Below are 144,179 nucleotides of genomic sequence, written 5' to 3' on the forward strand. Positions count from 1 at the left end.
TTGCTTAATTTCCATTTGAAAGTACATCCCTGACATTAGAACAACGTAGACACACCAAGGATAACAATGATTTCCTGACACCTACAATGGGGCATAATGCGGTAATAAATATGTGTGCAAAATGAATGCTCCGCACACAGAGGGAGCAGGTCTGAATTTACAGCTGCAGATGAAGTGTTCCTCAGGAAAAAAATAATAATAAAAGGAAAGAAACCAACAGATTAGCATCAGTGTGATTCTATGTCAACCAGATGGCTTGCTATGGAAAAAGAGCTTCCCTGCTTTATTCCAGTAACCCTGGCTAGCAGGCTGAACGTCTGAGATGAGAAGAGAAAAATGATCTCATGCAGTTGAGGTTTTTTTCCTTCTTGCATACATACAGCTTGAGCTGGAGCAGAGTACAAGCTCTGAAAAGAATACAGGAGTTGTCCCCTAACGGTGGTGTGTGATGGACCAGGAGGTCTCGCAGCCGTGGGTTCAAGCATGTAGAAAGCATAGCAGTGGGCATTCCAGCTGGGAGGGGGGAGCCCGCAGGGGACTGCCACTGGTTCTAGCCAGGCATCTGTGCTGAGCCTTGAAATGATGGTGTGCTTTTTCCTCTGACTTCTTCCTCCCTTGCGCGGCCCCTACAGTGTTTGGAGCAGAGGTCATCTCCCCAGCCTCTAGTTTCTAGCATCCTTAGATGCTAACGTGATTGCCAGTCACGTTGGTCTTCACCTGCCAATGGACTCGGTGATGGAGCACACAGGCAGCTGATGTGGAGGCAGCTGCACCGGGCTACTGCCTGGCCCAGGTCACCTCACCTCATTTTAGGCATTTAGCTGAACACATTGTTAGAAGCAGCTTTCTCCAGAGTCACTGGAGACAGAAACATGTCTTCATGTGAGTGCTGACAAAGGGTCTAGTGGTACCTCTCTCTACAGCTTGTGGGAAGAAAATCCTAGTGTAATAAGAACCTCAACTTGGCTGAAGTTAAATGGGATGAATCCAGGCTCTGATGCCTACCTTCAGGGTGCTGACTGCTTTCTTCTGCTGGAGCAGGTTAAGATGTTCTCACCAGCAGACTGTTGGAATCGCACATCACTTCTCTCTGGAGACACTGCGGTTTGACAGCTGAGTAAGAGACCTGTCACTGACAGTTTGAAGAAGGCCAAGTGTACTTATCTTTACAGACTTTTGAGACCCAAAACTAGATTTATAGTAACGGCTTGCTGCTAAAGTAACAGTTTCTAAAAATCTTGTAGAATGGTTCCTAGGCCAGGCATCTTCTTTGGACAACGTGCTTCACACAGCAGGCAATTTGGCTTGGAGTTTCTGGATTCTGGTGAGAACCAAGTGCATTTTAGTGACTCTGTGATGAGAGTATCCTACAGAGAGGTTGTAAAAGTAATTGAGGTGATTTGACCTCTCTTATCTGCAACAAATGATGAGAAGTGAGTGTGCACCAAGAAACAGATGAAAGTCCTCCTTCTCATAGGAGAAGGTGTGACGGTTTGTCAAGACCTACTTCGAGACTAGGGCATGATTCACAGGGCAAGAGCTGAAGAGTTATTTTTAGTTTTTCTTTGTTTAAACTCTGTGCCCAATGGAAATTTCTCACAGTAAGAAGGGAGGAGGATGTTTAACTTTGATTGGGTCTATGGTAGAATTAATGTGCATGGAATATCCAGCCCTTGATTCTTTACTTGTCTTTGGCAGTGAATGAATGTCTGTCATTGCAAATGTCTACAAAATTACTATTTTAATGATCTGTTTGCTTCAATTAAGGCCTGGCTATTATCTTTCCAAGAGGCAGAGGGTTGGGGAGGGGGAGATGGATCAGGAGAAAAAAGCTGATCAGTAGGACATGTGAGTAGAAGGTTTAAGGGGCCAGCTGAAACTGAGAGTGGATTTGGAAAGGCTGTGTGATGAATCCGTGACATTGCAATATTTCAATCATCACATTTCAGATTCTGGTTCATGCATCATTTGCTATGAAAGTTTTGAGATTTTAATCAGTGTTTCAAGAGTAAATTGATACAGCCTAATCATTTAGAATCTCTGGCACAAGACCAAAGTGTATTATGTTAAGTGTATGTTATGTATTATAAAAGCTGCTTGCTGAAAATTAATTGAGTATTCCCGTGCTAGATAATGTTTCTCCATTCCCCAGAGCCCATCCCTTTGCGTGCGAGTGTTTTCCCAAGTGCAATGCAGATGCCAGAGAAAAGGTGAATATATAACATATGTAAAAGACTGGCTCAGTTAGACATAGCACAGTATCAAGCCTGCTAACCTCCCTGGCTAGATTGTGGGGCTGTTTATTTGTCTGCATGATGTGTGGGAGGAAAACTGCCGGGTACAAAATGAAAAAGAAAAAAAAAAAGTATTTTCCATAGAAGCAAAATATAAGAAAGCTTATGCCGTGACTCTAATTCATGTAAAAGAAATGGAAATGTGTTTGCATTTCTCCTGATGACTTATGTGAACTTGGCAGAACAAGCAACCCAAGTAAATGACACGGTTAGCAGCCAGTGAGTCTAGGTTACAAATGTGCCATCATACTGTGTATTCAAAGGCTCAGTAGTCCCATGTCATGCTTGTCCTTCATTTTGTACCTGTGGCAATGCTGATAAAAGGAACGCGTTCAGAGATGAGTGGCTGGGCACTCCTTTAAATTGCCAAAAGCCAGCAGTGGGTAGCCACAAGCATTATTTATGTCCTGTGCTGACATTTCTGACACAAACGATTTCTACCTGGAGGGGCTGGTTTCTCAGGGGGACTTGGGTCCCTTTTGCAAAGAGGGGGTTTTTTTGGGCTTCCTCTGACTACTTAGTACACAGGCAATATGTTCAGATACTTTTAACCTCAGTTCAGATAGCCCTGCTGCTTCATTCATGGCCCAGCCAAAGGGCTGCCCAACTCAGTCTCCCCACCATCAGGATGTTCTCCCCAGCATCCAGGTTGAAACTGTCCTGACTCATTTGTGGGTTTCAGTCATTCTCGATGTCAGGCGCAAGAAGATGGGTACTCACTGCCTGCAGCAGGATCTGGCTTCCTTCAGCTCCAGCCTCAAGCCTTCCTCATCACACATTTACTCCATCTTGCCCACACAGTTACCATTTCTAGGAAAGTGGAACATCAACACCTAGGGCATGTGTCCACCCTCTCACCTTTTCATAGGATGTCAATGGAAGTACATTAGTTTGAACTGAGCAGACCAAAGGTTTTAAGCCCATTTGTTCACATACTGGGCAAGAGACCCCACTCAGTGTTGCTTAAGACCTTCAGCCACAAAATGAGGAGGAAGGCAGCATTTCTTCCAATGGCTTTGGCTAGGACACCTTGCCTCCCCCTCTGAGTCTCTTTCTTTGCCTCTTTGACTTTTCTAAAGCCCCAAGGCAATGGAAAGAAAGCATTTGTTTGGGGTCACTTCAAATGCTTCAGTCAGCCAGAATTAATTGTTTCATTCTGCTGAGTATTGGGAATTTTTTTATTTCTGTTTCGGTCCAATGCATAGTCTCCTCCCCAAATGGAAAATCAATAATTCTCAGTGGCCTTAATCAAAGCACGCTCATTACCAGGCCTTTTAAGATCAGACGTGGTCCATAAGATGGAGGAGGGAGACAGCTGGAAGGAAGCCGTCCTGCACTCCTGAGGAGAGAACATCTCAAGGCACTCGAGCAACCCCTTTCTGCCCAGAAGTTTTGTTACTTCCATACAGGGGGACCTGGTTGATTAGGACCATTACAGAAGGGTCAACAGTATATTTGCTGGGTGCACACATACTGTGTCTCATTTACTGAGCAGGGAAACCCTACATCTGGCTTCCCCCTCGAGGCCTTGTCATTCCACAGTCATTCATCTGCAGTTCCACTCTGTAGTACTCTCTGACCTCTCTTTCAGAGGGCAGCTAGCTGGCCTCCTCTGTCAGCATCTTACTCATCACCCCTGGGGCTGCAAAACAGCTGAGGGGTGTCCTGTTAGTGGGTTCCCTGCTCCCAAAGGAGTCCTCCTGCAGTCTAAGGCTACAGCATTTGTTCTATCACCTGACCATCTGACATGCTGTCTTTGATCACTGGAGAAGGTACTAGGGTGTTCTATGGGAGAGGTTTCATGCTCATGGTCGCAGGTGATTTATAAGTGCAAGGAAATGCAGCTTAGCTGCCCACTCTTATAGTTAGCAGAAATAATCCCAACATTTAATCACTGTTCTCTGTTCATAGTGGCACCTTCTGGTAGGACAGTGAGCAGAAATAGAAATGTGGTATCCAAGAATGTGAAATACTCCTAAGGTTCAAAACTGGCATCCCTTTTTAACCCTGGCATTGAAAGTTTTTCCCTTTAGGAAGAAGTGGATGATTTGGTGACTATGAAATCCTCGTCTTCTCCCCTTGTGTCATTTGGACACAGACAACATTCCTCCAAGGACAGGAGGCCAAGCTTTTTTCTCATAGATCACAGAAGAGCTTGAAGAACTTCCTTGGAATATCCTTCAAAGGTATAGTAGTCTGAACACCAGACGCCAGAAGACACAAATGCTTCTGCTTCATTTAACACATATGTGAAATGGCACAACCAGGCATAAAACCTAACAAAGAGCTAGAAGTTCTGGGCTGCTAGAGCTGCACATCTCCCTTCTAAAGCTCTGAGTCCATTTCTTCCATCTTGGTGCTTGTTGCTTACTCACTATACAGCTGTGGCCATCCAACCACACCTGCTCCCATTTGCTGTTCCTTTCCAGAGGGAGACTGTGAGGTGTGATAAGACTGAGTAGCCATGAAGAATCCAAACAAATGAGCAAACTGTCTACACTGGGCCAGCTGGTGCATCTCAGAAAGCTTCCTTCCCGACTCCTTCCTCCCCTGTTTCATTGAGTTTGTCCATAACACGGGAATTGCTATGATCCACTATAATGCTATTAATAAATCTCTCCCCTCCCAGTTACTGTATTCCTCTCTTAGCTCATCTCTGCATCTCCCAGAAGCACAAAGAGATGAGATGACATTGGGACTTTTCCTATGTCCCCTATTGTCTGTATCCTTCACCTGGGCCGGGTAAATGCCCTGCCGCTGAATGCCCAGCCTAGTGTAGGCCATGGCATCTGTGAAGGTACCTCTGCATGACCCGTTGTGGGCTGGGGCACCAGGCTCTGCACACCACTGCTGGGCACGCAGCTCTGGAGTTTGTGTGAATGTGATTAACACAGCCAACTAAAAGAAGCCATAACACCTACAGCTCGGCACTCCTTCACTTGGCTTCCATGCAGGCAGGGTAGAAGTGCACTCATGGAGGCAGGGCAACATGAGTGAATGCTTGCCAGCTCTGCAGGAGCCATGAGCACATTTGTGCTCTTGTATCTCCCAGGGACGGGCCTGGGGGTGCTTGTGGGACCTTTTCTATGGATGACCTAACAGAAAAGAAGGGATTGCAGAGGATGAGAGCCCCAGATTTCTCTTGTTCACGCCCTGACCTTTGCCAAGTCATTTTGCTTTCTCTGTCTGCTTCCCCTTGAGCAAAATCAAACAGTGCCTATGCAACCCAGCGAGGCATCTGGTGCTCATACAATAAGGGGGCTAAATTGTGTCATGGAATAAACGAAGCTACCATAAGCTTTTTACGGGGTCTGACCTTGGGAATGCCAGCAGCAGAAAAGGAAGAAATTGCAGGCAAAATATTCAGGTGGATCTATATAGACTTCAAGTAGTGACAGAGCCCATTACCATGAAAATCAAGCAGGTGTCAGGGCCAGAAATCACAGCCCTACTCCATCCTGTAAATTCATGGCTTCCAACTTTTTTCTTCCCTGTCTGCAGATCCTTGGAAGTTTTTCCAAGGGAAGGACACATCGCTGTTTAGTGAATTTAAGTCTGCTAACAAGAGGCATTCCTGGTCTCCATAGGTCAGAGTCCCCAGGCTGAAAATATCTGCTATAGCTGTAAGTAATAACTCTTAGGTACTTGCTGTTCCAGACCTTAGAGGACGACACAATCTCAGTTTCTTAGCCAAAGTATTGCATGGGCTGCCTGCTGCCGGATCTCTGGCTCCCTGTGCTTAACTTTGTGCTGCGCTTCACTTGTGAATGAAATCAAGCATAGGGAGCCAAAGTCCTTGGTCAATGTTACCTCTGAATCTTCTGTATAGCACAGGGGACTTGAATTATGGATCCAGATCCAGCTTGTAGACACCTGCCCTCCTCCTGTATGCTTTTCATTAAAGTTGTCTCTCAGTGAATATCATATCAGCAAACTAAAGTTTGGGGACTCTTTCCTCTTTTAAAGGGCAGTCACTGTATCATGACATTATAGCTCATCATCATCTTTATATTAGCAGCCAAAGAGAAAGGCTCTAGACTGTGTTTGATTTTTTTAAAAATAAGTAATAAAACTTCATCTTTTTTCATTGTGGGACTCAATAGCAAAAGCACTGAACACTCCTGTTTACCTTTTTTATTACACAATATTGGCATACTTAAAGTCTGGACTGAAAACTCATCATCTTTTTTCATTAAAGTGCTCAATATCAGGCTTTCTGCAATTTATTGTTCCTTATTTTCCATGTATTATGACAAAACACTAAGCCTAGGATGTCCATTGCCATTGCTAAAGCTCTGCATCCTTGTCTGATTGGAAAGCCACTCTTCATTGTTCCCCTTTGTACACTCTCCATTAAGCCAACTGGCTTCAGCTGCTGGCAGATAGCAAGTGAGAACAAAAAGAGGTGTTAAAAAAAATGCCAGGAAAATCTCCAAGCAGTCCTCAGTGTGAACAGATCTAGCTTGTTAGCCACCCCAGGAGAAAATTCTGGTGAAGCTGACAAGCCCCTTTTGTAGATGCCTGTGCTGTCCTGCTTGTTCTCCTGGGCAGGGCTGGTGCATTGCATCCAGCTCGGTCTGAAAAGTTGATACTTCACTTCTGATTTCTTTTGTCATCATCTGCTGTATCACAGGTTCTACAGGTCACATAGCAAAAGCAGCAAACCCAAAAGCCTCAGAGCAAAAGTGTGCTAGAAATTTGCTGATGGAGTACAGAGGAAGACAGGCAGGGTGGAGCACGACCAGGCACAGCAAATGCATGTGTAGCGGCTTCAAGAAACGTATTAGACCAAAGGAGTGAAGAACAAAGTCCTGGGAGCAATCTCCTTCTGCTTTGTGACTGTTACTCAGCAGATCGGAGGCGAGGATGATGGGCCAAGGGAGCGATACTGTAGAAGCACAAGGTGTCTACATTTTCATATCCTTTTTTTTTTTTTTCTTGGAGCTGTACTGACTCATCTACCTTCATTTCCCCATTAAGCTAACAGCAATTTTATGATGTCCCTAGGAGATTCCAAAGCCCCCAAAACCACTTTTGAAAACTCAGTGACGAAGGCGACTTGTGACTTTGAAGTGAGGCTGCTGCAGGGCAAATGGCTATTGGAGGCACAGGTGATTTGGCATCAGCAGGTGATGGCTTGTTCAGCACAAAGTAAATGACCCTCAAAGTAACTCATCATCACCCATAAAAGTGTGAACTCTGCTGTGACCAAACCAGATTAGTACTGTATTTAATGGCAGCACTGTTCAGCATGAATAAGGCCAAATCAGGTTATGAAACTGCTTCAACTTGTGTTAAGGTTCCCACATAGAGCAAAATTTGAAATCTGGCTTTTAGCATGGTTGCTGTTGTGGGAATGTAGTAGTGGTGCCCTTTAGCACTAACATAAACCCCTGCTGCCAAATCCTGTTGCTGCTGCGTAGGTCCACCAGGCTGGAGCATAGTTTTCCACTGGCATTGGCAATCATGAGTCTTCGCCTTACAAACAGCCAGGGATCAGGTGCAAGCCCAGGTCTGCAAACAAAGCCACCAGCAATAAGCACAGGTAATTGTTTGGGATGTGGGAACTCCAGGAGCAAAGCCAAAAGACCAGATTTTAAAGGGACTTGATTCCTTTGCTTCCCAGACAATCAGGAGGAGCGGAGCACATAAATACTGTGGGGAAAAACACCCCCATCCCTCAAGGCGCTATTTGCCATAGCAACGAGATGAGGTATGACCTGGCTTTCCTAGGCTCATCTGGATCATCCTCAGCCCACCTCCCCTTGTGTGAAGTAAAGTATCAGGACCATTTTAAAATGAGCCTTCGACGTGCTCACTGCTAGCAGTGCCATTTGTGGTGAGCAGCTGCTCATCATCAGTGTACTCCGTTAACTGTGACCACCTGGCTGCCCAGGCTTCCTACAGCATCCACCTCCAGAAGGAGTTAGAAAGCAGTGGTGACAATACCTAGTGCCCTGAGGAGCCTGGAAAACAAGACCTCAAAAGAGGAGTGGGAGGGAAGGAAGACTCAAGAGCCAGGCTTTCTTATGTTTTATTTTCCTTTAACGAGCACAGGCTTGCTTGGATCCTCACATCCACACAAGGGCATGTGTGTAGTTGCCAAGCTGTTTGTGTGTGCAGCTATCACAGAGCTATTGAGTAATGGGTCCAAAAAGGGATTAGACAAATTCAGAGAGGTAAGTCCGTGGTGACTGTTAAACTTGGTGGTCTGGACACAACCCCAGGCCTAGAAAGCCTTTAAGTTGCTGGTTGCTGGAAGCCAGGAGACTATGCCAAGCAGAGCCTCAGTCTCTGCATTTCCCATTCTTAAGGATCTTCCCTAAGGATTTTCTACTGGCCCCTGCTAGGATGCTGAGCTAGACAGACCTTTGATCTGACCGTGTTCCTCCACCTTCAAGTTTTTTATTCCCACATGTAATTTGGGCGCAAAAGTGGGAAATGAGCTTAGCTGTCCTCCTTGATCCCAGCACTACCCCCAGTGCATGTAGGATCTACACTTCTTGCGTGTGTTGGCTAAAAGCTGGCGGCTACATGCATCGAGGAGGAATTCATAAATCTGTTACTGTTTTCACACTCCCGAGGTTCAAAATGTTGCCTTTGCCAGAAACAATAGCCTTTTCATCTCGCTAAATGGGAAGTGGGATCCTGCTGACTTGCTTTCTGCCACAGATGCTCCTGCTCTGTCAGTATTTCATTCTTTCTCTATGGTTAGGTCCCATCCCTGCATGGAGTGATATATGAGCCAACAAACAGGCAAAGCGTTTGCATCTGGACTGAGGTTCACGGGCCACTTCATGGTACATTGCTGACATTTGGTTTCTTTGTTTACTGCAGGGTAGGAGCAAACACCTCACCCATGGGCATTTCAAAGACAAGCCACTAAGCACATGTTGCAGTGAAATCCCCTCCTCTCAGCAGCAGAGGTGCTTTGGTCACAGATTTTGGCTGGCTCCTGCTGGCAGAATGCAGGGTGGTATATGGCCCAAGGAGACACACCTGTCTGCACAAGCATAGGCTGCCACATGTGAAGGTGGGGGAGCAGCCAATATTCCATGTACTGGGCCAATTATGTTTGGAAATGGGGCTCAAAACCAGCCATTCTAGTCATGTTTCTAAACTTAAATGATCCCTCAAACTTCCCTCTCCTACACACCAGGGAAAGTTTCTGTTTGCGCTTCTGACCCATTGCAATGCTCTTCCCCTGCTCCCTTGTCCTTCTGTGTGCCTGTCTCTTGGTCTGCCCAAAACTTTTCAAGACATGTTCCTTTATTCCTGCCTCTGGGTGCTTGGTGGCTCTCCTCTCCACCTTCCACTGACACTTTCCAAAAATATCAAAGTGACCGAGACAAAGAAAACCTTAGCTCTTATGGCATTATGGCATGAATATCCTATTCAGGCAGGTTTTGTGTTGCATCCTCCAGCTGCAAGTACTTGTTCACTGTCTGGTTTGGGCCAGGACAGTGTTTCCCTGTTTTACATGTTTCCCAAGCATGGGGAGGCATAGATCTAATTCTATGTCTACTCTTTAAATTTTCATCTCCACCTACTTCCAAAAGACATCCCATTATCTCATTTTCGTATCATGCAGCATGCTCACTGACAGCCAACACAGAGAAGGAGAAGGAGGTATAACTGGGCACTGTGATATAAATTGAATTTCTTGAGAGGTTTTATTTGGGCTATAAATGAATGGCTGAATTACTTCAAAATAAATTGAGCTTGCTATGTTTTCCCAAAATTCTGCGAAATATTGTTTTATCTGCTTTATATTGGCCAGCAGGCCCCCTGTACATGCCGCTCCGCTCAGCCTAGCTGCAGTAAGGCTGTGATTTCATCCTTGGTTACATGCAGATTCTTCCTCAAAAAGCATGTGGCCCTTTTCCCTTTTACTTCCTCTTCAGTTTCTCTCATCTATTTTGAAGTTTTGATTTGGTAGAGCTCTGCACAAGACTGAATGTGGAAGTTAGGACAAGGAAGCCTATGGCAACATGGGGACCAAGAACTAGCAAAGGGAAATTAAAAACTGAAATGACAGTGCAGCTTCATTTGTGTGGGCACATTTTGATGGCCAGAGCAATGGTACTCAAAGCAGTAGCTTATTGTTCTAAGTGAGTCTGTGCTGCAATTTGTTCTGGGTGCAAACAGCTCCCCGAGTACTGTCCTTTCATACAGTATGACACAAAAACATCTAATAGCGTCAACCCCAATCCTCCAAGTAGTCAATATACCATAGATGGCTACTTCTGATAAGGATCTACCTAGGCTAGAAGGGATATCAAAAGTTCATTTGTTCTGAAAAAGGAGACCAAAAAGCTGGATGGAGGATGGGTTCTCTAGATATTACACAGCTGTACAAATGAATTCAAACAGAAAACCCCTCAGAAAACTAGTTCATAGTGTACAGCACATGGGTAGACAGCTAAACCACATGGAGCTCTCCTGCCTCCCTCCCTGTACATGGGGTAGCACTCTGCCCAGGCACGTCATGTTGCCAGATTGGGGCTCAGCGAAGCCTTCTGTAATGGCATATTTCATTTAAGCATCCAAATTTCACACATAAAACAACAGGAAAAATCAGTCTAAGAAAAAAATAGTGTGAGGGTCCATATTTGCAGCTTCTGGTCTGATTTGTTCAGGTGTTACCAGGAAATCTTTTTCATGAATGCCAGCTCTGGAACCATTTGGCCTCTGCTCTTTTCTGGCTCATGCATCATCACCAGAAACAAAAAATCCTACAACTGAAACTTAACAATTCCACTGTGAAGCATGAATCAGAAAGGAATCCAGAGTTTTCTCCTACAGCTCCATTAGCTCTGCAGTGCTAATAAAAATTATTTGTTGCTAGCAATTCCTTTGAGCAGAAAAGAGCTTTGCAAGGCTTCTCAGGAAAGGATATGTTCTAGGCATTTAAGACTTCATTTGCACACTTATTTTGCTGTGTGTTATTGCACTTTACAGTAGTTATTGATGGTGTGAAATATGTGAAGGTGTTATATGTAGAGTACATCAAATGGCATTTCGTGACTATATTTACTGAGTATTTCTGTCCTCATGGGAGCATGTGTCAGTAATGTACAATGCAAGTCAAAGACTCTATGGTACTCAACTCTTCAAGTATATTACAAGAGCATTTTTCCTGCTTTATATAACATGTAAATTACTTGATCTCATAAACTGGGCATTGTTTTTCTGCAGATAAAACCAGAACGACTCTGGGCTGCATGATATGAAGTGATGCCCAATGTGACTAGGAGGTAAGACAGCCAGCTGGGAACCTTGGGTTTACACAGGGAGCAGAGCAGACTAGCTTCAATACTCTGTGTCACTATAGCAGAGCAGATTATAGACTGCTGAGGCAACAGTCCCACTAGCATCAGTAGAAATTTTGCCTGAGTATGGAATGCAGAGTAAGACTATTTGTTCACTAAGGGAGGAAGTAATGCCACAATAAGAAAGCTGTTCTTGTAAGTTATTTATTGCCAAGTTTGGGGTTGGTTTAGGATTTGTGCCAGGTACTAAATCACTACAGGTCATGGAAATTTTATTTTTAAGCATTGCTCTTTTGGATGCCCCAAAAATTGCTTTAGCTGTGAATTATTCTGAAAGACCATGACCAATAAAAATGTGTGACCCGTAAATCAGAGCCAACACATCCCTGCTGGAGAACCCAGGAATAAAATAGGAAGCCAAAATCAGGACTACTACGAAATAGGTTCCCTTTTCTTCCGCAGGTATGGGAATGTGCAAATCCTAAGCCCAAGTTTTCAAAGAGGTTGCCTCAATTCTTCCATAAAATCTATAGGTACCTGCAAAAACCTCATGTTTATGTGCCCAAGGAACTTCTCTGCATCTTCTATATATTTTGCTTTCTTCTCTCCTCTGTTCTGTGCTCGCACTTTATTGCATGTCCATAGAAAGCCTGGTTCCAGCTTAATTGTCCCACATTTAGCACTGCTGTAATGCAACAGTCTGGCAGAGCTCCTTCCAAGCAGTGTCAGAGGGGACAAGGCTGAGATGCTCAAGGACTCTTTAGATCCTCTGCAGCTCAGCTTTGTTCAGGTAAAAGCCTGAACAGAAAGAGAGGGAGAGCCTGCCAGTACAAAAGTCCACACATGGAAGGCTCTGGATGTTATACCTTTTCCAAGTTATTACTTCACTCTGTACACCCTGTTGCTCCAAGAGGCCTGGAGTCCATGGAAACCTGTCCAGGCAGTGAGGCACACTACTGCCGAGAGGTCCGGATCTCTCTGCCAACAATTGACTTTTAAGTAAAGCATTTGCTAGGATTTTTACAAGGTGAAGGTTAGGAGAATCTTGCTCCTCCATTTAAGCACCTGGATTTTAGGTGGTGGGTGGAAATATTCAGTAATGTGAAAATAATTCTGTTCACATGGTGTATGTCTGTGGGTGGCACTGTTCACACCTCCATTTACAGCTTCCCTTGATATCTCTTAGGCATGCTAGGTTGTCCCCCTGAAGCACCTACTTTTTTTTTCCACTGACTCACATGTTGACAAGTTTGGGACACCCCCAAATGAAATCTCCAAAGTAGCCTGTTGTAGGTAACACCAAAACATCCCTTGTTGTATGATTGCTCTAGCCAGAAGCAATGGGGAAGAAAATACTCAGGCTGATGTGTTCCATTTGTTCCATCTCTACTTAAAGGCTGCTGAGCTGAGGTGGATGCTTGTGGGAAGACTGCAACTCTCCATCTGTGAAGCTGTGTTGACAGTGCCTCCAAACAAGAGGTACTTCGGCATTTTATCAATAGCGCCAGCCAGCACTGGTCCAGAGCTGATCCCAACTCTAATCAGTCAGTATGAATGAAAAAGGAGATATGATGGGTCATATCAGCTTCTCATTGTCACTACCTAGAATGTTTAGCATTCCTTCTTGAAAAGCCATGCTATGCACAACCTTGAACAGGCTGTTCCCCAGCTCCCATTCTAGGAACTAAATAACAGCTTACTCCACAGGAACCCAGGCACTTGCTGGCAGAAACAAGGGTGCAGCCTTGGTCTGGTGATAGGGAGTGCATTGTTTGTAAGGAGAAGAGGAAGGTGGTGGTATGTAGCAGCTTAACTACTTTACTGTCTTGTGACTGTCACACTGGTGACAATAATTGGTAGAAGAGAACAATGGATTACAGCCCCATGGTACCTATGGCAAACATCACTTTGGGCACCCTTCCACTGGACCATCCTCTCCTCCTCATTACCCAGCATGCTAAAGTCAGTGTTCCATGTGCATACAATTAATGTATTTTTATGCTTTTGGAGCTGGCCAATAAGGACTTGTAAAATTCCATATTTTCTGTGAACAATTTAACGTATACCCTTCTATAAATAGCTCTTACAAGCAAGGAGCAAGTGCAAGTTAAATCATCATGTCAATTATTTTTAATTTGTGCACAAGTTACTAGATAACTTTCCAGATATCCCTAAACACAAACACCAACAGAGATAGAGTTTGTTTCTCTAAATTGTCAGTGAACTGACTATTTAGCTACTGTTAGATGCATGTTTTACTGGATTTTGGACTGCAAAATTGAAGCCCCACAGCCCAAATTCAGCATAGCATTAACATGATTATTAACCTGGAGTGTGTTGACATTCAGCAGAACCTGAGGTCTTGCCTAAATATCTACTGATATTTAACATTTATTTCAAAGCAAGAATTCAGTCATCACTATGTGAATGGGCTCTTCAGCCATCAGGTTTATGACCTTTTCAGAGGCAACTGTCACACCAAATGCAAGACTGGCTACTTGTAGTGCATGGCTAATGATGGGGACTGTGACACCTCCAGCCGCCAGGTATTCATCTCCTCTTGTTTCATCCTGGCAGTGGGAAATGCTACAGTCACAAAATGCCTAAACCCTCTGACTCACTGAAGTCAATGGAAAAGCTCCCATAGATGTGAGATAGACTCAGTTAACGGCCCAGTCTTGCAAGGTACTAAATGCTCCCATTTCCATTAAAGGCATGGATGTTCAACCATTACAAGGATAAATAGCGACCCTTATCATGGATAAGAATTTTTTTATATATTTATATATAAAAATAATTTCAAATACTTCCCACCAACAAATTTATAGATTGTTCTTTTTACAAGGGCAAGACTTGCAATTTGAGTTAAGATGGACAACAAATATGGCAACACACCCATATCAAATAGTTGTCAATGACTCACCTCTCACAGTGTCTATTATAGGCCACAGGATCTCCCGCTTGTCTCTGCTACGTTGGGCACCAATTGTTGTAGTTGGAGTCCAACTCAGTTACCCTCACACAGGGTGCCAATTGTTGCAGCACAAACAAACTAGTAGGCTACAACAAGGCTTTACCATCAGTCAGATTCTACTGTCCATGCTGTATCTCCTTCCTCCAGAGGCCAGACCACACTACTTCTCCTCAGTGCTATTTAACTACTTAGCAGGAACGAGCTACAGCTGCACATCATCCAGGTCAATCAACCCACTGCCTCATTCCTCACACAGGCAGGTGAAAGGGAAACCGAGAAGACCTTTAAATTCTTATCTCAAAGCATTGAAAAGAGAGTCACTTTATAAGAACGGATGTTGAAGTCCTGAAGGAACTTTGTCCTCCCCAAATTTTCAGCCAGATTTACTTACTGTGATCACTGCAGGTTCTGTTTGGTTAGATAGAAGAAAGATCATCACAAAACAAAACCAAACAAACAAAACCCACCAAAAAACCCCAACCCCAAAACACCAAAGAAAACAGTAATAAAAACACTTAATTTATAAACTCTATGGACATTACCTAACCAATCAAACTTAGAATACACTGAATTCAGCATGTTCATTGTTTGGATGGGTTAACAGACAGAGCAGATATTTGTGAATGTTGTAACTTCACTGCAGAGTATTGTGCAGAAAGCAAATTCTCCCAAGCAAGACGTCAGCTCTTAGAGGTACATTTCTTTATAAAGGCTTCTATTCTTATTTGACTAAGTCAGTAATACAGTTTGACAACAGATGTCTGTAACTTGCCAAAATTCTATTAATTGGTTTAATGGTTGAAGAAAAGCTCCCTGTAAGTATAGGGAAAATTCCCATCTCTCCTTGTTCAGTAGCTGAATTACACTGACTTGTGGCACGGACATCTCACTTCTAACTTCCTTTTGACTCTCCAGCCTCAGTATTCTAATACCCTCATCCATGGTGGACAGAAGTTGAGCTGTTTCTGCTTTGCATCTGTTTATGAACAGTTTTTTTCTGAAGAAGTGTGAGTGCCCAGAGCTACAGAGCAGACCTCATGCTAAACAGCAGGATGGGCCCAAAGAAAACTTACATACTGTGTTGTGGAGGTGTGCTGTGGAGTCAGGGACTGACAAGTTGGGGGACTGCTGACAAGATGCCTCAGCTCCTTTACCACTCAGTGATTTTTCCTGCCCACGGAAAGCAGTGAGCTGAGGTGGGATGGGGACACAAGGCAGATGGTGCACTGTGGAGTTGGGAAGGGTGAGGATATAGATCTGCACCCGGGAGTTTAGAAGCGCTTTTGTGCCTCCCGGTTTAGCTGTAATCAGACAACCTCTCTGAACCTTATTTGTGGTGAAGAATTAAAGGTGTAAATTTGCAGAAGTAGCTCTAAATTCATGGTCACCACTTTGTGCAGTCACGCTTTGAAGCTCGGAATTCTAATGCAAGCAAGTGGCAGCAAATCATGTCTGCTAGGTGAGTAGTCAGACACCTCTGGCTGGACTGGCGAAAAAGCACTTGCTTAGCAAGTGTTGGATGGGACTTTGCTGAGCTGGTATATTGAAGACTGAAGTCCAAGCAACACACATGCCATAAATGCCTTCCTTTCCTGCTATGAACTACTTCTTCATAACAGGGTTCTCTTTTAAAAAGCTTCATATCAGTGGCACTCAGGCATGAATTTATGATGCAACTGTCATAGCTGTTGTTCCCAGGCAAGGCCTGTTCTTCATGTGCAGCCATCTGTTCCCCATGATCATAGCTGAAAGGGTCCCTGATGATGCTTGTATGCTCTGGGTGTTGTAATTCATCACATAGAGAAAAAGAATACCTTGGGACTGCTCTAAATACACTGTTACAAAGGGACCTGCAAAGTTTAAGACCAGACATACTAAGAGAACCATAAGCAAAGGAAAAGAAAGGAACCTGCAGTACTTGCATCCATCTTTTTCCCTTCCTTAAGCATCCTTAAGCTGATGTGTTTCAACAGCATGGCATACAGCAAGTTCTCTGTCTTTTCTGCCTCCAGATTCTTGGAAAAGATCCTGAGCACTTTCTTTTTCCTCTCCAGCTGGTTTGAAAGCTCTGTCTCTGCCAGGCGCCACTGGTTCATCAGGATAAGGTTGCTTGTCACACCATGAGGTGCAATGTCAGAGAGTTAACGTCTTCAGCTCCTGTAGTTACGCCAAGCTGCAAAGCTTGGGGGAGCACAAATACATCATGCATTGCATGGACTCCATCCAGATCATACACCCTTTAAATAAAAGTATGGGCCAATGACACTACCAATGCACACATTTTTCTCCTTTACACCTTCCTAACCCACAGATTAGTCTGTGATAGAAACAACACAATCTAGCAACACTTAATATTTTGTAGACACATCTAGTAGTGGTTGTCCCAACATATGGAGGCACTTGGGAAGGAAACCTGCAATACTAGGTTAGTACAAACAACGGAGTAAAGCCTCCTGCATAGGCTGAGGTACAACCATGGCTTCTTGTCATCACACTCCCTCCCTGAGAGAGCTATACCTCATTCATTGGCAACACTGTGGTCTCTTTTTGTTTCCATGCCCTAGATGTAAACAGTCAGCTCCCCTATAAATCTGGTTGTTGCACCTGGCCACAGAATAGAAGACTGTAACTAGCCATCTAGGAAGAGCTCCGCACACCCAAAAGTCTTGCTAGGAAACATATCCCACACTTGCTGCAAGTCATCATCTCCAGTCTCTGCCCTGTAACACAACAAATGCAGGACTACTTTCATGGGGCAGAATCAAAGACACTTGGAAGGTTTTCCAGGCATTTTAACAGTCATCTTCATGGAGAGATGGACCAGGTTGTTTCAAAAGAAACTGTTAGGAACAAAGATGGAGCTAACATCATTGTAATGGTGCATTAATGAAAAGATTTTTGAATATGTTCATTGGCAACCCATCTTTGTTCCCAATTAAGTCAGCACTGATGCTCTCACTGGGAGCAGTTATGGCAATGCAAAGAGAATCTGTTCTTAACAGAAAATGACATTTAGGATCTTGGGTGCATGGGAATGGAGGGCACTAACAGGGGAAAAAACTCTGTAGAAGAGCTAATATTCTGTATCACACTTCTTTTTCTATAAAACATATTCACAAAATCCTAAGTTGCTCAGTTTTTTGTTAGTTTTGTGTTTGTGGATTGCTGGGATTTTTTTATCTTCTCCTATTTCTGCTTTCATTCCACAAAGAGACAAGTAAAAAAATACTTCTGAGCTTCATCATGGACTGGTTTCTCAATGGCTTAGACGAATTTTCTCCTTTTGCTTCGAGAACAAAATTTGATGATACATTTCCTCTTTCCGAATATGGGGAAGATAACTGGTAGATGGATGATGGCAAAATATTTATCTGAACAGGTCCCTGGGTTCCATATTCCTGATATATTCCTGATGTGAACTTCTGAATATTCAAATCTGCTTGCTTGATCCACAGCTGAAAAAAGGAAGGAAAGTTATGAATAAAGATTAAAAAAAAACCTCTTTCATAAGAAATGTAAGATGACGTCACAATGTGTGTCTGCAGATCTGTGTGGATGGAGGAGACAAGGAAAGACTGATATTGTGATGAGAGAGCAAAAGAAATAAAAAGACACACTGGATGATGTGCAGCCTTGTTTCTCATCCCCACTTTGGGAGAAAAGCCTGCTGCTACTATTTTCTTGAGGAAAGATTCAGGGGGACAATGTTTATGCAAGCACCATTAACTCTAGATTAAGCCACTTAATGTAGGGACATCATCACACTTCATGTAAGGACAATATCACTCAAAGTTCCCTCTGTAGTCAAGTGATAAAGACAGGCATTCTAGGAGCCTAACGTGTGCCCTGAACTCTGAACCTCTGAAGAGGGTGTTCTGGAGATCTACTTCTCCCCACTGACTGTAGAGGGGTCCTCAGCTGACCAACTCTTAACTTCTGTGCTGCAATTTCTGACAGCTTTGTGACTCTGCAGATGACAGACTTCTGCTTCAGTTTCAGCCTCTTCCCTTGGGAAACACTGAAGACGAAGACCATGAAGCCCCAGTTTCTCAGTCTTAAAGTACATCTCACTTCAGCAATGCCAGCTAAGCTGGTTTTCATTTCCCAGCTATATTAATGCAAGCATCAAGTGAACAGTGTGGTGTTCCTTGATTTCCAGCATTAGGTAAGAAAAAGTCTGGGAAAAAAAAAAAAAATCAGTCTTTCTATTTGCATCCATTTCACAGTAGGCTGGAGCAATTTGTGCCAGGTAAGGAGTCAGCCCATAGACTTATTTCTCTGAAATAAAAGTTTACTTCCATGTTTAACCAAAGTGTACTGCCCTACTGCTTCATCAAACACAGTGTGGGAAGGAAAGGCACAGAAGAATACTCTGTCTTCAGCTCAAAGCTTCTCTGGATAAACAGGATCAAAAATAAGTTACAAGTTCTCTGAAAAAAAACCCCAAACATAACAAGGCAAAACAGAGACACTAAGATCAGGAAGACGATTTTCAGAGGCCTAAGTGGTGCTGAAATAAAAAAGTCTTGCTGAAGGTATTGAATGCCTTTCTGGTCTTTGTACTTTCAGAAATCTTTATCTATAATAATCTGGCCCCAGAGCATCAGTCAATTAGCAACAAATTATTTTTATTTTCCACAGAACAAAATATTGAACTGATTTGTAGAAATTTGTCAAATTTTACCATAGGGTGATTTTTATGGGAAAATAGAAAATAGTTTTATTTTCAGATTTTCAAGGAGATCTGAACTATTTCAGTGAACCTTCATTTCACTCTGCCTGCAGAAATGTTTTTGTTGCACCTTTCATCAAAAGAATGAATTGAAAATGCGGCTAGCTATTTTATTCCAGTAAGGAAAGAAACATAAGCTAATGCAGTACTTTGAAATATTTCTATGAACCAGGGTTAAAGTGATTTTTTTCATTTCTTGTAACAACGTGCACATACATTGTCTAATTCTTGGTGAATGCAGCCTTACCAAAGTGAAAGCAACAGGTTCATACTCGTGTGCCAAGGAAGAGCCATACAACATCACAAGGAAGATGAAATCCGCCTGCCTGAAGCCAGGTACTGTCACATGCAATCTTGCAATGATTGAATTAATTTTAATTTCCCAAAGTAAATATAAAAGCGAAACATAAGAAAACCTTAGTTCTCATATTGAAACTGCCCTCAAATGCCAAATTTCTGCCCACAGCATGGTTTTATGAAGGCTGTAGTAAGTCTAGAAAACAGGTTTCATGAAAATGCTGCCAGAAAAAGATCCTGCACATAATAATGCAAACGTGTTTTTTACTGCTATACAAAACTTCTTTGTATAGCACTGAAAGCTACCTCAGTAAGCTGTGAGATGATGCTTTCATCATGATGTTCTTATGAACACAGAGAAGCCATAGCTGCTGTGCATGTGGTTTGGTAGAAATGGCAGTAACTCGGCTGCCTCAACCCATTGAAATTCTGTGGCTTACCAAAGTGCAGTTTTTCTCTAATTGCCAGTGAATGAGTTCAAAAAGAAGCCAAAGACATTCCGCCCAAAAATGCTGAACTGTAGCACATCTGGGAATGTATATGAATACATACTGTATATGAATTCTGTCATGTTCTGGATCCATGATCCTTAAAACTGAGATGTTGTCTTCAGCCTTATATGCGCATATAAATATATGTGTGTATGTATAAACACCAGTGGTGGTAGTAGATAGCCATCAACCATTCATATCTAAAATCTGAGTTATCATTCTGACAATGAATGAACTGTTTCTTCCTCTTCATCATCCTTCCAAACATCAGTGTCCCATCTGACACCATCTATCAAAAATGTGTTGCACTTTTTTCACTTCAGACAGTTCTCTAAAAAGCTAGCTGAAAGCAATTCTTGCCTCTTCGTTTGGTTGTATAAGCAACTGCAGCAATTATATAACCGCTGAAAACCCAACCTCCTTTCAGGACGAAATGTACACAAAATAATTGAAAGAAACAAAAGGAGATCCAGAATACATTATTTTTCCCAAGCAGATAACCCAAAGCACCATACAAACGAAAGTTAAGCAAAAGCTCTGCTTCAATCTGAAGAAAATAAAGTCACTGCGTATCATGGTCTGGCTGCATTTAGACAAGAAAACCTCTCCCACCAAGTCCAAACTCCGCAATCCTTGCATAAATCAATGACATCATCTTCGGTGACTCACTGCCTACAATATTTATATTCAGCAGGCTGTCTTCCTCGTGGGAAAGTGTCTGTACTGCTGAGACCCATAACTCATTCTGATCCTTGTACAGGAGGTAAAGAGGAAGTTCTCTCACCTTGCATTAATTTCATACACTTTGCACCATATCCCAGTAAGATTTCTTTTCTTAATTGCATAACAGTGTTGGACATTTCTTTGTCTCCTGAGAAGCTTCATCTTGTGCTGTCTAGGCAACAGCATAAGGAAGAACGTATGTGAGTGTGCTCGTGTTCCTGTGTATGACATGAATAATCTTGGTAGACTGTTTTAACATGATACACTCAGATAACACGAAGGCTGAAAGATAAGCATTTACTAAACATGAGATGGCAGTGGTGCATGCAATATTCATTTTGCTTCAGTCTGTGAAAGAGTGATGATGCAGTCTTTCATTACATACTCTTTCTCAAATACTCTCTTACACATTTTTGTTGTTTTCCCATTATCTGAGCTGATCACCCCAAGTTCCTTTTATAACCAATAAAAAGAAACAGACATGTCTGTGGTGCAATTCATCTCACCTGAAAATAGACATCTAAAATATGACAGCTGAATCACACTTCAGAAGTACCCTTCGGTCATTTACACCTGTAAAAAATACAGTGACTTGCCTTGATTTTGCTCACAGACAATTTCCCTGCATCAATGGCAAGATAAAGGACAATCCAACTCATCCATCTCCATCCCTCTTTAAACTTCAAGGCTGTAATATGTGTTATCTCTAAAATATTTCTGGTACATGAAAAAAACCCTCCAAACTGGCAGATAAAATTGTAACTATTTTCCTCATTTCTGTAAATCATTGAATGCATCTCATCATTGTTATGGAAGGCTCCGTTTTCTGAATTTGTGTCCATTCTTGTTTTCCTCTTTGGGCTGTTAAACTTCAGCAGCACAAGGAATACTATATGCTTCTCTCCCCCTTTGCGCTCTTCTTCTTGATTAAAAATTTCCATTGTCACTTCACTGTTGAAGAACTCTGGCAACAGACTTTAGGTTACCTGATTTAAAAGCAGACATAGCTTCATATTGTGGCCTAGTGGTTTAAGTAAACTATTCTACATCAAAACCTGCCATTTTTTAAAGTTTGTTGATGAAACATCTTTTGCCTTCTCCCTCTGACTCAACCTGCATTTTTGCTGTAACCTAGCTCATCAATAGGACTATTGGATATAAAATATGCCATATAAGGAACAACTATAACCAGATTTAATAACGATTTATATTACTGCAACTTTGTAAATCTCAAATAATTTTATTCAAGGCATAATGATTCCAGATTTACACCAGAAGAACCAAATTCAACATATAGCTCAGAATTCCATCCAGAGTAAAACTGGTTCAAAGTGAAGCTTCTGTGTGCACGTGTTAGTGGAGTGTGGAAAGTGCAAGAAAATGGTGTCTTTCTGAAATGGAACCACCGGGCAATCTTATAATTATATTACTAAAAGCTGGGAAAGCAAGTTGTGGCTCCCACACCCAACACAAAATTATAAACCCAAAAATATGATGTTCATCTGACCCTTTAAATGCTGTCTCAGTTATTTTCTGTCTATGGTATTTATAGAGTGTCTGTCACTGCATACAGGCACCAGCTACATAACCACCGCTATTTGGATATGATCAAGTTAAACCCATAGGACTAAGTATAGCAACCATTAATTGCGATGATCATTCCCACTGCCCACAACAATGTGATGCTCACAGTAATACCCACACACCTACAGAAAATAAATCCTGATCTTCAAAAGAACAACCAGTGCTGTCTTTTTGCAAGTGGATAGGTCTTAAACACCAAGATCCCAGATCTCAGGCACTTTTAGGCACAGGCAATACAAGTAATGTGTTGAATCCAGCACAGAGCATTTCTAGACAAACACAGGTATGGCTCACAGTAGCTTAGGGTTTGTTCATACAGCCTCTTCTAGCTTCAGTTGCCCTGGTAAAGGGAATACCATTCCCAGCCTGCCCAAGAAGCGTGTCACTGCCCTACCTACTGGTCAGATCTGCCAGCTGTGCTGCTCATGAAACTGGCCCCCATCTATTTCATTCAAAGCCTAGCATGTAGAAACACACTGCCATTTCAGAAAAAAAAAAATAGGGAGTTAAAAAATTGAGGTATTTTATATTACGGATCCTTGCATGTGACTACACTTCCTCAGCAGGTGTCCTCTATTCACAGGTTTCCTCAAAACAAGACTGTCAGGGCGTGCTTGGCTGGGTGCCATACACATGAGGTAGCACTTCTGTCTTACCTGGCATGACAGGGCGAAACAACAGCGAAGAAGCATTGCTCTATCTGTCCTCCTTTCCACAGGAAAAGATGGAGCATTCATTTCAGAGCAGAACTTCACAGCATTCCCAAAGACCTACAGGCACTACTCTTGGACACGTCAGCTACTGGTGAAATCAGCATACTGCCTGCTTGACCTAAAAGATATGTCTTGTGCAAACTCCAGGAAAATAAACTAACCTAACTGGAATAAGGCATCCCCTTTTGTTTTCTTTGTGGAGGTTTATGTTTATATTTTGAGATATTACTAATGAAAATCAGGGCTAGCCTGAGGCAAGCCGCACAGAAGTGCTCCTTGTCTCTCATGAGTTTTGTCTGTTCACAGGGAGAGACAGAGAGGGCTGTTGGTCTTGTGCAAGTGTGCATTCGGAGAACAGGGCACTGCCTCTTCACACAGAGATGCTAAGCTCTCCATTAGCCTGGGCAGTGGCGTCCATTTCCCCACCACTAGAATAGGCTTGAAGGCACCTGAACTGAGCTCCTCTTGAATGAGTGAACAGTGAATTACTCAGTCCCTAGAGGCAGACATATGCATTTGGTCAGCTGAATAACCACAGACTGCATTCAGTCCATCAACTAGATCTCCATTGTCTCTCACGGGAGCTTAGACATCTAACTTACATGTGGACACCAACATACAGACATCTGAACTCGAGTGTCTACAGTCTGGATCTGAATGGGGGTTGCATGTCATTGCTTAGTTTGGCACGGGCATGCTAACACCGGTGCCCAGCGAAGCCTATCTGTAAGAAGGTTGACTAGATGTAGCCAGCTGGAAGTAGACATGCCCTTCCCATGCCCTTTCACCAAGCCCAGGTGAAAGACCCTGTCATCTGCAGGACAAATCCTCACAGAGCTTACCCTGGAATGGGAAATGATTCCTTCTTGCCCTCAGAGAGAGGCTACAGGCAGACCTGCCACCATCTGACATCTTGGTGTGACAGCAAGGTCTGCCAGAAGGCACTGGGATAGATGTCAGAGCTCTCTAAGCCACAGAGAAGCAGCAAACTCTCTTTACTTAGTGTGCCACAGGCTTTTTGAATCAGTAACATCATCATACACGGGTGTTTCTGACTCCTCCCTGGGTTCTGAAAAATAGAGGATAATGACTTCAGGTAACACACAGGGAAAATCATCCAATCTAGTCCCCTCTGCAAATGATCCTGCCAGTGACAGGACTGAACACAGGAGAACCAGAAAGCAGGGCCCAACACCCTTTAAACTTCTTGTTGTTATAAAAGCAATTTCCAAGGAACAGTAAAGAAATTGAATCAATCGCTGTCAAGAGGTCTCTGGAGCGGTGGGCTGAGGGGAGCCCAGGGGACATGTAGGGGGTCCTCTGTGCTTTCTCCAGGAGGAACGGTTCCTCAAACAGAAATGCAAGTGGGAAAAAAACCCATGTGAGAAAATAAAATTTAGTCCTTTTGCCTTATCTCTTTATGTTGGTTTCTCCCAAGCATTTTCAACTCAGTGCAGAGGGCTCTTCTCCTCCCCTGCTGATAAAGAAGATCCATAGATGCTCCAGATAAGAAAACTAGGCAGGCAGCCACAAAAAATTGTTCCTCAGAACATGTGCATAGCCTGGGTCCCTCTGCATCTTTTGCACTTGAGCAACTTCCAGAGAATCCAGACAGGACCCTGGTCCTGGTGTGTCAGATGCTACAAAATCCTGTGTAAGAAAGAGTCTCTGACCCAGTGGGAGCAGGGAAAGTCTGAGAAGGAAAGAAAGATGGCATGAGTTTAGAGGAGTGGTTAACCCCAAGGTTTCAAAAGCAAGTTTTGGATGCCCTGTTTGAAATAATTCAAAGTACCTGATCACCAAGTATTTCAAGCTGAACACCTAAAATCACTAGAAGTTTTGGAAAACCTTGACCTGTACCACTGTGTTCTGATAAACAGTATTTCCCTCTACACAAGAAACATTCCAGATTGAATGATCATCTCTCTAGTGCCCTTCCCTACACTAAATGTCACTCTTATCTACGTAGTGAAACTCCTGATAGAGGCAAGTCCTGTCACGATTGCTTTCTAGATCTGAGATACCAATGGCATAAAGCAGCTACTAGTAAATTCAAGTATCTTCCCAGTGTGGCTACTGAGGTTGATCTAATTTGCAGTGTTTTCTGATGGCCCTGTAAGCATCTTCAAAGCAGCATAAAAACTGCAGAAGAAGGGACAGAGGTATGTATGTTCAGGATACCTACAGCGTGTTTAAGTATATGACTCCTTTCCACTTACCATCAAGAGCCCTGGGTTTGAGCAGCTGTGGGTAGCAGGCAGGCTGAACGGCACATTGCTCTAAGATACCATACATGTTGCAAAGAAAAGTTTCACAATTCATTTCACCCACGTGCGGATCGCTAAGTAGTTATGCATGTAGTCAGAGCTAATTGCCTGGAGTCCTTTTAAAGGCTGTGAGAGAAAGGTATTTTCAGAAGGTGATTCATCCTACCCATCCTACCCCTGAGATGAATAGTCTGCGTGAATGGCTGTCAGCCTCTGGTGACTGCACAGGGAGCTAAGGCATAGCTTATACTAGATGTATAAGTCTCTAGCTGGTAAGAGTCATCCCAGTCAGAGTTATACAGGTTGACTATGAGCCCATGTACCCTGTCCAGAAGAGTTCACACGTATGCATTTCTTTATATCTAATAGAAAATGCTTACATCAGCCAGCCCTCCTTCTCGGCATCCCCCTGTATTTTGACTACATCTATCACTGAACTTTTTTTCCTGTTCTCGTGACATGAATGCAGTAAGGTGCTATGGGAGAAATATAGATATAGTGGGGTGGGGGTGGGGGGGAAGGACGAATAAAGCATGTTGTGTGCAAATCCATTTCAGAGGCTGAGAGCAGAAAATCAGAGCACAGGCAGAACAGGCTGAGTGTTTCTGGCGAGCTTGCAGCAGGCACAACACAAGTAAACATCTGAAAGACAAAACTACCATCGGCTCAGCGTAGAAAGCAAGCTGCCAGATCCAGAAAAAAATGAGTGTGAGGCCCAACCTAAGCATGTGTGTGCATGCTGAAAAGAGCCAGAAAATCTCTACAAATGTCACCATCCACTCTGGTTTGATATACAGGCCCCAGAGGCCAAGAACTTGACTCTCGGATCTTTTTTGTGCAAACTGTGACATCTCAGGCTCACATCAAGAGGTTTCTATATGTTTTGGCTCAATATCTGCTCCCAGTTATGTTGGTGGAAGGAACTTCAGATTCACACCAACCTAACAAAGTTTATTTTGCCATCTGTCTGTGTTTAGTCTTCATATTAATAATTAAGGCAAGCAATGCTTATTGGGATGGAAATTCTTTCTGAGGAAGAGAGCTGTGTGCCACACAAACCACCTAGCAGCAGCTGAAGCTGTTGTTTCAAAAATTACCAAAGAGAAAGCTCACTACCCATTTTTCCTTAAGTATCGGCATTTCTAGGATGTCCATTGCCATGGGGCTGTTATTTAACATTTCTGCTGAACAAGAGCCTGCCCCAAAAGTAACGGGCTTGGTTAATAACATGCTATGAAATTTGCGAGGGTTTTTTGAGCTATAAATGTACTTTCTGCGGTCTGTTAATGAAATCATCCTTCCTGTCAATGAAGCGGGGCCGCAGAGAGGCAAGCTGCATGCGTTTCCCCTGATGGAGTCTTTCCCAGCCCACGCCACAGTGCAGGGTTATTTGCACAGAGGCCCCTTCACTGGCTCAGGAAATCCTTCCCGTCAAGACCACCTCCCTTGAAAGGATCATCAGCATTTAGCGTGGCCTTGGCTACCCAAGAGAAGGGTGGTGGGTCACCACCGAGCCAAGTGGGTCTCTGTCAGCCATTTGCCCCTTTCTAACACAGGTTGTCCAAATGAACAAGGCTCTTTTACTATATGCAACACATGGAATCCCAGAGGGGCAGGGTGAACCTGGCAATAGGAAAAAGCATTATTCATCCCATGGAGAAACGCATCTGTTACCACCGATGTGGGATGTCTTTGCCTCTTCTGAATTGTTTCCCTACTTACACTGAGCGCAAGCCACTCAGCTTCTATGGGGATATGACTCAGCGCTGAATTTTGGCACCAGCTGCTCAGAATTAATTGCGAAGTGCAGAGCTGTGGGGGCCCCAATTCTGTTGATAATCCTCCTCACCACGTAATCAGATTTTAACCCCCTTTGGCCCCATTACAACAGTCCCCATCCAGGACCAGTACTTCTCTTCTGGAGGATAAACTACTCACTTGAGTTTTTTCCCAGCTCTTTTAACTGAAGTTCTTTATAATAAGAGATTTCAGACAGGAATTGATAAATCCATACTAAAGGGAGGGAAAACATTAACATATTATACCTCATGGAATAAAGGAGAAAAACAGAGCTCTTGAAAAGCTAGTTAAAATGCAATGGCAAGCCTCTAAAGAAAACAACAATGCCCTCATTTTTGTGTATATTTGGTTTTCTTAATAGCTCTGCTCATTTTGACCCCCAGTCCTAAATTCTTCACATCAGTAATTCAAGTTTCCATAAAGAAAACAGTAAATTTTGAAGCAAGAATGTAATTAAAGACAGTTACAAGAAAATCATCTCTGAGTAATTTGAATCCTTTTAGAACCAATATGGCTGAACTATTGACAGAATAAAGGGGGGAAATTAATGGATCTTAGATTGGGCTTGAGTGAAAGATAACTTTTGTTTGGGAAAACCACATAGCAATTGGCGTTTGAATCTAGCTCAGAAAGCTTGCTGTTCCATTTTTTTTAAATGTTCTCTCATCACATTATTTTCCTCTCAAACAGTGATACTGAAAGCCCCTTGCCATGGTTTGCCTGTCTGCTTGCAGCTTCTGCCAGGCAGCTGCTCTCCGCTCCTTGTAGCAACCAAGTTGCTCCTGCTTGTTGCTGCTCTGGCACACCAACTGTGAGTTTTTCTTCTTAATTTCTTTTTTTATAGTATATCAGTTTTGAATGTCTAGAGCCCATGGTACATAGGACTGAGAGATCCACAGAGAAATATAAACCCCAGTATCTGCCCTTCTACCTATCCTTTCCTAAGACAGCAGGGCATACTGCTCTGAAAAAAAACCAAAGAGGAAAGTACTTTTGTTGGGCTGAGTCTGAACTGAGTGGTTCAAGGTGAAAATGTGAAGTTGCTCACATGGGGGGTGGGGGGGGATGGGGGGTGGCAGGGGTGGCGTGGTTATTTCTAATAAAGCAGCCTCAGTTTTGAAATCTATAGATTCTGCAAGTAGGCTGCTCACTTCTCTGAGTGCTGCTGTCAAGCCAGCTCAGCCGCTATCCACCTGTATGTGGCTCAGGGCATGTCCAGCCAGCCAAGTGCAGTCCATTGCCTGCCCAGCCCCTCAGCTGGCCAGGTACCCTCCAGGAGTTGCATACCAACTGCATCTGGCAAGTCCTGATGACCTTTGTCACCATAAAGCATTGTACTGTCTGAGAAGTAGAAAGACCAAATGCTGTGTTTAGAATGGCAAGACTTGCACTGAATCTTCATCCTGAGACCTCTGCTAGGTTATTTCATTTCCTCCTGTCTTCTCTTTCCCTTCAGCCCCCTAAAGTCAACAGACAAGCTCCAGATCTACCGTAGTGAAGGAGATTAGACTCTGATCTCTCATATCTCACTTCAGGGTAGAACAAGTCTGAAATCTTCTAAGGAACGGGACGTGTGGTGGAATGTTGCCATAACAGCTTGTCTGCAGAAAATGCCACATTGTCATGGGCAAGTGTCCCCTGGCAGAGGGGTACTTTCTCAAGAGCCCTCGGACATATTTGTGTGAATATAACAGCAGCAGCATTTCTCAGATTCACACAGCATTCATAGAAAATCTGGGTTTGTGACTTCCAGAAACATTATCAACAAATCCTTAGAGCCCAAGTTGCATGGAAGCATCAGTAACAACCAACAGCCCTGCAGGAAGAGAGTGGCAAGGGCTGCAGAAACCTGACAGAGCTGTGGGACAATTCTATCTTTCAGAATTACGCCACTTGAGGGCTTGAAGTTAGTGGGCTTAGAGGCAGACCGACTGGGCTAATTCTGGACGTCTTATGAGCCTGATTTAATTCCCAGAAGTGGAGCTGTGTCCGCTCGAGCTTGGCTCCAGACCAGCTTTTCTGAAAGCAGTCAGGCACCAGTGCAATTGTCAGAGTCACTTAACTCCCACTGATGCTAGTTACGTGCCTTTCGAAAATCCCACTAAGGGCAACTGCAAATCTGGCCCCGAGTATACTTGCTTCAGTTTATTCAGCTGTAATTACAGGTCAGCTCTGCTCACACTGGAGTTCTTCCACTGAACTGCTCACTTTCCTGGCACAGCAAAGACCTGTATCGTTGGGGTGAGGAGGGGGGCAAAAATTAATTCTGCGTATTGGAAACTGAAAAGTGAAGCTATTGAAGGGGAAGAATGTGATGAATCAGTTCTCTATAGTGAAGTGATACTAAAGCTAGCTCTGAATTAGGAACAGCACAGTGTGTTCTATTGTTGATTAATCCCCTTCTCCCTTTGCTGTTCCCCATACAATTATCTGGAGATGACAGTACTGTGTTTGTCAGTTAGAAAGGACACAGTGTCGTACATCAAACCACAAGCAAGCCTAGACTAGGAGCCTGCCTGTGAGCAGTCCCAGCGTTGATGTTATACCCGGGCCTTATTAATGCAGGGAACCTCATTAATCTGAACACGTTGGGACCATGGAGCCATCTGAATTAATGAAAGCTCCTGTTACTGATGTGTAGTCATAACCAGTGCAAAGACATATTCTTTTTTTTTTCTGTAAATGAGTATTTTGGCATAAAAAAAAGCAAAAAAAAAAAAAAACCTCAACAAGTTTAGCATGCATGCACTAAATATAAACACACCCCTGGAAGACACAGCAGCAGCTGATGCAGGAGCATGTTAGCTTTTGACTAACTGAACTGCTTGGATTAGAAAATTTTGGAATAGCAGCATTACAGGACCCCAAGAAGCTGAAAACCTCATATATTAATTCTCCTGGGCCTTGGAAGGAACTTCAGAATCAGGTCAGAAACACTTAGCTCAGGCCTACTTAAGATTGAACTTCTGAATCTTCAGATCTTCTGCTTATTATTTTTAATCCATCTTTGTGTTTTCTGTGCCTAAGAGTGCATTGTTTCTGGCAATGACATTATTTTGTCCATTTGTTTCCAGATGTAGCCAGAGGCAAGTGGTCAGCATCTCAGATGTGATTTACTGAGGTCTCAGTGTCTCCTATGATGTCATGGTTATTTATTTCCTAAGGAAATAATTTCCTTGGAAGAACAAACTCATTTAAAGAACTCATGTTAATTAGAAACTGCCAAAGGAACGCTTATAAATTAAGGAGCCTAGAAGTGAGTAACAGATACACACACTGACCGTCTGTTGATGAAGCAGAACAAAACATTTCCCTTTCCCTCTCATCCCCAGTTCTCTTGCTGATCAGAGAAATAGGAGGGCTGTAGAATAGCTAGGAATGAACTGCCACCGTGTGGCCAAGGGACAGTTTTAGCTACCTTTCTAGAAATCTCCTTCAAGAGCTGTTGCCCTGAGATAAGTGACAGTCCCCAGCACTTACTACTGAAAACTTCCTGCTTGATCACACCTTTCACTTCGGCAGCACCTGCAGTGCTGCCCCAGCAGTGGCCATAGTCTTCTTGAAGGGTGAGGTCTTGCTCCCTTCTCAGTCTCACTTTAATACAGGGTGGATCACATCACTTTTAATTCCATAAAATCTTTTTATATTTTCTCTAATAGGTCACCTCATCCTCTGACAAGGGTCAGGGTATCATAATCACTGAGCCGCTCAGGTGATGATGCCTTAAACAAGATGGATAATTTTTTAATATGACAAGCCCGTTAGTAGAAAACTCCATCATGCACTAAATTACTGCTAATCAAGTAACAGACTCTACCCTCTGCTTGTCAGCCTGGTCTGAAGCAGCTGAGCTCATATGTTGTGATTTGCCCTCACAATTGTTTCAAACAACTTATTTTCTAGCCATTAAACTCAAGATAAGTCAAGAGCCATTCCACTGACTTGATGCAGCTTGGTTCCACTTTACCACAGCCATAACTCAGAGCTACAGGCTCAAAAGGTGGCAAAAGCCACCTAAACACAGCCTGATGTAACTACCCAGCTTCATGCTGCTTTCATCTCCTTGTGGACCTGCTCCACCACAGAAACATAACAGGCATTCTCCTGAATTTACCCAAGCAGAACTACAGACTGGCCCTACAGCTGTGAAAATTTTGAAGACATCCACTAGGTGCTAACCTAACATTTTTTATACGCCCCAGTCAATCTGGAGCAGCAGATAACTATATATCTTTGCTGTGCACTACCTTGGAGGACTTCCTGCATTACTTAACGCGGTGCTGACACCTTCTGCCTTCATTGTAACTTTACAGCACTGAAAGATTCAAACCAGAGCACACATCTTGTCCAGCTGCCAACTTTCCATTAGCTGCCTATATTTCTTCTTTTTCTGCCAAAGACACTTACAATTTCAGCTCGCTTACATGCATCATGGTTACACTGAGTTGCTCAATACAAAAGGACAAAATTATTTTGAATCACCTAGGACATGATTTCTTCAGCAGACTTCATCTCTCTTCAGTTACTGGATTCTTGCACACAATGTCTTTAGTTTCTCACAGACAGCTGTGGATGTGGTGTCACAGAAATTCATAGCCACAGCCCCTTAAGTGCTAGTGCTCAGCAATGACACTAGCTAGCAGAACCTGAAATGCCCCAGTACTTCAGCTGAGCTGGATTTAAAACAACAGAATAAAAGAAACTTTCCTAAAGATTTTGCCTATTACTCCAATGCACTCTGGGAAAGAGCTTTTGGGGATTCATGCCGCGGGAAACACTCGCACACAGCGGCCTTGATCGATAGAGCTTCTAGTTGATGCGTTTCATTCTTAGGGCCTAGGGGTATGACTGAAACAGCTCACTAATAATCTCTGCAAGGGATCTAGGTCATACAGCACTCTGCCGGTCATGAATAATTCTCCTGTACAATTTGCATTGTCAGAGCTCCTACAGTAGGTGCTTAATTTCAAGCTTGCAATGTCTGAGAATAACTACATGTTGCAGCAAATTCATTTAGAGGGCCTAGCCAAGGCAGAGAGAGTTCCTTTGGTGTCTGTGCAGAGTTCTGCCTGCAAAGCCCTTGGGAGAACAATTCAGAGTAGCCAAGGAGCACCTTTGCAGGGCAACCAGCAGCTCCTGGAAACTGCATGGAAATCTGCCCCAAGCGAGTCAGTGTTAGGCAGGAGCACAGTTCTGTCCTGGGCCAACACAGAGGGTGCTGCCATCCACAGCAAACCCTTCTCTGAGGAGACAGATAACACAGGGCATGGAAATGCTTCCCTTTCCTCCCTCCTGCTCCTATTCTGCTCAACTGCCCTGTTCCAGCACAGGTAGCACAAAACCCAGCTTCTGGGCTTGCACCTTCAGCTCCCACCTCCCCAGAGAGTGTGCTAAGATGCAAGGGCCACTCTCCATAGCTCTGTTGGAGCTGAATCATGTCCAGTGAGGAGCATACAAGGGCTAATATGCTAGAAGGAGAAGATGCCTGCATTTATGGGCTAGGAGATAGAAAACATTCTCAGAGAAAAACTGCTTTATTTTACTCAATTAAAATTTCCTAAGACGATAACAGGCTTGAAGTGAGTAGAAAAGGAAAACAAAAATCACAGAATCCAAACCAAATTTATAAATCTTATTTTCCCCCTCTCTCTCTCTCTCATACATAAAAGCAAACATGTGTTTCACACTGGAATTTCTGTGCTAGACAGTAAGGGGACCCTTACACTCTGTCACAGCCAGATGACCAGAGATACCTCTGTTTTACAACGACAGACATGAAGCCACAGAGAAGGTCAAACCTCCTGAAGCAGTCTGGTTGTGCACATCACAGTGCATCCTTAAAACTATAGCAAAAAGATCATCTACTCCAATGCGTAAAACCTTGGCACTACAAACATGAAGCACAGCCCAGGGCAGAACGTGGTTGGAATCTTTTTCTTCTTCTTCTTTCAGCAGTATTTTAACTATGCACATGCCTAATTCAGTTACAGTAACTGAAAAAGACAGTGAGGTTTTCTGTCAGCATCCACCCATGCTGCAGGTACTCATAGCAAAAATGTGACCACACAGTAAAAATGTTCCTCAGCAGCTTCAGTATGAGATTCTGCTTGGAGAGGGGTTTCAGGGTGACACAGCTGCCAAAACCATGCAGTTTGGACCACTGTCCTCCTTCTCTCATACATACACAGAGCTGCAGCCTTGAGGCATGCCAGCAGTTAGGGGTGTGTTTGAGGCACACTGTGCTCTGGCTATCTGACCTGGCTGAGAGGCCTTCAACCATCATGTCAAAGGCAGAACAGTTTTAAAGACAGTTATGATGTTCAGTTCAGGACAGCCAGGACAGGACTGGGGAGGTACAGAGGCAGCAACACTATAGAGAATGCAGGCTAATTGTGAGAAGCACCAACAATAGGGAAACAAAACCTAGACCTTAATTTAAACTGTTCATGAGTATGTATCAATGATGTTGGTTAAACTGGTCATCTTCAAGAGGATACAAACTAGATGAAAAGCAGCAAAAGCACCTCCAGAATTAAAGTGCTAGAGAAACAAGTCCTCCCTCCCCTTCATGAACACGACTAGGAAAAGAAACAAAATGCTTTAATCAAACAGGAGATGCCAGCTCTGAATGGAGGAGCGTAAGTTTCTTTGGCACTCTCCTGTGTCATGACAGAAAGTGTCCTAGATCAGCAAGATCTGAGAGAGGTTCTTCCACCTCATAGCAGAAATGCTGTTTGAATAACTCAGTCCCAAAGACTAGGAACACAAATCAGCAAGAGTTGCCACTTGCCAGATGTTCTGTGTGGTGGGCACAAGATTTATGAAGGTTATGATATATTGATGGTCATTGCCTTAGGAAATTCATCCAAGCCTGTGGACACAAAAAGTACTGAACATAGAAACAGGAAATCACCAGTGAATCATCAGCTGGACATACCACTGCTGCCATGATCCATCTGTCATAGTGAACCACTGATTGAACACCAGGTGAAAAAAAATTGAGTAAGTGAAGGCTTGATCCCAAACACATTAGCAAATTCTTAAGACAAAGCATTAGCCGAGGGCTGTGGCTCAGACTGATGTCTGTGATATAAATGGTATTGCTCTATCTGAAGGGCCACAGGCCAGTATTTCTATAGGGTGCTGTCTCCTTGTTACTTTCTATACATTTTTACATTGCTCTACATCAGTAAAACAGGCAGAGTATGGATCTTAACAATTCCAGGTATCACATGGAAGACATATCACCTTTAAGATGAAAGAGTCTAAAAAACAATTCTAGACTGCATTCTTCCTAATACATAGTCTTTAATGATGAAGTAGCAGAATTCAAAATATTTGGTATAACCTAAAGCTGATACAGTGGATTTGTCTGTGAATTGCCTTCTGCCCTTGAGAAAAAAACTTTTCTCCAATTTATTCAATAAGTGTTCTTCTGCAAGACATTAAGCTTTTCTAGTGTATGCTGTGATATCTAGATTCGGCAACTGGGTGTTAAAATAGATGAAAACTAGCAGGTGGTGTAACCATATGAAAAAAGTTGTATATATACATCTTTGCATGCAGTGAATCCTTTGATGTTATATCCAAGGACAGAACCATTTCCAAAAGCAAGCAGAGTACAAGATAGCTTGTTGCTTCAAAACACACTGGAGCAATTCCTCCAAACACAGATTTCTAATGCTGATTCCTTCACTGCAGCTTTTTCTGCTTGTACCACAGCCTGCTTGCACCTCGGTGCTGATATGTACTCTCAGATCACAGAGTCAATGATGGCACATACAAATTTTCACATGCAAAAAAAAGGAGAAAATTCTGCTTCCCTGCTCTGAAGCTGGAAACGCTGGTGCAAAAGCTCCAACATATTTGCTGAATTGCTTTGCAGTACTGGAATCAGAAGAAAAATTACTGCACCAGGCAATCTCTGAATCATTGTTTCAATACCAGCACTAGAAAAAAGGCTTGTCAAGCTGGAGTTGTCCCCAAGCTGAATGACAAAGCAGTGTTGTTAGGCACAACAAACTCGATGAGTTAAACCCTCACATGAGTTCAATGTTGGAATAGCCATGGCTTAAAATATGTCCCACACAAAGAACCTTCAGTGACTACACATGTCACTTCTAAAGTGTAAGAGATGGGTCAGAGGTTAAAAAAAAAAAGCAGGTCTTACATGCCCTATTTAATATATTCTGTCTTCAGCTGAAGAGGTAATATTATTTCAATATTCTTTCTTACGTGTTTTGGGCTTAAATTTTAAAGTGTTATATGCTCCTTCCACAGCTTTGGGCAAGTACATAGGATGTCTTTCCAACCTCTTCCTAGAGCCAGTGGTTCTCCGCTGGCTGTTTCTTTGCGATTGGTTTGTAGCCTTTGCTGTTTGGGCAGTATCCTGTGAGTATCTCCGGGGAGCACGAAGGATCCAGTTTGAATGTAAACTGTGTTCACTTGTGCTTGTAGCAACTGAAAGACAGAAGATAATCTGGCATTAACAGCTTGCCAGTGATATTTTTACATGCACAGCAAGAGAACAGGGTGCCTGCTGGGTCCTTCCTGGAGGTAATGTGGAGAAACCAACCTTCTTTCACTGCAGGATGTCACTTGGGCTGGGATTCATCTTATCTAGTATTTCAATGCCTGCAGTGTAAATACATATGTCACAGCTAGTCCTTTTATCCCTTTATACACATTTCTAGGGCACAGCTAATCTGACCTGTTTGAGATGTCCACCTTAGCCTAAGACAATGGAAAGAAATGTCTGTTTCTCTCCACTGATTATATTTGATAGATGATGAGCTCAGATGGGTACATCTTCATTTAGTTGGACAATCCAATCCTTTCTGATGGAAACATACTATTAATTACCCTAATATCTAAGTGACTTCTTTTTTGCTGGTTAGAAAGAAAACATCCGGCCTTTTCTCAATGAGAAAAATGAAAATCAGACGAAGAAAAAAATATCTTTATATTTTTAATAGCTCTTCCCCAAAGACAGCTTGGAGTAGAGAAGTGAGGGTAGAATTCAGCCCTGAGCAGAAGGCAAGCACTATTCCAGCACTATACATGCTACATTTGTTTATGTAATGGCCACACACAAAATAGTTTCACCTTTCAACAAGGAACAAGCAATATATTACTGTAGTTTCACATCCTGCATGTAATGGTCCTAAATTTGGGAAGCAAAGCTTGGAGGAAAACTCTGTCCATTAAGTAAACAAGCATGGTCTTACAATACCAGTCCTCCCTCTACCCTCTGCACACCAAAAATAATCATATTTTGGCTAGTTTATACTGCACCATCAAAATCAACATCCACGTTTGGCAGATCCACGTCAGGAACTCTCCACCATCTCTCTGAATCCAGGTCTGCAATAACTGAGTCAAAGAAAGCTATTGCTTCTCTTACATCTGAACCGGACTGTGGGCCTTTTCTCTCCATGGATGCCTGTTGATCATGGGGGGGGGGGGGGGGGGGGGAGGGAAAAAAAAGTTAGCTGAGGGTTGGGAACAATGACTTCTTAATGAGCAAACCATATAAGAAAGCTGCAAAAATTATATTTGATTCCATACTTCAAGCTGTCAGAAAAGGGCACAGGTCCAGACTACTCCACAGTTTTTAGTCATCAAAGAAAGTGGGAAAGCAGTCTAACAAATGTCCACCTTGTTACATGCTCAACGTCAAACATCTTGCACTTAGGTGCTGCTAGCCAGGTGTTATGAAATCCTTCAGAATCCCTGTGTCAAGCCATTTAATTAGGTGGCTAAATGACAGCTGGGCTTTGTGGTCAAATTTATTCTACCTAGCGGTAGGCACCTAATGAGATGCACATTAGAAATGTAGCCATGCAGGGTGTCTTCTGTATTTAATGCAGGTCTCCAGCACTTCAGAAGATGAGTCAGGCCTTAGGCAGGCTGAATCCCCCTCTGCAGGCAGCTCTTTCTCTTAGCTGCAAAGGGATTGTGGGGTAACTTGGTTACTAATTTAAGGATCTTATTAAAATGCCTAGGTTAGGTGAAATGAATCCAGATCTAAATTGCTACAGTCTTTTTGAAATGGAAAAGGACCATGTGTGCTAAAATATGAGTCATTCGATACCGTGATAATTCCCACAGGAAAGCCATAGGGTTTAAAATTAGGAACCTGTCTTGATAAAAAAGCAAATGCTTGTCTATAAATGCTGAAGCAGTCATAAAGCCTCAGTTAGCAATTCTGGTAGGTCCATACGGAATGAATACTTCCTGCCAGGCTCTATCTAATGAAAGACCATATCATTTCCCTGCTACTCCAAGACAGGTATATTGCCAGGCAGCAATACCAAGTCAGAAACTTGCTACCATGGGTTTCAAACATGCAAACAAAGGATACATGCTGTATCGCATCTCTGAAGGACCAGCTTGTTCCCTATTCTCTGGGGGCAGGGAGATAGGCGAGTTTATTCCCCTCCTGACATGGTTGATTGACATCCTCAGAAGTGCTAAAAGATAGCTGCTACCACACATCTATGAAAATAGTGACTGCTATTATGATTAAGCCCTTACTGGTTAAAAGGCATTTTAAAGAATTACCTACATACTTCCAGCATCTGACCCACCTCTATTCTTTTCTCTCACTGCACCCAGGAGGCAAATTTTGAATCCACAGGCAGTCTGTAGTCCAGGTCCTAGGGATCTTTGGATTAAAACTCCCATGAGAACAGAGCTGTCTAGGCAAAGCACCTTGCCATTAATCATGCAGCAGGGAGGAGAAAAGTGTATTTCCACTGACAGGTAATTTAACACAAACAGGTAGTTAGGGACAAAACCATTCCATCCTGATGGCAAGATAAACCTTGCAGCCTGCGAACATGAAGTTTGTTATAGCCAGAATACTCTAGTTCCCAATTCTAGAAATCTTCTTGACCTCTGCCTGATTTTTGCAAAGCCATAGCTGTGCAGCTGTGACACTGCCATGTGTGGTGGCAGGAATGACTCATATGGGTGGCATATTCTGCTGATGTCTCGGTCTGTTCCTTAGGGGATGGCTCATGGAATTAGCATGCCAGCCAGTACCACGGCTGTTCATATCACAGCCCTCTCAAAACTAGCCAGCTGCAACAAGGCTTTTACCACCACATACCAGGTTAACTTCAATAAGTAGTTCCCGCACCTCACCCTGGCACAGCCACCAATCCCCCACAAGGTTTCAACAGGTCATCTACTGTCTGGGCTGTTTCTTCATCCTCTTCAGGCCAGCCCACCCTGCTTCTTGCCTCCCCCACATCCAGGACACTATCTCTCCCCCCTCTGCTTCTTCCAGGCCTCCCTTCACTGACTGCTCTTCTTCCATACCCCTTAGAGCTATTTAACTACTTAGCAGGAACCAGCGACAGCTGCACCTTATCCACATCAGCCAACCCACCGCCCCTGAAGCCAGCCCACAGCTGTATATTATCAATGTTAATTAACCCAGCTTCATTCCTCTACATGTTCATACATAAGAGCTGGCTGGCCACAGTCAGGTGACAGCACTTAGTCTCAGTCTGTAGAGGATTCACTTGTTTGCCAAACCCAAGTTAAGCTTTTGGCATTTTTCTTCAGTGACATTTTCAGTGGGAAATCTCAGAAATTCACAAAGCTGTATGAAGCCTAGTTATGCAGAATGTATCTCCCAGCCTCCTGGTCCATGGTTTTAGTACCCTTTTGCACTCATTTTTTCCTGCATGGCTGATGGTTGGTCATGTACTGCTCCCCTAGATCACTGCTCAGCTCATCAGAGAACGGGCATGCTGTAGGTCTCCCCTGCCTCAAGCCAATCTTTGTGTAATGGTGCACAAAGTCAGTTCACAGACTGTATCTACTGTGCTGAGATTTTTCTCCTGGCACCTGGCACCACCAGGCCGCTCACCTATAGCTCAGTCATTCTCTTTGGATGTTTCCCTGGCCTTAAACAGTAATGGCTTTGTAAAATCTCTCTTATCCAGCCGACTGAGCTGAGTATTGTTTCATACTATTATTCCCAGCTTCTGAGAGTCACTGTTCAAAGCATTAAAAAGATGACGTAAAGCCTAATAAACCCAAATTTAAAAGCCTACTGACTGAATGAGTATTAGATCAAAACATAAAATTAAAACCCGTGCTATCTAGTTGTAAATACGTGAGCCTTGTTCTTTGGTTAAGCAATGCCTGCAACAATGCTCAGCTTCATCCATTCTGACATTCTGCTGTGACAGAACATATACATGTGGCAGTAACTCTTTGGTGAAGTAGTCGGTAAGCCAGCCATACATTCCTTCTTCACTTCTTCCCCATTATTATCCAGTTTAAAGACTGCACTGGGTAACCTGTGAGTCTGCTGTCAAAGTCATGTTTGTGGTCATGTTACCTAAACAGATCACCCCACCTGCTGCAATCTTTCCCTTTGTCCTCACTGAATCAAGTCCAGAGTCAAATTAACCACTGAACTGTCTAGTGACACACAATCCATAAACTGCAACAAGAAGGAAGCTTTGCAATGCTTTTCTCTCTAGGATACATGGAAACAGTCTGCACTAAAGATGGTATTCCATCTTTATTTTTTTTTGTGGTATCATTATAGCAAAGGGTGAAGAATTAATGCTGTCTCAAAATGACCTGCCAACTTATTAACGCACAGAGAAAGGAACCCTTAAGGATCCCTCATGCCTTACAGCGTATCAGTAGAGCTTGCACTGACGCTAAATGTAGCCCTGACAAGCTACCTGACCAGTCAGAAAAAAGTCCTATTTGTTTCAATGAATTTGCAATTATTTTGAATAAGTAATTTTATGCCAACAAAAGGACTGCCTTTTGTAAGTAAGTAAACCTAGATATTACTGTGCTTGTCAGTCATTAGCAGCTATAAATAACCACAGTGGGGAACTCTGAGGCAGTTAAGTAGCCTGTATTGAGAGAACAGCTCACTTTTTCAGAACATGTTTTCAGATACTTCCCATACTATCATACCTCCTTCCTTCTATTTTCTCTATCCCCACACAAACATAGGCATATACATTTCTTCCCATGACTAGTCATTCATACTTAATTTCATACTACTCAGAAAGAATTTTAAGTTATTTAGCAACATTTCAAATGATGTAACAGCAAGATAACTGGCTAAGACCAATAAAGCAGAAAATCAACATAGGTCATACAGCTAATTGCTTCATGGCTTAGGACCAAGCACATGGCAAAGGTTCTTATGAATTACCTTAGAAGACTCTTTGGAAGGAAGTGGAAGAAATGTCTTCTTTCCAGTTGTGGATAATTTTGTGGATGTTGGGGAATCTGCAGCCATATGCATGGATTTCAAGTTATTGATATTGTCAAGATATTTTTTCCTCAAGGCTAACAGATCCTGTAAGTACTTCAAGCAGTCTTGAGTCTTAGAGTACATCCAGTCTCTGTCTTCCTCTTTTGGTTGGGAGCAAGAGTCAATGCTGGTTGTACTTCTGCATTTTTTCAGTGGTTCACTAATTTTTTCCCGCTCACCTCCAAGGACGTACATAGAAGTGCTGCGAATCAGTCTCACTGCAGAACCTGTGCCATCACAGTAAGGGATGTCATCTGTCACATTTCTTCGGTGGGAGTTGGGCTGAAATATAGAATGGATCTTTTTGAACATAATGTGTCACTTTCCTATATACTTTTTCTCTTTCAGCTCCTTAATTTAACCTTAGATCTGGTAATCAGCAGCTGTCTTGCCCTCAGCAGACAGACAATTTTGCCACTTACTGTAATGAGGAGGAAAAAACAAAACAAAACAAAACACCCTTTTGCTGCCCAAATTGCTTTCAGCCTGACACATTGCGAACAGCGTAATGGTAAGGCAGAAGTGTGTTTTCTGTTCCATTTGTGTCAGTGAAACAGCTTTGTCCTTTCCTCGGCTTAAAATACAGTACAGGAGGTCAAATATCATGCTTTGACCTGTTATTTGACTGCTGCTTCCCATAAAAAACATCAGCGTCGAGGCAGAAGTTCCCCCTTCCGCGTCTGCTCCGCGCTCCCGCGTCCCCGTCACCGCCCGGCGCCGGCGGCAGGGGGACGCCCGGCGCTGACCGTGGTGCTGAACAGCCGCCGCGCTCCGCCGAGCATCCCTCCGCCCCCGCGGGCGCTGCCCGGCGGCCCGGCCACCTCCGCGGGATGCTGTGTTGGAAGAGCTTGTTGAAATCAGCCTCGACAGGGACAAAAGTCTGGGTCGGGGAGGAGGGTTGCTGTCGGGTGGAGTTCAGCTGCTGAAAGAAGTCGCTCTGGGTTTCACCCGACGGTAACCAGGAGATGGCTGCAGCTACCTGATACCACAGCACTACCAGGAACAAAGTGGATTCGGGTGTCAGGCTCTATTACACTCAATACAAAGATGCCCTGTGTAAGGGATGCTGTAAAATAAAACACTGTCCCAAAGTACTCATCTGGCAAAATATTGCAGACAGAAACCAATGAATTTGTATCATTCCACATTAGTTCCTCTCCTAGATTAATGCAAGGACATTTAATATAGTGGTTTTGATGATTGGGTTTTGGCTGAAAGCTACTGACAACATTGACTATTATTGGCATATTCGAGCCAGTATTGGCGTGTTCAAGCTAGTATTTGTGTCTGGATGACAACATGACGGATGCTTTAGAGATAAATGGATAGTGAATTTGGTTAGTTCTCATGACTAAGACAATCAAAGACAATCAACTGCTTTTTAAAAGCAAGCAGGAATGTCCAGATTTACCATGTTCAAAAGAGTTTTCATAATTCAGCCTGTTCAAGCATTGAGTGCTTCAGAAAAGAATTATTTTGAAAACCAATGGGTATGACCCTGCAGACTCTTCTGAACAAATTTCTGCTAATGTCACTGGAAGTGCCAGCTGAAGGCTTAAGCATCCTAAGAGCTGTAGGATCTCAACAAGAAAGATAGGTTCTAATACAAATTTTTATCCATTCCCTCAGGAATTTACTGGATACTAAACATACACCACAACCATCTTAAAACATGCACTTTTTTCCTTTTACTTATAGCTAAAGTTGAAATGTCCTTATAACTAAAAATTGAGGCAAACTAACTTTTTGCCACTTTTTCAGCTTTCTAATACTAGCATAGACACAATTCCCACTGCAGCTGAGAGCAACCTAAAGACTGTTCTGCAATAAATTCAGCTGCTTAAGATCTAGTATTTTTATAGAGGTATTCCATTATTGATTATCTCCAAAGTCCTACTTAATCCAACAGCTAGGTAGTAGATTAAGTTGACTGTTTGCTAACATAGACCCTTAGAACTGTGAAAAAAACCTATGAGATGTCTCCCCCAAATTACATGCCTGAAATGGAGAAACTTTCTGGTCATCAACACTAGCATAGAATGATAATAATTCCATCTACAGATTGATTTTATTTTCAGAGCAAAAGGCTACAAGGGGATTTTAATTTATTGTCCTGAGTAAGGTAAATATCTGTCATAGCCATTCTAGACAATGTGTTTATTAAGTTACAAACATGAGATTGTTCCAGAATAACCCTATTTCAAATTACTTACATTTGCTATGCACAATACTATGCTATAATATTACATAGCTGTGATATTGCTATGTTACAATACCAGTGATCCTCAGAGAGGCAGTCTAAGTGACCTCATAATCACAAAACCTGTGATTCAAGAAAATCAATGGGAGCTCAAGGAATTATTGACAGAGTTGAGTCAGTTAAGTCAATGGGAACTCCACTGAGCAACTGCTTATAGGATCAGACATTGCCTTTCAATAGTAGATTGATTTCTAAGCTCATCTGGACTTACAAAGAGCTACAGAGCTATTGGTTGAACGAAACAACAACAGAACAAAAATAAAAACAAACAAAAAAAAAAGCCAAAAAAACCAAACCCAAGATTCTGTTCATGAAACCACAGAAGAAGATATATCTGTGAAGAGTAAACCTGGTGATGCACTCTGATTTGGAAAAGCTTTCATACGGGCCAAAGATTTTCCTATTCTGCTTCAACTAAGTACTTAAACCAGATGCTGACATCTCACTAATTAAAAAAAGCTTTCAGACTCTTAAGAGGGTTTTGAATTTCAAGCATGTTAATTCTCATTTTTTAAAAAAGCTTATTGGTCCACATACATTCTGTGCCAACATATATGTCGTTCCCATTGTTCATAGTGGAAGGATTAATAAATGCATGAGACAATACAGCAGCTGCATTATATACTAGTATTTTATTTGGAGTAATAAAGGGTCATTTACAATTACTTCAGACATGAATATTTTATTCTATGCGTTGGTTTTGGGCAGTGGAAATACACAATCTTCCTTTTCTGTTGTAAAAATGAATATGAATTTCTTTTCTTCAGAGTACCTACTGTAATTTAAATAGCTTCATGGATTTAAAAAGTTAAAGGGCAAAATAATGACTATATTTAAAGGTCAGAAATGTCTCTAGTGTGTTTTGTGAGAAGAGGAATGTTCTATGTTTTTTTAAGATATTCTCCTGTAAGTCATTTGTGTTGAAACATATTTCCTGAGTAGTGCTTTATTTATATATAGTCAGACTCTCATCCCCGTGTACCTGTAAGTGTCCCTTCTTAAGTGAATAGCAGGGCAATTATAATACAGCCACCACAGATCACAGGTCTCTTCCCCAGTTTTATTGCTGGCGACTTGAATACGCTACCATTATCTGAGATGGCTGGTAATTAAAAATCAGGGTCTTATTTGAGAATTATTTCCTTCCACACAAAGACACTCATCAAATGGCAAATACAGATGAAGAAGAATATTTAGTCTGTTAATTCAATGTACCAAATTCACAGGCAGCTATTTAATCATAAATAAAGACCTCTCAAAGAAGGAGCTTGTGAGAAGCAGATCAAATAGACCATACTAATCAAATAGACCACACTAAATATTTAACGGCATCTAAGATTACTAACTTTGACAAGGCAAAGCTCATACCTTGTTTGTTCATTTGGCCACTTTAATCTGACTTTGCTTACTCAATATTTTTTAAGTGACTTTTTTTTTTTTTTTTTTTTTTTTTATTGCTTTCATTGTTTCTGTTTTCTTTGTAGCTAGCAGAGTGGTCTAAGTTCCACAGAGCAGCACCTGATCACTCCCAAAATTGCTTTTGTTATCTAGCCCTGGTGTTCTGGCAGTTCCTGAGCCATCATGACTGGGTAGGAAAATCAAGTTAACAAATGCAATATATGCATTCTGTTTAACTAAATTAACCACACAGTTAAACAAAACCCCATAAAATCAAATTTATACATAAATAGAATTAAAAGAATACCACACATCTTTTAAGTACTTCACAATAACTTATTTGTCAAAATGCATTGTTATCTCCAGAATAACATGATCTCATACATACAAATCTATCTACTTGATAGTTACATTTCACCCAAGTGACTGATACAAGGGAACATCAAATCATCCTTGAAACAAAGCAAAGCTCTGGTGCCAAGAAAAGAAAACCTTTGACAAACTGGATGACAAGGTGTTCTTTCTCTATCGTAAAGTTGTATCAAGTTGTTGTACCTCGTTCAGGATAATGTATTTTATTATATTTTAAAAATTAAAGTGAAAACACTTTCTTAGCTTTTCGAGAAAAAATCTACATTTACCAGATGTGTGAATGGATAGTGAAGTTATTGAGCTTTGTATTATTTTAGATAATTCAGAAACTAAAGAAGAGTTTTAATCTCTGTTGAACTCTGCTATGTGTGTATAGATACATAAATGGTTAGATTTTTGGAGCTAACTGAAACAGTCCAAAAACAGAGGAAAAGAGAAAAACAGAGAAAAAAGTCAGCACAACAGGTATCTGCACTTTGCTGCCTAGTCCCTTACTATTTACCACTTTGTATGTTCCCTTAAAGTTTCACAGACACACACAAAAGAAAAAAAGGAAAAAAACCCCAAACAAACAACAACAACCAAAACAAAAAAAACCCCACACAAAACAAAAAAAACACAATCTCCTAGAGATTTAAGAGAAAATCAACAAATGCAGGAATGCTGAGACCACAGCTCAATATTAAAGAAAAATAACATCCCAAGGTTTGATACCTGCCTATGGTGGTTTTTATGACACTTACTGTTCCAAGGACCACACATACTTGAAAAGACTGGATGGTGGGGCATTCTCGTATCATAGATCATGTGTTGAATGTCAGTGCTTTTGGTGAGTGGCAAGAAAAATCCACTATTAGAGGTACAATACTACAGGATTCCTACCTCTCACTGACTGAAAGGGACGATAGAAGAATGGACTTTGTTATCAAGCAAAGAAGAATCCTCAGGAATGTTTGTTTCTTCTCTTTCAGTCCACGAAGGTAACAGCCTGGAGGAGTTCTGCCTCCCCAGAACTGCTGTCAGCAACTGCTTGCTATTGTCCCTCTTTCAGAAAATTCTCAAAGTATGGGAAAGGAGAGCAATTCTGATACTATGCATTGGAAATATCTACAACTTCTTCTCTGAAACATGAAACTGGAGGAATCAGTTTCCTGAGAATGGAGACAAAGATTTTCATTGAAGCTGATATAGATGGAAATGCAGTGAAATCTAGATGTATTGCCCATGCCAGATTTAACGGTGATCTTTTTTTTTAAGGGTACCTGCTTGAGCCTTGCTGTCACTTGGGCAACACTGACCTGCAAGACCAGCTGAGTCAGAAAATCAAGGCTCCTGTCAGAGGATGAATATAATTTTTTTGTAGATCTGGAGTATCATCTTTCCATCTAATCTAAATTTCAATGTAAGTATTTCCATTTGACTTAGACCCTGCATATTCTGCATAAATTTTCAAATGCAAACTTGCATTCATTGAATAGGTTTTGTTGCAGCGTAAGTACTGAGTGCAATCAACAAAAGCAGCGACTGCATTCCTTTCAGGCGTGAGAAAATAAAGAAATGCCATTCATGGACAGAGAAATGCTTAGGAAATGATTACACAAATGAGATACTAGTAATTTTATTTATTTATTTTTCATTTTGTTATCCTGACATCACGGTTGGGCAAAGTTTTGTGTGCATCCTGTGACAAAGCAATAAAATGCGGTCCAGTGAAACACCCCCTGCCTTACAGCTGTGTCTGTAGCTGTTGCCTGGCAGCATTTTCAGAGGGTGAGAGGTTACCACACTTATCCCCTGCTGTATCTAGCCTCCTCTTTCCCTTTGTTTCCTCCAATAACCCTGCTGTCATTAAAAACTCCATCTCTGTGACAAGCTTGACAGGGGAACTTTGTCTTGTCTTCTGTCATGGAAGGTCAAGGGACAAACAGTTGGCCTGCTTGTTTCATTGGAAGAATTCATGTCCTCTTAGTAGAAACACTGTTAGGACCTTTCAAAGCTTTGTTAGTCTTTGTTGAATTAGTTATTGTCTCGCCTCTTAAGTCTTTTGTTCCAAAGATGGCTGAAGAATTATTGTGATGTCTAGCTTGTTGCCTGCCACATCCATCACCCATTGATAAAGTCTTTGCCAGGAGAATGTGATAAATAGCTAAGATTCCTTCATGATGGCTCAATGAGGAATGGGTGTTGTAAGCAGCAGTTCTTCAAATTAGTTTAGAGAAGACAAACATTTAAATGACCTGTCTGTCTTGATCTTTAACTGGATCATCTGTTTCTTATTCCAATTAAATTTGAATACACTATTTATCATTCCCTCAAAGGAAGTCCATGAGAGGATTTACTAGAGGGGACAGTTTGGATCTTTTGGTAAGTCACAAAGTTGCCAGACCGTAACAGTCATCTCCAGGCAAGGCCCACTCACTACAGCTAAAGACATTTCCATAGGCACCCTTAGATCCCTACATACTATTTCTAGCTCCTTCCTACTCTGCTAACCTAATGAAACAGGGCAGACTAGCATAAGTGGAGAAGCAAAGAAGCAGCAGTTTGGCTGGGATATCTGAGAAAGAGACTCAGTACAAGTGAGATATCATATGAGCACTAGGGAGGATGGAAAGAAAGAGAAGAAATATATCTTGAGCACTTCCCAATAGGTTTTTTGAGCATATTACCTACTTTTTCTGCTCAGATCACAATGACCCTGGGGAAAAATATATCTGTATACAGCTTAACACACAATGGTCCTGCCCTGCCTCTGACCCTGCTGCCATGACATAATTAATAAAAGGAATTATTCTCCTTCCTATATGTTTCTTGAACATATTTCTTAGTCCATCTCCTTCACCGCCTACAAAAGCAGTTTCCAATTGGAGCAGTTCTGGTCACACTGAGGAATACCAGGAGCCAGTCAGGACCTTCCAGCATACACCAGCTACACCTGCAGTGACACCCTATAAGGACTGAGTCCTGCAAAGCCATCACCGCTATGAATGCACACCACCAGCTGTCTGCTCCAGCTGCTGTTATCACTTCATGCACTGCTGGAATGGGAAAGTGTTTTACTGATAACGAGTAGCTCACTGAAGGGGAGCAACCAAAATATGCAGGATGATTATTAACCCAAGTTGGCAGGAGCAGTTTTTGTTGCCTCTCTCAGAGCGGTCAGTAAAGAATCAGGTGGATTCAGAATCCATGTTGTCCTTGCTCATTTGCCAGTTTTAACAGGAAATACCATTGCTGGTAAACATGAATTCTTCCCCCCCAGCTAGTTTGATCTTCTGCCTCTCTTCACTTCCTACCTACCCTTCCACTGCCCTTGTAACACAGCCCTGAAAGTCCATATCCAACACGACACATTTAAAGGGTGGGGAAAGAGAGGAAGCAGTGGCTGTCCAGCCTCACCCATCACTTTCAAGCTGAACTTCAAAATCATTTCCCCTACACCCACTGTGAACAGGCAAGTCATACACTCCTTAGAGATGTGGCTGTTTTCAGGGGTGAAGAGAGTTCATTTATATCCTTCCAGTAAATTTCAATCAATTAACGTCATCCTCCATAGTAGCTGACCTACTATGTGGGATCTATATATGAGGGAGAAAATACTGTGCTAAAGCAGTGGCTGCACAGAAATTGTAAAGAGACCTGTCAGCACCCTGTTGGGCATGGGGTAGCTGCTGATGGAATATCTGGATGCAAAAAGGCTTCATGAAGCCCTTTGGCAACTTGCCAAAGTGGACACTTGAGATGTCCCTGGAGCAGACACTACTTGCTGTGGGTTCACAAGTTTTGAGAAACTTTGAGATGGTTCACAAGTAATATTAAAGGAAGTAAGACAAAAGTAACTAAACCTTTGTCTCTTCATGTCCTTAAAGCAACCTGAAAAGTCTCAGGGAAGGTACCTGGGTAAGGTTTCAGGCAGGTCAGAAAAACCACTGAGACATAGATGCAAGTGGGCATGCATGCTGAACTTGGTTTGCAGCTTAACAAGATGTTTGCATCTCATTAAATTAAAAGGCTACTCATTAAATTCACAAAGTTTGCAAGCCAGCTTAGTCTGTGCTCAAAGGAACATGACGATTTACAGCTGCACCCTGAAATCAGGCAGAACATGTGCCTTTGACCAAGGTGGGTGAAATATGGAGATGCTAACTAGGTTTTTCTCTGAGATCTCCAGGTCAGGCAGAAGGGAAGTGAAGCTAGGTTAACTGAAATGGAAGGAAATATTTATGTGAACCCTGGTGAACTGAAACAGCTGAGTCTCACAGGCCTGTAATCTGAGCAACAGCGCAAACTGAAAGGGACCATCAGAATGGAAAGGGTTGAGGTAGTCAGCATTCTTTTTCTGATGTGTTTTTTTTTTTTTTGGGGGGGGGGGTCCTAAAACTTAATAAAAGTAAAGGCATTTCCAGGAAACTGTGGTAGTTACAGAAGTGCAGAGGCCAAAATAACAGATCAATTTGTGGCCAGAGCTAGCAGCAAGCAAAGGTCATTACATTTCTGAGTCAAAACACATTTAGCAAGGACTTGGTGGAGGATCTGTAACACATCCACTGGAGCTAAGCAGATACAACGGGAATATCCAGAAGAATTTGCTGCAGTGGAAATGAACTGCAATCTGTCATCCATAATTCTTCCTGCATAAAGAGAAATCCAATTGTCTGAAAACATGAGGCAGCAGAAACTGAGCTGATATTTCAATTTAATTCACTTCAGTTCACCTTATTGACTTCAACAGTATGCATAACACTATCTTTTATCACTCAAGTGTCACTGTTCTTCATTTTTTGCATAGTGAATATGGTTATGGTTATTGATGTGCTTATGAAATAGGCACTTTGATTCCTTCACAGTGTGTCTGGATTTGTGCCTATGGATATCAAGAATTGTTCTGTGGTGGCTGGGTTGGGGAGGAGTCGGGGGGAAAGAGGTAGGCTGATGTTGCAAAAGCAACCTCCACAAGGTCATGGAGCTCTTTCTTTACAGAATTCACTGCTGTCACAGAGCCTCTATAGTTTCCAGGAAGTAATCTATTTGTACCATCTTTTTGGCATGTCTTTGCAGAAGTGATCATGAGCCAGATTACAATTCTAAAGCATGTGAGAGAAAAAAGATTATCCAGAACTCTTGACAGGATGATCATAACTTGGAAAAAAGTTGTTCTACTCACCCTCCATGACAGACAATTTTTTTTCCTGAAAAATGAAACCTGACAATATAGATTACCGTGCAGAGATCAGGCTTTGCTTTCTGCCATGGCTGAGGCCGTGGGTCAGCCACACAGCTCATGCAGTGCACCCGCCTGCTGCCAGCACATCTGCAGAGTGTCCTGCCTGGTTTAAGTAAAAAACACCACCCACCCCAGTGAACTGTGTTCCTTTTTTGCCTGAACTGCACCGATTGTCCCAAACCTCGGAGATGTTGTGCTTTGCCTGGCTTTTATTCTCCTTTCAGTTTCTTGCTCTTCTCCGTCTGCTACGGTTTGGAACAAGAAGGATGCTCACCAGGGCCTCAGCCGCCCTCATTCCCACCGTCGGCTCCTTTTGCACCTTTTCGTTTTACCGCTAGATGGAAGCCTTGACCTCCAGAGTTACTCGGTCAGGCTCCCGACCGCTCCGTCGCGCATCCCAGCTCCTTGGCGAGCTGTTTATCTGCACCGAGTCAGACATTTAAGCAACAATTCGCTGGGCGCGGGCATTTCTGTACTTCACTGATTCGTACCTGGAGGATATAAAACCGCATACACCTCCCAGGTGTGGTGGCATTCTCAGATAAAACTGTAGAGTTCTAGTAATCCAGAGATTACTAGGGCTATGTAAACGGTTAATAATGATATGGAGCTAGACTGGAACGGCCATGGAGGAGTAAAAAGGGAAAAGCACAGGATCACTGCCTCCCACCAGCAGATAGTTGGGGTCGCAAAGTCTGTTGAAGGCCGTTCCCTTCAGCAGCACCGAGCTGCCCAGCACAGTACTGAGGTCCCAGGGGATAATATAAATAGTGGCTGTATACGCTGGGTTTCCTACAACATTCCTGGTTGCAAGCATCACAGGAACGAAGAGTGAGTTTTGAATCGTTACTCTAAGAAATTACTTACCCAATACTTCCTACGAAAGAATATTTTTAATATCTTATTTCTGAGCAGCTCAGTGTGAATTTTTATGTTTAGGATGTACAGCTTTCATGGGATCATTCTCTGACCGAGGAAGTAGCTCTCAGTAATGGGATAAAAACTGCTGAATAGTCATGGTTATGAACTCAGAATTTGCTTTTGAAGAAAACTCATGTTGGCTGTTGGCCAACATCAATCAGATCAATGGGAGATATTTCTGCTCCCGTGTGCCAAGTCAGATGCTGAGATCTCTACTGCTTTAGCAGACAGCAAATTAATTTCAACACCTAGATAAAACAAGCAGGAAACACAGTTTATAGATATTTATTTATACTCAGAAGGTTATTTCTGAAAAGAATTCATGATGCTTATGCGTCGTTAGTCCTTATTTTTATAAGCCTGAAAAAACTTCCAGGTACAAAGGGGCCAAGTTCCTTATTTCTTGCTCTTCAATTATTTTTTTAATAAAACCGCAAACATCTGATGTAATCTTGCTGTTTATTACTGTGATTGTTATCACATACGGTACCACAACTGTTATTTCTGGAGTGCTACTGAACTGCAGAACAATTTAGATTAGATGGTGTCCATGTCAACCAGTGGCATGTGAGGTTACCTCTGTGCATGCACATCAGATAGTGAAAGGTCAGACCTCTGGCTCTGAGGGCAACGGATATAGCATGGGTTACATCTAACTAAATAAATTCTCTCTTTCCCCCATAATATCTGGCTTTGTCTTTAATGCCAACTGGAAAGATTGTGCTGTTGCCCAAATTATGATGGGCACTGTTTAATGGGGTGCTAGTTGACACAAGTTAAAACTGCTGAAAAGTGTGTGGACAATCACAGGTGAGTTATGACTGCATGGTGCCATGGACCTTTTTCATCTACCAGTATAGGCATAGGTTTTAAAGTCTTTTTTATACCTGAGCTGGTATAGATTAACTCATTCAAAGGATTTACACACACACTCTAGTCACAGAATCATAGAATGGTTTGGGTTGCAAGGGACCTTAAAGATCATCTGGTTCCACCTCCCCTGCCATGGGCAGGGACTGTCAAGGATTTGGTATACACTAGCACAGAGCAGTACAGGTTAGAAAAAATAAAATTTCTATAGATTTGTTTTCATCATAACATACCTGGGAATTTCACATTGCCATTCGCAAATGTGTGCAGCACAGACAGGAAAACCAACACTCCCATGGGCTTCACAGGCAACTCTTTGGTCTTGGGCTCTGCTTGGAGTTTAGGATTGTGCTGCCATTACTGTAGATGTCATTAATCCCTTCCGTTCATTTAAGCCAATCTGTTTCATAGTCCTGTTTGGGTTTATTGGGTGTCTTTTTTGTGGATTGGGGAAGGAAGGGAAAGATGTGTCATCTCCATGAAGCAATTGCATTTTAACAAGCAATACTGTTGCTTATCACAAAAAGGAGAATGCCTTACATGTATGAGCTAGTCCACACCATATACATGTTATCTCAGCAGGACAAACTACTTAAAGTCTAAATGAGGTATGTCTGAACTTCAAAAAGATACTGTAAAAAAAATAACTTTACCTGGAAAATTGTTTTGGGGGCTTTTTTGGTGTAATCGCAATTAACACTGCAAATTATTATAACTGAAAAGGATACAAAATCTTGGGCTTGGGCATGGTTTGTGTGCGTGTTCCCATTCCTTCTTTGTGGAGCATACAGCATGGATTAGGGCATGATCCTACACCAGCTGGAGTTTCTGGCTAAGTTTGCCTCAACTTCAGCATTACAAGACGATAGCCTGAACTAATAATATTCAACTTGTATACATCTTATATATGGTAACAAAGGAGAGAAGATATAGCTGAATGAAAAAAAAAAACAACCCAGAACCCAAAGCACCAAGTGGCAGGAATCACAAGTGGCTGCACTATCTGAAAATACCTTGAATTGATTTCTGAAACCAAATGCGCTTCAGGTTGCCAGCATCCCTATAAGAAGCACCTTTTACTGTGAAAGCCATTTGAAGAAAAGAAGCAAAAGTCTTCAGCATTCCAGGTTTCAGTATCAGCACGGAATGAAGGACTATGTCACTGTATTTCATCCCTGCCTTCTGTGGTAGGGCTTGTGTTTATTGAATGGAAAACTGTAAATAATAAATATGGGATAAGCTTCTATAAATAGCTTATATTTGTATTTGTTATACTAATCATTTTCAGTCTTACGTGATTTGCAGATGCCTCAGATTTTGCAAGTGGAAAATGCTTATACACAGAGTGGACCCTGCTGTATGGGAAGAGGTGAGAACACCAGTCTGATGACTAAAATTTTAATTCATAGTTGATTTTAGTTTTATTTTAATCTATAGTTATAGCACAGTCATGTGAACATTCAGTTATGGACAAACTGCTTAAATCTTTTCCTTTATTAATAAGCCAGCTGCTACCTAAATCTGACCAAATTCAGTAGATTCACAATCTGTTCCTTAATCTAATTACTAATAAAGGTGACCACAGAAAACTCTTTTGGATTGCTCAATTTTATGAAGTTTAGTGGGGTTTTATCAGTCAGAGATATAAGTAAGTCAAAGGCTGCACTGGCTGCAATGTCTGATACAATCAGGTTAATGGCATGAAGCCACTGGAGTGTGGGGATGCAGGCAGACTGCTCTGTGCCCAGGAGTCAGAGCCATGGTCATATTTGCCCTTGCTGTCAAAGAGAGAAGTACGGCAGTGACAACAGTGGTTAGAATGATCTTTCTGGAAATAAAAACTGTCAGGCTCTCCTTGCATTCTCATGCCTGTAGGCAGCTGTCCTACAAAGGACTCCCACTTCCTAGAAATTTCAGTAGTTTTTCTGGGTATGGACAGAGAATTTTTCACAATAAAACCTGAACACCTTGGTCTAATGAAAGACACTAACTTCTGTGCTCCTTAGCTCTAATTCCTTCCTTCTGTAGGCAATAGCGTGAGAATGCAAGGAGAGATCAGAATGAGGTCTCTTTGCAAGTGAGAACTCATCTAAAATGACTTGCGCACCCCTGGAAAAGTCTCTGACTTGATAAACTTCTTGAAGCATCTTCCTAAGCATAGGAGTTTTCACCCTATTTCCTTCCTGCTTCTCACCTCTATTTTTGTGGAATTTTTTCTGTTTCTATCAGCCTGCTTCCAAGCTGTGTTTTAATTCAGCTATAACCAAGTCAATACTGGGATGAGTGGCACACTGTCCTCCTTGACCATCGTTCTGGCCAAATGACGGTTTACCTCACTCACCCTTCAAGTCTGTGATCAAGATGAAAGACGTCAAGGTTGGTGTCGTATCTGTGCACTCCTCCCGCAACTGTTTCTCTTCTACAGACGTGTAGATACAGGCAATTTCCACCTTGAACAATACTCTCTGGCATGTGGACTTGCACGTGAATTGTATGGAAATTATTACCAAGCATTACTAAGAAAGAACCTAATTTATATGGACATGAAGCCTACTTTCATTAGGGCAGTCAGATTTCAGCTATTTATAGACTGGTTCTAGCTTTTTCTTTTCTCCACAGGGAAAAAAAAAATGCTTTCAGTCATAATCCTGCTCTGGTTTAATGTGGACAAGCAGGTGACTAGGAGGGAGTAGAAAACACAGAACAGGTCAGGTGGAACATTCTCATTAGTGAGAAGGATGATCGCTGTGCGACCACTTGTGCAAGGGTCAGACTCTGATTTCTCCCTGGCCCTGAGGGCCAGATTATCCAGTCTGTTAGGGCTGAATAAGCATGACAAAATCTCAGTCAGAGCCTTAAAGGAGCTAGAGATGCCTGGAGAGAACCCCTTCATGAACCAGAAGTGCTGTGGAGGTGGAAGGAAGGTATCTGGATGTAACGCCACTCAGGTCCCAAAGCGGTCTGTGTCCACATGGCACTGCACCCAGTTTCACAGCCCTTGCTTCAGATGCACTGCTATGTTAATTCAGTCAGTGTGATTTGGGATTTGAGCTGGTAAATCTGTATGGCTTGGGAGTGTCCCCACCGGCTGGGGAATCTCAGTACTGTGCTCCATTCCCAGGTACGGACATCATTTCTGACATCTTCCCTCCACAGAGATGGAATGTCAGACAAGGACCTCTGCCAGTACCACAGGAGTGGAGGTCACATTAAGGACATTTACTTGTGGAGTGGGAAAAGAAGCACTTGACATTTTTTTAGCACGTAGGTCTAGACTTTCACTAAGTTACAAAAACTAGAGTGGATTTCTAATGCTCTACAAGCAGTCCCTTTCTTCTCTTGTCCGTGTGTAACTTCAAAGCAGTGGAAGAAGGCATCCACTATTTAAAGAGAGATATTCTTACAAAAGAGCTCTTGAGCTGCTGGAGATCTTTACTGTAACTTGAGTGCCTCCAGGAGTTCTGAGGCGTACAACTTCTAGAGATTTTATTGTAAAATGGAATTCGGATAAACACCAGTAGCACCTCATCACTCAACATCTGCCTTCTTTGTGGCTGCTTTCTGTCTGCCCTGGTCACCTTGTTGGAACTGATCGGTGACCCATCAAGATCAATAAAAGATCATGTCATAACAGTATACATACAACTCAGCATCCCAACAAACTTCTCACTTAAGTCATTGTCATCTAGGTCTTAATGATGTGAATTTTCTGGTTCAGGGCACGAAATCCACCTTGCAGACAGGTACACAGGCTATTGATTTCACTAACTCTAAGCAGGGAAATCAAGTGTTTAGGATACCACCTACTTGCAGAAAGTGTGCTGCCTAGTACTTGGGAGGGAACAAAGTCCTCTGGAGGTGACTCAGAGGACCTATTTCTCTTCCCTGACTTTGAAGGGAGTCCAGAAAGATAAGTTTCCCAGACTGGGTGTCTAAACTTCAGCAGCTGCACCATGTGCCCATGAATCTTCTCCAAGAACCTCTGCTACATGGGAGTGAGGGAGGTCTCCCAGAGCACAGCCACGGTCCTCAAGCACCATGGCCCCAGTCCTGGGCAGCAGACAAGCAGCTCATGGCCAAGGGCCTTGCTGTCACAGCCGTAGCAATATCCCATCCCCTGTCCCCTAGGCAGAGCACTCAAAATCAGGGAAGTTCCTTTCTGTGCAAGGGCTTTTTGCTAACCTGCAATGAAGAGGAGTGAGGGTTGGTGTCCTTATGCATTTCTTCACTGCATGGAAAAAGAAAAGACAGCCAAGTTGTAACTGAAGAGCAGCTCTAAAATCAGTTCAAAAAACAATGTGATGAATATCACCAAAAGGCTTCCTCTTATAACCAGATCTGTACAGAAAGTGAGAAAAGCAAATACTATTGTGTCACTGTTACAGACTGAATAAATATTCTGCTACTGAGGATACTGTTGAAAGTTGAGCTTGCACTTGGAAAATAAAGAGATCAGATTAGCAGCAGGTCTCATAGCCTTTTAGATTTATTAACATATGCAAAACAACAAAGACAACACTCTTACAGCACTGTGTAAACATTACCTAGCCATATACCTCAACAAACCCCTATACCTTCTCAATGCCTCAGCAAGACCAGGCTTTAACCAGACACCTGCTCTGTGGGAAGGATCACTTCCCTATGTGTCCAGCCTTTTGGTTCCCCTACAAGGTGGCTAGATACAGCTGTGGTCTTCTGTCACTCACCCTAGAAGAGAAACCTACAGCAGACAAATCACTATATAGTTATTGGACTGTAACCCACTGCTATTTTTTGTTGGCTGGTGAAATGATCCAGAGCCCACACTCAGTTCCCTAAGTCATCTAATACCATTTCCACAGCCATTGCAAAATTAGTCACTAGCTATACCATAAGCTTCTGCCATTATCACCCATTAAAATTCTTCCTTACTTACAAAATGTTTAAACATGTGTTATTATATCATGGCTGATATAATCATGGCTGACAATGTGGGTGGGGAGGTGAACAAGACTTTTTTTGGTCCATTTACTTCTTCCTGTGCCCAAAAGCTTTGCCAAAAATGCAAGAAAGGAAGCAATCACTCAAACAATCCAATAAACATTTTCTTCATGTGGGTGATCTCACGATACAGCAACCACAGTAACTATAATAGTTACTAAAAGAAACTTTTCTACCCCAGATAAATTATTTTATCCCACAAGAAATGTTTGTCTAGCAGAAACAGGCAGTACGCTAAGACAGTTACATTAACTGCAGTTTATCGGTTAGTATTATAAAGCTCCTTCAAGAATGGGAAATTTGGAGGCATCTGTCTATATAGGAGGATCCTATCATATGCCTGGACAGTTTCCCTACCACCCACGTGCAGGCTGCTGCTTTAACAACGAAGAGAGACACTCTGTGGTGTGAATCACCCTGAGGGTGCCTGTCTTTCTCCACTGACTAAGGCAGGCAGATGACTTGGTCAGCTAAGCTCCTCACCTAGCAGTGCTCAGAAGAGTGCCTGATATTAAGCAAAATTCATTCTGTCCAACACTTGTTTTGTACGGTCACTGCTCTCCTGGAACACAAAATGGAGCTGCACACACACATCTTCACTCAATGAACTGCTCCCTGTTTGCACGCAATCTCCGTTCTTCTCTTTCAAATCTTCTTTCAGACAAAAAATTTCCTTTCAACTTTTCCCCAAGTGGAGACTTTTCCTCTATCCCGTGCTTGTACTCTGAGCTGGTGACTAATGCCTCTGGCTTTTTTTACCTACAAATTAACACTGCTAAGTTCTCCGGGCAAAAATCTGTTTCTCTCATATCTTCAGCACAGACTCGTGTGGTGAGAATAGAAGAAGATGGCATAGACCTTGGTTATAGCAGTAGAGATTTTCCTGTACTCCTGCACTGCCTTATACTAAATATTGTCCAAACTTCAGCTGACTGAGGACAATAGGCAGATGCTGGAACTCATAGTAAAAATACATTTTTGCTGTGGTTTCCTGAGAGCAACAGGAAAAAAGTGGATTTTTGAGGAAGATGAACAAACAAGGTAGGGGTCCTGAAGATGAGCTAAAGGAGGTCAAGCTGTGGCAGTTAAAACAAAGGTACTTGTAAAAAGGTTATCCCCTTAGGGAAATGAGCCACAAAGAAAGGGCAGAAGATGGAAATTTATATGAAAATTGGAGCCAAACAGAGGGATGGTGTAACCTTGGGTGGGATAAGAGGATCCTCCGCTTTTCTGTTAAACACTACATCCCTATCTTACATGCTTGACAGATTCCTTATCCTCTGCAACCAAAATTTGAGCTGATGGCTCATATTGAGATCAATAAAAGAAATGTAGATTTTGAAGAGTGCTCCGCATCTGCATTGCCAATGGATACCAAGTGCTGAAAATCTTGTGAGTATTACGTGGGAACCTAAACACAAATGTAGATACCTAACTTTAAATGGATAGGCTTGAAAATGATTGTCTAAATGTAGGATGAGATTTTATTTGATAAATCCCAGGTGAATAAACTTGGCATCTTTATCATGACTTCATGAACAGAACTTCTGAAGAGCAGTTATGGGAGCAACTTCTGGGCAAGAAGAAACTTGTAAAACTTCTTTTCACATTGTTTGGGCAAAGGCAAGTGCTTAAGATCATGTATTTTTCTTCTTCCTTTGACAGCCGTGGAATAAAATTTTTACAAGTTTTTAGACTTTTTTTCCTCTTAAGTTTTTCTTAAGGGTTTTTGTGGTGCTTATTCCTATAACATTATCATGGAAATAGCTGAAAAGGAACTATTTATGAGATCAGTCCTGCAAACACAGAATACTGTCCATAATGCATATTCCGAAAATACTATGTAGATCCATAACATAGCCTGTAGTAACAGGCTGAAGTAAATAGTCCCAGAAATGTCAACATGCACACACACATAAGGGCATAAAGGATGTATATATTCAAAATGAAATTTAACCTTTTTACACAGTAGTGCCATTTGCTGAACAGATAAAAATAATGAAAAGCATTGCCTTAGATTTAAGATTAACAGTGCATTTTCAGACAATAAACATAACTGTTTCACTGGTTTCATGCATTTCGATTTTGCCCAGAATCCGTATCTAAACCGTTGCAGGAAAGTCACACACTATTTCTTTGAGCGTAAACAGCATTCCTCACTCGCAGAGAAGAACATGCTGATCAGCTTCCTTGAATAGCTACTTAAAGGGGAGATGATGAATTTATTCCCTGTTCTCTGTGGAGTGGCATTTTTTTACGCACTGACATGCTGTGATGAGCACTTTATGATGCATTGCTGACTGGCTCTAATACCACTTGATCCTTTATAAATTAAGAGGCAAGAGGCTGCAGCCTATCGTATAACTCCATTACTGGGATTTGGATTAAGAGTGCCTCGCACATGTTACTGTCTTTCCTTTAGCTGCTACACGTTAGGTGCCTTGAGAATAGCTTTTGGAAGCCTTTTTCTCAAGTCATCCTTTTACCGCCCATCTGGGCTCTGAAAGGATCTATTTGCCAGTGAGCTGCATGGGCCCAAGTCTGGGGGGAAATCCAGCAACCAGCAGAGAAAAAGAGTAAGTTTAGAAAGATTTTTTTTCTATTTCATTTCCATCTGCATTGCAAAACCTGATCTTCACTACTAGTGTAAATGCTTTTATTTGCATAATTATTTCGAGGTTCACCCTTTAAAGATTTTACCTGTTACACTATGGCAGTGACTGTTTTCCCAAGAGGTCTGTTACAGTGGGTATAACAGCAGGTACAGTAACAGTTAGGCCTTTTCCTTTCATCTTCGAGACTTGGTGGGGGTGGGTTTTTACAGTTTGTATACAGCTCGCTTGCTCCTGCATCCTTCTGGGGTGCAGGACTTCCTGCTGCAGTGCACCCCTGCCACCCAGAGTCATGCAGCCTCTGTATGCTCGCCAGATTGGCCATGTGGAATTTTATGGAAGGAGTAAAATTAATGGGGAAGAAGGAAATGAGCATTTAGACCTTCTCCTCCTCCCCTCTGCCACAAGAGAGAAGCCAAACTGGTACCATTATTCCAGCTGTGGCCCAAGGGAAACAAGGCAGAGGGCCACTGGGACTAGGCAGGGCTGTGCGGGCTCAGGTCAAGTCCTGTAGCAGGATGGAGATAAAATACATTTCAGCCTTATTGTCATAAACAGGACCTTCTTCTTCCTTCAGGCAGAATATTTAAATCCAGCTGGGCTTCCCTGCACCTGTAAGCAGCTGGGCTCTGGTTCGTGCATCAAATACGCTGGAGCTAAGAGGTGCAATGAGCAAATTTGATGGACATTCTCTCCTGACGTGTCTTCCATAGTGATTGATATTGTTACCTCTATTCTTCCAGACAGTCCTTTTCCCCCATCAAATCAAACCGACATATTCAGAAAGGCTACAACCACCCATCTGTGTACAGGATGATACCTATAAATCACTAGAAGCCACCTCCAGCCAGTAGCACTGCCAGCCACAGCGTGGAGGTCTTGGCAGATTGACCAAGAAGTTTTGCAACATCACAAAACTCTGAGTGAGGCATATCAGAGCTCAAGACAACAATCATTAGATGCTCTGTCACCTGCACAGTGCAGCTTTCCAGGGGGAATGAAATCAGAGTGTAACTGCTGCCAAGACAGCTCTCCTGTTTCGTTAAGGTTTTTTCCCCATCACTAGCTAGGTGATGATACTGGAATGCCACTAAAATGTGTAGTATTCACAAAATCAGGCACATATTCTCCTAGCCAAACTGTTACCGCAACCAGAGCTGGTCTAAGCATACCTATGCTCTGATCCACTTCAAATACTCTTAGGATCCCTGGCCTTCTTAATTATCAAATTTGCATCATGAGATAAATCAGGGAAGTACCATTAGAAGTTTGCCCTGTCCTTACGCTTTTCTGAAACATCTGCTTTTGGCTACTGGATGAGACAGATACAGGGCTAGATGGATCTTGGATACAACCTAGTACAACTATTCTTATAAATAGTTGTCTCCAATAAAAGAAGACTGCAGAGCAGCCAGGGAATCCAGGAGGCACTGCTGTTCGAAGGGAAGGCACTCACACGCTCCAGTGATGGGCAGCCATCCAAAATGCTAAGGTAGATGGGTGGTAATAAACTCCGGAGATAAGCAGATGGCTCCCAAGCTACAGAATGAGTTTACAACAACAAGTACTAATGGTCTTAAGCTATTTTATGAACTTCTTGCAAAATGCCAGAGCCGGCTATTACATGTCTGAGCTTCTTAAACATCAAAGCTATTTTTTTAAAGTTGATTTATACAAGCCAAAAGAGGTTATGTAATTTTCAGTTAAAACTTGCAGACCACAGAAACAGTATCCAAATTTTTTTCCTAACAATCCTTCCTGGCTAATGGATTTTCGGGCCAAGTTTCTGCCCTTCATCCTTTTATGTAGCCCAGCGATAGTTCTGCAACTTTTTCAGTGCGGTATGAGAACAGCAGCTGAAGTTACATTGCATCTGGGCTGCTGCAGCACTGTCCCCTGCCCTGGAGAAGCCATGCGCTGCCAGCCATGCTGTTCTGTCCCACCCTGTTGTCTTGCTGCTGCCATTTGTGCAAGCAGAAGGTGAGTCTCTCCAGGAAAATAATTTGGTTGGAGACAAACCACTTCTTTCTTTTGCTGGGCTGGTTTTCAGTCAGACCAGCTCTTTCAAATTCTCCAGGCAGTGTGGAGATGAGGACATGGACATGCACGGTCAGGGACAGGAGAGGAGGTCAGGGTTTGCAGCCTCACTTTAGCCGAGTGTTTGCTGCTAAGGAGCTCTGCTGCTAGCAAAAGAATGAGACACCTTGGTTCTGCAGGTCATCGGATGATGCAGTTTGCAGGTTTAGTTGAGACCTTTAATTTGATCCATAAGCTCTCAGAAAGGGCCACCCTGGTACAGATGGATCAACCAGAAAACTGACATGCTTTACATTCTTTCAGTGATTTGCCTGCTGTGAGAGGACATTAAAGAACTGCCCGGCCCATACGCTGGGGTACAGTGTTTCTCCTCCTTTGAAGTCCCAGTGATGTTCTTCCTGTGGTTCCTGTATAAGGCTCTGCTTTCATTCCTTGCCAGTTTTTAATAGAAGTGCACATTTATATCAAGTACGATTTCTCTCGCACCTGCCTCTCCCCATGCTGATACCAGCACTGATGCCTCTGAAGCAAAACACTCTTGACTCACAATTCACTGGCAGTCATTCCCTCCTAGCATTCTCAGCACAGGTAGAGACATCGTACATACAAGGTTGCTCCCAACGTGACAGAAGGGATATTTTAACATTTGTCTCACCATATCAGTGAAAGGAGTAGTTGTAGCCTCAATCTAACGAGGGAGGGGGAAGGAAGGCTGTACAAAGCCACCGGACACAGGAGCCCCTACAGCGGCCAGAGTAAATGGGACTTTAACAACTCCCTCTACACCAGTAAATCTACTCTTGTTTACAGATCTCAGAAGTGGAAACAGAATCAAATATCTTCTAGCAAAAATTATTTAATTTTTATTTCTGTGATCTACTTCACTATGTTTACCATGGCTTAGATTATGCATAGAACAGGCATTCCTGCTGTTCGCTTGATAAAACAGTTGCTAAAATTCACAACTACTGGATGAAGAGGTTTAATAAAACCATTTAAACCTAATAGGACTACCTGACTGTCAATCTTACGATTAAAAATTTATATCACAGGTAATTCAAAACTGGATTTTTTAAAATGTGGTAGAACAATTAAGAAATAGAATCTCCCTTGGAGATCCAACAGTGCTTTAAATGTAGCTGCTTTCCAGAGTAAAATGTTTTACTGTCACAACCAGCTGCAAAGGAGAAAAAAACCCCTGAAGACCATTTTCCCCTTCAGAAGAGTCTACATGTGAAAGCTGCTATAATATTTACTGCTGCTGCCACAGGGATTTAATCCTTCCTCTTTGAACGCCAGTGGGTACAGGACTGGTCCTTGAAAATAACGTTTCCTCTGCCTTGTAAAGCACACTATTTTATGAAAAACTTTATTTAATAGGAGTTGCCACGGTTACCAGCATAGGAGTGCTTTTGTGAATGCGATGATCGCTCACCGAGTATATGTGAATGGCTTAGGATGCTCACCAGAAGCCAGAACTGTCTCACTGACCTCGTAAAAGTGACACCAAGTCCATTGCCCGCTTTCCCGGTAAACTTTTCACACACGTGGCACCACATGACACCTGCTGGCACTCTTTTAAACGTGACAACTGAAACATTTCCCCTGTGCTTTAATGGATGTGTTCCAATACACTCTTAACATTTCCATCAAGGGAGAAATCAAGCAAACACTTGAGCATCACCTAACACACATTCTGTCTCAAGCCTTGCCTCCCCAACTCAGCAAGTCCACAGAAGAAGATTACATTCTCCATCCATCAGCCAGCAGAGATCAGAGTAGCCTCTGGCCAAGCAGTCCAAGAGTACCTGGAAATACGTGCACATCTGTAGGTCTATATTCAGCCACTGAGATCTTGAAAGCACCTCTCCAGTCCCAGATGGAGGCCCAGGTGGCCTTGTTTGGCTTGTGCTCATGCACTCTCTCTTACAGGACACCAAAGGAGATGTGCAGTGTAATACCAGTCGCTGGTGACCAGAAAAAGGGGAATTCACCTGCATGACCTCTACATCTCTTCAAACATCTGTGGCACGTAGCCCTTGTACACCAGGCTTTCTACATTCAGGGCTGTCCAAACTGGTGCTAAGCTCTTCTAGGTTTCCTCACACCAGTGAGGCCTGGGTCAAGGTTTGGAGCAAAGGCTCATCTCTTATACATTACCTAGGATGTCAGTACTTATCAGTCCACTCAGAGCCTGGAGGCTGACGCATTATTGCTTGGCACAGAGCCACTGCCCCAAGGTCCAAGCCTGGATTGCTGATCCTGGCACCTACAGGCAGCAAAGCCACTGATTACATCCATTGAAAAGGTCTGGCTGAACAGGATCATTTGCAATGTGAGGGCAAGATTAATTCCTTAAAGTCCATGATAGTCATCTCGGCTTCCCCTGAAAAAGACTTTCCACTGCCCAACTTAGTCAGTCCTCCAACCAGATGCTTGCACAGAGGTGGGGTGCAGCTCTGCTCCCCCTTGTACTCCCATTGAGCTCTGGGCTTCAGGATGATACAGAAAGGGACTCCAAATACTCAGCTTTTTATAGCAGTTGTTACTGAGTGCTAGAAGTTTTCAATAAAAAATTTAATATACTAGAATTCAAGTAAAAAAAAGAGCAATTTGCTTATAAAATACATATTTGCTGCATTGTACCATGAACTTTTGTAGGAGTGTGCGTGCTAGGGTTTTCAAATGAAACTTAAAAGAGTGGGACCTGGGAACCAAAATCCCTTAAACTCCACTGAAAACCCTGGCCTCAGTGCTTTGAAGAAACAGCTTTTTATTGCATAGTTGTATTTTACCTCAAAATTATAGAATTTTAGAAGGTTGGGTGTCTGGCTTGAGACCTACCACAAATGAAACTGACCTCACTGTAACCCTTAAGAATCCCAACAACCCGACAGTCTATGTGAGAAACTGCCACAAATATTTTGGCAACATTTACCAGTCTGAAAGTCAGCCTTTTAGGGCTGACCTAGCATGAAGACTGAACCACATGCCAAGCCGTAACTTTCCACCTCCTTCCAAAACTGCAATTGCCTCCATTGTTTTTAAATCTGCAATCCAGTGTCTTAAGTCCAGTAGTGAATGTTAATAGTCTTGACCTGCAGAGTGCTAATTTCCACCGGGACCACTAAAGGAGAAAACCTTTTCTATAAATGCCAGATCCTGTAAACTGAGAAGTCCATCACTGCAACACCTAGACTGGGATGGAAAGTGCCAGGAATAGGATCCAGAACCCCTTATTAGGGGCGAGATTCTGCCTTTAAAGTCAGGTAGCAGAGAATGGAGACAGCACAATTATAGTCCATTTTGAAAAGTTTTAATTGGGAACGACAAATCCCATCCTTAAGCATCTTTGTCACTTCTTCATCTACACTACTGAACCCTCTGCTAAGCTAGGTTCTTGGTCTGTCTCTCAAAAACTAGGAGGACTCTAATTTACAGTATAATGCCAGAAGGAACTGCAGTGGCATCTGTCCCCTTTTCTTTGGGAATTGCACAGAAAAAGGGAGAGATCCAAAATGCTGCATGGAAAGAACAGAATCAAGTGCTTTTTTTCCCCAGCAGAGCACCCTTATCACCAGAATTTCAGTTACATGAAAAGGGACACATTTTTCTCCTCTCTCTCTACCTGACAGTGAAGTTCTGCCACTGTGTAGAAAGAAAGATAGGGGAGAAGCTAGAAATATCCGATAAGTGATACCGGAATCGGTAGGACAGTCACATGGAGCAATGAACAAAAGAGCCACTTCTTTTCACTCACTTCTCTTTGGGCTGCAAAACCAGACGCACGCTCTTCCGCTTGCGTTCCATCCTCCCGGCTGGTGCACGAAAGATGATATCCCAGCAGGCAGAACTCGGGGGGCAGAAAAGAGATTGAAATTTGAATCCAGGTGTGGATTCATTAGGGAAATTGATGCTTTTGCTTCCTCTTCTGTTTTAGTACACGTATGATCTGATGTAGTTTATCTTTCAGCTTTCTACTCTGCCTTTCTTCAGCTCAAGGCTGCAGCTACCGCTCTCCTGCACCGTGTTCTCAGTTACTAGGACCATTATGTGAGGGATGAGGAGGAGGTTCTGCTGCCTGCATTTGCTTCTGTGAGGGCAGAGGTTGTAGCAGCTGGAGGCTGTAGTTAGGTGATGCCTCACTTTGCTGATACAAGCTAGAACAGTGAACCTTGTACAATCTGGACATACAGCACCAGGTACATTGAAAGTTTCCTTTGGAAGGTAGACACATTCTCTTTAGTCATTGTGTAGGATTTATCATGATAACAGATTTGAACAGAGCCATAAAAATTGGCTTTACATCCTCTTTTAAGTACCTTAAGTTCTAATTTAGATCTGGCCCTAGGCAACTAGAGGCAAGAGAAATTTCTGCAGAACTAGCATTAATTTCATGTCTTTGGTGTTTGGTTTTGACAAGAGTGCTTTACCTTTTTAGCATCTTTGAAGATGTCTCCTGATACTTTTGTATCTGAGTTTTTGTGACCACTCCTATTAAATGTTCTGTAATGAAAGGACTGAAATTTGAGGAAACTTAACCTAGGAATATTTTCACTATTATCCTCATCTTTAAACTGATATCACAGCCTCATAAGTACAAGAAAATAATTGAAACTTAACTTCTCTTTTCAATGAAACCTACAGAGGAGCCAATGTGAAGCACGGGTTACAGAGAAAACCTAAGTAAAGGCCAGGACTTAACACCTCATTCATTAAGATCTCTGAAATGCTTGGAATTTAATAAAGAGGAGTCTCCTTTCCACCATAATTATGTGAAAGACCATATTAAAACAGAGTTAAATGAGGCAAATATATAAATAAGAGCCTAGAGTTTGTGGTAGCTTTACTTACTATCTTAATTATATATTTCCTTCAAATGTTTCTTTTTTCCCTCCCTCAGACAGATGGAATAAATTAATCTTAAATGCGGCATAAAATCTATTCCAGATCCTCTCATATGCCAGTGCTTAAACATAACTAACTAGAATAATAAAAGTCAGAGATGGAAAAGATCTATTAGCTGACCACCTAAAACTGTACGTACAGAAATGTATCAATTTAACTAAACCTATTTCTAAATAGTTAAGGAGGTTTGGTTACATCTTAAATCAGTTCAACAGTGGCTAGAGTCAATTTATTTCACTTTGAAATCACACTTAAAAGCAAATAGAAGTGACCTGCGTTTAAGCACAACTGCAGTAACTAAATAAATGCATGTGTGTAGACTAAGAATCAGAGAGACAGCAAGGTCTGGTAACACAGACTGCTGATACCTCCTCTGGGGGGCTCAGGGTCCTCCATGGCTGTGGCTGTCAATGGAGAATAAATATTTACCCAAAACAGAGGCCCAAGCTGGGAATAAGGACATACTGAATCATTGTCTCAGATTTGCCTCTCTCTAGCCTTGGGCAAATCTCTTAATGACACACCATGTCTGAAAGCACATTAATGCCTCTTACCTGAGGAAGACGATTCAAATATTAGCAGCAGAGAACCAGCTCATGCCACGGTTCCTTTCACAGCCAGGCTCAGCATTTTGGTTCCAGTCCTAAAAGAAATGGTATGCATTTCATTTTGTGAGTAAATGGTTTGGATGGCAGTTTACCAGTTACAAAGGATAGAAGAGTTTGTTTCTGTACGTTCTGAACTGCTGTGTAGGTGTCTGTATAGGACTGTTCCGTTCTATAGAGTACTTTTTATAGCATTTCATCTAAACTAGCTTTTAGTAATTTGCTGGGGGAAAGATGGAAGAAGGATTGGTATTAAAGGGGTTTATTCGATACCTAAAGCCTTAGATTTGTGAGAATGTCTATGTGAAATCTTCAACATAAACTGAAAAATCTGCTTTCAAAATGACACGCATGCAAACCTAGCTAGATATTCAAAACAGATTAAATACCAGCTTTCCTATCCAATGATTTTTTTTTCCCAATTCTTGATGAATAGTGAAGTCTGCAAATTTCTTCTGAAGATCGTTGGAGACACACAGTGGACTGACCTGTGATGCTGAGCAGCTGCAGGACTGCATGCAAGCCCGGTGTCTTTCCATGGTAGAGCAGCAGGAATTCACTGGTTTCACAATAAGCATTTCTGTGTTTGGTGCCTGCTCGATGTTCCTACAGTATGCTAATGCCACCCTGACAGCTCCTCCCAAGGTGTTCTCTCCTTTCTTTTGATTTCACAGCAGTCCTGCCTACATCCAGCTTATTTTAGAGAACCAGAGCCATATACTATTGGAGACAACAGTGGCATGAGCTACACCCAGCATAAGCCTCTTAAACAACGTTAGACGTTACTATGAATTCGTGCTGCTATACACAGCTGTACTACTGTCTGGCAAGCATGGGTATCCTGAAATGAAGGACGTCAATGCCATGCAATGTAGACTACCTAAAAAAGTGTTGGTGGCAAGCTAAACCAGTTTAGCAGTTTTTATGCCAGTGTAAGATTGTCTTGTGCAGTATATTTTTATGGTTTTCTCTATTTTATGTCTCAAATGTTGAGATTTTCTCTATTTTTCTTCTTTCTTGTAAGGCACAGATAATGAAAGAAAATATAAAAAAAAAAAAAACCCAAACAAACCACAACCTTTTTTTTTCACTTCTGATCACTTTCTACAGGTGGCCATCTCCTGCAGCTGATAGTAGTTGGTAGTTGGTAGAGATTTTTGAAGAGAAAATTCCAATTCATCAAAGATCACATTTGCCATAAAATATTAATGGAAGAGGTTCCCCAGTTCTGTGGTAGATTTATTTTTTTAAATTGTCCCACAGTACCTAGATTGTAGGGAACAGAGAACACATTGCAGTTTTGTGCCTGAACCAGATCCAGAAGAGACAGAGAGCTGGTCTGCCAGCTCAGAGGCACAAGCTAACAACATATCAGTGCTGCCCTCTCCTCTTGTAACCCACCACAGCCTGAATGACCAAGTGGATAAAGGAAAGACTGACTTTTATCTTTTATTTTTTAGCAAAGTGAGATCTCGGTTCAGACTTATGTGAGCGAATATCTGTATTTATGTAGGCAATGGAGAGGTGTTCACCTCCAAATCCAAACCAGTCAGACACGCCTGCCACGTGCAACGTACAGGAGCTAGCCCACAACTTTTCCCTGCACTCTCATCTTACTGAACACGACTGCCCCGCTACCAGTAGGTTTCCCTACATCAGCATTTCTTCACAGGCAGCATTCAAAATGCTCTTTTTGCATCACATCGGTTTTTGTCATCGTTACAGAAATTCTCAGGGGGCTGGGAAACCATACCCTACCCGCTTCTGTGTGCAGTTTCAAAATAATCGTGTTCGGTGTAATGAGCAAGTGCCAAGCAGCGCTAAGGGAGACCACAGGGCTGTAATAGCGGATACTCCAAAGCCAGGTGGAGAGTGAGGATGTCCCTCCAGCAGGCTCTCCTAACGTTCACTGGATATGGGGCACCGCACCTTCCAGCCCTTCTTCCTGCTGGAAACCCAAAAGTGATACACTGAAGGTGCCGAAGTAGTTTCTAAGACAGGAGCCCCCCACCACGGCGGCCCGCCGGCGAGCGCGGAGGAAAGGTGTCCCCTGCGGGCCGGGGGTAGCCGGAGGGGGCCGGCGGCCCCTGCCCCTCCCAGCGGGCTGCCCCGGCGCGGGGCGGCGGGAGAGGGGAAGGGGGGCCCGGCGCCCGCCACGGTGGGGGGGGGGGAGGCCGGGCGGGGGAGCGGCTCCGAGCCCCGGGCAGGCGGGCCGGGGCGGGCCGGGCGGCAGCCGCTGCCTGTCGCACACGGCGGAGCGGCAGCGGCAGAGGCAGGTCGCGGCAGCCGCCGCTCCCCCGCGGGAGGGCGGCCGTGGAGCCCCGCCGCCGCCATGGAGAAGCCGCCCGGCGGCGAGGACGACTGCGTGGACTCGGGAGCCGAGACGGGCGGGTGAGTGGCGGGGGGCCCTTACCGCCCCCCCGGGCCGCGCCGGCGCTGGGGGCGAAGCCGCCCCCGGGCCCCAGGGGCTGCACTTGTTGCCGGCGGCCGCCGCCGAGCGCGTCCCGGCAGCGGCGGGGCTGGGGCTGGGGCGGCTCCGTGCCCTGGGCAGAGCCTGCCTGCGGCTGCCGGCCCTGCACCCTGGGGAGCCCCCCGCTCGGCACCCCGCTCAGCGCCGGGTGCCCCTTCCCCCTCCCGCCGGGCTGGGGGCCCGGGCGGGCGCGAGCGGCGGCACCGCGCTCGGAGCGCCCCGCCGCCTTTACCTGCTCCTCCGGGCTGAGCGGGGGAAGGCTCCCCATCATCCTCCTCCGCCGTGCGGGGAGGAAGATACTAAGAGACCCTGGCCGGGGGCTGTAAGTTTGAGCTCCGAAGCACGTTGTGCTGCCTCAGCGGTGGGGCCCAGCGCGGGGCTGGACGGGCTGTAGACAACATTAGTCAGGGCTTGGTGCCGCATCATCCCTGTATCCCAGGATAACTTGTGTCCAGGATGGTCTGGAAGCATGCCCAGCTACCTGTACTGTCCCTGTGGCAGTGACACCGGTGGACAGCACCAGGCAGGTGGAGCTGGCTCCTTGGACTGTCAGAGAGCCACCCGCAAAAGCAGGTTAGATTTTTAGGCACCCTGAAATGGGTCGCTGTTGGCACGGTGCTGGCAGGGCTGACCTGGGAAGTGCCATAAAGTTTGCTAGTAGTTGTCCAGCTTGTGTCATACCAAAGTCAAGGAGAATGACTTTATTTTCTGACTTCATAACCCCACTGCGAGGCATGGACTGTGTTCATTAGTTGAATGGATGACTTCTCTTCAGATCATGGAGCTGCAGGGATGATCCATGGGATCCCCCATTCAGCTCCCACCTTCAGCCCCTCTCTGCGGGAAAGAGAGTGAAGTGTTTTCCAGCCCAGCCTACACGTTGCTGCTGTGGCATCTTGTTGGGAACGACAGGGAGCCTTTGCTCCTTCTCTGGCTCCAGAAGGGCAAAAGGAGGTTGCCCACTCCTGTAAACACTCTTCTTTCCTAGGTCTTCATTCTCCTCCCTCCTGCTTTCCCAATTGTTTTCCTCCCAGCTCCTTGTCTGGTGTATCTCCTTTGGTCTCTAGTCTGACTGTGGCAAAATTGTAATGCTAATTCTTCTTTGCAAAGTGGTATCAGGGCCACAGCACCAAAACTGAAGTAGCATTATTAGAAATTTTAAAAGAGATGGAAATGGAATATGGTAGTCTTTTTCATGCATCCAGATATTAATTAAAATTACTTTTTTTATCTCTTCTGTGGTCTGAGAAGTTAAGGACATTTTCCATCACTTTGTATTGTGGGCACACCTCACGATTAAAGTTTGAAAATATTTGATGTGACATGAGCTTGAAGGAAAAAAATCCAGGCCTCCTTTCCAGATATTGGGAAAACAGGGTTTTAGTCTTCTTTGGGGAACGTAGATAAAAGGAAAACAAAATAACCAGTGGATTCACGACCAGTTCAAAGCTCAAAAACTCCTTGTCAAGTCACTCTTAATTTGCTGTGTTTATCTAGAATAGAAAAAGGGGTTTCCTTGGGAGGGACACTTGGAAGGATTTGACCCCAACTGGTGACATTAGCCTTTGGACCTCAGTGACCAGCATGACAGCTGCCTGTGTCCAGTGTCAATGAGGTGCCAAAGCTGATGATTTTATGAAGCATCCCTGTCCCAGACTTGACACTGGAGTGCGTAGGTTAGTGGGAGAGTCTGTCTGAGGAATCTGAACAATGACATATGGCAATTAATAACTACAGTGCTTTGCACCGAAGTTTATTTTGAAAAGCAATGGGTCTCTGCATTTCAATTATTATTTTTAGTTCTGTTTAGCAGCTATTTTAGTCTGATAAACACGTTGCGTATGTCTCTTTCACAATGTTTATATTTCAGCTTTCTCACCAAACCAACTGTTCACAGCACTTGCTTTTCCCTCTTACAAGAAGATCTGCTTTTTGCTTTGTCTTGTAGTCTCATCATAGCTAAACTGAGCTGTTTTCTCGATTCTCCGATTACTCAACAGTAAATAAAGAAGAAAAAAAAAGTAACTGTTTTGAAGTTCAACTGTCATCCTCTGAAAGCATGGAGACAACTGTAAGAGTAATTCAGTTACAGTTTTACACCAAGTGGTTCCTTTTCTGTTACACAGGGAGCAATAGTGGATAGTGACTGTGGTAAATCCAAGCGCTGCAAGCCTTTGACATCTTGATGATCGTATGTAATGATGTGTGAGCTCTTATATGGAGCCTGTACCGCTGAAGCTGCTTGTAGCAGCTACCTAATCAAATACATACAGTACTCGATGGGGCATATGTTCCTTAAGGTTTTGCTGCAGCTTCCAGCTACAAAAGCAGGCAAAATTCTGTGCTACAGGCAAGATCAGTTACAGTTTGAAGACTTAATTTTCCTAATCTGTTGGAAAATATGTTACTCTCTCTGTATTTGCCTCAGTAAATAGGGTTGGCAAAGAGGCTGCTAAACAAAAACAGTGTATTTCAAGCTCCTGAATCCAATCAGAATGGATTGAGCTGGTGTTGTCAAGTTCCTAAATAAAGGGAGCAGAACATATAAGCCAATTAATTTATACTATTTATTAATGAGATTTGAAATAGTTTGACCATCCTTGGTCTGAGAGACTTTCCCTGTACAAATTGTATCTTCTCAGGAAACGTATTTTTGGGCTTATCAGTAAATAAAAAACTTATTTCATCTGCTGCTGAAACCTTTTAGCCCAGAAGTATGGGAGACAGAGAGCTTTCTCTGGTAATAATTTTAGTAGTGGATTTGTGCTATAAAACCTGAGATTTTAGGAAGAAGAAAATGATCTTTCTTTGGTCTTTGATAAGAAAGCAAACAGAGGGAAAAACAAGAGGTGGAAAGATATTGAAGGGAGGACAAATAGGTATGTTTAAAGAACTGTAGACAAATTGTAAAGAAAGCAAAAAAATAGAGAATTTAATACTAAGTTACTTAAAATGAGTTGTAGAAATGTTCATTTTCAAGTTTTATTGGTTTTACAAGCCATGCAAATGCTTGCTATTTCACTATCCTTACTCTGAATAGCAAAGCAAAGATTTTTGGGGCTAAAACACCCAAAAAGACAAACTAAGACAATTTTAGAAGTTTTTAGGCATTTAATTTTTAAGCAATGAGACAGATTATTGCTGCCACTGATGTTAAGGGCAAAACATCAGCTGAATTCATTGTATTCAGGACTGATATCCCAAGTGACGCATGACAAATGTGGAAAACAGGTAGTTTCTCAGACCTAAAGTCTTGAATTTTTTATTCCTAAACTTTTTTTTTGATCATTGTAGCTGTGTTCAAGGATTACTGCTATGCTGTCTCCTATCTATCAAGCATATATGCCTTAACTGAGCATAACACTTCAGTGAGACAGCTGGCATTAGTGAATATTTCTATATATGTGACAACTCCCAGCAGAACTTCACTTGTTCCCTTAGACAGCTGTAAGAGCCCACGTCTTCAAGGGTTCACACCTTCATCGTTAGCTTACTAATAGCACCAAAGTTTGCCTAAACCCTTAGTTTTCTCCTTCCTCACTTAAAAGTCATGTAAAGTTTTGAAGAGTTATAACTTTTAACTTCAATTATTTGAATTTGCAAATTTTCCACTTATATATTTCAAATAATTTATTAGTATTTTAAGAGAAAGTGGGGAGACATTATCAAACTACAAGGGGTTTTTTTACCATATAAGTTTAAAATCTAAATATTGATGATGTAAACTGAATTAATTAGTAGTTAACTGCTGAGTGTTTGATGAATTTTAGGTAGAAGGAAAATTATAGTGTTTCTTTGGTAGCAGGCAACTGTGAAGGAACAGTTCAACGATATATAGAGAAATCCATTGTAAAACAGAAAAAGAAAAGATATTTGAAGCTTAGGACACTGTACCATACAGCAGCTATTTTTACCGTACTTTTAGAAAAATCCATTACTGTCTTGTTTGTTATTATTCAGGGGGGTTGTTTCCCCCTTTACATTTTCTCTGGTGATGCTGTCCCTCAAATTAATTTTTCAGAAGTTATGTTAATTTTTTGACTGTGCTATACTTGTTTGTTGGTTTTCCTTGTGGCTCTCACTAGCTGCATGTGTGATCCTGGCCAAAACACAAATTATTTGAGCCTCTGTTAAGTAATTTGTTAAGCAGATAAAACCCCCCTTTCTCTACTTGCTGCAGTTCTGTAAAATGTGTGAGATTCCTAAGCAGAAAATACAGTTGTTAACAAGAGACAAGGCAGCCCATAAAAAAGACGGTGTACCCCACTTAAAGGTAAAAGTTTTAGGAATATCATAATTCATGTGTGTCCTCGGTTGGATGGGTTGCCTAAATTATCGAATGAATAGCTAAATGGTTTGTTGTGGTGAGAAGTTGCTTTCATGTCACACGTTTCTGGCTTAAAGGGATTCAACACTTATGACTGTGTCATTTGTATGGTTGTTCTTCAATATGACATGTCAGCCTCTTGTCACATATTTCATCGATCTATGAGAAACTCTCAGGAATACATATCACTCACTGCTGCTGAAACCTATTTTAAGGCCTATTTTTACCTTGGGGGTTCTTTTTTTTTTTTTTTTTTCTGGGACTTTCACTTCCTATATATCCATCATTCCAGATGTGTCAAGGTAGAGAGCTTGTCTCTGATTTGACATTCAGATAACATAAAGTTGAGCTATTTGTCACCAACTGGGGTTGAGGCACCATTTGTAACCAGATTTACTTGGTGTTTGTTGTTGAACTTCAGGGTTTGGTGGAACTTCAGGGTAGGCAGGCCTGCCGGCACATGGCACTGGGACTAGGCACTGAAAGCAAGATTGAAACAGACTTTAAATCACATTCCAGTGGCCAGGAGGTCTGTGCTGACACCTGTGACAACTAGGTCCCAGCAGGCAGTGAGGGTCACCTCAGCTAACTGTGTGAAGGTTAGACATTTGGTATAAATTAGCTTCTCCTGTTGTTAGTTGAGAGCGCCATGCCCTCAGGAGGGTGATTAACTCGCTGGCTTTGGATGGGTAGGTACATGCCACCTGAGTCCTGATGCATCCCTCCGGGGAGTGCTTTGAGAGTGAGTAGTGAGCGGGATGTGCAGGCAGGTGTGCTCACTACAGCCCTGTGGTCCTGCTTCAACAGGTGCTTTTTGGAAGATTACAAACAACCTTTCATCCTTATACAATAATGATGATGGTGATATCTCTCCCATGGGGCCTCAAACACTACTGTTGGCAATAAGGTCCTGAGTGTAGTAGTTATCAAGGTGCGTGATGGGGATCCATCATCTGACTCCATTGCTCCACTAGAAATCCAGAGCAAGGCATTTTGAGACAAGTGGCACTGAGTTATTCCGCTGCAGTCATCTTGACTACACAAATAGAAGTACCGTGAAGGTAATGGATTTGCATTAGACTGATATTAGTGAAACAGACTGTAACCTGACTCACGGGGTCTGGTGAGAAGAAACCCAGGAAAGAGCTACAAAGCTAAATCTTCTGACTCGCCCATTGTGCTTACGCTGCTATAAAATCCTTCTGTGTGCCCTGTGGAGCGCTTTCTAGGGGAGAGAAGGCAAAGAAGCTGTTAAATACAGTTCTTAATACAAAACAATGAAATCTGAAACAACACTGGGTAGAGAAGGCAGGGGAAAAGTGAATCCAGCAGGTGCCATTCTGGCAGTCTTACACAACAGAAGGATGCAGACAGCAGAAGAGCTAGTAAACTTTACACGATTTCATTTTTTGGGGTGGGGGCAGGGTCCTGGCAATGGAGACCTTGGGCATATCGTGGTGTAGTATTGTGTTAGACTAACTTGAGAGATGTGTGTTCATTTTACACAGCAGACTGCCTTGTGGAGGTGCTGTCTGGCTCAGAAACCCTAGTTACAGCCATGCCAGTGCATTAAACAGCATATGGGGGTGTCCCTGAGCACTGTTGTCCATATTGTTGAATACTTAAATGGCTGATGGCATCAGTTTGGGTGGGGCCATCTAGCTGTTTGCCATGTGGTTCTTGGGTGTGTTTTACCGTGGGCCAGGGGACTTGTTTTACCACATTACTGTGGCCCAGGGACCGTTCCCAGTAGACCACTTGCCAGCGTGTTTTGGAATGCAAGATGTTTTAATGGTACAGGTGCAGACTGTTTCATGGCAGTTGGCCTTGCTCCCAGACAGTTCTCTTTAGCGTATTTGTTTATTACTGTAGAAATCACTGCTGTAGCTATGTTATCGTGATGCTGTGCCATGGCTGATCAGCGTGCCAAAGTAACCCAAGCACAGTGCGACGCTGGTGTAGCTACATTGGTTGTGTGATTCAGAGATGTAACGTAGCTTACCCAAAGAAACAGGTTTAGTGTCCTTACATACTGTATTCAGTAACTGCAAGTCGCACTAGCAGCTACTTACTGGTATTCCGTGGGCTATTTCCCTGTCCTGGGTATTTTGAGGCTCTGCATTACCCATCAGCAATGAGTATAGCGCATGCTGATCTCAGAGGATTGCTCAGGATCTTTTGTGCTTCTGATGGTCTTATGATGTCTGGTAACACACCGTCTTGATTCTTCAACAGTGCTAATGGGAATCGAGGTCCCACATTTATCTCAAGCTTCTACATTCCTATTTTAATGTCTCTTGACATCTTCACAGCTTCTCTTTGCTGGTGGGCTGACCATTGAGCACAAATTCTTTGCAGACTGGTGTGCCTTTTGACTGAGCAATGAGCCTTCCTTTTCAGTACCTCCAACTGCTTCAGTACCCTTTTTGATCATTTTTTTCTTCATTATGTGCCTATAAAGGGAACAGTCCTCCATTTGTTCAGTTTCTGTCCTGAATGTCTCTTTCCTTTTATCTATAATATAATATCTATCAGAGGAAATAGCTTGCTGCAAGACCATGTAATTGGTCTGGAAACTCTAAGCCCCAGTATGGCCTCAGTCTGTCACCATTAAAGCCCATGAGTGCTTTACTCTTGAGTTATCCTAATGGGGAAAACCTCTTCCAAGGGAACTGATAACAGCTGATACTCGGGGATGTTGAAAACAGGGATGGAAAGCATGGGAAGGAATAAAGTTGCTTGATGTCCAGAGAATCTACAGGAGATGTTTATTTCGGTACTTATTTTTTCTAATGCATGATCTTGTCAAAGGCAATATTCGTTGTATATACTAGTCTAAAAAGCTTAGAAGACTTACAGAAACTTCAGAATTTAGTATCCTAAATAGCTGACTACAAGGAAAAAAATATATATTTTATAAACCACTTACCAGAGCGTGTCATGAATCTGAATCTTTTGTGCTAATGTTTTGAAAATATTAAGGATTTTCCTAACACTGTTGTTTTTGTTCTTAAGGACTAGATTCAAGACAAAGAAATTCTAAGAAAGAAAGTAGTCAGAGGGAGGACAAAAGGTGTTTTAGGTTGGCCCTCAGAGCACGTAGAGAGACTCATATTCATCCCATTTAGTTTGAGGCATGTAGCCGAGAGTCCTGCATTAGGAATGTGGTTTCTGTAGGCTGCATCTCTAGACAACAGCTAGAGAGAGGCCCACTTCAGACCTCAGGGTTTTTTTTCATTATAGAGGGAGCTTAGGGAGGGTACAGTCCTCATTTCGGCATCTGAGGTTGACATAAGCCTTTGAGTTTAATTATCCTTTTTTTAATTCTGTGTATGCCAGTTGTGCAACAAACATGAATTAAATATTAGCTTGAACCATATTAGAATTACAAAAAAAACCCCAATACAATTCTAAAGCCTATTAAAATGTGTCTGTGCAATTAGTCTCCAAGCACTCTGTCGTCTCCTCCTTTCTCACTCCCTATCTTTTTATTTTTCCTCTTGTCTCATTTTTCATGTCCTGCCTGTACATAGACTGCCACTTCCTCAGTTCAGGACTCATTAATTCTCCATGTCCTATAATGTGCCTGCAGCACTTTGGGATAATAAAATAACAGTGTGAAGTAATAGAAAGCTGCCTCTACTTGCAGTAAGCAAAAGGCAAAATGTTGTCTCGCTTCCATCCGAAACACAAGCAGTGCAGATTCATATTGAATTAGCCACCAGCTGCCGAAGACAGATACACTGAAGGACAGCCCCAGGCTGTTTTCAAACAGAAGTGCAGCCTAAATGAGTCCTTGCCTGGGATGCTTGGAGGCAGCTGGATGTATATTGCTTGCCTCTGGGCTTGTGAAGAGTGACATGATACACAGTTTTCACACCCTTCCAAATATACATGGTGCCAAATGATAGCGGCATGATCTGCTGGTGAAAATGCCATGCAGCTTTATGGCCTGCACAGCACTACTTAGCCAGCCCCTGGGGTCGCTTCCCCTTGGTCCCTGCCCAGAGGTGGGCCAGCGGTGCGTATGTGGCCCAGCAGTAGGAAGGAGGAGGTGTCCTTCTCAGCTCATGTCATCGCTGCCTTTACCATTCCCAGCTACACAAGGGTCCTGGGGGAGGTTGGTTGAGGGACAGCAATTTATTCATGGAGGAAGTGCTATGTAGTGTAGAGGAATTCTAGAGGACTGTATGAAAAATTTATTTGTAAAAGGTTGTAATGTTTGTTAAAAACATAAGAAAAAAAGTGGGGGCGGGGAAGTGCAGTGGAATGAAGCTGTGTTAATTACCATTGATAATATACAACTGTGGGTTGGCCAATGTAGATAAGGTGCAGCTGTGGCTGGTGAAGTAGTTGAGAGCCAAGGAAGAGAGAGTAGCTGAGGAAGAAGCAGAGAGAACACGTGCCCTGGATGAGGTGAGACAAGGAGAAGGCAGCAGAGGGACTGGCATGAAGAGTATGTTGGTATGAGATGGTAAAGCCCTTGTTGCAGCTTGATGGTTTTGAGAGTGTTGTGACAATGTAGCAGGTACATATGAGGTGACTGAGGGGGGGTTACTAATGACTTGATCCTGTGGTCTCTGCCATGTGTGATAAAGATACGTCCTTGCTCCTTGTTGTTATTGAAGTGGTTGGGGGTGCAGGTTTTAGCAAAGGAGAAAGCAAGAGAGAGATGCAAGCCCCCATCCGCAACTCTCTCCCCAGAACTGCACAGACCTTTTTCCAAAACTACAATAACCTCATAGTACTTGACAGTATTTGTGGCAATATTTCCATAGTATTGTGAAAAATTCAGTTTGTGTCATCTTTCACTAGTCCAGCAGGACTGGCAAGAAGAGTTGAGGGTAGTTTCTCATGGTCTGTTTCACCTAAAGTAGCAGTCTTAGCATATGATCTGCAGAACACTGAGTGCTAAGCATGGGGTTGTGAAATACGGGGGTGACTGTAATTGCTTAAGCTTCTTCTGCAGAGAGATATCCATATTAAAATCAAAAGTGGCCGCTACAGTTATATGGAGTTGATGTCCTTTATTCCCTTGGATGCCTGAGAGCCTAGAGTATGAAGCATCCTGAGAACATGCTTAGGATGGTATCTATTTCCAGACCAATATCTTGGGAGTCGAGGCTCACATGTTTTGTTTGTTTTTTATTTAAAGCAATATTGCAAACTTGTTGCAATTATTTATATAAAACAAGCATTTAGGTTTGGATCCAAGAACTGTTACGGCTCCCTGAATGGTTTGCCTGTTATATTCACGGCACTGCAGGGCTTACATGTGAGTCATTAATTGTGGCAGAGAGCTCTGTTGAGTGGGGTCTGTTCTGGGGAGCCAGCACGTGGAGGGGTGGGGGCTGTGTGACTGTGAGCTCCAAACCCAAACACTCAGAAGTCAGACATAGGGCCTCAGAAGTGGAAATTATTATTTTTTTTTTAATATTCAGTGAGGGCATATTTGTTTTACCTTAGTATTTCTGAACCTTTAGGATGTAAACGGGCCATGTCTTAATCAGCCCAGAATCAGGTTTTCAGGAGTTTGGGCTTATATGCAACTGCAAAGTTAATTGCACTGTTGCTGAAAATACTTAACTGCTCTGTATTTCTCATGGGTTATCCAGAATGCTCTGTAGTAGAACCAGTTTTACTGAGAGTTGTCTTGAAGAGGAAAAGTCATTCCTAAAGCAAAAAGCTTTGTCATCTAGATGTTTATATTTGGTAGTCATTTTGTGTCTTCACTGCTAGATGTGACCAAAGAACAATAAAAGCTCTGCTCTTTGAGTAGGGTTCTCTTAAAAAAAAAAAAAAAAGGCATTTAGAGGACATGAAGTGGGGAAGATGAGGAGCAGAGTCAAAATGTAGTAATTTCTGCTCCTAACCTATGTCTGAAGCAGCCTGTTTTGTTCTTGTAGAGAGCATTCTGAGGTTTAATTTTTACACCTAAAGTTAGGTAGCCTGAATATCGCTTAAATAAAACCCTAATTGCTTTACTCACTCTATGTAGGTGTTTTCAAAATCCATGAGATGCCGGGTTTTCTCTTCAAAACCTGTTCCAGTTATTATCTTAGCACAAAAATAATGCTAAATGGTTGTTAAACTGTTTTAATATGCAATGTGAGTTAGATTTGGTATGTTTTTCATTATCTCTTTTAGATTTAATATGGTCTAACTGAAATCTTTGTCTTGCAGGTCTGAGTACAGCCGTATGTCCTCTACCAGCAGTGAGTATAACTTTGAGAATTTTTTTGAAATTGATTTTCATATTTTCTTTTTTCTAGCTGCTAATATTTATTAACATCAACCTAGTGTTACGATGGAGTTCACTCTGACACAGTAAAGCCCCTGTTCATTCTTTTCTTGGATCTATGTCTAGGAACAGTATGGAAAATTAAACTGGTTGGATGTTTATGACCAAAATACAAGACACGTGTAAAGTCACAAATATTGGAGCTCACAAGAATGCAAGGCAAAATGAGAACAAAATCTGTAAACACGTGGCCAATGTAAATGGGTCCTCCAGCCAAATGAGTTTGCAGTGATGAATGTCATTAGAGCTGGGGGATGCAGGAATACTTGAACACTTATTGTAAGTTGATGCCAAGGAAGCACTTGAGTGCAAATTCTGTGAAGCATTTCTTTGATTTCAGATATGATAGATGCTCTAGTAAATGTCATAATCTTTCTAGATGTTTACTATAGCCAGTTGATTTTCAGGTTATCCAACTGATAAAATGTGAATCCTGGTGTCTGGATTATTTTTTTCTTTTTTTCAGCAATGCAAAATGGCAGTTTTTTAAGGAACAAGGAGTGCTTTTTCAGTCCTTTATCTACCCACTCCAACCATCTTCTCAGTTGTAGGACATACTGTATCCAATGCACTTGGAAATGCAATAGTGCTTATTCATGCACAGCTACTAGTATCTCTGTCTCGTCAAAGTGCAAGGTGATGCCTGTCTCCCTGATTCACATGTAGACGTGAGCTTTATTTATGCCAAGCAGGCAGATCAAAAAGTCACAGATGACAAATTGTGTTTTATAATCTGGATCTTTAAGCGCCATGAAAATCAGAGGGGAAGAAAGCTGTCAGTTTTTTCCTCATTCACACATTCTGGCTGAAGCGTGGAGAGGGTTATTTTCCATCTCCCATGGTCTTCAGCGGTGGGCTTTTATTGATTTCAACAAGAGCTGAATCAGACAGTGTTCGTAATGTCTGGCTCCTGAGCTGATGTGACTAGCAGGGAGCTCGCTGTCTTTCCTCCATCTGCTCAGAGTGTGTGTGTGTCTGAGAAAGGAAAATGCTGAACTAAATTCTCTATGAATTCTGTTGTTCAAATAGATTTCTGGATTCCCACTGTCAGACATAATTTTTTAAATGATTGGGAGGCAAAATCCAGGCAATCGACTTTTCTGGGATAGTAAAAGCATATTGGATTTCACTGGTTACACCAGATGTGTGCCCCACCCCGCCCTCAGCTTGCAATTTTGGGTGATAGCTGGCAGCGTACTCCACAAGCCTCCTGTGTTTTTTGGGTGGGGACTCGTAGTTATTTTCCTAGTAGAAATGCTTATTTGGCAGAGAAGTTCAGAAGACAAGGTGTAAGTAGAGTATTTCTCATCTAAAAATCTGGTTTTGGTCCCTTACCAACTTTGCATGACTACTGCCTTCACCTTTTACAAATAAAGGTAACAAATTACATTTGTAAGTCTTTGTTTTTATTACATGGACTGTTTGTAAGCGTAAATTTGGGTTGTGTGGCAGCTACACTGTGTCACATTAACTGTGGTCACCTCAGTGTCTTGCTGACCAGGGCTGTCCAGAATATGTGGGGGTTACAGGGGTATTTCAGCACCAGTAATTTGTCAGTACAAGGAGGTATTATCATTCCAGCAAAGACACAGAAGTTCAGGGGGCAGGACAGTCATCTTTCTCTTTTCTGCTTCCAAGGCAAGTTATATTGATACAGCTTCACAAGTGGCAGCATTTAACTTTGCATTTTGTGGGGTTTGCGTGGTTGGTTTGGTTAGACAGTGCAAGATAACAGAAACAGCTGCGTAAAAGAATTTCAGCAAAATAGAAATGCTTTCGTGTTGGAGGCTGACAGTCAGGGGGTGCATAATGCATTTGAAGAAAATATTGTTGGGGAAGAGATACTAGGGGGAAAAAAGGTGATTTGGCCATTTTAATTTCTCTGAGGGAAAGATTCAGCAAGTGATATCATCCATAATACAGAAAGCAGTCTAATCAATGATGCTGTTAGTCCCTAACATAATACAAAGTAAGCTGTTGTAAATTACAAAGCAAAGAACTCTGTTACCTACAGCTGCTTCATCTGAAGCTCCTGTTCTAATGAAGTGGAGTTTATCTAAACCAGAGGGATCATGGGCTAATTTGGTTTTATAGGGGTCTTATTCAGTGGTATTGATGAGGCTTCAATTTCAGCTTTTAATAAAAGAACAACCTTCTAAATTTCTGGATGAACTCCACCGGACGATGGTTTTCCACAGACATACCAAGAAAAGGATAAGAGAGATTTCACAGGTGAATTAAATACAGCTGCCTATATCACTTGCTGCGATGCCAACAGCCGAACAAACTGCAGGAATTTACACCACTGCAAAAGTAGACGGGAATTCTAGACCCCCCCCAGTCAGAAGTAAAATCTTATTGGGTGCTTTATGGCTGTCATGGGTTAACCCCAGATGACAATTAAGCACCACACAGCCCCTTGCTCGCTCCCCACCCCCCTCCCTGCAGCAGGGTGGGGGACACAATCGAAAAAGTAAAACTGAGCAAACACATGGCTTGAGATAATGACAGTTTAATGGGACAGAAAAGGAGGAAAACAATAGCTATGATCAAAGATTTAGAATATAGAGACAAGTGATGCACAATGCGGTTGCCCACCACCCGCTGAACGATGCCCGGCCAGCTCTGACCCTGGTTTATATGCTGAACATGGCACCGTATGGTATGGAATAGCCCTGGGGTCAGCTGGGGCCAGCTGTCCTGGCTGTGTCCCCTCCCAGCTTCTTGTGCCCCCCAGCATGCTCACTGGCAGGGCATGACAAACTGAAAAGTCTTTGACTTATAAAATAACACTTTCTAGCAACAACTAAAAACATCAGTGTGTTATCAACGTGACTGTGCTACTAAATCACTATACCAGCTACTAGGAAGAAATTTAACCCTCTCCCAGCCAAAACCAGGGCAATGCCAATGGAAGGATCATTTTGTACATGCGTTATTTCTAGTACTTATTTTCCCTAAGCATGTGGCAGCAGTTATCATGGGCAGCGTATGCTTCAGCAGTTCAAAGCCCTGCCTGGTGGGTTGATTGGACCTTGGGTCTTATGCCGCATCTCAATTCTTTTCTTCTTTGCTTTTGTGTCCTGGCTGTGGGTAATCCAAAAATGTTTTTTCCTGGCAGCGTTCATCTAATGTTTGTGGCTTTATACAGCAAGTACTTTGAGAGAGAGTACCAAAGTTTGCTGAGTGTGTTTATTTCTGCAAGAAAATGCAGTGGCTATCTGCTGTGAGGGCTCTGCCTATTGTCAGGGTGACTGTGTGCCATTTTGCCTTTTCATATTGGGCAGAGTAAGCAGGCCATGCAAACCTGTCTGCTGGATGCTGGGGTCTGAGGTGGTACATTTTGAAAGGTTCAGCAGTGTGATTCCAAGGAAGAGAAACGCTAAATTTATTTTGACTTCCCCGCCCCGCCTCCCCTGAATTCTGTTGCGTATAGCCACTTTTCCCTTTGTTCTTTAGCAGGAGGTGTGCTTTGTCTTACTAGGATGTTTTGCCTGTTGGTGTGCTCCTCATTAATCTAGGAAATGTATTAAGCTTCTTTTTGCTCATGTTCTCAATTACATTTTCAATTACAGTTTTCAATTACTATTAGGGATCCCTGTTCATACATGAGAGGGAATTGTGCTAGGCACTTTACACACACAGAAGAGACCTTTACCCAAAGTACATAATCCCAAAATATAAAGACCATAGGTGGCATATGGATACAGGCAGTTGGAATCACAAAGAAATAATTAATTGGTGTTGGTCAGCACAATAAGCAACAGTCTCTGCATATCAACATTTTAATTATCTTCAAATTGCTTTGAGCTATGTATTTCAAGGATGATTTTCGACCAGGGAGGAGGAGTTTTAATGGGGACTGCTTATTTCCGCCTCTGCATAATCTTTGCATTTATGATAATGGCTCTTCAGAAAGGCTCAAACCAGGAGTGGGCATTGTGAAGCAAGACTTTTGTGATTTGTAACATTTGAAATATTCCGTACTTTGTTAGGCTCCATACCTCTGGAGCCAGTTGAACCAGGTTGTCTTAGAAATGGTTGTGGAGGTGATTATTCTGCCACCCCCACCCCCCCGACACTTTTCAGCTAGGCAATCAGTAGGGAGCTGTCTAGATACATGTTCGTACCATTCCAGCTACATTGGTAAATGAAACATAAAAGTGGCATTATGGGATAAGATACAAGTTTGTGGCAGATTTTAGAGCATTTGAGACAGTAAAAGTGTGTAGCTTGTAGTGGTTCATGTTGTGCTTCTCAATGAAGTAAAGGGCTTGTCACTCACCTGCTTTGCAGTCGGAAAGCTGGTAATTCGCCTTCCCCTGCTCCCCTGCCTTTCATTTAGCAGCTGGGAAACGATCGAGTCCTGCTAGGGTGCTTTTAAGTTGTTTGTATTCTTCCATGGTAAACCTGAGAGCTGGGATATTAAGATTTTTGTGCATGCTTCTTAACCCATGGAATTTTACCCACTTTCTGGTTCTAAAAATGAAGCGCAAGACAGTTTCTTTTGGCAGATTTAAAAATATGTGAGTTACGGAGCATGTTTCTTTTTAATACATTTTTTTCAGTTTGGCATTCCGTTCCTGTGCTAGTATAAACTCAGATCTTTGTTTTGGGATTTGGTCAGTGTTTTGTCAGTGTTATCTGCATCAGCTCCCTGGGCTGGTTTCGGACTCTGTTTTCTCTGCCAGCGTTAAGAGCCCTCATGTGCAAAACTTGCAGTCTTTATGGAGGGCTAGTAAGGGCAAAGTTTCTCTTATTCTTGATTCCAGAAGCAGGGTGAGGTACTAAGGCTGCATCTTACCTCCATGCACTAGCTGTGTGTTGAAATAGGCTGCCCTAATGGCTCTTTGGATGGTAGATTTTATATCCTGAGTGGTGTTTGCTCTTTGTGATGGATCTGGCCATGGGGAATGGGAAATCACCAGCACTACAGTACTTGCTGCTTATGAAAAGCCCCTTGAAACCTGGTGTTTGTGTATGCACCCTGAACTAGTCCAAGATGACATACCCTAATCGATGTCCTTTTTCTTTCAGAGTTATTCCCAGTCTTTTTTTAGACGCCTAGCAATCCTCATTAAAGACAGTTAGGGTAAGTTAATGGCATGTAGCCAAGTGACAATATTCAAATAAGAAAAAAACCGTTGCCCAAAACCTAGTGCTGTCCTGAACTTGAGGTAAATCTTTGTTTTCTTGGAGCTGCATTACCTTTCTTTGCTGATTCAGTGCTGTATTTACCTGCTCTCATTTTGAGTAACTGTGTTTACTTTGAAGCCAGCTGTGAAATTAAGGCCTCATTAGAAGTAGAGATTGTGTTTTTGTATGCACTGTCATTTTGAGGACCCATCAAAAGCTACTTGAGTACCAATGCAGTCCATCAGGTAGGTTGGGAGGGGTCAGCATTAGGCCACCTTGCCCATTGATGCTCAGAGCTTGCCAAGGCACAGTTACATGACAGTTTTCACACCACTTCCATGCTGTGTGCATGTGACAATGTGCTGCTGCTCTCTTTTGCTCTGTTTTGTCTCTTTTTTTTTTTTTCTCTCTCTCTTTTTTTCCCTCTCACCATGGCATCTGCTTCTTGATGTTACCTGCCAAGAGTCTTCCTCTTCCCTCTTGTTAGATTGTAAGTGTTGTTGGAGGGAAATGTGAAAAGGAAAATGTATCCGTGAATAAAAGAGTCAGATCCAGCCTGAGCACTAGGTCCTTTATAGAGGGGAGCAAAGTCAGTGTCTCTAGAAGTTCTCCCATTTCTAACTTGTAAGAATTTTTGTTACCAAACACTCAGAGATTGAGGGATTGTGTCTCAGAATGAGCACTAACGGAGGTTTTGACAAAAAACAGAAGATGAAGCCTTCCTGGTTGCAGAGGTAATGGGAGCTACTGGAGTGTAAGGATCTATAGTATTAAGCAGACTTATAGGTGCCTTGTAACAATAGCATATGGAAAAATTGCTTCCTGTTACTTGTGTATCATTTCAAAATCTGGCTGCCTTCCCTTTACTGTTAAAGGTGACGGAAACTAACCAGGAGCAGGAAGGGGGCTGGGTTTGATTTGGGCTTTTAAAAATCTGTCAAAAAGCTAAAATTTTGTAATACAATCACCTACTTTAAGTTAGTTTAGTTAAAACTGGTTCTGACCCAGGCACTGCTGGACTGGGTGTCATCTAAGTATATTTCTCCAAACAATGTAATTTAATAAGTGCAAGGATATATTTATGTTCTTTTACTGCAATACAAAGGTATAGTGTAGTTTATTGTTTCTTATTTCCACAGAGAACTGAGATGCTTTTACAATGGCTGGCAACAAGCTGTATTAAATACAATTGTAAAAACAATTTACAGTGGGCTTGCCAGCATCATGCTATATTTCCAGAAGGTGTTATTATAAAAGGGAGACTAATTAAAGTATGAGGAAAAATGGAAGAGGAAATTGGACCCAAATCATGTGGAGCTCTTAGCCTGCAGCATCTGTCAATGTTGCAAATTCGGGTATTTTTTATAGCAGTGAAATCTAAAGTGTCAGCTCCTGTGGAAAATACAGTAAACATCTTCTGTATATCTTGCCTGGCCTGTGTTATGCTGCTAGAGGTAAAGAGCAGTGCTGTTTCCTACTGTGGCTGTGTGAAGAAGGAAAATGTTATTGATACATACCGCCCAGCAGTCTTTGGCTGTGCAAAACATGTTTACGGAGCTGCTTGTGATCATGCTGCACCGTGATGAAGGAGCAAAGCTTGCGTACAGGATAGAAAAGTATAGTACCGAACCACAGAAAGTTGAGGTTGGAAGGCACTTTTGGAGACTGTCTAGTCCCAAAAGCTCTGCTGAAAGCAGGGGCAGTGAGAGTGGGTTGCTCAGGGCGATATCCCATTCTGTTCTGAATATCCCCACCGCCTGTCTGGGCAACCTCTTCCAGTAAGTGACCAGCCTCACAGTAAAAAAGGCATTTTCTTGTTTAAAAAGAATTTCCTGTATTTCAGTTTGAATCATCAGCCGAGAGCAACATCAGCAGGCCTTGCTGCTTTCCAGTCCCTAATTTCTCTCTAGGTTGAAGAATTTTTATTCAACTTCCTCCTGTTTCACTATGGTATTTGATCACACAGCACCATTCCCACTCCCAGCCCCATCAGCATCCCAGTCTAATCCACAAGCATCCACAGATGATGCATCCTGATTTTCAGGAGCTGATTTTCAGGACCCTTGCCTATGTCAGGAACAGCACGGAGTTATCACTGCTGACAAGCACCATTGCCTGGAAACTGTGCTAGAGAGCTTGATAGTGAGTTGACATTGTTATTTGCACTTTTACCTTTCAAGAAGTTGAGGTTAGGATGCTGTTCTAGTAGGGAGACAGTGTGTTGAGGTTGGTCTTACTGCATATGGTTGTCCAGGAGCATAAATGTAGAGAGGAAATATCTCCCTAAAGACATGACTAAAGATGGCCAGTGGCCAGAAAGAGAAGATAAAAAAGAAATGAAGCACAGACATGTGTAAGGACATGCACAAATGAATGTGTAACTGTGCTTGAAATCAAATTTAGGTTTGATTTTTGCATGTCAAGTGCGTGGCATTAACCACAAACATGCCCTTCCCCTTGTGAAGGCTGAAGTTCCTGTTTAAATGTATTGTAGCCCACGTTTCTGTTCTTTGTTAAAATCAGAGTTTCACTCTTCGGGATCATTTAGCCTGCACCAAACTGTGTCCCCTATGGTTAAATTACTTCCTACTGGCTTAGTGCTAGCTTGGCATTTCTGTATCAAAGGGGTGTAACTGTACTCTAAATGGTTACTGGATCAGAACTATCAAAAATCTGGGCTTGTTGTTTTGTATATTGTTTTCTGACCACATGCGGTCAGGGTTTTTTCCTGTTATGTAGACAAAGCAGGTAAAAACTGGAATAGTAATTAAAAAAAAATAATTGTGTATGAATGACAATCTGAATGCTTTTCTAGCTCCTTTTTAAAGCACACATAGTCATAATCAAAACCACAGAGGGCAAATATTTCATCTCTCTCATTACCAAACAGATTCAGAAACAGGAAATCTTTGGTAGACACTGAGCTATCGAGTCCCACAGAATTGTAGCAAAAATTTACAGGAAAGATTTTAGAGAAAGTTAAATTGGATTATTAGGTGATGTGGATTGAATTTCCCTCTGTGGAAGTATTATTGCTGCTGTCCCAGAAAACCACAAGGAGCTAGGCAGTCATTTAGTGGGTCTTCTACTTTAGGCAGTAGATTGCAGGAAAGATGTTGGCATTCCAAGTTCAGCTGGTACAGTGACGAGAATGATGTGGAAAGTGTTGAGACGTCTGTCTGAATTGTTAAAGGCCAGACAGCAAAGCTAAAAAAAAACCTGTCCCATGGCAACTCCTGACTCGGAGGCAGTAGTTGTGGTAGAATGGGAAAAGCCATCTGACTCACTGAGTCAAACGACAAAAGACTTGTGAAGGCTGAAGCTATTAAGGCAGTTTCTACTAAATGCATGCTGTCTTGACAGTGCCGACAATTAGTTTCCTCGCTTTATGGCTGCAGTACATTATGGTGGTGCATTTTCTTTAGTTTCAACTTTTAAAAATAAATAAATAGAATTTATTTATGCAAGCTCAGTGGGGAACTGGGACATTTAATAGTTGGTGTGTGCCACATTTTAGAGCAATAGATGTCCACTGCCTGCTTCATTTTTGTTGGTACCACATATTTTTTGATCAGTAGTTTAGGAAAAAAATCTTGCATCTGTAATTTCTAAAAGGTTCAGGAAATGTTTACCAGGCAGCTTCTGTCTGCCACCTTATGGGATCAGGATGAAGCACCAAAGACAAAGCATGCTTTCTATTACCACTTCCCTTTTCCATCAGCTGGGGTGAGGTGGGTCTTTTGAACCACACACTTCTGTCAGCTGAAAGGATTGTGAGATACAAAATAGTGTTCCACTACGGTCAAGTCCAAGTGGGTCCTTTGCTGTGTGTTTTTAATTGTCTACAGAGAAACAACCAGGGCAATGCTTGACCATCCCTCATGGTTTGATCCCATTTTTTCTTCAGATGTGTCGAGTATGGATGCTTTGTTGTGGCTTCAGTGTTCCCTCTGGCTGGGTTTCCCTGCCACCTCTTCGTGATACCAGGAAGGTTTGTGCAAAAGTGCAAACTGATTAAAAGAAGTCTACCTGAAAATTAACGTTTTTAGCCAGATCAGTTCTCTGACTGCCACCAGAAGTCACAATCCTGATTACTCCTTCTCTGAGGGCTTCTTTTCAGCCTGTTCAGCAAGCGGTTTCAACTTGCCCCTAGACCTGACACATGGGAAGCACTGGAAACACTTAGCTGGGAATACTAGGGGGGAAGAGTGCCAGCAATGAAGCCTTGAATTGTCTTAAGCCCATCATAAAATCACACTCTCGGTTGAGTATATTGTGTGAGGTATGGACCATTGCTGGACCAAATTTGTCAGCTGCTCAAGTGTACAATGTTTCTTGGTTTCTTTTAAGGCAATGTTCTTTCTGCCCTTTTATAAAAAATGCATTTTTTAGAATCTCAGTTTTACAAGGACAAGGTTCAAAGGTCTTTGAACAGTATGGTGGTGGATGCAGTTTGAATGCTGACACACGTTGTACAGCTTTTGATTTACTGGTGATTGCTGATAGCAGTTTTACTGAGTCACTACACATTGCAACTGTACAATATGATGTTAATAGCAAAGAATGGTATCTAGGTTCTTGCCAAGTACAATGATCCACGTCTGTCTTTAGGAAAATTTTATGATTGGGAAGGGCATGCAACTTGGCAAAGCTTAAACTCTTCTAAAGTGGAAATCTGCAGCCATTTGGAATACTGCTCTGTCAGTGTTTCAGTTTCAGGTCCTCTTGTCTTCCCTACCCTCCCTAAAAGGTGAGGCAACTTTTTTTTTTTTTTAATTCTACATACAATACAAAGCAACAATAAAGCAAATTAATCTAGTAGTTGAGCATTAATAATTAATGCACCTTCCCTGTTTTTCTCTGCTGGACTGAATTTAGCTGCAATATAGGCTGTTATACAAAGTCCTGTGCCTTACCCTGATGGCCCAGGCTAATTCATGCCAGTAGCTTCACTAAACTCACCAAGGCAAATCCTGCGAGCAGCAGCTCACCATTGTGCTTCAGTTCCCTGCTCAGGGGGCTGTGATTACTCTGTCTTCCGAAAGACACAGAATGACAGTTGCCAGCTGTTTTCCACAGATCAGGAATATTTTTCATGGCATCAAAAAAAAAAAAAGTCCTTACTGTTTCTCTTATGGGTATTGGGTTTCCCGTGAAAATTAATCTCCATGCGAAGAAGCCATTTGGGCCTCTAGATGGCAAATAGAGGTAGATTGTGGCTTTTGAGTGAAAGCAGGTGGGACAGCGAAGGCAGTTTGAAGATACCAAATGATGTGGGTCTGTTTCATTTAGGGACACGTGCAGACTGAGAATCAAGACAGCTCTTGAATTGTGGTGAACTGTGTGGGAGGGAAGAGAGGACATGAGAACAGCTGACATCCAGAAGAGTATCCCTGAAGGGTGTAGGATCACACCAGCATTTGGGGGTTCTTGCTTTTCAGCAAATCAGTAGCTAAATCTGTGGTTGAGGAGAGTATTGAAGTAAGACTTCAGCACTCTCTGGAGGGTAAGTAGATTATAAGGAATTTTTTTTTTTAATTTGAAATTCTGATTGTTTTTAACACTTCAAGAGCACCATGCAGCAAGACTAAAGAGCTCATGGAGAAGACCACAGCACTGATGGAAAAATCCATATCATCGGGGGTGTTTGTGAGGAGTTGCCAAACAGTTTGCTTGCTTGTAACCATGGTGTAAAAGCACCCACCATGGGTTCCTACAGTTTGTCTGCATGAAGATTCCATATACCTTCTTCTCAGACATGGGGGTCTTTTTTTTTTTTTCTGGGTGCTTAATATACAGTAAAGCACAGCCCCTGCTTTGGCATGTCTACAGGCTTCATAAAGCCAAGATAGAACACACAGACACAGCAAGAAGGCTCTGCTGTCAGGGACATGGAATTACACAGCCAGAAACACAATGTGGTGCTCCCATCCCTTTCTTTTTAGCATTTTTTTTTTTTTTTTTTTTAAGGGAAACATGAAGTGAATGTGTCCCGTCTTTCTTTACAGAGACACTAACTTCACACAGGTTTCATCAGAGCTGGGTGAAAGGCAGCAGGACAAACTGTTGTCTCCATGGAGAAAAAAGGCTGTAATGTGAGTTCAAGTTACCTCTTCTCCTGACCTACAGCTGGACAGTCAGCCCACAGGCAACGCACCCAGACCTTTACACCAAGTGTGAACTACTTCTTGTCAGCCATGCAGTTAGGGGATAAGTGAGAAAGCTGCAGTACTGCGAATGAGGAGATGAGGGAAATAGGGATGGAGAGTTTATCTACGACCTAAGGAGTCCGTGACTCTTTGCCTTGCTATGGGCAGTCAGCAGCCTGACTAAAGAATTCAAAGAAGTTGGTTTTCTAGGGTGTAATGGAAAACATGGCAACTTTCTTCCGTAATGCACATCACAAAAGCACGCCTCGTTTGTTGACAAGGTGGTACAGTAAGATACTAGAACAAGAATAATCTTCATGATAAGCATGTAGGCCCGCAAACTTTACCTCCAGTTTTAGTTGCATAGCTGAAGTGCCCAAGATGGAAGTGGAGTTGCTTGGTTCCCACTACACTTGTGGACAGTGGAGAGTGATGTGCCTTATCTGAGGTTTGATTCTGTCTCTCACCATGGACTACAAAAGGAGCCCAGGACAGCTAGCCTCCAGGACAGACAGGAGGGACATCTGTCAGGTACCTAACTTTGTGGGATGAATCTGGGCCACAATAGCTTTTGTGTTTCCTATGAAGATGATGTGGGTCCGTCATATGTTTCTGAAAGCAAGCCAAGATGGCAATCTTGGCACCATAGACTATATGACTGCAAACGGGAGAGCGAGGGTCAGGGTGCAGTGGCATGATCAGCTTAAGATGTGTAGCTACACGAGTGGCCAGGAGTGCATGGAGAGGTAAAGGATGTGAAACGGAGTGAGATGGCCCCTTTCAACAGCAGCTTAAGCTGATCATGAAAGGCTACCCTTGGGCAGGTCATGGGAATGTAGCTAGTGGGGGAGGGATGAGAGTTCACTTTGGGCTGTAGCACAGTGGGGAGTTTCAGCAATCACTGCACCATCTAGCAGCAAAGGTACCACATGATGAGATCTGCCATTGCCTTTGCTTGATCATGCAAGGCCTCTGTGGGCATTAAGTATCACTTTTTGATAAGATTCATTCTCGCAGGGTTGGCTGCGTGCTGTATACTAAGGGCAATGACACCTCGTTAGACTGTTCATATGAATATACCAAAGAAAGCTTTTTATCTCTGTCAGGCAGATAATGGGCTTCATTTCCCAGCTTTATTTTTCACTCAATACTTTTTTTTTTTGGTTCTTCAGCAACTGAATAACAGCACAGAGAGCCTGTATCATGTGCCTGTCTGGAAGAGCAGGTTGACCGTTTTGCCACACTTGTCAGTATGCTGGTCTGCTGTGTCTACACTATCTTAGCACGGATGGAGGAGTGGGCATCCTGGCACCATTATCTCCATTCAACTGCAGCACCACAGGAAAATGCTGCTCTGATGGGAGTGTGAAAGAGGTTTCTCTTGTCGCTGTGCTGTGCAGAATATCCCCTTTCTTATTGCTTCTGAACACCCTTCATAAGTTTGAGGTGGTGTGCAAAGCAGGGCATGCTGAGAAGCACATTATCCTGCAGCCCTGCATTTGTCAGATGCTATTAAACAGCAGGGAAAGAGAATGGAGGAGCTGGTGAATCTGTCACATCCTGCTTCTTCAAAAGTTTATTGATGCTGCATAATTCATCAAAGCATGACCTGGCAGTGGGTTCTGCTGTCAGAGGTGTCCAGTTACGGCTTCTGTTGCAGCTGCCCATAAGTTGATGCTCCTTGTTTATGAAAATAGCTTTGTCTTTGTGTCTGCCCATGAGCCATTCAGTTAATACACCTAAAATGGTTGGTCTTGCCTTGGACTCGGATGAAATGTGAAGGTCCTGTTCAGTGAGAAATGCTACCATTTTGACATTTCTTTGTGTTTTGTAATGGGACTGAAATAGGGAAATATTGACATTTTCTGCGCAACAGAAATCCCAGGAAGTTTCAACTAGGAAATCTTATAGTGCTTTTTTTCTGACGTTATTTATACAGTGATTTTTTTATATAGATACATTTTTTTTTTACGTTCCCGCAGTTGAAATATTTTGACTTATGAACAGTGAACAAAATATGCTGATCTGTAATGTTTGGGTTTGAATTATTTCATTAGTCCCTGATAGCAAGTATTTCCTGATAATGAACTCGATGGGAGCTGCAGTTCAGAAGCTTGGTGTGCTCACTCTGACCCTCTCCCGTTGCCTGATTTACGTCTCCTGCAGGGCATTGTGCAGTTTGGTCAGGCTGAAATGTGAAATCTTACTGCCTGATGTAGTGATAAAGGAATCTAGTCTGTACAGTGTATAAGACAGGTTCAGGCGCTGGTTCCCATGGAGCAGCGTACCGCAGCAGGAAAATGGAAGTTCACGTTCCAGTGTTCAGTTTCTCAATGCAATATTATGGGTCAGCTAAAAAAGTGATTTATGTCAAGTATTTATGGGTTGAATACTTTCTCTGAGTTTCCTGGATAGAAGATTGAAAATGTAGGTGGCTGGAAAATTGAAAATATCTGCCACAGTTTGGAAATGCACTTTCCCATGCACAAATTGGGGCCAGGGTCCAGTCTGCCTAAAATCTCTCTTTGCCACAGACTCCATCCCAGCTCGCATGCTTACCGGGTTTGCCTAACCCCGTAGGCAACTCTTCATTAAATATCTCCTGGTGAGTTTGAGAGGTCTTTAGGTCCATATCTTGATTCACCAGCACAGGGTTAGGAGAGACATTTCAGGGAAGCGGGTACTTACCTCCTTCCTAAGTTCTGCTACACATTGGTTTTAGGCAGTCGGTGGATTTCCAGCCAAGTCCCTTGGAGAAGCCTGGAAAATCGGATGTTATCAGGACTGCTGAAGGTGGTGACTTCTCATGAGATAAAAACGTGGTTGGAACACTGCCCTGAACAGGGACAGGTCTTTGTGCAGGGCAGCTGTGGGTGGAATGCAACCTGGGCCTCTCATAGCATGAAGGAGGGACCAGACTGCCAGGTCATGGCCAGAGAACCCAGTAACCACCCTGCTGGAGCCAGGGGTGCAAGAGTCCTGGGCCGAAAAGCAAATGCAAGAGGGAGACTATTCTAACCTAAGGTTATTCAGGTGCCATGGGAGAAAACTCTTGCTCAGTTTTTCTAGGGATGTTTTGCCTCCGGTGTGGTTTGATGAGAAATGTATACATACTCCAGGGAGAAGGAGCTGTAGCTCCAGTTCCCGGTACCTCCAGGTGAGGCTAGCTGCTTCCCAGCTGCTAGGGTTGCTGAGCTGAAGTCATACCTGCTTGTGCCTGCTTTGGGCCAGGAGCCCTGCCCTCCTGGCCAGCTGCAACAAGGGTGGTGTTACCAGATACCCCAGTCTTTATGGCACCTCTCAGGGGTGGTGGCTAGCCCCCCAACCCTCCACCCCAAGGAGGCAGAGCACCATTGCCTCCCACATCAGCCGTGGGTCTTCGTGTCACTAGGTGGCCATTGTTGTCACAGGTGTCCAGTTAGGACCTCTGGCCAGGGGAGGGCTGGGCAGCTCTGGGGCCAAGAGGATTGTCCTCTGCAGGCACCACTGTTCCCTGCAGAGTGAGGAGGGAGGAAACCCAGGGAGGTGGTGGAATCACCATCATGGATGCGGTGCTTGGGGACTAGTTTAGTGGTGACCTTGGCAGTTCTGTATTAACGGCTGGACTTTATGATCTTAAAGGTCTTTTCCAACCTGAATGATTCTATGAAAGGAATTAGGAAGGCAAGATCATCCTCTGCAGGTTTTTCAGAGCCAGCAGCCCCTCTCTCCATGCACTCAGCAGGGGACACAGGCGACCAGGCTAGACAGACAGGTACCTGTCCCATCTGTCCCCAAGACAAGGCAGCTTGAACTTAAGTGAAGTTGTACTGAAATGAGGCAGCTGGCACAGACGGACTTGACAGCACCCACTGCTTTCTGTCAGATTGTCTTTCTGATGAAAAAATACTGGTTTCTGGGCAGGGAAAGGAGGGGAGGAAGAACCACAGGGCAAGACTGCCATTCTGCTTTGCAGGGGTTTCTTTTTTTCTCCATTCAGCAACACTGCATCAGCAACAAAATAAAAATAATACATAGAGAAGGACCCATCCAAAGCTCAATCATAAAATATCAGGCGACCTTTAGCTCCTAGCTTTAGGACATCAAGTGTGACAGTCCCGCAGCATTTGGGCTGGGTGTTTGCTTTAACCTCTTGTGGACAGTTAATGCTACCTAACAGAGGAGTAAAAAGTTTAGAATTGTAAAATACTCTTTAAATCCTGGTAGTAATTACCTCTTAGCAATATTAGAGCTTTGCCAACTCGAAGAGAACTAATCCCCTTCTGTCACAGGAAAGAAAAAAAATGTAATAGCTGTGAGAACTGTGGAGCTTATTTCCAAATAGATGCCTCAGCATTTTGATATTTTCTGTGGGATTAACTAGTAACACAGGAAGGGTAATACATATGCAGAGCTTTAATTTGCTTCTGTGACAATTTGCCGGGGGCAAATTGAACTGTGTCATGAGAAATGCTGTCGTTTCCTTCCCTTCCTTGCCAGTTGAAGCAAAAAAATCTTGTTAGTAACATAGAAACAATTTGCAACTTATCATCAGTTCAGGGGAAGTTTCTCCTAGCTCCTTGCCTCATATTTCTGCTTTTCTTATGTTTCTCTTTCACTTACCAAAACAGAAATGGCTGCCACTTCATAAACACAGAAGCCTCGTAATGGAAGGTGTAAAGGTGTTGCAGTAAAAGCATCGTTGCTGGCATAAAACAGATACTGAAGCTCTCTGTACTGATTTGTTAGGTTTCCCCCCTTCAGCATAGTTGCTTCTAGCTCAAAAAAAGGTGATATGCTCTGCTGTATGTATAATCCTAGCTCCTAATGATGGCTTTGTGCCGTGCTTTGGTGGTCTTCTGAGGCAGGCGCTGCGAGCATCTGGTGCTGATGGGCACAGGCAGTGATGGCTGCAGAATACTAATGCTGGGGCTGGCTCCCACAAGGCTCCACTTCTGAAAAATGCTTTAGCCATTCAGCATCCATGCACCATGCTGAGCAACAGGAGGGCAGAAAAGCCATGCTCAGAGATATTTTTTTTTTCAATGCAGAGCAAGAAGCCAACAGGAATGATAGCTCTTTGCTTCACATTGTTGTGCCCAGGCTTCTTTCAGAGCTGCAGTCATTTATATGCATAAATATCAAGCCTTTCACTTGTTGCAGGCTTTGCTAGCATTTGTGTAACAAAGGAAACAGAGGGAGAAAAGAGCTGAACATCTTCTGTTCCAGTCTTAGAAAATGAATGACTGCGTAGCTATGGTGATTACTTTTTTCTGGTTTTATTAGATCACTGTCCTCTGCAATTTGTTTTCCTTCCTGTCCTGCTGCCACATGTAAAGGACCATGAGAGGACCTCCCCCCACCCCCCCTTTGTCTTTCTCCCACACTGTGACTATCCATAGGGGATATCTCAAAAAATTACCTACCAGTAACAATTGTCACAGCAAAGCCTCTTGCCATGTACTGACACAGATATTTTTCTTTTTTTGCTTCATATTTTTTTCTTCCATTAAGCATCTGACAAAGCCACTCCACATCACCCATTTCTTGCAGAGGTATGAGAACTCTGCTGTAATTGTATTTTTTGTTTTTTTACTTGATTTTTCTATATCTCCCCCAGCCAAAATGTATGCTTGCTATTTGCTCTGCATACCATATCTTTCTGCAGCTTCTAAACTGAGGCTGGTGGTGTATTTACCAGTCATGTCTGGAAAATGATGCAGTTGCATCCAGCTTTTCTCAGGGTCCTGCAGCTACTGTGTATTGAAAGACAACTAAAATGCACTAATTGAGTAATACTGCTTTTCCATTAAAGCAATTGCTGAAGTATCACAGGAATGTTATTCTGATGCCAGGAGGGAGGAGGGAGAGGTTAGTACTGATTACCAATAGGAGGGGAAGCAGCCTGTGAGACAGTCTCCCTATTAAATGTAGTCTGCACAATGAAAAGCTTGGGAAGCCTTTCTAAGGCTTCACACATTTAGGCTTTGTGCCCAGGCTCAGGGTCACAGTCATGGCGGTGGTTTCAGAACACCGCACAGGGAGAACCATTTCTGCAAAAGTATCCAGATTACCTGGATAATTTATTAAATTGTCTTGGATCTTCATTCACATGCATCTCTGTTGGCATGCAACTCCAGCAAAGCAGAAGTGACAGTTTCTCCCCAGCCCTCCAACCAGCCCTTGCTGCGTTTCTGAGCTTTCAAGGAGGTTTCAGGGATAACAACAGATAGAGCCCCTGTGAAGATTCCCAAGGCTAACTACAGGTTTCTTTTTTCCCCCTGAGTTAGTGTAATTTTTTGTGCTTCCTTCTCTTACCACTCTTCCCTAATCTTATAAAAACCTTGAAGCAGTAGTATTATGGTCTTGATGGTCTGAAGATATAAACAGTGCAGGATTTGTAGGGACAAGTAATATCTTTTCCTGAAGAAGGACTTGTGTGCCTGAAGGCTTGTCTGGTTTTTTTCACAACTATATCAGTTGGTCTAATAAAAGATATTACCTCTCCCTACAAACTTTGCCTTTACTTATTAAAACAGTTGCCTCCAGGACACAGAACACTCTTAACTGGGTGAAAAACTCCAACGTCAAGGTGATGGAGTGGAGTTCAATGGTGTGATTTCCATGCCCTGAGCCAACTGGCACAAATTAAAACAAGATGGGATGAACACTCTCCACCCTGATCATTCTGCACATCATTAGTGCCACTTTCACCCCTACTCTATGTCCATACTTTTGTCTTTCCTACCTCTCAGCTGTATGGGGCAGCTCTTACCGAACACAGAAACACATGTTGGGTAATGTCTTTCGGATTCTACCTCAGTAGAAACAGCAACCCTTATGGTATGCTCGATGGAACTTCTCTGTCTTCTGGTTATTTTCTTGGCTGCTATATCTCTGTACATCAGTTCTAGTTTGTTGTAGGTTAGCTTGAAAGAGATGGGGGGGGGGGGAAGCCCAGTGTGACTGAGTAGACTGTTCCTCCTTTAAGGATCACCTAAATATTGACAACCTGGTTACAAATCTTAAAGGTTGCTTTTCTTTTTATACTTTCAGGTGAACTTTCTGTGGAAGGCATACAAGACCCGTTCCTTGTTAGTGTACATATTATCACAGATCCGGGTGAATCCAAGACTCTTCAGCAAGCCATTGATAAGCTTCTAGCCTGGATCCATCCAGACCTCCAGCTGTTTCGAGTCTCAGAAAGGCGAGTGCCCAAGGAGCGCAGGAAGCCAAGTAAGGCTGGTGTTTCTCAGCCAGCCCTTGCCATCATTCTGTTTCTGCAGGAAGAATATGGAGAAGAACCCATCTTGCAGCTCCACGAAACCTTTCAGCGGCCACCTTGGCATTACCACCACACGGAGCGAGTGCATGGGAAGTTCCTCCCTTACATGCCATGCAGCCAGGACTTTTACACCTTGGCTCCAGAGACTCCTCTCTGGGCCATTCGCCCAGTGCACTACGGGAAAGAAATTATCCGCTTCACTATATACTGCAGGAGTGAAAACTTTGTTGACATTCTGAAACTGTACGAATTAATACTGAAAAGACCAGTATGTCAGAAAAAAGTGGACTTCTGTGTTTTTCCTGTCTATTCTAACATGGAAATAGACATTCAGTTTTCTTTAAAAAAACTTCCGAAGGGCCAGGTGCCAATGCCAACAGAGTCAGCGGTGCTGGAGTTCAGAGTGAAAGATGTGGGGCAGCTTGTGCCTCTCTTGCCCAACCCTTGCAGCCCCATCAGTGAAGGCAGGTGGCAGACGGAAGACCACGATGGAAATAGGATACTTTTGCAGGTAAGTTCAGTACCCAGAGAAACAGAAACACATTTACTGGTTTTGTGCAGGAGAGCTTAAGCTGCAATGGCAGCCAGGAAAGGAGGCTTTTCTTTTTGCTCTATCCTAGATGAAAGAGCCAGGACAGTACTGCTAAAGAAAGAACCTGAAACCCCTTGCTGTGTGTATAACTGATCAGGAAAGCAGTTGGTGATACTCACCAGATACCCGTCAACCTCAGCTTATGCAAAGAGCAGTGCGAGATGAGGTAGCTGTTTAAAACAATGAGGAGGCAAGGAATTATGAGCCTGAGTGGAGAAATGATGGCTAGTGGGTGTAGTGTTATAAGAAATACAGGCACAGAACCAACAGAGGTTTATAAGATAGCTCTCTGTTATTAGGTTTTTATGGAAGACAAACAGAATTTCTGATGGTACTCATTATTTTATATATGTGATAGTACTCATATATATGTAGCATCACAGGGTGACAAACTGATTCTCTTTCGCACAGTGATTGTCAGGTGGTGAAGGAAAAGAAATGCACCCTGAAGAGCAGCCCGAGAGAGACATTCCCACAGACGCTCTTCTTGAACTAATCTCAAGTGCTTGTAACCAAGTGCTGAAAGAGAGTTTATTCGTTAGGACATCCGTAGGCACGATATCTGGGCAATGTATCAGCATGCTCTGCTTCACTACACCATATCCAAGGGAGATAAAGGGGATAACAACCAGCAAGCTTTTAATAGCTGCCTGCCCTGCAAAGGGGGTATCTGTGGCAATCCAGAGCCAGGCTAATGTGCATTCCTGCGCTGCAGAGGTATTTACTGCTGCTTAACATTTGAATCATGTTGCACCTTTGGAAAGTTGTTGTTCAGATTTCAAAGAAGAGTGTTTTGTTAGAGTGAATTGCATTTATGAAGCTTATCAAATTGCCTGACCTTGTTTCTGTGTGCCATCCTTCCACTGTACAGACCTCCCGGTGTGCACAGAGGTATGTACCACCCCACCCCCAGCACAGTGCCTCTGGGTTTGTAGCTCCTGGGACTGAAAATCCAGGTACATGGGGCTTCTGTGTGCTGGTAAGTCACGTCCAGGTGGTGGTAAAAACTTTTGTGCCACTTTGCAGATGCCACCCGCAGAGGAACCCCATGCCAGAGGTGAACAGAATGTGTCCAGGACTCAGGAGGCAATTCAGCTTCCCTGCCCATCTGCCAAGACAGTCACCGGTTTGTCACGGTTGTTGCTCGCACTGTAGGCATACCTGTGCTAGCCTGAGATAACCTGTAAACTCAAGCTTACAAGAGCCATCACAAACCTTTTACAGAGAAACCACATGCACTTGTGGCCTTTTTCCCTGTTCTTTTTCAGGAGGTTTCTGCTATGTTATATAACTTTGGTTTATGGCATCTTGCATTGGCTTCAAGTAAATTGAAGGGAAGGGTAAAAAAAAATAAATAAATAGGGCTTCTAAATAAGGCTTTCAATTTCAAAACAGGGAATTTTCAGAAATAACAGGTGCCAGACAGTACGGAGGTGAAACAAGACTTGCTGAACAGCAGGCTGAAGTAAACCCTTCAAAGAAAATTGGAATAAGATTTTAGCCATATGCACTAAAAGAGTGAAAGCCTGCTAAGCATGACCTCCAAGTGAAATTAATTTTTACTTCTGTTTTCGCTGAGGATGTTGATGCTGATCAGGAAGGCAAAATGGCAAATGGGAATGAAGTTACAGAAGTGGAAATTATCACACTGGAAGTGTGGCAGAGCAAAAGAAGTTTAATGTATGCAAAATGGGGGCAAACCAGAAACTTTGGATCTAACTTATGCTATTGTAAGTCATGAAGACTAGGTCTTGGTATACAGGTTTTAAACAAGTCTGTACAGTCAGAAGTAGAGCTCTGTAACTAAACCAAAGGGAAAACGTCCTGTTTGTACTCAGATGACTACAAGCCACCAGTGCAATATGGACATGAAAAGAGATGTGCAGTCTCTGGTGTGTTAGTATCCCTTAAGGAGTATGGGAAGTGCTTGTGCTATTGCACAAGGTCCCACAGGCCTCACCTGTCTTCAGCCCTGGGCTCCAGAGAGGGGTGGGTGCAGGGAAAGGCTCTCCCCCCATGCAGAGGAACGGAGAGACAGTCTTACAAATGGAAACTGGAAGATAGGGTCATCTGAGCCTAACCAAAGGAAGTCTGCAGGGAGCTCTGACTGTGCTTGGAAACTATACCAGAAGGCAAATGACAGGAATGAGAAAAAACGGTCGTTTCACTAAATGATTCTTCTGGCACAGGAACAAAAAGCTGTGGATAAACAGATCTGAGTTGGCAGTTGTACATACTGATGGCCAACTACGTAACAGCCTCCCAGCAGATGCAAACAGGTTAATACCTAATTCAAGACAGGATGGTCACTTAAGGAAAAGGGATTATACAGCAGAGCACAGGTGTAAGAAACACTGGATTTGGTGATCCATGGACTCATATTCTTTTAACTTGTTCTGAGTTCAAAACAATTATAGTAGCTACCTTTTAAAGTAACAGGACTACCTTTTCACTTCTCACAGAGTTCTGCTATTAACAGTGTCGTCACTGCCACAGCATTGGTCATAACTTTCACTTCTTCCCAGTTATATGAAACCACACAATGTCCTCCTAGTATTTTTCAGCCTGCACATCAGTGCTTAGTAATGATCCCAATATTTCTATTTGCTTCATATGGATACTGCAGCTTTTTACAGACTAAAATTATCAATTATACCCAAAATGGTAGATTAACATCCCTGTTAAATTACAGGCAGTTTAATGTCTGAAGTTTGAATATACCTCCATGGTTAGACTGATAAGATGTGACCTCTTTATTTTTCTTGGTGTGTTTACAAGGACTTGGATACTTGCCAGCCAGATTGATCCATGCTCTTAACCCATTTTACAAATGCAATTACCAAGGGGCTTAGATAAAGTCAGTGCAAGAGAAAAAGTTATTCATGGGCAGGATAAATCTGTTTAATGCCACAGAAACTATTTGTTCATTTGCAAGGAAGCCTTTCAAAATTATTCTGTCACAGTAGCTTTTCCACATTGGCTCGTTAGCTCCAAGGGTGCAGCTATATACCAGCTGAGGCAAAGGGTAAGCTTCAGTTGGCTTTAGCAGGAGCAAGGCTTAAGGGCACGTTTGCATCCTGTGGGAAGACACCCAGACTGCTTCACCAGTGCTATGCCCAGAAGCAGGACCTCTGGGAAGCTCTTGTCAGTGCAGTGGGAAGAATATGTAAATAATGTAACTAAGAATATACCATATACCGGTATACCGAATATACTGCCAGTTTTATAGGTCACGTCCATATTCCTGGCAGCCTCTGGGTATAATCCGCACAGAGACAGCTGAAGTGCTAATGAACTTGCACTCCTGGCAGCGCAATGCGGGAAGCAGGAGAGGTTAATAACTATGAGACCAGCTTGGCCGTGTGTGTTTGGGAAGCACGGATAGTGAGCAGAGAGAAGAAGGTGCACAGATGGCTTCTTTAAGTTATGAGAATGTCTTTGGAGAGGGTAGGAAAGGCAACATAACATTTTGGCAGAATTTCCTAGCTACTCTACGTGGGGGAGTGGGGGGACACAACATGCAGACATACCTGGGAGGAAGACAGGTGACAGTAAATGAGTAATCTCACCTAGGTAGTGGCTTGGTGTTTAAGCATAAGACCTACTGCCATTTTACATGCCAAAGGGTGCCTCAGCTGCCCAGAAGGGGTGTCTTGGCAGATTAGTCTCAGGACCTACAGGAGGGCTGTGTCCTCCTGGAATGCCAGGCGGGCACCCTAGGAGATACCAGAATGGACCAAGCGTCTATGTTCGGGTACCTGATTCACCCTGTAATAACCAATTTCTTGCTGAAAGCCCTCCTCCTCCCCCATCTTCAGCACCAAGAAGCAAACAACATTGTCGGAAAGCCAAGACAAATAAAAATCCTGAGAAATGCATGGTTTGTTACCAGTCTATGCTAATCCTGCCTGAAACAAGGTAGCCAGATAGTAGTTGTAAGGCTTTTATGCCAGTTATTGTGTTAATGAACCTATACGGTTTATGGGGTGGCTATTTTCTGTCTAGTGTTGCTATATAAACCATTGAAGTAACAGTGCAAATGTTAACTGATCACAGCTTTCGTTAGAGGGGGGTTTATAGCTGATTTACTGAGTTAATCGGCCAATGCTCTTCTTACCTATACCAGGCAACCATGACATTGAGTTCAGGAGTGGTATAATCATATTTAGGAAATACGGTTTATTACCTGAAGCCTTGGTTCTGAGAAAAGATTGCTTGTGGACCCAACCATTAAAAATTATGAACCTGTTGCTGTGCTACCTGCAAGCTCAGGTCTCTGCTGCCTTGGAGATTTCTCCCTCACTGGGTGTACAAAACAAGTACTGGAGATCTGCAGTCAGGCAGTAGTTACCCCCCTATTGGTTTTGTGAAGTCAGCTGCAGTCGTTTATGTACAAGGTCAGTATGTTACTGTTGAATACATCCTTGGAGTTGCCAGAAGTCAGCCTGGCGGTGCAGGTGTCTGCCAGCTGCATACATAAAGGCATTCTGTGCTGGGCATTTGCAGTGCAAAATGCCTGAAGATGGGAAGCAGCATGAGGGTTACATGCATACATGGACAACAGCAAATATGTTATACAGCAAAAAGAATCAATATCTTATAGCTAAAACCTCTGTGTTTATTCAGTGTATTATATAATACGGGTGTCTGTGAGACTCGTGAACACATCTCTTTATGCCCTTTTATCTGAGGCCATGAGGAGGAGAAAAGGGCCTATATTTGCCTCAGCTTATTTAAAACATGTACGTTACCTGCATGAAAAAGTATGGTTGTAGTTGGACTTCACACTCAAGATAGCTGAACGCAGAAATCTGGAAGAGAGATTTTTCTATGATGCATAACTGACCCAATGGGTATTGGGGAGCAGAGACAGTGCCTTCTTACAGGGTGCTGGAGACCAGCTGCACCTGAAGCAAGGAGCTGGGAATGCAGAAAATACCCCGTCTTAGATATATGGGTAGCAAGGATGCGTGTTACTGAGCTGCTGAGTCAAAATAATTACAGGATCTGAGGTTAGGACAAAGTTTTTCCTTTTCCCCTTCCAGCCCCAACCCAGACGAAAAGAAACATTTTCTCTGCAGCATGAGGACTGGTTTGCCTTTCAAACTTATCTTGGCCAAGGAGAGTCAAATCTTGGAGGCTCAGGGTTCGCTTCTGTTTTTGCTGAGAGGTTTAGGACGCAGATCAGTGTGGTCATGGTCACTTCAGCTGACCCAGCAAATGCATCTGGATCTGCATTTCCTCTCGCCAGCACAAAGCAGTGTTCCTTCTCCTTCCCATAGTTTCCAGTTTGGGTACCTTGTTGGTCATCCAGTGTTCATATGATCTTGATAAAACATGTAAATAGTCCAGGAGCATTAATCTGCTACCATTTTAGGGGCCTTGGGCTTAGTGGGACCTCTGTCTGATGCCCCTGCCTGAAGCATACGGCAATTTAGTCTCCTGAAAATTGAAATGCTTTTGTCTGCCTAAAGTGTCAGCAGGCTCAGTAAAGAAATGGCTTAATGATTTGTAAAATGGTGAACACAAGGTCAGACTGGGTGATATAATGTACCCCTGTAGTCTTAAATGTAGTTAAATCATCTGGTCTCTGGTACTCAAAGCATTACTAACTGCAAATTCTGGGAAATAAAGGAAAGAAAGCACAGTCCCACTGCTACAGTCAAGTCACTATGGTTAAGTACAAATAGAAGAAAGATGAGCACGTAAACCAGGAAGCAGAGAAGGCAAAAAGGAAAGACAGAAGAAGCAAAGAGAGGGCACTTTTGCAGGGAACAGTTTAGTCTGCAGGAAGGAAAATGGAGGTGAGAAAAGAGCTTCAAGCTTGCTTGAATTAATAATGCAGGTAGAGCAGATCTGAACATAAAAAGGAAGAAAGGCAAAGAAAAGCATCAAGTACAGGCAAGGATGTAGACGGGGAACCTTTACAAAAATTGCTTTTAGTTTCTGTTGAAACTGGTGAAAGGGAGACTTTTGGAGTAAAAATTGACTTGGTCAAGGAGGTGTCATAAGCTGATTTAATTAATCTGGAAGTCTAATACTAGCCTCCTGTTTTTAAAGATATTCTACTCTATTTTTCCTTTCATTTTAGTGCCATAGCTGTTTTGTTCTTCTTAGTGCTTCTAATTGGTTTGGGGGGGAACACAGCAAATCGGTCACTAACTCAAATAGGAGGAGATATTGTAGTTGTTCTTCTTCATTCTAAGGTACTTTGTCTTTTCTGTTAGTGCAGTTATGTTTCATGGCATAGTAAGATCCCTGATGACTCTATACACCATACAGCAAAAAGTCTTGAGAGTGAATATATTTAGTGTTACAAGGCACCCGCCTGTTCTAGTTTTGTGTACACAGTACATGCCACTTTTCAAATATGTTCAATTTTAAGTCAAATTTGTCCATTTTGCCTTTTGATATGCTGTCCTTCTGAAGACATTTTGCTTTTCAAGTAAGACTTATTATGATAATACTGAGGACTAACCTCTGCCGCTTTTTCATGTTTTGTTTTGTTTTGGTTTTTTTCCCTGGACCAATCCCACTGGTTTTAATACAATTAAACAAACACCGTTGCACTCCTATTGAGCACACCAGGCAAAATCTGGGCTCGAGATGGTGATGTCATTGCCATGCTGGCTGCGTTCTGACCTCAGCGGAGCCTTGCTGGCAGTGCTTAATACAGATAATGCGTAATGAGATCACTATCTGCTTTCTTAAAAAGATTACTTAAAATAGACTGCAGGAACACTGATGGATTTTTTGTGTCAGGTATAAGCAGCCCAAGTGAATTCAAAAGTGCATTTCTGCGAGGTTCACCCCAAGTTGTTTATGGCATTCCCAGATATTCATCATTAAATTCTTCTGCAGCCCATTGTAATACACAAAGACTCTAAATCCCTCCAGGCTTCACAAAGATCTGTGCAGAGATTATATATGAGCAGCAGATTAGCACCAGATGAAAAAATCTGTCCTGTTAGAGAGCTAATCTGTTCAGTCAATGGCCGGGTTTATTGTGCATCTTTGTGGCGAGGTCTGACAAATCTCTTTCCCTGTATTTGGAATTTCAGTCATAATCAGCGTGTCAGTTTGGATCAAGTCTTTGTCCTCTCAGATGGCTGACCCACTCGCTGGCATCTCTGCTGTGCTTGGGCCTGATGCAGACAGCATGGCCGTACCAGGCAGGGCTCTGCCAGGCTGCAGCAAGCTAACAGGTGATGCAGAAAGCAATCTGTGAGAAGGCTGAAAATAAGGACTTAAAAAAGAAAGGAATTCAGAAATTAAAGCAGATGCAACTGCTTCCAAAGCCAAGGGCAGTGTTGAGGAGGCGGGGGAAGGCTGTTCTGCAGAAAAGAGTAGCTGCATCTGCTTCACACTGTCCTCAAGGTACAAAAATAGGGTTTGCTGTTTTCAGCATCCCATGGCATGAAGGGCAGTGGAAGATTGGCATCTCCTTGCTTGTCGTGGTTTCTCCTGCGAGCAATCACACCTGGAAATCCAGTTTGAACTTTGTGGGACTGTTAGGCGCTGTAAGGTTAAAACAAAGAGGCGCAATGACATGAACACACAGGCTGCATGCAGGTCTCCGTATGGCATGACAGGGGTGGTGTAAGGGAGCACAGTCAATGGCCTTGGAATGGGACTAGGAACTAGTTTTGCCTGAATTTTAATCCTGACTAAATCATGGAATCCTCTCTGTGATCTCTGACAAGTTACAGAATGTAGATATAGAAAAGTCTTATTAGTCCACATAATCCAGTTCTCTACAATATAGGATTAGTCTGTAATCTTTATTCACTAGTGTTTCATAAGATGGAGCTTGTGACACTCTACCTGTAGCACAGTTGTGCAGTCCAGTATTCTCACAGTCAAGAAAGTCTTCGGATATGTTGCTTTAAGATGAAAGTATTAAAAAAAATCTCCTCCTATTATTTCCTCCTTTTGCCCATATCATGAAGAGCAGCATTGGAAAACAGGTCTTCTAAATCATAACACATCTGAAAAAAAGATTGAGGTCAACAATTCCTCCTGTAAACAGAGCTGTTCAGAAATGAGCTGTGTTAATGACATCTCTTGGCATGCCCTGCAGGCAGCCATCCTAAGGGCAGACTGTACTTGTCCCCTTCTCCTTGTTGATCCACCATTGCCTCCTGCCAGGTCAGCTGGGCTTGACCAGGAGCTGTGACCCAGTCGCAGAAATAACAGCAAATACCTTGTATAAAATGAAATGCTCTTATTTGTCCACAGAAACATGAAAATAGCTAGGAAAAAATGTTTAAAATAACAAACCCCTAAAAGTAATGCCTTACCTAAAGTAGATTTTTCTTGTTAGTGTAAGCATGTTCCAGTTACACCAGGTACTTAAAGCTGTTCAGCTGCACGGGCCAGGCTGCCCCCTCCAAGTGGTCCCACTTAGAAGGGCACGTCTCCTTTCCTTTGAGTTTCTACTTTTTTGTCTGTATTTCGGTTAGAAAGTTTTTATGTGAGAGCCCCAGCGTTTCTAGCAGGGATGTTTAATCCCACCCCATCCACTTACTCTGGTGTTGCCCTCTAGCCCATACCCTTGTGGGTGATACCTGGGGTAAGCATCCTTTTGAGTACTGGCAATTTGGTTGCAGCTGTAGTCATTGTCTACATCCTACATATGTCTACATATCTACAATCCAAAACTAACACAAGCTGATTTAAACTGGAGAGTTTGTAAATATTGGAAGGAGCTCAAAACAGCTATTCTTGTGCCTGTGCTTTATTCCCAAAATGCTTAAGACTTTACCTGTATCAATAAATTAAACATGCCTGGGAACATTCCCAGGCGCTGAAATCCCTGGTGTGGAGTGGCCTGTGCTTGCAGGCCAGGCAGGATCCAGCCGATACCTGCCATTACACAACTGAAACAGACACAGTGACTCTCACTAATGGTGACCTGAGAGACCAAATTAAATTACTTTTTCTTTGGAACATGTGTCAAAAGTTATGTCAACAAATAAGTATAACAAATTATTACCGTCATCTAAATGCATGAAACTTCTACTAGTGTGCAAAATAGCTCCTCTATACACCAAAGAAAAATTAACACATGGGAGTTATCTCTGCAGGATTAGGTTCAGCTCCAGATTGTACGTACCTAAAACAGACATCTAACTGCAAGTATTTTTGTGTGAGCTACAGCCTGTGTTCTCACTGTAGTCGATGGGTATGTACTCAGTGCAGCCCAAGGACCTAGAAAGCAATTCAGCTAACGAGACACAGGAATTTTCTGCAGGGAAAGCCGCATGGCTCTCTGTACTCCATGAGCTGTATTAACTAGGCAATTAAATCCTACCTGTGATGTCTGAGGGCTCTGTCTTATATGCGTATAGACAGATGGTGTGGGCTGTGCAAGGTAAAGGCTAGGCTTTCATACTGCCCACAGAACTCTCCCTGGTGCAAGTGTCAGATCTGTTCCAAAAATCCTTGTTTCCAGGTGCATCTTTGTCCTAGTTGTTACCAGTGCTTGTGGGACCAAAGACCTCCTTTCCTTTTCACAAGTAAGACCACTGCACTCGCTTGGATCCTTGGTTTCTTTGGATGCTTGATCTGCCAAATTATCAGTTAAGTCTACAAAAACACAAGAATACAGCATAAAACCAAGCTGTGGTCAGACAGTTCGTGATTTTCCCCCTGAGCAGTAGGAAAAGTGTTCTGGACTTCTGTTGACTCACCAGGCGTGGTGGTTGAGTCCATGTAGTGTAGCTGATATCGGAGCTACTGCAGAGAAAAAAAGAGTAACTTTGGTTAATGCAAACAAAATATAATGAGGAGTGTTTTCTTGGACAAACCCATCAAAAGAGTGCAGTGATTTGGTTGTGGACTTCCAGCGTGTCAGATTGTTATTGCTGGGTTTCCCAAAAAGGTCTTCAGTTAAGAAACAGATGGTATTTTCTTCATAGGCACAAGCCTTTTATCTTGCTGAGTAATTTTTTAAACAAATTAACTCACATGTTGCGTAAATAAAATAATGTTGTGTGTAGAGGTCTAAACTGATTTCTGGTTAATGTTTTGTTGACAACTTGACTCCTTTTATTTGATTCTCTCGTACTCATTTTCTTACCAGTTAATGAAACTGCTACACTACTGTGGTTAATTTCCCCATTACTTCATTTAATTCTTTATGGCATTAAGGAAAACAGCTTATTATATTATACAGAAATAGGTTGTGAATTAACATACCTCATTACGGATACATTTGTACCTATATTCATCTACAATGCCTAAGTGAACCCCTATGATCTAGCTGTCCTGTAAATCACCTCTAGCCATGCAGTCACAAATAAACAAACCATTTTTTGCAAATGTAAAAATCCTTTTTTGCCTATAAAATCACTGCAATAAAACCCAGAAGATGGTTATGACAGATCTGGGTCACTAAGACAATGTGACGTGCACTAGCAAGATGTTAGAAGCAGCAATGTATGGAGTTCTTTCAGAGACAGGGGATACAAAGGACCTCCTTGGCTGCCAGGTCTTATCCCTTTCTGTCATGTCATATAATCTCTTTGGTCAAATGATTGAGCTCCATCTCCATCCATTAGTCACCCCAGAAGACTCTTCTACTTCTGTTGTGATTAGAAACCTTTTATTAGCTTGTGGTTCAGGTTTTTTAATGGACAGTTAATCTTATGGTGGGGTTTTTTTCCTTGTGGCTGCATCATTTTCAGTTTGGTTTTATTCTTTTTCACATAGGCATGATTTGAGTCACGTGCAGCATGCTGGATGAGGCCTTAGCAGTGTTGTCCGCAATGCATTAATACTTTTTTAACTCGCTTGAGACTGCCCAGGGTCATGGTTGTCACAGCCTTGCCATTTTAGTAGCACATACTGGCCAAGATACCTAGTCCTTTCTTCTCTGTTGTTTCCAACTGGCAAGTCCCATAGCTAAGATCATTGTTTATTCTGAAGGCTATGATCTTGCACTTTGTCCCATTAGTCCCTGTCCCTTTTGGGACAGAAATCTAGCCTTTTGTATTATGCAAGAAACTACAGTAAGAATTTAAATTAAACTTTTAAAAATGCAAACCTCTGAAAGCCTTACTGAGATAAGTGGGATGATGAAAATCCTTGATTGCTCAAACACTAGGGCCTCAGTTCAGTTACCCACGCAACAGTGTCTAATCCCATAGGAAGGCCACCTGCCCTCCAGCTGCTTTTTGAGAAGGATGTTGGCTCCCCATTTGTCACAGCTGCTGTTCCTGTTCAAATGCTCGAGTATCTGGCAGGTAGGCAACTGAATCCTGCCGTGGGGCTGAGGTTCAGGTCCAGATTCAGATCGTAACCATCAGGTTAGGTCTTCAGTCTAGGTGTCTACAAGCGAATTAGATGTCTGTGCTTAAAGTCATTTGGAACCAGTTAATAGAGCAAGCGGGTTCCAGAGCATACTGCTCAGCTAACCAGAGATGAAAAAGAAAATGTGAAAGAGTTGAAAGAAGTAGTAAATTCCCACTGAGAAGACTAGAGAATGACGTTGCTTGCTAAAGGCATTTTGACGTTTCAGAGGAAAAAACCAAAAATATTTGCAACGCACAGTAAGGAAGAAATGAGAAATAATAATGATGGCAGCATACATCTCCCATTTTTTCAGTTTTATTCTTTGGCTGTCCACTAAGGCAGTAACTCTGGAAGACAGAATATGAATGAATCTCAACAAGTCAATAGGAAGTGAGGATTCTGAGCTAGTGTAATTTAGCCCACAAGGCAGGGCTCCTTTACCATTTATTCTTGTTGTCTTCAAGGCTCCTTATGTAAATATTTGGGATTTTGGCAGGGCATGCTTTCTTTGTTATTGAAGTGAAACATTTGCTGCAAGCATACTGAATGAAGTCTGCTTCATAATTATTTGCAGTAACAACTCAGCAACAGAGGCTTACATTTGTAAGACTGCCAATTCTGTATTAATGTGATCTTCTTTCCTCCCTTTCCCGGCTGCAGCAAGCACGCAGTTGGTGTAGGAAGTCTGCAAAGCAGAACAAGCAACCATATCCATCTGTGTCAACATATTCCCGCTCCACCACTCTGCCAGCCTTTCTTCCTCAGAGCCACCGATCTGTTCCTGAGCAACCAAAAGAAATGGATCAAAACAAGGTACATCAGGCAAATGGCCTTGGTCATTATCTTGGTTTCTCCCAGCAGGACTTGAGACACAATGATCGAGGAGACTTCACACGCAGATCCAGCAGCGCCTCCAGCATTTCACGGTCGTTTCAACGAAGCAAGTCTCTGTTCTGCTTGCCCACAGTGAACTGCTCTTCAGCCTCAGAGACTTCTCATTTCAGTGAACCATCTCAGTTTTTTAATACTGGGTCACCTGCAACCAGGTTAAAAACATGGAGATGCAGCCCCAGGCTTAACATTGATGACTTGGAGGGTGCCCAGGAGACTGATGTAGACACGGGGATGAAGCTGTCCTTCTCAGACTTGTCTGTGGTCTCTGCGTATTCTGCCCTTAATGGATTTTGCAGTGACTTGGAAGCTTCTCTTCCCCCCCAGAAACAAACTGTTGGTAAGGCTAAACAGGCAGCCACCGGCGCGAGGCCTGTACCAGCCATGTGCAATACCTTTGAGTCAGTTGATGGTTCACTGCCTTCTCTTTCCGAATGGTCTTCCAGCTCATTCACATCAGCATCTCTCTCCAAGCAGCACAAACAGTCCTCGAGAGCAGCTCCTTGTTCTCTGGATGATCATGGTAGTGTTTGCCCAGCTTTACCAGTTAATGAAGAAGAGTTTTACATCTGAGGTTTCTCTGTCTTACACCTTCCAGGGCAAACATGTTCTCCTTGTGAATGACAGCAGTGGGCCCACTTTGAGTGTGCAGAAGGTTCCTTGCTGGGGAGAAGGTGATGCAGCAGAGCATGCTAAATATTTGAAGAGAACAGTCAGATCCCTCAGAAATGGGTGCCCCCAAATTATGTACAGTAAAGCGGTCTAGGTTTGCACCCGTTACCTTTGCACTGGAGAAGGTGACCAGCACAGAGACATTTCCACTGCAGCGCAAGGTGGATGGTTTCTATGACTGACCCTTGGACTGGTGGTGAAGGAAATTCTGGAAGAGGCACATAATAACCTGTTTTTCTTTGGCAGACAATGAAGAGTAATTTGTGACACTAAACTGCTTTAACTTTTCTGAGAAACACCCTTAACTCAGGAAAGATGGGAAGAGCAAGGGGTCTTCTTTCCCTTTCACAAGTTCCAAAGGCAGCTCTAAGCACAGCAGGTCCGGGTAGCATGGTTACAGTGAAGTCAACCAAGAATTTTCCTGTGAGGACACACATGGTTCCTTGTAACCTCTGAGAGCTGGCAGTGGTGAGGTGGGGGAAAAGCTTCACTCCTTCCCCAGGGAAGAGGAGGCTCCACTGTATCTCTTACTCTGATAGTCCAGGATTCAGAAAGTGCCAAAAGGGAAACCTTACAGAACATTTTCAACCCGTTCCCTCAAAAAGCCCATCCTTTCCCATTGGAAAGAAGCCATCCAGGCTGCTGTCCAAACCACTTGTGTAGACAGTGGTAACCCAAGTAAACCATGTTTGCGACTTCTAACTCAGGCAATACAGGGCTTACCTTTTTGGAATACAAAACAAGGAAGATTACCCAGCATTTTTATATATTGCTACACCACTAGTTCCAAATGCATGGCAGCTCCCTATTTTTTAAGGGGTCATTATTTTTCTGTTAAAAATAAATAATGCAGAAACTTACTCTTCATATTTCCAGTGCAAGCATACTTCTCTCTGGGGAAAACACATTTCTTCTCAAATACCTCTCTCCAAAGGGAGAACAAGTCAAATTTTACCGGCTTTTCAAGCAATGTTTTTAAAAAATGCATACTTGATACCCTGTTTTGCTCCAACTAATTTGTTACTTTTTTAAAAAAAAAAGGTAAGAAGCTGATAGTACGACAGCCAAGTACCTTCACCAGATTTAAGTCATGTGAACAGGTTGCATCATGCATGTTCTGAAAAGTTACATTTTTGGCAGAGAAGTAGTACTGATTGCAGCTCTGATCTAGCCAGTGAGAAAATGACCATGTTAAAATGTGTATGTATAATGCTCAATGTAATCTATACACAGGTACAGATGCTGAAGACCTACCATGATGGCATTGTGGTGGATGGAATAAAAATACATTTGTGGAGAAAAATGTTTGCTATATTATCAGGTAGTTTTAATCAGAAGAATTGCTGCTTGGGGGGGGGGGGGGGGGGGGGGGCGCGGGGGAGAGGGGAAGCACAAAAAAAAAAAAGTACACACACACTCCAAATAAGAGTTATTATAAAAAGTGGATCAGCTTCCCTGGCCCATTTAAGTAAACGCACAGTTTATACAAACAATTCTGGGAGAAAGCCTGGGAAAATTGAGTATAGATTTATAGGGGAGGGGGGAGATTCCATTAAACCTGCACCCCCAAGCCAGAAGAGGCAAGAGGGATAGTCAAGAGTCAGGATGCTACTCCTCAAGGCTTTTTCCATTTGCCGTCATTTTCTCCACACAGGGAAAGAGGCATCCAGCTGAAGTCCAAGTCTGCTCTCTGTGAGATGCTATCATAGCACATACCAGAGGTAGACCTTTTCTTTTGTGCTAAACACCATGTATAAATAGGAAAATCTGTCCAAGCTCTGAGAGTGCAGGAGATTATCAGACTTCTCCTGCCCTCCAAAACTATTTAGGCTTACTGAAGTCTTGGGTAAACTGTTCTCTTAAGAAATGTCTGGGGCCAGAAATAGTGCCAATGAAGGATTTGTCATGGTGTGCATGTGTTTACCTGCTCTGTACTCCTTCAGAGTCCACACAGTCTTTGCTCTGACTTCTGTGACCTTTATAGCAAACCCACTCTGAACGCAGTGGACCCGATTTATCCACAGCTGTGCTTTATGTTATTGTTTGCACACTGTCAAAATACATGTAAAACACTGTGAGGTCAGACCACCTTTTTTTTTCCATCAGCTTGCATTTCACCATACGAGCAGTGATGCCTAGGACAGTCAGGCTCCACAAGTTTAAACTTATGATTCGTTATATTCTGTCATATTTGTTGCAGTACAAAAATAAATGATGAAATAGCGTTGTATGTTTATGGGACAGCCATTGTGTCAACACTAGCCATTTCCAGATATGACAACCAACAGGACAAATTTGGTTCAAATCTGTTAACAATTTTAGTATTCATTATTTGAAACAGGAAAAAAAAAGGGGGCCTTTTCACAATATTTTAATAACATAGATAACATTTGATCTGAACGTGAAATCAAAAACTGGTTTGAGCTGATGTGTCTGCCTGATCCTGGATTCATGCCGACATCCAGACTCCTGACAAGAGCTGACTGGGGCTTTTAACGAAGAGGAGGCTTTGAAATGTCTTTCCAGTTAGGATGTTCCTCTGCAAGAAAGGGGTTCAGCGCATCCGGGGTCCATCTCCCGATGTGGCAGGAGCCACTGGTACTGGAGCTCTGCAAACAAGCACAGGACAGCTCAGGTGCCAGTCGCGAGGCTCATGCGTGGCATTAACTGGCAGTTCCTTGAGCAGCTCAGCTCCAGATTTTACCACGTTAATCTTAATGGGCACAAAGCCAAACGACCTTCCGTGGATTCTGAACTTACGCTGTCTCCACTGGTTCTGTCTCCAAGTATTTCTGTTCTGTTTACTGATTCTTAACTAGAAATGAAAGATTCAAGTGTTTACATTGATGGTGCTTGTAACCAAATTCTGGAATATCTGAGTGTCCTACTGTCAGGAAAAAGAGATGGTAGTGTACAGAAAACTTTTTGTCTGTAATAAAGAAAGCCAGATTTTGTTTCACTGGAGGTAGGCTTCATTAATTAAGAAGGGGCTGATCTCTTCAGAGAGTTGAATATGCACAAGTGTCACGGCATTTACTTATTGTTTTGGTTAAATTATGAAAAATGTCATTTAAGAACTGCAGGTTTCCCCTGAACTTTCTCTCCTTCTTACCCCAGAATTCATTGCTTCTGTGAAATAAAATAGAGATGAAAAGTCAGTTGTGCTTAACCTTCTGCGTGTTCGTTTATGAAGTATTGCAAACTCACTGACTGGTTTAACTAGGCTTCAAAATGATGGCAGTGACACAAGCTCTCCCGCTCTTGGCAGTGTGTGTCAGTGGGATGATGACAAAATAAACATAGCAAAAATATTTTTATGTTGGACTCAGCTTTGCCTCTGCAGGCCAGATCTTTTAATTCTCATTGTGGTGTTGTAAATCATTTGCTTCAGTAAAGCTGAATGATAAAGTAGGAACTGTGACACGTATTGGTAATCTTGCAGGCTTAAATCCCATCTTGGTTTGTTTCATGTACGTTGGTCTTCATAATAGTCTTTCCCTCTTATTTCCATCAGTGTGTTGTGTTACCTATTAAACATTTCTTTATTCCCTTGATAGGACGTGTCTGCATGTCAACATTACATTGTATATGCAAAGCTATGTATGTTTGGCTTTGTTTAGTTTTTATGGTTTTATGGTTTAACATTGTGGGTTTTATATATATTTATGTGGCAGTTATAGAGTCATAGAAACATCAGGAGGTGGAAGAGGCCTCTGGAGGTTGTCTAGTCCAAAGTGTCTGCTGAAAGCAGGCATAAAGCTGCTCAGACCTCGGAGCTTTCAAGTTAAATCAGATTGTTCAGGACCTTGTCCAGTCAGGTTTGAAAATATCCAAATGTGACAACTTCACAGTGTCTCTGGACAATGTGTGCCAGTGCTTAACCCCCATCATGGTGAAGAATTACTTCCTAATCTGCAGTCAGAATTTCCCACATTCAAACTTGTGATCTTTCCATCTTTTTTTCTCAGTGTACCTCTGAGAAACTCTGGTTCTGTCTTCTCTATAATACTCCTTTATGTGATGGAAGACTGCAGTTGCTTCTGCACTCTTCTTGCACATTGTATGCTCTAGCTCCCTGACCACCTGAACTCTCTCCAGTTTGTCAATATCTCTTTTGTACTGGGGAGCCCCAAACCGTACGCACCCCTCTGGATGTGGTTTGAGGAATGCTTAGCAGGCAGGAAGAATTATTTCCGTCAACCTGATGGCAAATCCCTGGCTTATACCCACCCAGTATGCTGCTGGCCTTATCACTGCAAGGGTGGCCTGCTTAATCACGCTCAGCTTGCTATTCACTGGGACGCCACGAGCCTTTTCTGCAGAGCTGCTCCTTAGCCAGCAGGTGCTTAGCCTGTGCTGGCATACCAGATTAGTCCTTGACAGGTGCAGGACTTACGTTTGTCTTCACTGAACTTTATGAGGTTCTCGTTGGCACCTTCCTCCAGCTAGTAAAGGTCTCTCAATGGTAGCTCTCCCCTTCAGTGTATCAGTCACTTCCCCCTAGTTGGGGGTCATCTGCAAACTCACTGAGGGTACATTTCATCCCTTTATGCAAGGCATAGATGAAAATGTTAAACAGCACTGGACCCAGTGTTGACCTCAGAAGATTGCCACTTGCAGTGGCTACCTGTTAGACTTTAAACTGTTGTCCAGTACTCTTTGAGCCTGGCAGTCCAGTTAGTTATTCACCCACACTGTAGTTCACCCATCTAATCCATGTTTCCTTGATTTGACTACAAGGGTACTGTGGGAGACTATGTTGAAAGCCTTGCTAAAGTCAAGGAAAATTGCTTTCACTGTTCTTTCTCCATCCACCAGGAGCTCATCTCATCAAAGGTAGCAATCAGGTTAGTTAGGCATGATTGACAGTTGGTAAATACCTGCTGGCTTTTCCAAATCACCTTCTTGTCCATCTTGAGCATGGATTTGAGGGTTTCTTAATAATCTTCCAGGGGACGGGACTGAGATGAGACTGCTCAGACTGTAGCTCACCAGATCACCCTCCTTGCCCTTCTTGAAGTGGGTTATGACATTTTCTTTTTTCCAGCCATCTGGAACTTCACCAGTCACCGCAGCCTTTCAAAACTGATAGAGAGCAGTTTCACAATGACATCAGCCATTTCCTTTAGCACTGTCAGACGCAGCCCATTCAGCCCCACGGACTTGTGTATGTCCCGCTTATTGCATCCCTGACTCAGTCTTCTAGTGTTATTAGTAATTTTCTCCTCCAAACTTTTCTGCTAGATACAGACATGTAGCAGGCCTGACAGCACACCTTGTGAGTGAAGCCAGAGGTTTTTCCAGTTACAGAAGACAGGAACTGATGTAGCCTGTTACGAACTGGTTTCCAGTTGTTCAAAGGCTTTGTCTATCTTCTCTTCTTGATTGAGTGGGTTGTAAGAGACGCCCACAACAATAACCCTTTCGTTAGCTTCTCCTGACCCATCAGCTCCTGACTGTCTCGTCCTCTGTTCCCTCGCAAATGTGCATTAATTCATGCCCCTCAGTTGACTAGAGCACAAACTCCACCACCCTCTCAAACCACACCACCATCTGTCGTCCTTTCCTAAAGAACCTGTATCCAGCCACAGCAGCTCTAGTTATGCAACCGTCCCATCACAGCTCTAATTACCTGGGTTTATATCCTGAGTGCTGAGGTCTTTCAGGAGTGATTTTCAGGTTCAGCAGCCTGAGCATTGGCACTGGCCTTCCCATCTGCCCAGCAGAATGGAGCTACCCTAGTCTTGGTAAGACAGTCCCATCTCACAAAGGGCTTTGAAAACAGAGTAAAATCGTGGATGCATTAACTATTGAAGAAATCAGAATACTGGAAAAAGAAAAAAAAGGGGGAATTATAGAGGACTGTATGAAGTTTATTTGCAAAAAAAAAAGAAAAAAAAGACAAGGGGGAATTGTAGAGGAATTATAGAGGATTGTATGAAAAGTTTATTTGTAAAAAGTTTGTGATGATTGGTAAAAACATGAGGTATGAAATATTAAAAAGAAAAAAAAAAGGGGGGGGAATTGTAGAAAAATAAAGCTGAGTTAATTATCAATGATAATATACAGCTGTGGGCTGGCTTCAGGGGCAGTGGGTTGGCCGATGTGGATAAGGTGCAGCTGTGGCTGGTTCTGTTAAGGGGTTGGGCAGCCAAGGAAGGGAGAGCAGCCGAGGAAGAGAGATGAGGAAGAAGCAGAGAGAAGAGAAGAGAGAGCATGCCCCGGATGGGGAGAGACACTAGGAGAAGGCAGCAGAGGGACTGGCATGAAGAGTATGTTGGTATGAGATGGTAAAAGACCTTGTTGCAGCTTGATAGTTTGGGGAGTGCTGTGACACTGGAACACATCTGTGTTTTCAGTGGCTGGTGTCAGCAAGAAGATGAGCTTTTGCGATCCTGTACAGAAGCTTTTTGAAGCCTGTGGTTTCATGCCTAGGTAGCAAGCACTGCAGTGGCTTAGCTTGGACACCTGAGCTGCCTTCAGAAGAACATATCAAAAGGCTATACAAATGACTGTGTGGCTCAAGAAGGCCTGAGGTGCTATAGATGGCACTTCCATAAATGGTTTTCCTCTCTTTAATTTGTTCATTTGCTTTCTGAGCCCATTTATCATCTGCAGTGTCCTGTGGCAGGGAGTTTCATTGCTACACGTGGAACTGTGACATGTTGTACAGGAAGGGTTATATGCCAAACCTGCCACCTACTAACTCCATTTCATACACCCTAGGTTTGCTCTAGGGAGAGACAGTCAATAACCTTTTCTTGTTCACTATTTTCAGACCACTCATGGTTTTATAGACTTCTATATAACTTCCCTCTGTTCTGTTTTTCTCTTTCAAGCTGGGAGGTTGTAATCTAGTTATTCTTCATAGGAAAACCATTCCATGGGTTTGTTCATTCTTGTTACCCTTCTGCATTTTCTTCTATTCTGCTATGTGCTTTCTGAGCTAGGGGGTCCAAAAGCACACATGGAGATGTAGATGCACTGTGAATTTACAGAATGGCTTGAAGGTGTTATCCATTTTATTCTCTTGTTCCTTTCCTAGTAATGTGACTTGCTGGTTTGGTTGTGGCTAAGCACTGACCTACCCCTTTCATAGGTCTTTAAATAGCCCCAAGATCCAATTCCCAGGCAGTACAAGTCAGTTCAGGGCCTACTATCAATATGTATGTAAAATTAGATTTATTTTTTGATGTAATTATTTTTAGAATTAACTACATTGAATTTCATCTGCCTCTTTATTGCCCAGTTGCTGTGTATTGTGAGACTCTTCTGTAACTTCCCCAGTCGTCTGTCATTTTTACTATCTTGGAAGCTTAATAACCTCAACAAACTCCCATCCTACAAAGCCCTCCTTTTTCCAGATTTAAGTCATGCTGAACAATATAAGCTTGAGTACAAATCCCTGCATGACTCCACTGCCAACCCCCTTCCACTGTCAGAACTGGCTATTTATTTCCACCTTCTGTTTCCTGCCTTTTAATCGGTCCTTTATTCACATAACCTTACCTCTGAAACCATCACAGCGTGGCTTCTTTAGGAAGCTTTGATGAAGGGCTTTGGAAAACCATCCTTAGCTGTACACCTATTTGTTGATGCCTTCTGAAGCCTCTAATAGATTTATAAGGTGTGATTTCCCTTTATAAAACCATGTTGACTCTTCTCCAAACTAACTCAAAATTATTTCTGTTCAGATAACGTGTTGTCTCTCATCTGAACCTAAATGTCATTCTAGTACAGAGTAATCCTCCCTGTGGCATCCTTGCCCAGCTTCCAGGACTCAGTGTAGTGTAAATTGTTAAATTCTCACAGATTCCAGACTTCCTGAGCCAAAAACTGTGTTCAGATCACTGTGTGACCAACTGCTACCTTGTGCTAACAATGGATTTATCCTCTGTCCATTTGTCAAACTCCTCGTTGAATTGCTTTTCTTTCCTTGCATTTCCGCAGCAGTTCATGGCAATGAACATCACTGAATTCATGCCCTACAGAAGACAGTCACTTTTACGTGCAGTCTTCACCCAGCTGATTTCACTGAGTGCTTCCTGTTCCAGGAGAGGTCACAGCAGAGTACGGGACAATGTACCCGGTAAACATTGCTTCGCCCTGAGCCAGGGAGGAATGGGTTGAACAAGTAACTGGGAGGAAATGTCCTGCACATGTGCGTGTGTGGGAGCAATCCGACTGCTCAATGTGGAAAGCCTGGCAAGGTCTTGTAAGTCCTGTGATGGGAAATGTCTACAGTGTCGAACGGAAGAGGGACAGGGAGAAGGTTCAGACACTGGGTCATGTGGTTGCTTGTTGGCTCTGGTTTGGAGCTCTTCAAGATTTCTCCAAGATGCTGCTTGGTGCCCTTCACCCCAAGGACTGTTCCTGCTATGGAAGAGTCTACATCAAGCCTGGGCCCCTCTGTCTCCAACACTGTCCCACCAGACACTGCATCCTCCTGTCCTCCCACAGGGCTTGAAACTCAGCCCCTCAGGGTCATGCTGTAAAAACACCTCTCAGCTGGGCACCAAGGCAGTCCTTGCTTTATATTGGATAACAACCTCCCTTGCAAAATGGGATAATTGCATCCTAGAGCTGGAAGGATCCCCCAGCATCCCAGAAGGGAAGCTGGGCCAGCTGCTGTGTGGCATGTCTGTGACCGATGGGACAGCTGTGAAGGGTGTGGACACCAGTCAAACAGGGCTGGCCTGGGCTGGGAGCTGGAGATCAGTGTCCAGCCTGCTTTTATTTAGCAATTTACAGATAGACAGTGTTGCTTCAATTTGGCCACAAAAAAGGCATCTGGAGTTTTAGAGAGCCTCACAACTGAACAGGCGCACCCTGTCTCTGCTTTGACTCAGCCTTCTGCATTAAGCACTGTTCGCTTTAGAATCAGCTGTCATTTTTAATCACTTCTCCTGAATATACGAGGCATAAAATGCAAAATATCTTGGTAGGTGGAGGCCATTGATCCAATCTGCCTATTAGAAAGAAAAACTGCTGACCATTAGTACGTAATGAAATGGATTTAGCTAAGCTGACCAGTCAGTAAGAGAAATGTCCCTCTCGCATCTCTGTGACTGCAGAGCACCTGTATTTTGACGGGAGCATAGCAATGCAGTGTGCTAATATTTTTGTGTTGCTCACTGGGAAGCCACCAGCCTGCAAAAGTTGCTAGTGCCATCTCGTGGTTTTCATGCACACGAGTGTCAGCGCAAGGAGCTGCCAGCCCGGGCGGGTGAGACCTTGCAGGGCATCGGGCGGGGAACCCGGGGACCCTGCCCTCTGTACCCTGCAGCACTGCCTGGCACGGCTAGAGACCTGTCCCCGTCCCCATGGGCCACCGGGCGCTTTGCAGCAGGCACCCCCGAAGGGAATGGGGTGAAGGCCGTGGTGTTCGCTTTACAGCGCGGCAGAAAGCAAGCGTTGCTCCAGCCGTCTTTGCCAACGAGACGTGCCTGCCCTCCCACCTTCCGTGCCCTGCATTTCAGCATTAGCTCCTGGCACTGTCTGCCCTGGGCTCCCACCCCACTGCTGGGCTTTACCACCCTCCCTTCCACCAGAAAGCTGGGGAGCAGAAGAACCCAGACCCAAATGGTTCTGCCATCTCTTTTTGCTGCACCGCAGCAGCTCAGGGCTGTGCTGGGGACAGAGCCAAGTGTCCGCTGCAAACAAGCCCTGGAGCACAGCACAGTAAGCTGGCTGGCTGTCACAAATTCCACTATTTACTTGGACGAAAATTTTTGCCCTCCTGGTACGGAGATAATCTGCTAAGTATGACCCAAGTCCTGCCAAGACAATGCTTCTTGTGAGGTTAGGAGTGCCACCAGGGTGCTCCTGCTTCTCAGGTGTAATGAACTCGGGGACAGGGCCTCCCACAACAGATACAGTTTAAGAATGCAATGCATAATACCAATTTTATAATTCCTTCTACTCTGGTAAATTAACAAGCGTCTTTTTGCAATTCACATGTGCTATTGCATGGAAAGATTTTTTTTTTTTTTAACTGGATTGTGATTAGGGGCAGGTGTTTGTTTCACATGGTTTGCCATGACATGGATGTGAGTCCCACTTTTTCCTACTCTTGTTTGGGTTTTTTTGGTTGCAAGAAATCAAAGCTTTAATTAATTAATCTGTGGCTCTGCTCATGGATTTTCACTAGTTGCCAGTGTTCCCTTGTGCCACATAAAGCCACAGAAACGCAGCCTCTGCCTTTAAGTTTCTCTCCCCAGCACTCTGCTGCCTTGCTTTCTTTCAAGAGCTGATTGCTCTGTGGCTTTCCCACAGGAAGGGTGAGGATGCTCGTTCCCATCCTGCCACGTGTGTAAAGACTGTGCAGAAATGTTGAAGATAGGAGGTGTGTGCCTGCCTATGGCAGCAATAGGAACAACCACTGCTGGGGCTGCTGCTGCTGCCACCCACCTGGGCGGGAGATGGGGAAGTGAGAACAGGCAATGAGATCAGGGGAGTGCTGGGATGAGTCAAAGGGCAGGAAAGGAGCAGAAAAATAGGATCCAGCTGTGATCTTCCTCCCTTTTTCTAGCCCCAGATGGTGCACCAGCTCCAGGCATACAGGGCCATGCAAAACCCTGCTCTTCAAGGCATTGGGGTGAGATATGGGGATGGTGGGGGGTCACTGTCAGCCCCGAGGGCTAAGGATGCTGAAGCTGCCAGGTTGCCAACAGGGCCCGAGTGCACAGAGTGTTTTCCAGGTTTCCAGGACGACCTTTGCTCTGAACTAATGGGCTGATTTGCTGTTTCAGCCCCTTCCTTTGCAAATGAGTTTCCTTGGATTCAGTGCTGCCTGTTCCCACAGACACGCCTCTTCTCTGTCCTTCCCTTCTTTCCCTTAATCTTCCCTTTTCTTTTCTTTCTCTTCCCATGCAGCTCATCCCTCTCCTTCACAAAATCCTAGACCCATAAAAATCACACTCAGTCAGTGCAGCACTAACCCCTGCTTGGCCAACATGAGCCTGGGGTGCTCCTGCCCTGCCGGCTCCCCCAGTTTCCCAGCACATGCCACGTCTCATCTCTTCAGGCAGGGCTCAAGTCTGGGGCTGCACCTGCAGCTCTGTGCCCAGAACAAAGCAGGGCAGCGCCCGGGCTCCTCTCCTCTTGCCCACTCCTATCTCCAGTGTCTCCTGATGAAATCAATGGGATTCAGTTCTTACCTTATCCCTAGCACACTGCAGGGTACAAAACTCTGCTTTCAGCCGAAGTGGGAATTGTTCAGTGACACCAGAAGGATGCAGCTGCAGGTGTTCTCTGCTCTTCTCTGTGCGTGGAGGTTCATTGGCCGTTAGCCATGCCAGGACACCAGAACCTTTTCTGATGCTGTGATTGTTGGTAGATGGCCCAAAGGAAACCTGGCTGCAGTCTGGAGTGACAGCTAGCTTGCAGCCTGACACGAATGAAGAGCATAGCAAGATGGAACAGATTTTTGCCCCAGGCCTTCTCCGCTGATGTGTTAGGTTTGGCAGCATCATTTAGAGAAGTAGTGAATTAATCTTACTGGAGCTGTGTACAAGAGACTGGGAGGGGGCAGGGGGGAAGGAGAAAAAACAAGGATATGTGAATCCATGTTGATTATTTTAGAGTCATAAACAAGTGCCATCAGAAAAGAATTTGACAACCATATGGACTTTCAGAAGTGTGAAATCTTCTGAAAATGATATGCAATCATGTAAGGACTGGCATGAAAAAAAAAAAGACAAGATATGGATAGATGAGAAGTAAAGACAGGGGACTGCAATCTATGATACAGGAGTTAAGAATCTGGGTACATTGAAAGAATGCTATATAAAAATATATATATAAATTAAACAATTACATAAGAGAATTGTCCCAAAGGTGATAGGAATAGCAATCAGTCCTACTTCTTATTGCTGGTTCTTAGAACTAGACTTTTTGGGGAATTGCAGTCTCAGAGGCTGAGCAACAACTTATCTATTAAAATAATCTTGTTTTCCTGGGAAGCTTCACTGAAGAAGCCACATGCAATCTGGATTTTACACAGGGCAAAAAAAACATGTACAAGAGTGCAGGTCCTGCTGAAGGGCATCAGCTGCTTCTGCTGAGTTCAGTAACTAATATGACAGTGCTAGGTTTCTCCCCTGATGTCCCTAGGGGGACACTACTCATCCCAGAGCTTGGGAGGTGCTGGCATTGCCCCTGAGAGGCAAGTAGGATGACAGGAAAGCAGATTTTTAAATTTTGTACGTTCAGCGTAGCACATCTTCATATGTACTATATGTTCATATGGCAGGGACAACTCCACGGGCCACAGGGCCTGAGAGATGAAGGTGCATGATATGAAGTCATTCATCACCAGGAAAGGGGTTAAGTGCTGCTCTGCTGTCTTGGGGAGATGGGGACTACTGGCAGGGGCAACTCATCAGACGTGGAAAAGGGCCACCACACCACGTGAGGTCTTACCTGCCAAGAGGAAAGAAACTTGAGAAGTCTGGACTCTGGGGGACTAATGCTGACACTCTGAGCCTCTTTACAACCTGCATGTTTGATGCCTTTACCCTTCAAGTTATCACAGTGCACAATACTGTGAGAGACAAATTGCAGCAAAAATCTATTCAGGTTTGATTTATAAATGGCTCTGAGTTGCCTCTGATTTCCAGGTTCCCCTTTGGCAGCAGTTCAGGTCCGCATACTGGTATGTAATGCTCAACACACTGTAGGAGAATGGGAAAAGCGGGTGAACGGTGAAAAACTGAAAGTGGAAAACCAACCAGCTGTGCCATCCTAAAAAAGCAGGAACAAAAGTAGGCTGAATGCTCAGAGGAGAAATGATCTATCATGAGAAAACACAGATCAGGGCAAAAGCTGTCTTTCATGTATCAGTGGAGATGTATGATGGGATGTACGTGAAATATATCTATTGGCATAGTTTGGACATTGGATCTGATACATCAGCAGAACTTTGGCTGTGAAGTTACTGTTGTTTGGAAAGAGGAAAATGGTGTTACCCTTGCACACTGCAATGCACGTTACTGCAGCTCACCAAAACACTGGGGTCTTGAACCAAAGAAATGCAAAGATGGCCCATAGAGGGGAACCCAGAAGCAACTTATAGGTCCTAGCTGACCTCTCAAGCGAGCACTTGGGTGATTTTGGAAGCCCTGTAAAATGTGTGTTTGTTTAGCTCAGCAAAGGTGCGTGAAAGTTAGTAATGATCGTCTCTTCCCCCTTCCAGCTGACAATGGCTTCTTACCTGCGTTGCAGTGACTGCTCTTTCTCCATCAGCAACAGATATTCCCTGAGCTGCAGAGAAAGCAAAACGCCCCTCTGTGATGTGATGTATAACCAGACACTCCATATGGCAGCTCCAGGATGCAGATCTCCAAGAAGCAGTTAAAAATTTCTGAAGCAGAAATTTTTTGTTCATTGCTACAGCCACCGCAGTCCGAAAAGGGCTGGTGTGCCCAGCAGCCCCTCTTGGCTGCATCCATTAACAGATACCCTGCCTCCCTACAGACTTCACTGGTCTCGCACATCGGAATTTTCAGCAGGAGGACTTCAAAACAAAAAAGCTGCCCAGGGAAAGTGGTGGGAGGCAGAGGAGGAGCTCCTGGAAGGTCCAGGCTTTACGACTGCACAGCAGATCAGACAGGGGAGGGGGGGCGTGTGTGTCCCTCATAGCCCAGCTAGGGTGTCCCATCACAGGAAACCTGGCTTGGAAGAAGCTGAAGAGCAGTGAGGGGAATCCCAGCCTTGTTCTGTCATTGCACGGGGTCAGTGTTGAGGAGACCACGTGAGTCATGCTGAGCACTGAGAGAGCAGCTGGGACGTGGGGGGTCGGACAGGTTGTTCCACACCGAGCACCAGTAACAAGGTGGTGGTGGCGGGGAATATCTTAACTTTTTTTAGCCTTCAAGCCATTTCCCGTCTCAGCCATGATGCTCAAAGGCATTTTCTGCTTTTCTCCAGCGTGGTTTGTATCTCAGCAGGGTCCACACTCCAGAATTGCCTACCTCTTCTTTCCTTTGCACCCATAACGAAGAAAGCACAGAATCTGGGGTGTACACTGCTGTAGTCTGATATTATGACTCACTCTTTCCATTTTGCAATATACCAATTAGACCAAAATGTCTTTAAGAAGTCAGTACACACACAAAAATATTCACACATCTTACATGTTTCCATATGTGTCTGCTAATTACACCCTTTCTCTCCCCTTGCCTTTCCACTAGGCCATTGCAACACCCAACAGTCTGTTGTTGCTTGGTGACATTAGCACAGTCACCAGTAAATTTAATGTCCTGTGGTCTCCTTCCACTGCTGAAGGTGATGCTTGAAGCTAGTCCTAAGAGGGACCAGCAAGAAAGCATCACTGATGAGAATGTGATGAACCATATGAAGAAACATAAGGATCTTTTGTTATTTAAAAATGAAACTCCTTAGAATTCTTTAAGATGCCATGATTTGTATTTTCAGAGAGTGGACTGACAAGCCTAAAGAAAAGCATATCAAAACCCTCCTTATTTCGTTATTTAACGAGGTACGGGGTTTAGTTGAGGAATTTAAATGATTGACTGATAAGTATTTGGAATTCTTGAGCGTCATAAAGATCAAGGCAAATGGATCAATCCAAAATAATTCATTTCGACACTCTGACAACCGCTAGCTGTTTCTTTTTTCCTCTAAACAAACTATGAATATTTTTTCTCTTCTTGAAACACCAAAGTAAAAGAAGAGCTATTTTCCAGGGAACTGCAATATTAAATGTCCCCATATTTGACAAGAACACTTTCAGACAGATGTAGTTGTTCTCTTTCTAAAAGAAAAAAACATTGAAAACCAGCAATTTCTTAATTTCATGATTCATTCATTCATCAGCTGCTCCTTTGACACTTTTTCTTAATTAATAGAGTTGTTATGAGACAAAGCAGCAACAGAGACACATTAAGCAAGAAGAAAAAAATCCATTGAGAAATAAATGTTTTACATTTAATTACAACAGTCACGCAGTGAGCATATGTGCTATGCCACATCTCAAGCAGAATCAGCGCATCCTTGTGTCCTTGAAGAACTGACCTTCAGGAAGAGCAATTAGCTTTTTAACACTTTTTCTTTTCTATTACTAGTTATGTTTCTGATGAAACAAGATAATTTAACAGTTTCATTTTGTCTTCTTCCAGAACACAGATTTGCCATTTTCAAACAAAGAAACTCAAGGGCTGAGAATATAACAGCGCTGAGGGTCCTGGCTTGAAAGGTATCTCGGGACAAAAGTGCACAGAGATCAACTCCTGATGAAACACCAGCAGCCCTCCTGTAGTGAACGGCTCATGCCTCTGTATGGCTTCACACAAGACCCTCAACCATGTGCTGCCCCGGTCTTCCCAAAGGAAAATTGAGAATAATATTGTGTTACCAAACCAAGGCCTAATGTTGTGCTACTTACTGCAGAGAAACCTAAACAAAACAATATTTTTTTGTTAGATGGCTATTCAAGAGGAGTTCAGTTTAAAGGAGGAGAAGGCAGTGCATGTTTTCTGTAAGAGCTAGTCTTGCATCAGAGCCCTGAAAGCTCAGCTTGGAGCCAGCTTTCTTCTCCTGCCAGGCTCCGACTGCGTCAGAAAGAGCTCATGGCTAGATACGTAGCAGGCTGCACGCTGATATAAGAGAGGGCAGCTTCCCAAAATTACTGCCACTCTGAGGATTATTTAACTCTCTTGATCTCCAGGAACTGCTGTGGCTCAGAAAGGAATGGTTCAGAGTTAAGGGGAAAAAAGAATGAGTACAGAAAGCAAACAAACTATGCTGGAAACCAGCGCTTGTTCAGGCGAGTACGTGCTCACCTACATCTATGGCCTGAGCTGGCTTTTGGCTCTCCCATCTCTCCCATCTGGAGCAGTCTGAGCAAAGGCAAACCCCATGCAGTGGATCACACTGTGCTCAGAGGATTGGAGGTGCCGCGGTCACTATGGTGTCTGAAGAAGGTCCAGGTAGCTCCTTGGTGAATTTGTCTAACATTAGCCACTTCAGGATCAGCAAGTTACTTTTCAGGATCCTGTTCCTGGGAGATTCTTCTCCCCTGACCTTTGTTCCAGTGCTTCCTCCCTTTTTCCATCTGTAGAAACATTTGCAGCAATATAGAAAAAAATTTTCAATATTAAAGTTCAGCAGGGCTGCGGGTCTGTGAAGAGCCTGCAGGCAGCAAACCCTGTAGTGCCCTTCTGAGAAAAATATTTTAATGTCTTGGCTTCTTATTCAAGTGCTGATCTGGCCATGCCACTGTAACAAAGATGAAGAGCCAAAGCTGCTAACATCCAGCATTAACTGGGTAGGGCTCAGTTTGGCTCTGCAGCAAGCTTTTCCTTTCACCTCGCGTACCCAGTTTTCTCTGTTGCCTTAGCAGACAGTGACCAACCCTGGCAGAACTGAACACTACCACCTCCTGACACCAGCGGGTTGGAGGGGGCAACTGCAAATTTCCACTTATTCCTGTTCCTGTGGGACTGAGATCCATGAGACAGCTTCAGCTCTCACCTTGCATTGCACATTCACCCTTGCATCCTCTTTCACACCTGGGAGCGGAGAAATGCAGCTGCCGTGGGCAAGATCTGGATGCTGGAGCCTGAGACAGCTGCCCAAGGCTCCAGGTTGTGGTAGGGGTGGGAGGGAGCAGATCTGGGGAACGGGGAACAGCCAGCAGACAGCTCCAGGCCATCACAGGAGAGGGGAAATGGGTGACACAGGGCTAGCCCCTGGCAGGGGAACCAGGTGGGTGATCTCCGGAGCTCTTCCCTGAAGAGTAATCTGCTTTGCCTCCTAGTGGGAAACCCCCCCTGGCTTATTCTTAGCAGCTAGCTCACTCTCAAGCACAGTGGAGAGAGATGGGAGACTTCCTTCCAGAAGACCAATGGTACCCCCAGGTACTCCATCAGGAAAGAAAGGACAATCTGGCCTCAGCTGCTGTACCTCCTATTTCAGGAACCAAATGCCAGGTCCAGGTCTGAGTTGGAAGGCTTGCTCAGGCCTGTGAAGGATATATGCTATGGCATTTTCCTTGTTGGAAAAAGAAAAAAAAGACGTGCTGTAAATGCATACATTTTTGCAGAAGACTGTCAGCAGGATAACAATGGTGCATAACTGGGGGGAACATGTTCACACAAAATCGTCCATTTCTGAGCCAAATCAGCCAGGCCACATAACTGGACATCAGCAACAAATGCAGTTCATCCACCCTGTTGTAAATCAACCCCTTAATGCTCTCTTCTGCACTGACTTTGACTAATTTCAATTACCATATCCTCATGCTACTATGAATGTATTTATTGATTCATCTTTGGATCTCCTGCTTTCCCCCTGCCCTTATCCTTACCGCTGTAAACTAACCTTGCATATATTCTCCAGCAGGATCTTTCATCCCTGTGCATGGCTGTCCCTTCAGGTCTCCTTAGCTGTCGCTCACAGCAGTCACAAGGAGGGGATGAGCCTGTCATCTGGACCGCTACGTAGGAGTACTTGACATAGTTCTTCTACAGGGGTAGTAAGCCAAAGGCTTTGCTTTTCCTGGTGCAGGACACCGAGGGCTATGCTCGATCCTGCATCAGGGGGGAGAGGAGAGCAGGAGTCTCATCTCAGGGAGGTTGTTTTGAGCTTTTGGGTTGCACCAGGACACCTGGACCATGGCAGCCTGAGAGCTTTGTTGTGGTCTCTGTGCTTCCCACGTGTCTCTGTTGTATGTCCTCCTCAAGCACCATGAGCAGACACATCCCTCTCCCCCCAGGTGCTTTATGGGCTACCAGGAGCTGGGGAAGACCTTCAGTGCTTTGCTTGCTGTGTGGCGTGAGGAGGGCAGTGCTCAGCTGCTGGCTAAGGGAAGACAAGAGCCACAGTGGGCAGCGTGCAAGTAAAGACACACACAGGCTTGCTTGCGCCTTGCTGAGGCTCCATCAGACATCGGTGCTTGAACATAGAAAAGAAAGCGAGAGAGAGAACTTGCATCCACAAAACCAGCTCCTTTGCTGCTGACAAAAAAGAAACTGCCCTGCTCTTTGGATTTTCATGCTTTTCACTTTCTGCCCTGTTGTAGTGCTGCACTGACATATGCTATCTGTAAAAAGGAAACCTCGACAGAGAGCCATTAGGAAGAGGCCTTCTAACTAGTGTTTTCCCCTCTCCTTACAACTCCAGCTTCATCCAGCAGTCTCCCCACGGTGTTTAAAGCTGTATCTGCCTGTAACTCACCCGCAATGCAGAGCACTAGACCTCCCTCAGTGAAGCACATGCACCAGCAGATAATCCAGATCAGTTTACCTCTGTGTACCTGGTAGCATGCTACTGTGCAGTGACCAAATATCAGAAGAGTTTGTGGTTAATTAGGATCAGATTAATCCCTGCTGACTGCCTGTCTCTGTGTAAAAAGGGCACTAGAGGTTAGAAAGTATTAAGTATCTTAAATGTCTACTTGCATAATGTGAAAACTTGCTGAAGATCCAGACTTTGTGCTTGAAAGTGTTGATGTGAAATTATTTACCCCAGAGGCATTTAATCATGCTTCTTATCCTATCAAAGCAAGAAAATCCATTTAAAAATTTCCAGAAGGAAATGTAACAAATATTTGGCCATTGAAAATAATAAACCGGCAGCACAATGGAGACAAGACATCTACAAAAAAAAAAGCCTTAAAGATTCTGAACATTATTTCCAACTTCCAAGAATTCAGTTCAGCATATGAAGTATATTTTTTATAGCTGCAATAAAGCTTTTCCTGAGATACAATTATACCTATTTTTCCATTTTATTAGTTCCTATTTGTAATAAAAATACAACAGCTAATAATCAGATAGCTTCAGATTTACTCCCAGTCTATGGCATTCCCCACAGAGCCCAGGGGGCTTCACAGAAGACACATTTCCTTGCTGTTCTATGTTCAAATTATTCAATGCATTCTTGACACTACAATGTAGATTATATTTTGTTGAGATGCATAGCATCCCTAAGAATGTAAGTGGCTACTGGACACATCAAAATATGGAGAACTGTAGTGCTTTTCTCTTAATTTTAAATGTAATAGTATTTTTAAGTTGGGAAAGCGCCTGAGGTTCATTTGAAAAGCTGAGCAGCTATAAAATGGAGATAACAGTAGAAAGATTTTTAGAGGCAAGACAGACTAATAAAGGACCTACAGGTCTGTGAGAAAATGCTAAATTTACACACATCTTCACATACACTGATAGACCACCAGGCCTTTTTTCATTATTGGCACATTTATGTAAGTATTAGGGACATTTATGTAATAACAGGATATTGGATCTTTTTGAGGTCATCTGTTCTTGTGACTTATTCCCCATTTACAGTCATGCTTCTCATTGTGACATCACCTTGGCGGCCACAGCAATACCTGTGATGTCACCAATGGAGATTATAACCTGAAGTGGGGAGTAAGCTGCAAGAGCAGATCAGCTCCTAAGGAATAAAAGTTTTGGTTTGCCCTGCTAGTAGAGGAACAGGGAAGCACCCCACCCACTCTTTCTCCTCCACCTGTCATGGTGGAGCAGGACCATTTTTCCACACACTGATGGCGAGACACTGGCAGGAGTGGCCCAGAGAAGCTGTGGATGCCCCATCCCTGGCAGTGTTCATGGCCAGGCTGGATGGAGCTTTGAGCAACCTGGTCTAGTGGAAGGTGTCCCTGCCCACAGGGGGCAGGGTGGGTTGGGAGTAGATGGTCTTTAAGGTCCCTTCCAGCCCAAACCACTCTATGACTCTATGACCCTTGCTGCTGCCACCAAACCCCCCCAAGGTTCTGCCATGAGCTCTGGTGAAGCAAGGCTGGTGAGGGAGCTAGACCAGGCCCTCCAGAGCTGGGACCCCCACCTACACTGCCGCTCTTCAGTGCTGCTATGCCAGTGTTGGGATAGCACAAATACAGAAATCCGCTTAGGAAAGAAGCAGCCAAGATTGTCAGGGGAAATGTCTGACAGTAGGGACATCTGTGAACTGCATTTGAACTTTCCCACAACTATTTATGTGTGGGACACTCTGGTGAAGAAGCATTGAATACCAGGGAGCAAAATCCTCCAGGGAGGTAGATTGGGACTGGCTGGGTAGGAGGCTTGGTTAGCTTTGGTGACCTTTGGTGCAGCAAAGCTGGTGCATGAGAAAGTATGCGCAACATGTGCAAATACATGCACCCTTGCTTCTCTGCCCAGCTCAGGGGTACATCACAAGCTGGGATGAGAGGGTAGGACAACAGCTCACTGCAAAACTGCAGCAAGCACAGGGAGGTACACATGAAATCCACAACGGGACACATTGCAGATCTGCTGTTCCTGCTGCATGGGCCCAGTGGTCCCAGAGGTCAGTCACATGTAGCTCACTCAGGCCCAGTTGGTTTTCTAACCCGATCCCCCGGCTGAAGGAAAGGTATTTATGGGATGACAGGCAGGATATAAAAGCTGTGGCTCAGTACTAAGCCAGTTTGGCAATGTGGCTTTCAGTGCGGATCCACCTGGTCGGTTCAGGCCACAGGAGAGGTAAAACTGCAGCTGATGAGCTGCTCTGTAAACAACATTTTTCCATGTTTTTCACTCTGTAAGTTTCCATTTGATCTCACCTCATTTGATCTCACCTCTCTTGCCTACGCAGCCAGATCCCTCTTTCTGAAAACCAGGCTTCTTCCAGGAAGTCAGCTCTGCCACTTCATAAACATCTTCATGTTTTCATCTTCTGTTTGGTTCCCTGTCATTACAGCCAGATCAGTAGCAGAAATTGCAGCTGGCAACTTGCTCATATGAGGACCTCTTCCAATGTCACTTACTTGGCATCATTTCTCTGGTACTGTAGGAGACTGTGATAGTCAGTTAGGTAAGCATTTGGGGGGGTAGCTGAATTAAAATCAGTTTTTAACATACTTTATATTCCCTGTCAACAGTAGATGTATTTAAATAGTCAGTTCATGTAGTCATCTGAGAGGAAAATGTGTTGCCACAGAGCTGCTCCCCACTCATGCTTTTGGCTCACTGGTGTGCCTTGCCTGAGTGTGAATTTCCATCAGGCAGGGTACTGACTCTCTCCCAGAAGCATTTTAAATCTGCAGAATCCAAAAGGGTGATTTTTTGGGGCAGAGGTGGCATTTCACAGACCGGCTAGTCAACTCTGAACGTGCTGATGCAGCACCTCTAAGCTACTGCAGGCAGCAAAGTAGCTGATCTGTGACACCAGCTGTCACAGGTCAGCTGTGCACCGAGGAAGGCTCTTATCGTACATTCAGAGTTCACAGGGAAGAGGCTTTACTGTTAAGTTCTTCATATAACACTGCAGGAAATAGATACACAGCTGAGATTATCTCTTTGGAGCTCATGCATCATTTTTCCTGGAGTTTTTTAAGCCCCTACGAGACATGCATAGGAGAACTAGTTGGATTACAATGAGGATGTACAAAATCTACACTCTCCTCAATAAGCTTTTCTTCCTTTTTTTTTTTTTTTTTAATTCAGGTAAGTTTCATCAACCTAAAAAAAGAAGTCATCTTGTCCTTTTGGTTTCTCAGCCCATTTGAATTCTGTCTATTGAAAACTGTACCATGAGAATGGTCACCATCAGTTAGAAGACCAACGTAATTTGGGCTCTTATTCAGCCCACACTTCTGCACGTGGAAACATGTTGCTTCATCAGTGTTATAATGTTAACTTCATCCAGTGAAAGTGGAATTCCTGTTTGCTTTGCTTTCCACCAAAGAAAGGCACCGTTCTGCCCTCTGCAGAAGACAACACACAACACATTAGAAATATCTACCCTGCAACTTGAAAAAATACATGATCCCAGCACTGGTATCACACTGCTTGTTAACTTACTGCCTCACTAAGGTTGGGATTGTTCCTGCTACCTGTCTCCAAAACTGCCCCAGGTGCAGTTCAGGGCTCGTTTATTCCAGAACTCACCCCAAAAGCCCCCATGGCAGATCCTGGCCCAAGCCTGTGCCCCACACAGTCCTCCAACACCAGCCCATAAGCCCTTGCATCCCCATGGGCCCTTGGGCATCTCACAGGGCAGGAAACACTGATTCCCAGTGTGATGCTGTAAAATCACTGCTCTGCTATTCCACTTGCAGCATTAGACATACGCAAAAACATTACAGTCATGTTTTAGAGCCATGGGGGCTGAAGGGGATGGAGGACCAAGCGCTGCACAGTTTTGTCACAGCCAGCCTGGGCTACTGGGCTACCTCCAGCTGTCAAAAAGCCTTTACCGCTGCTAACAGCAATTCTTTCCACCTGGATCTGGCCAGGAGGGTGTGAGGGAAGTGGTCTGGGGGCTCCTGCAGGATGGAACTCCATTGTCATCCCCAGCAGGTCCCAGCTGGCTAGGCACTGGCAACTAAGCCCATCTGTTCAGCGAGGCTGTGCCCTGTGGAGGAGTTTGTTGCCACACCAGCACATTGAGTTTGGTTTGAGACACCATCACAAGGTCAGCTGGCTGTTTTTTCTTTTAATAAAGCCCTACAGAAATTACTCACTTCACCGGACTTCTTTGAAGGTGATCCTCTACAATGGTCAGCCTTTGAAGAACGAGATTTTGTCCTCGCGCCCCAGCAGGAGGCAGAGGCAGTGGTGATTTTTACATGGCATGTGGATAGCAAGTAAGCAAATTCGCTTGAACTTGCTCAGCTGGGTGTTTTGCTGCTCCACAGCCAACTGCCTCCCCCGCAGAATAAGCTCTGTATGAAATGATGATGCCAATTTTTCTTATCCTGAAATTTAGCAGAACCACCTTCCTGACTGAGCAAATGTGCTGGTATCTTGCAGTGCGGGCTCTCTCCTGGTGGAGAGATGTAAGCAGGAAGGAAGCTGGTTTGGATTCAGTTTAATTTCCCCAGGGTTATATATGTTAAAGAGAGCAAGCAAACAAAGCCCAGATGCAAATAGAAGGTTAAATTCTCTTCTCATTTTTGAAGGGGTAAATGTACAGTAATCCTGCTGACAACAGGGCTGTTCTCGGGTAAAAGGAAGATTGCTGGAAACCAACCTGACACAGGAAAGCAAACAAGAGGGTTCTGAAGAGGAAAACCTGCTTCATAACTCTCCTCTCACCTTTTTCTCTTCCAGCCTTTCCCTGGGCCAAATTCTGCTCCAGATTGCTGCTGTAAAGTTCATGCAGCAGGAGCCCAAACTGGCCAGAGCCTAAAAGCAAAACTGTTCCCCCTCTCCTCTCAGCAGCCACACCAAACCAGGGCTTACTTTTATTAAAACACAGATAAATAAATGGGAGAAAGCTCCAATCTCCTGAAAGAAATATTTGCGGGGAAGAAAGGTTTCCAAAGAAATCTCCCTCTCCCCACAGGCTGTGCCTTTCCCTCTGGCTTCTGATGTCAGTTCTGTCACTTCTAGCTGCTTCCAGGACTGACAAGCTCCTCACCTTCCTCCCCAATGCCACCACCGTGGAGACTCGACCCTAAGTCTGTTTTCCACAGTCATGGAGTACCCTGTCCCCCAGAGCAGCCTCCCGGCCCATATGCCCCCAGCAGCTCCCCATTTGCTCCAGGACCCAAGCTGATGTCGATGGTTTGCATTCACAGTTCTGTACCTGAAAGCAGAATCTGGCGCATGAAGAGCTTGAAGATGAAGTTCTGGAGAACAGCTGCCTCTGACCATTTCTCTTTCCCTCATCTCTCCTTTCTGCTCCTGCATATTTTTCACACCTGGCATTGCAGAGCCACCTATGGTGGCATCTGTCAGTGCTGAGCAGCAGGGGATGCTCCATCAGCCTGTCCCCTTGCCCACCACAATGGTCACACAGGAGAACATCGAGGGCCCATACCGCAACAGCACTTGGCACGCTGCAGGCGCAGACAGGATCTAATCCCTTGGTGAAAACAGCCACCACTTACCGCTTCTCTACAGCGCTTTCCACCAGTTTTGCTCCCTGTTTGAAGGTTTGCTCACACATCAGGAAGCTCTTTGCTGTTTTCCTTCCCAGAGTGTAGAGGAATGAAGCTGGGTTAATTGTCATTGATAATATAGAGCTGTGGGCTGGCTTCAGGGGCGGTGGGTTGGCTGATGTGGATAAGGTGCAGCTGTGGCTGGTTCTGTTAAGGGGTTGAGAGCCAGTAAAGAGAGAGCAGCCGAGGAAGAAGCAAAAGAAGAAGAAGCAGCAGCAGCAAGAGAAGAGAGAGCAGGCCCTGGATGAGGTGAGGAGAAGGCAGCAGAGGGACTAGGTTGAAGAGTGTGCTGGTATGAGATGGTAAAATACCTTGTTGCAGCCTGATAGTTTGGAGAGTGCTGTGATATTAGAGTGGTGGCTTCCTCTACTCAGTGAGGGGACAGAGAGGTTGGACTCCCTCTGAAGTTTCTAGAGCTGCTCCTGTAGATGTCTAGAGAAGCTCTGTGGAGACACAGCACTCTGTGCTCCAGCCTCCTACCCACACACCCCTGTACAGTATTTTCTCCAGACATTCTTGGGTTTTGCCTTTCCTCACTTCCCTCACAGACAGGCAAAGTTATCTCAATGTCAAGGAGCATTTCCCAAAATGCAGCTTCTACCTCTGCCCCTTTCTGTCTTTGAAGAGTTATCTTGAGGACCAATCAGTTGCATTCCTTTTAAAATGCATTTCCAATGCGTCTGAAAAATAAAATGATTGCCAACAAATTTATCAGTACTTTCCTCGCTACCTTGTGATGCATAGCCAGATTAAGACCCAACAAAGGATGTGATGCCTAAACTAGGACACAGGCAAGTATAAAGGCTCTTACAAAAAAAAAAAAAAAATCTTAGAAAAAGAGCCAGAAACTTTCTTTCTCCACAGCGGCTCAATTCTAACACTTTGGTAGGTCCAGGGTACCTCTTTTGTTCCTGGAATTTCTGTAATTGACCTATTTGGTTTGCAGCCCCTGGGTTATGTTCCAAGCTACCCTCACTTGGACAATCCAGCTCCTGGGGCTCACTGGGCAGGCTCATTTTCCAACTCACCCCCACGTGGCACCAGCTTCTCCTTGGACACTCAGTTCTTGGCTTTGGATCCCAGTTTGGGGAAGAGAAACTTAAAAGTTAAGCTGCTAAACTGAAGGGGTGTGAATATTTTGGGTCTGTCCTTCACTATGATAAATGTTCATACTCTCCCCCAGTATTTTATCGCTTGTTTTTTAGCCACAGCTGGTTTCACTGGCTGTTACTTCTTTCTTACTCTACTGGCTTTTATCTTTCTAATCATTCACTAATGGATTTTCTTTTCTATTCATTATTTGTAACACACATTTCTTATTCCCCATGGCTGCTTTCAACACCGTTGATTCATTTTTAGTTTTCTGATGTCCTCTCTCCTTGTCTGCAAACACTGCTTTTGCTGCTAAGATTCTGCCACAGCTTTCCTTTCTTAAATCAGAGGCAGAGGGAGGGTTTGAAACAGACACCCCAATTTCTAAGTCCTCTCTGTGATAAGACATGACCCGGAATGTTTTTTCCCCCCTTTCCCACAGAAGCTATGCTGTCCTACACCACATTTATACTAGGTCCAATTTTTAATTACATCTTCCATAAGTACTTACCCTGAATCAGAATAGCAACTTTTTTGCCAGGTGGGAATTGAATGTCAGTTTTTGACAGTAATGCCCAAAACCTTCAGGGGTTCCCTATCTTTCTTCCAAATCTTAATAAATCCACAGGAAAGTATCAAGCAGAGCACAGAGAAAGTGTCTTATCAGGTCTGGAGGCCCTGGGAACATCACATCAAATCCAGCTGTACAGTCCTCACCAGTGACCAGAGTTAATTTTTCTATCGACAGCTCTGAGCCCTTCGAGAAATCCCTTGGTGGCCTCCATTTCATTCCCTCTGCATACGTCTTCAGTCCAGTGGACACTGTTAATGATAACTTCAGCAGAGAGGTTCTCATTCTGCAAAGCACTTAAGCCCAAATGTAATTTTCAGTGTGAGGATACTGCCATTAAAATCCACGGCAAAAGGTACATCCCTGCCTGTTGTACTAGACTGGGGGTGACCAAACTCTCACCTTTCATCTACCTGTCCTAGCAGGAACCCCAGGATCCTGAGAGGGGGACCCAGTATCAGTGTCTGTCGTCTTCTCAAAACAGCAGAACATGAGGAACAGCACAAGTGCAGATGAAGGGAGGCCCGTTGCCTCATTCTCTTCTGGGCCCTAATTCCATTGTGTGGCTGCTCCTTCCCTGCACGGGAGGAAACAGCAGCACCTAAACACTACTGCTTGATCATAGTGACCTTTTTTTCCCCTCCGTTTTCTTTCCCAGTTGCAACAGGAATGTATGCTGTAAAATAACTAAGTTTATATATAATGTGAGACTCTATGAAGACCAATAAGCTGCAGTTTTACACTCACTTTGAAGCCAAAACCTTGCTTGCCATTGTGAAGCTGGCGAGGCTTAAACAGGTGAATACGATGGGCAGGGTTTGATCCTGTCACATGGAGAAAGCCATGAACGGCTGCAACTGCTTTTAAAGCGGTCACAACCACAGCTCTTCTGCCTCTGGCTCACTCAAAATGACCTCTTCCCCATCTGATCTCCTTTAAGTGCACCACTTTATTTTTTCTTTCCTACTGGAAACTAAAGAGTGAATGAAAACCTTGCTATTTGGGATGGCATTAAAAAAAAAAAAAGGCAAATAAAGACATTTTAATTACATGGGATTTCTGAATAAGGTTTCAAAGTGGGGGGGAAAAAGTAGCTGTGTGCCTGGTACACAGAGAGCTCTTTCTCTTCCCCTTTGTGGCAGAGGAATCAATGGAATTCATATAAAAGAAGGAGGAGGGGTGGGAAGAGAGATAGGAGATGCCTTGCTCGGTACCAGCAGGTCACAAGTCTCATGAGTCTCAAGCAGGGCTTGCAAGGAAGTTGCTGACTGTATCTCCATGTGTACCTTTTTGTTCTTTGCCTTGGATTTGCTGGTCAGTGGCATGCTGCTTTGCCTGGCTCTCCATAGAGCTTGTAGCCTACAGGAATTTGGACAGAGTGGTACAGACATCGCCGACAGAGACTCTGATCACTGACTATCCCTTTAAACGCAGTCTCATGACTTAGTCTTTACTCCACTACCTATTAAAGAAGGAGACGAGACGTACATAGGCAGCTTCCATTCAGACACCCAGAAGGACACAGAAAGGCAAGACAATTTAACAGAGCTAACTGTGAGTAAATAAGAGGCATTAGAGGTGCTCTCTAGAGCAAAGGGCATGGAGAAAGATTTGTAGGAAATCCTGCAGTGAAAGAAGGTGCAGTATTTTTTTTAAATATACTTGCATACAATGTTCAAAAGGCGAAATTCTGTAAGGAAATGTCATTTTAGCATTATACCTTTAAATATGAATCTAAGTGTCTCTTAATATAACGTTGACCAATGCCTGATTTCCCATAAAAATCCGCAGCACTGATTTTGTGCTGCAAGCACTGGTGCCTTTTGCAAATACAACCTTTTTTCACTGGGATAAATTTCATAGAAGGAAAATCTGGGGGGAAATTTGAAGCCAGCCTTTTGCAAATTTGGATCTAAAGCCCAGCCCGGAGCCTCCAGTTAGACACCTGCACTTCACGAGGGGTGGCCTTCCTTCTGAGAGTGACGGATGTGACCCCCTTTCTGCTGGGGACAGAAGGGGGCTGTGGGTGCTCAGCAGCATGGAGACTGCACTAAGGTGTCCCAGCATGCATGCGGGGAGCTAACTTTTTAACCAAGGGGCTCTGTGGCTCCATGCATTGTAATGGCCAGTCATCCTATATGGTACAGCGTTTGGAAAACTCAGCCCTTGTTAGTCAACAGAGTCATCAGCATGTCCCTACATCTTTTTTTTTTTAAATGACAATAGCTACTGGGTAGACCTGGACAAGTATTTTAACAGTGATCATTACTATTGCAAGTGATATCTTAAACTGATGGGAAGAGGAAGTTCCTCTGTCAGCTCAGCCTGTTGCTTTTCTAAATATCTCTGTATTATTAATCTCAGGTGTGATCAGCTGGTGGAGTGTTCCCAGTGTGCCTTCATGTTGCCCATTTCCTTCCCTGCACTGATCCTGTTTGCTTGCTGCTTAACCAAAGGAAACTGCATCTCCTATGATGAGCTGAAAGAGCTGAAGACTGAATTTGCTATCAATCTCTACCGGCATGTGTCCGAAGCAGAGAACAGAACCAATGTGGTAGTCTCTCCAGCAAGCGTGGCTGTCTCCTTGGAGCTGCTGCAGTTTGGAGCTCAAGGAAATACCTTTATGGAGCTGCGGGATGCCCTAGGATACAACATTCACGGTAATGTACTGCTTAAAGAAAATACTTCTCGTCTTACATTTTGCACTGAATTCACAGATTTACTAAGGAGGCAGAAATTGCACACATCATACTAAACTTCTGTCTCACTTGCAAGATGTAGTTTAGGAGTGTTTTCTCCATCTTCGATAGCCAGGTATCAGCTGGACAAAGGAAACTCAAGGGAGTAGTTGATACACATGTTGTTATTGTTCCTTTTTTCTGGATCAGTGCTTATGCTTTTACTGCACTGAAATACAACCATATCTAGAAAAGCTACTTCCACAAACAGCAGAATTGCTCCTGGTTTCCCAGAGGTTCATTGTGTCCTGGCCTCCCCTGTGTCCTCTGCAAGGAGGTGCCAGGCAGAGGAAAAATTTTACGAGGCCTATAGAAATAGAATTATCTTTAAGACTTTGCACCTTTTTCTAATGTTTTTACAACTGGCCAAAAAGATGCAAAGTTATTAGAAGCAGGCTGGCAGAGATATACATTGACAGATGGATGGTGCAATTGCATCTTTCCCTGAAAGCAGGCTAAAATAAAACTCAGTGGGAATCTGGAAGGGATATGGAAAAGGCAGATGTCTTAAAATCCAGCATTAAGTCAGCTGAATCTAAGGATGCTGTTTTCATTTTAGCTCTGGATTATCCTACCATCTCACATCACACGTCAAAAACTATTTTACACTATGGGCACAATGTTTATGAAAAGCAGATGCCTGCCTCATCTTCAAAATTTGCAGCTTACATACAAGACTTTTGTATAGAGATGACACCGCTATTTCTCAGCATAAAATTTACTTTAAGTGTATGAACACTAAAAATAAAACACTACAGCAATTTAATCATCCTGCGCTGTAACCTGCCTTCGTCACCATTACCATTCTCTGTAGCATTGATATTCAGAACCATCACAGCAGTAAGGGCTCACTCTGGCTGATACATACAGATACAGCTGCAGGTACTGGCATAAGGACAGTGCATCTATATTATAAGCAGCTGATACAATGAAGTCTTGCCTACAAGGCTCCTGTTCCTGTAATTCCAGTAGGGTAATTTTAAACAACATTAATTCATACAAGGATTATACTTTGTTTGACGCTTCTGGTCATTAGGGGCTCAGTTATTAAGAACCAACCTTAAGAACAGTATTGCGCAGTGACATTCAGGCACAGATCTCCACACAAAACATAGCCAAGCGCAGAGGTTGTTAAGGACCTGGTAGCTATTTTGCACTGCCTTACTTCTCACGTGGCACATCATATTAAGCAGACATTTTATCTGCATTTCAGTTGTCTGTGGCACAAGCCACATGAGCTTTGACTTTCAGTAATATTAATGCATGAATGTGAAAATAAAGTAGGATGGGATCTACTGCTATAGGTTACAACAGTGCATTTCCAGTGGTGGAGAAGGAAACCACTTCCTCAAATGGTTTAAATCAAATAAATAAATCAAATACTTAGATCAAATTTCCTATTAGACAAGTAAAACCAAATCACATATGTATGCATATATGATAAAATTCCTTTTTTCCATTAGACGTTTGCATTAATATTTCTGTTGGTCTGTCTTAAACAATAATGAAGGATGTGGTTAAAACCTTAGAAGGCTGAAAACAATGAAAACATTGATGGTTCGTTCACTACTCACAGAGAACCTGCACTTGTAATCTTCTTTTAATGTTTGGAAGATTTATTCACCTTTATTCTAGTACTAAGAAAAACAATGTATAAAGGGATGTCTCTCTAGACAGCACAGACAAAATTACGTGCTTTAAAATGCTTTCTTCTTGCTGTTTTATCAACAGTAGAGTATTTTAAAGTAAATTCGAACTGCTCTCCAAGTACAAATTCAGGACTTTGGTTAGCTAAGCACTTTGAGATGACTGAAGTTATAGGCTCAGGGTACCACACCTTACATTAACATCTGCTTCCAATTTACATCTTTGATTTCTCACATCCTCCAGAGAGCTTGCCAAAGGCTCCCACACTAATGCAAAACACACAAGAAAAGCACTTTACACTTCAGACCGCATGAGTTTTCTTGACATCTGTTCTGGGAGTTCAATATTTCATACCTTAGAAAGTAATAGATCTAAATTTTAATACCAAACTTGCCATAGGTTATTAGTCTTACTGCAGGTTATTGAAGGAGCACTATTAGGTCAGAAAACGCCCTGGATTCTCAGGTGGTCAAAATCGGTAGATGTGAAACTCTCCCTTTACTGCATCAGTTCAGATTCTTGATGGAGTAAAAGTCTCCTGATAGCCTGGCTGGCAGCTGGAGGCTCACCAGTATCCTGCCCTTGACCTGACACTCAGCCTGGGACAGGTCAGTGCAGGCAGGATGGTCTTCCCCAGTTAGCCGCCCCAAATTACCCGTGTCCCAGGTGGCAGCCCACCCTCTCTTCTCTCCAGCGCTGCCTACACCCACAGCTGTCTGTAGAAACTGGGGGGTTCTTCCCTTTATCTAAGGTTTCCTTTGAGTCAAAACAAAGATTTCTAGCCAGCCCACAATGGTGAGCCCAGCCACGGCCATGGGGAGCCAGATACCTGTGAGCTGCCTGGGGCATCCCAGGGTTTCAGGCCAAGGCAGAGGAATACCTGTGCCAAATTCAGCAGCCCAGAGAAGGAAAGGGCACGATATTGAACCCTCCCTTGGAGATGGTGGCCAGCAATTTGTATACAACAGTGAGCTGCTGAGATTTCACACAGAAATAGGGACACTTGGTAGGGAAACCAGAAAGGTCCTGGTGGTCCTGCAGAGCCAAGAGACACTGATATCTTGTTGAAGAACAGCAGTGCTCCAGACTTTTCTCAGTCCTTATGGAAAATTTACTTATAAAAGGAGGAACCAGCTGAAAACGTCTCAAAGGCAAGTAACAATCTCAATAAGACTTTTAATGGCTAGGCATAGGCAAGCCTCCTTCAAAGCACAACAAGGGATATGGGAAAGGGGCCAAACTGTGAACACAGGAAGTTTGAGATTTGACCCAGTGCCCATCAGCACTGTTCAGACATGGTGCAAGTCCCAGGCCTCAGGAGGTCACCTCAGCATGAACCACGCCTTCACAAACCATTATAGTGTGCGACATAATGACAGCCAGAAATGGCTGCTAAATCACACCTCAGGGGAGCCTACTAAAAACTTTGTGATTTTAAAATCACGAGATCCTCTATGTTTGCAATACTTCTGTTCCTGTTGGGCCCACATCTCATCCCTGCATCCATCACAGAAGCTGCCGCCATTGACCTACCACGAGCTCCCCAGGAGCAAGAGACCAAGGCACTATTCAACAATTTTCATTAGTAGACAACAAGCTAGAGAATACAATACTGAATTTTTGAATGGTATTGAGCTTGTAATTGGTGTAAGCATTTTGGAAGACCAGAACAGAATTTAAAAGGATCCTGGAAGATCAGAGAAATGCGTGAAATGAATAGGACACAATTTAATAAGGGCAGGTACGTAATTCTACATTTAGAAGGAATAATCAGCTGTTCAAATCGAGGAACAATGAGCCAAAGAATAGTGTTTTTAGGAAAGGATCTGAGGGCTCTTAGGAATTAAAACAAGGAATATTGAATGGGAAATAAAATCGTACTTCAAAAAAAAGGAGACACTGTTGTGGCTTGTATAAAGAGTTGCTTGTAACACACATGAAGTAACTATCAGCTCTATTTAGCATTGCCAGAGCTGATCTGCAGTACTGGGCCAGTTTGGGGCACCATCCTTTCAAGAAACAAAACACCACATAAAGGCCAAGGGTAGAAGAGACAGGCCTGGGGCAGTCAGGAAGAAGCCTTTCCTGGAATGGGTGGCATTGATAATGGCAGGAGAAGGAGACGGCGGTACTGTGGCATATGCAGCTCAGCCAGTCATAGAATCATAGAATCATTTAGGTTGGAAAGACCTTTAAGATCAAGTCCAACCTCACTACCGGGAACTCAGAGAGTGCCCAAGAAAAAATAATGTACCTTATGAACTGTAAGAGCTGTGTTTGCACAGAGGTGTGAACCTGATGTGACACCAGCCTCTTGACATATCTGTGCTAGTGATTTCTACAGCAATATGAAGAGTACTTTCCTATGCCCAGAGCATCACCGGTCCTTGAGAGTAGTGCTTGACAGTAATACCCCATAAAGTCAAGAGTGCTTCAGCTCTTATAGCGCGTTAACTTTCAGAGGACACCAGTGTCAGCACTGGAGTTGAGAGCTGCAGAGCCCG

General features: G+C 43.3%; 3 protein-coding genes across 4 annotated transcripts in view; 2 read left to right on the forward strand and 1 right to left on the reverse strand.

Annotated features, from left to right (window-relative positions):
• Positions 1-35,359: 35,359 nt before the first annotated feature.
• C4H13orf42 (chromosome 4 C13orf42 homolog) lies at positions 35,360-40,762 on the reverse strand. Its single transcript, XM_027790745.2, has 3 exons — positions 40,349-40,762; positions 36,442-36,589; positions 35,360-35,607 (listed from the first exon to the last, which is right to left on the reverse strand). Exons 1-3 carry the CDS (start codon positions 40,760-40,762, stop codon positions 35,366-35,368), a joined length of 804 nt encoding a protein of 267 aa, XP_027646546.2. The 3' UTR covers positions 35,360-35,365.
• An 18,133-nt stretch (positions 40,763-58,895) lies between these two features.
• On the forward strand, positions 58,896-113,075 carry FAM124A (family with sequence similarity 124 member A). Of its 2 annotated transcripts, none has more exons than XM_027790743.2 (4): positions 58,896-59,051; positions 79,618-79,649; positions 98,056-98,795; positions 110,832-113,075. In XM_027790743.2, exons 1-4 carry the CDS (start codon positions 59,005-59,007, stop codon positions 111,633-111,635), a joined length of 1,623 nt encoding a protein of 540 aa, XP_027646544.1. In that variant the 5' UTR covers positions 58,896-59,004; the 3' UTR covers positions 111,636-113,075. The 2 variants fall into 2 exon arrangements, with proteins under 2 accessions (XP_027646544.1, XP_055659067.1); XM_055803092.1 differs by lacking the exon at positions 58,896-59,051 and adding an exon at positions 68,902-69,028.
• Positions 113,076-139,676: 26,601 nt separating this feature from the next.
• SERPINE3 (serpin family E member 3) overlaps positions 139,677-144,179 on the forward strand; it is a 22,431-nt gene continuing 17,928 nt past the window's right edge. Inside the window, exon 1 of the mRNA XM_005240271.3 lies at positions 139,677-139,950. Coding sequence (XP_005240328.2) covers positions 139,692-139,950 — 259 coding nt within the window. The 5' untranslated portion in view covers positions 139,677-139,691. The remainder of the gene's footprint in view (positions 139,951-144,179) is intronic.

The sequence above is a fragment of the Falco peregrinus genome, chromosome 4 (assembly GCF_023634155.1).
Source record: "Falco peregrinus isolate bFalPer1 chromosome 4, bFalPer1.pri, whole genome shotgun sequence".
NCBI classification, from domain to species: domain Eukaryota; kingdom Metazoa; phylum Chordata; class Aves; order Falconiformes; family Falconidae; genus Falco; species Falco peregrinus.

Coding starts and splice junctions, on each gene's coding strand:
- C4H13orf42 (XM_027790745.2), bottom strand. CDS start 40,762: ATGTTCAAAAAGATCCATTCTATATTTCAGCCCAACTCCCACCGAAGA. Junction 36,590..40,348: donor CTTCCAAAGAGTCTTCTAAG/GTAATTCATAAG, acceptor CATGATCAACAG/GCATCCATGGAGAGAAAAGG. Junction 35,608..36,441: donor CGTGGATGTTGATTTTGATG/GTGCAGTATAAA, acceptor TCTGTCTTTCAG/TTGCTACAAGCACAAGTGAA.
- FAM124A (XM_055803092.1), top strand. CDS start 68,970: ATGGAGAAGCCGCCCGGCGGCGAGGACGACTGCGTGGACTCGGGAGCC. Junction 69,029..79,617: donor TCGGGAGCCGAGACGGGCGG/GTGAGTGGCGGG, acceptor TTTGTCTTGCAG/GTCTGAGTACAGCCGTATGT. Junction 98,796..110,831: donor GAAATAGGATACTTTTGCAG/GTAAGTTCAGTA, acceptor TCCCGGCTGCAG/CAAGCACGCAGTTGGTGTAG.